This window comes from Malania oleifera, chromosome 3, assembly GCF_029873635.1.
Source record: "Malania oleifera isolate guangnan ecotype guangnan chromosome 3, ASM2987363v1, whole genome shotgun sequence".
NCBI lineage: Eukaryota > Viridiplantae > Streptophyta > Magnoliopsida > Santalales > Ximeniaceae > Malania > Malania oleifera.
The window spans coordinates 55270885-55415063 of NC_080419.1; the positions used below are offsets into that span (position 1 = coordinate 55270885).

Consider the following 144179-nt stretch of genomic DNA (forward strand, 5'->3'; position numbering starts at 1 on the left):
TAGCTTTCTCTAGTGTATATTAGCTTAGCTGGGCTTAATAGGCCGATTAATTGGCTTCCTCTCTGGCAGCCACTTACTTGAATTTAAAAATATTGAATTATATTTTATTTGTTTAATAATGTGTTTAATTATTAATTTTTTTTGAAAATTACAGCTAAAAAATATTTTGTAGTATTATTGTAGTAATCTGGCCCCAAAAAAATAATTAAATAAGTAAATAAATAAATAAATAATAATAATTATTATTATTAATTTAAGAATATAATATAATATAATATAATATAATAATATAATAATATAATAATATAATAATATAATATTATATATATATATATATATATATATATATTAAACTTCCTTTCTCTTCCTCAGGAACAACAGAGAGGCGTCCCTCTCTCTTTCTCTCCGCCATTTCTCTCTGTCTTTCTCTCTTCTCACTCTCACTTTCTCTCTCCTCAATTTCTTCCCCGATTCTCAGCCGATTGAAGAATGAAAAATACCCTTGGATTCCAAATTCGACCACCAACACATTAACTGGAGTAGATTTGTCGTAGGAGTGTTGTAGGCACTTCTCCTGAGATAAGGTAAGGGGATTAAATTATGTCAAAAAGTTTTTATAATTTAACCGATTAATTTGTAATATGAGATTATATGAATTATATACACGTTTTTTTGAATATTTTGGCATATAAAAATTGGATTTTGGATTATTATTATTATTATTATTATTATTATTATTATTATTATAAATTGATTAAATTAGTGTTTGTGAGCCTAGGGATTTTATAATAATAATTTTTTGCAAAGTTGAATCGATTGAATTAAAGTATTTGATTCTGAAAGATTATAACAGATTTTCTGAATAAATTAAACGAATGAAATTAATGGTCTTAGATTATTAAAGTATGATTTATTATTCACAGATAGTTTAGTAAAGTATGACTAAATATATAAATCGTGTGGCATGAGATTAATATTTTATTTTAATAAACTGGTTGTGATTGTTGTGGTGTGGGTACTTATATGTTTGTGAGATTTAATGTTCTTCATGTATATTGCAATATAACGTTGGCAGACAAACGAGGAGTTCGTTATATTGTCCTTGATATAAGTTGCGATATAACGTTGGCAGGACTATGATGAGGAGTTTTTTATATTGTTATTTATATAAATGAGATAAAAATGTTGGCAGGATGGATGAGGAGTTCGTTTTTATCGATGTGCTATGAATGGTGTTCTGTGTATTATATCTGTGAAAGTCTCTGCGTGGGCCACGTATTGAGATTTGCTCGGTACGCAGTGAGAACGATGAATACTGAAGTACTTGTGCATTATCCTTGGTGGGTGTGAGTATGTATTGGTGAATTGAATACATTATGATTTTGGATATGCTGTGTTATTATGAAAAGTACATGTATGTGGATTCTGTGGTATGATTAATGTTGAATGTGTGTGACTACATGTATGTGAATTATAATGCATAAACAAATTACGGCGAGGTAAAACTCTCCTCCCGAGGGCTTATTGAGTAAGGTGAGTGCCTTGATAAGTATTAGTTATAGCCTTACCCAACTAAAAGGATAAAGTTACAAACGGTATCAGAGCAAAGGGGCGTTACATGGATGGACGTGTAATCTCCTCTATCCTTGGAAACTCTCGCTTATAAATGTTTATGTGTGTGCGTGAGTACGTTCTTCATGTGTTTTCTCAGTTGATGTTGATTAACAAACAACTATATTTTGTATACACTAAAACTCATTTGCCACACACTGATATAATTTATTCCGTCCTTACTGAAAAGTGTTTCACCCCTAGCAAATTATTAACTTTTTCAGGTCCCTCAAGTGATTATGTTTAATTTCTGGTTATGTAATATGAGGTGAATGGATACACTTTTTGGATGTACAACATAAAACTCTGGTATTTTATTTGAGGTTATTTAATTATTTTCTGCTGCGTGTATGTTATGGTATTAGAGACAAATGAATGGTCACATAACACTCCGAGCCCCACTTGGTGGGTTCGAGGCATTACAATTATGATAACTAAGTAATTTTTTATGATTTATTAGTAATTTTATTATTTCATATATTTTTAAATATTTTTTTTGAAATAATAATAATTAATTTTATGCTGATGCCAATTGGTTGATCTGAAGTGATTGAATTGGATAAACCAATTAATTTGATAGTCAGTTAGTTCTTTGAATTACTCACTTAGTTTTCAAGACATTGCGTTAACCAATATTTTCAATTTAATTTTTTAAAAATAGATGTTATTTTCAAAAATTATTTTATTATGACTACAATTACATTTTTTTTTCACATATACATAATAGCTGACTAATGGTCAACTAATAGAGGGTTCATTTTATTAATAAAATTAAAATTCAAAAGATTCTTTGATAGTTAGTGAAAACACAGGGGATGGACTGTCAGTTTTTAGAAAAATCATGGGGTGTTGTTGGATTTTACCATTCCATTAACAAATACAAATTTTTAAAAAATGATTGGGTAAAATCCAATAACATCTCCTAAGTTTTTTGAAAACGACACTTTATCCCTGTATTTTTGAAAACCACCAAAGAACCCCCTAAGATTTAATTTATTGACAAAATGGATCTTCCATTAGTTAACTATTAGTCAATTATTAATTTTTTGTTAAAAAATAATAATTTTAACCATAGTAAAATGATATTTTAAAATGACACCTATTTAATTTATTAAATTAAAAAATTGACCAACATAATATTTTGAAAACTAATTAAGTGATTCAAAGATCTAATTGATTCTCAAATTAACTAAACTATCTAGTCCAATTGCTTTAGATCAACTAAATGATATTAACATAACAAAATAATTCTATTATTATTTCAAATTTTTTTAAAAATATATGACCAAATAAAAAATTTCTAATAAATCATCAAAATACCTAGTAATTATAATTGCATAAAATGTTTGTTATATGTAATTTTTATAAAAATAAATGGCTAAACATATCAGAAATAAATACAAATTTTAAAATTTATTTTTTATAATTAAAATTTTAAAATTGGATGCTAGTTTTTTTTATATGTAAAATAGAGTTAAATATTTTAAAGTTCAAGTAACTTATCACAGTGATAACAAATTAAAAACTATTTTTTATAATTAAAATTTTAAAATTGGATGCTAGTTTTTTTATATGTAAAATATGAATATTAATGGGATAAAGAAAGATATATATTTATATTAATTAGTTGACCATTGTTTGATAAATTTTGCCCATTTTTCCTTTTTTTTTTTTTGAAGTTACTTGTTATTAGATATGATATTCAACCAAACCTAGAAAGTAAGCCACAATTCGACCAATCATCCGATCCTAGACGACTTTCTAAACTATGTTATATTTGTTAATGTTATATTTAGTGATTTAATTTTTACTAAATATATATAATAAATATTTTGTAATAATATAATTGCTTAAATAATTTTTTTTAGAAAATTATTAGTATTATTTATTTATTTTTATATTTTAAATTTTTTTGAAAGTAATAATTTAGTTACTTTGTTAATCTTATGTCAACTGGCCGACCCTCGCCCTAGTCACTAGGTGATTCATTCATAAGTTTAATTTTCAGAACATATTATAATTAACTGGCCAACTTTTTAAACTTAATTTATTAAATTATTATCGTTTTATTAATTAATCATATCAAGATTGAGTAGATGGATAAAATTATCATTTTATTAAGAACAAAATTTGGTTTTTTCACTAAACTTAATAGTAGGCTAACGGTTAACCTACGAAAGGTTCATTTTGTTAATAAAATTGAACCTTAAGGGGTTTGTGATGGTTTTTAAATATTGAGGGACTCGAGTCATATTTTGAAAAGTGAGAGAGGGTGGAATATGATATTTTGAAAAGTGAGGGGATGGTCAAAAAAATTTGAGCAACAAACTCGTTGAACTCCCCCAAAAATTGCAAGATCACCCCATTCTAAGAGAGAGAGAGAGAGAGAGAGAGAGAGGTCAGGTATTCAAATCCTCCCGAACTCGTTTCTGCCCCTGAACTCTTGAATTTACTTTCCCTTTGGAGTTGTGGGGTCAACTTCAAGGGGCACAGGATTACTCACGTGGATCGCAAAACGAATGCGTGACTATCCGGTATGTAATCCAAAAAAAAAAGAAATTGAAAAAAGAGAGAGAGAGAGAGAGAGAGAGAGAGAGAGAGAGAGAGAGAGAGAGAGACAACCAACATACATACATACATCTCCTCAAATAAGTCAATAGATAATTGCACATGCGTGCGTGTGTGAATGTCAATGGCAAAAACATGACCAAAAATAAAAATTATTACTCAAATTAAATACAAGGTTCACTTCAATACCGATTCGATAAAGGAAAATTATAGAGGGACCTCCCCTTTATTAAACAAACAGACACAGAAATTAAAAAAAAATTGGTTGATGTATTACTATCAAAGCCAAAGCTGAATTCAAACAGAACAGAGCAACAATAAAGAATTACACTCCACCCATTCACAGCCACTAATATTACGAAAACCGCATTCAACATTTACTCCAAAGCTGGTACAAACTAGGACCAGTGTTCCCTTTCTAAAAGAACCTTGATCGCTTGCACTCCGCTGGAACACCCTGTGGGAAGCGTTTAAAATCAGTGCAGTAGTTGTAAATCATGAAGTTCTTCTGAACCCATCGGAGCCGCCGTCGGCTAAGGGCGTCGAGCTCATGGGTTTGCAACGCACTGCCGGAGATTGAGTTGGGAGATTCGGAGGAGCAAGCTGAAGAGCCAGAAGACGAAACACAGGCATTGGCCTTGAAGTTACGGTAGTATGCAGTGAAAGGAGCTTTGATCCAGTCCGTTTTCACGAGTCCACCTCTAGTCGCCCAGTCGTCGGCGTTCCAGAGGCTGGAGTAGATTCTCATGGGTTGGCTCTTGGGGAAGGGGACACCAATTGCTTCGGCATTCTTGAACACTCTTATGGGAGTGTTGTCCACCAAGAAACTGAGACAAGTATGTTATGTTAGACATCAAAGTTCTTATGTTATGGATAGGACAGAGACTTGTACGTGTGTGTCTATATATATATATATATATATATATATATATATATATATATATATATATATATATATATATATATTAAATTAGAAGTACTTAAGTACTTAGTTACCAAGTGTTTTTGGGATTTAATTTTTTTTTTCAATGTTGGTGCATGATATGGATTCAAATCTCATCCCATGATCTGCTTTTGGGTAAGAATTAAGTGCTCAAGTTCAGAATGAAGTAGCTGCGTGGTCAGTTTTGGACTGTGCCCGTGTCATTAAAATAGAGAAGCCGCTTCGAAATTAATGCTTTCTTTCCAAAATAAAGGAAATATGTAGTTGAGAAGTTCCTGTGCTCAGCACAAAAAATTATTAGATATACTGGCCCTATAAATGGGATGTAATATGATTTCACCTTGTATATGTATTTGAATTAAATAATATGTATATATATATATGATAAATTAGATAAAATATATATTGGTTACATAATATTTTCTGCTTCAGCACCTATCATTTTTGTGTTATTTGGTTTTGTTTGATTTCTATCATTATCTCTGTTGGGCAGTTACTTTCCCGTTTTCCAGCTTTTGTTTTTCCTTTTTCTGCAAATTTAGCTTATGGTTATAAGGAAAAAAATAAAAAATAAAAAAAGAGTTTAGTTTACTCACATGATCTGTTGGGGGTTCCAGATAATGGTATAGGTATGGAAATTCCTGGTTGGATCAAACCAGAGGTAGAATTGTTGCTCTCTGTTTCCTTTCCCTCCGGTGAACACGTTAGTGTGGAGGATATAAGGATCTCCGCTAAGGTTTCCCAAGAACTCAAAGTCGATCTCGTCATGAGTTAGCCCTTGGGACGACAACTGCAAAATATATAGACAATACCAATATGTTAATCTTAATTAACTTCAATTAAGGAAATGGGCTGGGCTGGCTAGCTGGCTGATTGTGCATGGTTAATGAAAGTGGATTCATAAATTGACATGACTAATTATAAAGTAGAAATTGAGTGAACGTAGGAAATTAATTGTGGGTAGGGAGGACATACGTAGTAGGCAGTGACGGTGCCGGCGGAGTTGCCGGCGACGAGTTTGAGCTGCATATCAATGCGTCCGAAGAGATACTCGTGCTTGGATTGGAAGCCAGAACCAGAGACTCTGTCCAAAGACAGGGACAGAAGGTCTCCGCCTTTGAATATCTTTGCACGATTTCCACCCCAAGTGACGTCGAAGTCCTGGTAGAAGTTACCAGCCCAGCCAGTACCCATTGTTTGAAACCCCACCACTATTACAACCATCACTGCCATAAGCTCCCAGTTTGACCCATTAGCTGAAGACAATAAGCCCATATTCGAGAGAGAGAGAGAGAGAGAGAGATGGAGAGAGAGAGGTGTCGCTATGTAATGTTTGTTTGCGGTGATTGGGGGTTCTATGGAGACTTATATATAGATAGATAGATAGATACAGATAGTCGATAATAATATCAGAGCCGGGAATTGATAACGCGTGAGGCGCAACTGGGGCAGAAGGTGAGGTTGAAGTGCAGAAGGAACTAGCTGTTGCCAGCTCTGCATAACCTAAGCTGGATCCTTTTATGGGTTTAAAAACAATCAAAGCTGGAGCCTTCTGTTTGGGCGCACTCGGCAGACTTTCAATTTCTGGTTTTTTAATTTCGAACGGGGTTGGGAGCTTTCACAATGATTGTGCCCTGGTTGATGGAGGTAGGCCCCGGCCCATCCCTTTGTCCTTTGATTCTTTGCATGGCATGATTAAATCAGCCTGTCTTGTGTGGTACATCCAACTACTAGCTTGCATTGAAGCTTTCCTAGAGCCCTACTGTGGGATAAGGGGAAGTGCGGGTTGGAGGATAGTTTGTTGTGATGGTCCCTACGGGGACTACGGATATGATGCATAGATTCCAAGGGAAAAAAAAGAAAACTATTAGCTTGCATTTAGTTTTGAGTGTGTATTCTTAGAAATAGAGTAGTTATAATAATTTAAAATATTTTGTGAATACAAAAAATATGGAATAGATAAACTACGATCATTTCTAAATTTTAATATGGAAATTTTGTTATAGAATCTACTATTTTTGTTGATTGTAATAATACAAACTTTTGTATAATGACTTCTTTATAATTGATGCATTTTTGTACCACCTTTATAAATATAAACTATTCCATGTTAGTTGCAAATAATGTCTTCTTTTGGTCATAAAATGATCCAAGAATTAATAATAAAATAAATAGAGATGAACAGAAAAATAAATGAAAATGAGACCGAATTTTACGTGGTTCATTTATGCCTACTCCATAAGCGGACTAGATCAAAACTTTACTATCACAAGAGGAATTGATATGGAACCCGTCTTGTACAAAATATCTCTATCTTCTCTTTATCCCTTCTTCACTTTATCTCTCTTTTTCTCTTATCCTCACTATATGTCTACTCATATGGAAGCATCAAATGTGTGTCCCAAATGAGAATGGGAGGGTGCCCTTTTATGGGGCAATATGGATAGCTAAGCATTTATTGGGGAAAAAATCTAAGGGGTGGAAGATAAGGTGACATACACTTTATTAGTACAAACATATGAGTCAGGTTCACATGAGACATGACTTAGTGCAAATATATGGGGCAGGTTCATAGTTGATATGGGGGACATCCACCTATATTTCATAACACTCCCCCTTGGATGTCACCCATATATTAACTCATTCTATTAAGATCTTTAAGATATCTCATTCCGATAAGATGAATCAATTTATTAAATGTTATAGTAGGTAAAGTTTTGGTGAACAAATCTGCTAGATTATCACTTGATCGGATCTGCTGAACATTTATACTTCCATTCTTCTGGAATTTATGTGTATGGAAGAATTTTGGATAGATATGCTTCCTTCTGTCACCCTTTATATATCCTCCTCTCAGTTGAATTATACATGTAACATTGTCTTCATATAAAACTGTTGGAATATCATTGATTGATTGAAGAACACAATTTACTTGGATATGAGAAATCATTGATTTGAGTCACACGCATTCTCTACTAGTTTCATAGATAGCTAGTATTTCAGAATAATTGGAGGATATTGCTGTAATCGTCTACTTTACTCTCAAATAGCATTGAATATGTTTAATTCCATTACAATGTCACCAAGTAGGAGCAGAGTTATATCTTACTATAGATGTACAGCAAATGCAATCTCGAGTCTTATACAATTTGTCAGATACATCAAAGAGTTGAAAATACTTATATATGGTACTTCAGGACCAAGTAATTCCTCCCTCTCATCATGAGGCTTAAATATGATACTTTAGGACCAAGTAATTTCCCCCCCTCATCATGAAGTCAAAATTGATCTTTCTTAACATAATCGCACTGTCATTGGAGATCCCAAAAGATGAATTTTATTCATATAAAATTGCCTTAAAACCTTTTCGGTATATTTAGAATTAATTATAAAATTCCCAAGACAATATTTTGTCTTTCCCAAATCTTTCATCTCAAATTATGCCATTAAATAATTAATAGCTTTAGTGATCTCTTCAGGAGTCTCAACTAAATTCAAATCATTAACATAAACAGAAATTATAGCGAATCTGGATTATGATTTTTTAATAAAAATGCATGGACAAATTGGATCATTTATGAAACCTTCTTTCACAAGGTACTCAATCAATTGTACTACATGCGTCCAGATTGCTTTAATCCATATAAGGATCGTTGGAGTTAAACTAAACATAAATTTATGGATTTTGCTTCAGGAAATTCAAATAGTTTAGAAATTTTTTATATAAATTTCACTATCCAATGATCCATATTGTTACTACGTCCATATGACACATGCTCAGTCGTTCAGTGACTGCTGGCCCAATTAGGAATCTAAAAGTGATTCCATTCATTACAGGATAATACGTCTCCTCATAATCATTTCCGGGTTTCTGCGAGAAACCTTGTGCCAGAAGTCTTGTTTTATATCGAGTAATTTTATTATTTTCATTTTACTTACATATAAATACCCATTTGCATCAAACGAGTTGGACATCTTCTGGTGTCTGAACTACAAGTCCAAAAACTTTTCTTTTTTAAAGAGTGTTTAATTCTGATGTGATAGCCTCTTTCCATTTTGGCCAATCACTTCTACATCAACATTCATTAACAAATTTAGGTTCAAGATCTCATTACTTCAAGTAAGTCATCATTACTTATGGTAAGGTTAGTAGCTACTACATATGTAAATGTGTTGTTGACAATAATTTTATTTCTATCCCACATTTCTATTGTGTAATGAATTGAGATCTCATTATTATTTTCAAGTACCTGTCCCTTTTCAAGGGATGTCTCTTCAGGAGATTCCTCTTTAGGAGATTCTATAATATGGATTTCATTTTTAAGAGAAACAAGTTTGTGAATGTCGAATGGATTATCCACCTCTGTAACCTCTTTTGAAGTGTTTACAGATTTCAATCTTCTCCTTTTGGGAGGTTTATCTTTTGCACCAACAGGCTTTCCACGCTTAACTTGTGGTTTAGGTTTATTAGCCAGTTGTTATCCTTCAGGGACATCAATACATGTTGGAATATTTGCAGCAGGTATATGAGATTTTAGTATGACATTGATATCTACAAAAGAATTTGGTAATTGATTTGCAATCCCTTACAAATGGATAATCTTCTAAAGTTCAAGTTCACTTTGATTTGTGCGAAAATCTAAATGAGATAAACTCATGACATTCCATGCGATTTCATGTTGTGTTTAGGTACTAATTTTTCTCCCCCTAATGTAGGGAATACTGTTTGATTAAAATGACAATTAATTTCCCTTGAGAACAAGCAGTACACATGAAATCAGTTGATAAAAGAATCTTCTAGTTCTTTAGTGGATGATCATGTAAATTTTCAATGATTTTTCACATCATCACTTGGATGTCCAAGATATTCAGACCAAAGTGTAAATAACTTTGGGTCATTGCACTTCTGATGCAAGATATTATATGATTTTACTACTACTTTTAATATTTGGATAATACAGTCTAAAAGATAAAGTTATCTATTTTTTTTAAAATCCGTTTCTTCCCATAAATAATAAAAGTAATATAAAGAAGTTCTTTACTACCTTCATTTATAGTTTCAATGTGATATCATTGATTTTCCCGCTTCTAGGGGGTCATCCCTTTTCTGGGGCTATTCTTCTTTTGGGGGATCATAACCTTACGTCTCAATGCCAGTGATTATTTCAATCACGGCCACAACTATGCCCACGACCATACCTTTGACCTCGTCATCGACTACAAAATGTTTTCATATTCACTTCAGAGAATAGGATCGAACCAGTTTGACGAGTTTGGTAATATTCTATCAAAAGATCTTTATTTTACTAAGTAACAAAAAGACATGATATGAATTTAGAAATTTTACTAAATTTCATATCTTTATATTGCTACTGAAGGAGCATATTAATTGGATAGAAAGTAGTAAAAGTCTTTTCAAGCATGTCCTCGTTAGTAATATTTTCACCACATAATTTTAACTTCGAACTAATTTTATGTAGAACTGAATTATAATAACTGATTATTTTACTACAGGTGCAACCATTCATATCGAGCTTTTGGTAAAATCTCATGGTCAAATATATCCTTTAAAAATTTTTCGTAGGATAAACGGGTCTTTGACAGTGAGGTATTTAGTCTTTAATTCTTCCTCTATAAATAAAATGGTAATAACAATGATAATAAAAATATATAAGTGAGAAAGCAATTAGAGAGAGATAATAATTATAAGAGAGAGAGAAATTATTAATTAGATGGGGAGCTGAATATAAATAAAAGAGACAAATACATTTGAGCTCATGCATGATTATATATATAATAATATATAATATTTTCTTAATAAGCCGCCCACTCCATACATCTTCCACGCATCATCATATATACATGCTTGAGGAAGATTATGACTTTTACAAAATCATGCAGAGTGCGGTATTTCCATCTAAAATAGTATTTCTCAATTTCATTGCATTTAGATGAATTTCAATATCAAGAATTCATGATAAATAATTATTGCCCTCGATGTCAAGGGAAACACATTTAATTTTTCTTATATTCGACATGAGAATAAATTAACAATAATAAGTTAATTTGTAAAAACAAAATATAAAAACTGAAATAATAATAAAATATTAATTCCACCCTTCCGGGGCACGTAAATATATTTCTTTAGGAACATTATTTTATTTTTCTCAATTTGTACTCTTCAGGAGTATGATCCTAATTTATAATATTAAATTAGGTAATAATTTAACATCTCTTTCGGAGGTTAAATATATTACCTCATATGGAGGATAAACGTTTCACCTCTTCGGGAGGTCGATTTTAACATCTTTTCGGGAGGTTAAAAATATAACATCTTCAGGAGATAACTATTTAATATTTATTCTAGACATTAAATATATAGGCAAGAAATTTAAATATATAACATCTCTTCTAGAGATTAGATATATAGCCTCTTTAGGAGGACTATCTCTTCGAAATATTAAAAATATATACGGGAAAATTATATACATAGGTGGTATAGAAATAAAATTGACCATTAAAGCGGATTTGATAAACAAAAATAAAACGGTCTATTAAGGCGGTATAAATATATAGAAATATGTTTGTTGGTTAAAGTTTCATGCTGATAACGTGTTATAAAATGATCCAAAAATTAATAATAAAATAAATAAAGATAAGCAAAAAAATAAATGAAAGCGAGGCCAACTTTTTACGTGGTTTGGCTATGCCTACTCCATGGGCGAATAGGATCAAAACTTCACTATCATGGGAGGAATTATAATATGATATGGAACCAGTCTTGTACAAGATATCTCTATCTTCTCTTTATCCCTTCTTCACTTTATCTCTCATTTGTTCCGAAATTGCTCCAAGTACTAAGAGTGTCCGACTCTATATCCGAGGGCGGGTGTTTTACCGCCTGCCATGTGGGCAAGAGTGTTCGGCTCTATGTTCGAGGGCGTGAACCTATTTCGGCAGATCAAGCCAAAGGGTTTGGATCCACCAGTTAGCGCTGGTACAATGCCATGGGAGTCGAGGACTAGCCATGTGCTGGTGGTGCCGTGTTCGCAGGTTGGCTACGGGCTAACGCCGTATGTCGCGGGCCAGCTTCGGGCCGAAGGGTGTGATGACACTAGGATTGCTGATCATGTGTGCGTGTATGCACTTTGAAAATTAATACTAGATTGCATTTAACTGCGTGTATGTTGCATCATGATAACACTCAAATGCCACACACCGATATAACTTGTGTTCTTCCTTACTGAGAGGTGTCTTACCCCTGCTGTACGTACATTTTTACAGGTCCTTTGAGTAACCGAAACTAGAGTCCTAGTGTAGGGAGCGCAGTAGCCGATATACTGCGTTTAGCGTTTGGGAAAGTGCTAGGACTGTATTCTTGGTGGGTTGCCATTTTGAGATGTATTTGGGCACCTAATTGTTCGTTTTTGATAGAGTTGTGTTCTACTCTTATATAGACTCTGGTATGGTATTATATATGTTTATATAGAATGACATTTTTCTACTACGTATATGATTGTATTTGAATGTGTTTAGGGTGCCTGGGAACCCCACGGGGTCGGACCCTCATCCATTGTACTGTATCTTTGGATGTTATTGGATACAGGGACAAGTTAGATTACATTTTCACCCTTGGGTCCCATTTCGGGATTTGGGGGGTGACAGTGATCATTTGTCACACCAATACCTTTTTTTCACTACATTATTACCCCCTAATGTGTGGTCCTATTGGTTGTGATCTTCTGTTACACCAACATTTTTTTTTCTTTTTTCAAATGATTACCGCCTTACCTTATGTGTGGTCCCATTGGTTGCGATCTTCTATCACACCAATACCTTTTTTCCTTTTTTCTTTTTTCTACACAATTACCACTTATGTGTGGTATCATTGGTTGTGATCTTCTATCATACCAACACTTTTCTTTTCTTTTTCTCATGATTACCACCTTATATGTCATCCTTGGTTGTGATCTTCTATTATACCAACACACTTTTCTTTTCTTCTTCTACGTGATTACCGCACTATGTGCGATCCCGTTGGTTATCCTTGGCCACACCAACACTTTTCCCTCTCTTGACATGATTACCACACTATGTGTGGTCCCATTTTTTTGTGATCATCAATCACACAAACACCTTTTCTTTTGGCATGATTACCACGTGTATATGGTCTCATTAGTTGTGATCATCTATCACACCAATACCTTTTTTTTTTACATGATTATCACACTCCGTGTGATCTCGTTGGTCATAATCATTCGTCACACCAACACTTATTTTATTTTTCACATGATTACCACATTATGTATGGTCTCGCTAGTTGTGATCAACACTCACAACAACACCTTTGTTCTTTAAACATGATTACCACACTATGTGAAGTCCTTGGGTTGTGATATTATGTCGCCCTAAAACCTTTTTTTCTTTTGTGTTAAGATAGCCATTGACATTTACCACTTCATACCACCTTTTTTTTCATGCACTAAGATGATAATTAGACATGTTTTCACAAATTCTTCTTTCTATTGTAATGTGTTTTTGGAATTTTTCATCCTTACACTTATTTAATTGTCCGGAATTAGACCTTAACAAAAATTGGCAAACACAACTGTTGGAATTGGTGTATTCCCAAGAGGGGAGTGAATTGGAATTTTAAAACTTTTGCCTAGGCTAAACCAGATATCAGTAATCCACAACCAAGGGTCTTTCTAAACATATACCAATTGCGCAGATAAAAGTAATATGCGGAAATTAAATCATGCGCAACATTCAAAATATATCGAATATGACATACATGTGCAGAAATATAAAGTGCTGAAAATTAGCAATAGACACACGATATGTTATTGAGGTTCGGCTAATACTACCTACATCCTCGCCTTAACTCGCAAGCAAGAGGATTCCACTAGTTGCTCACTTCACGGGTGGAGCGACACCGTTTACAACACCTTACAAGCCGATGCACCTAGTTCTCTTAACCGGGTCTGAACCAGTTCGGGACTATTCATAGGGTTAGTCTCCCTCTTCCGATCACACGTCAGGAATACAACACATATACAAATAATTTTTATATACAAAAAAATGCTTCTTACACTAAGCAGATATGTACCACTACGCACAATCATTTAATGCACTCACATATGATGAGAATATAAGCTCAGTGTGAGTATGGTATTTTTCTTAATATAATCTTTGAGTAAAAAAAATGTGTATGATGAGTGCTTAAAGATTTTATGCCCAAACAAGAAATTTCTCTAAAAATATTTTTCTCAGTAAGGTGCTGGAGAATCTAGGGTTTATGGTTCAAAAATATTTTCGCAAGCACAAGCAAATGATCATTTGAATCTTGCAATGGATGTGCAAGATTCACACCAAAATAATATTAACTCTCAAGAATATTTATCAAATGAAGTATGTGGGAGAAAACTATGGATTTACTCTCAAAAGATATGATTTGAAAAATAAATGCAAGATGAGAGTAAAACAATATGATCTATAAAAACAAATGCCCAAGATAAATATAATGCTCTCTTGAAAATAGATTTTCAAAGTAATAATAAAGAGAGGATAAAAAAATGAGTTTAAAAATTTAATAAAATTTTTCTTAATGATTTTTGCTAATCCTATACTAATTAAGACAAATGAAGGGGTATATATAGAGTTGGGTGAAAATATGACCATTGGGGACATCAAAGGTATTTTTAAATTTGTTTAATTGAGTTTAATGAAAATTAACCCTGATTTACTGCGGTAAAAATTTCACCAACTCGAGAGGTTCGGTCGACTATATTACTAAGTTCGGTCGACCTAACAATTTTGAACTGGAGATATGGTTGACTATCTCAAGGCGATTTCGAACCCTTCAAGGTTCAATCGACCAAGGCAGGTTTGGTTGACCATTTTCTAAGGTTCGATCGATCAAGTCAGTTTTGAACTAATGGTTTGGTCGACCCAGTTGTTGGGGGTCAGCCACGTGTCAGTACGGTCGACTGTGGAAGACAAGTTCATTTCAAAACGGTCGACCGAGCAAAGTCAACATATTGACTTCTGATTGGTTCAGTCGACCGAGGCATTACTACCAAGGGTTCGGTTAACCAAAGCTTTGATTTTGATAAACTTTCTTAGTTCGGTCAACCAAGGTCAAATGACCTTGTGATGGCTGGTTGACCGAAGCTTTTAATTAAGCCCAAAAATTTGGCGTCAGTGATCGAAGTTTTTGAAAACTTTGTTTTAGCCTTAATTTTAAACCCTAACCAATTAGTTATCTAAGAAATGAGTTTTTGTGTAAAGTGCTGGTCCCTAGGGTCAGTCTATGGTCATTTTGAGTTTACATTCACATTTTGCAATTATTACAGACCAAATTAAAACAAAATGCAATACAATTGAAAGTAGATGTCTTCTTCTTTTGTCTTACTCTTCAAGCCTTATGGAATACGTCAGGATGTATGATCTTGAGGTCCTTCTGGCTTCCATTTTCCTTTTACCTCATGAGCATGTTAAAATATAGACATGTTCACACACTAAATGTACACATGAGATACAGACGTTTTATCAACAGCAAAACAGGAGGGATCAGACTCAAAAAGTCAACAACAACTTTATTGCACTCTCATAGAGAGAAGAGATGAACAAAGGGGGCTACTACTATTACCTATTTTCATCCGAGCTTATTTCGGACCCCTAATTTTTGAATTTTAAAAGGTCGGTATATTTTTGTGAGGTCTTAGAATCCAAATGGGACTGATTTTGTGTATAATGTCTCCAATTTTTGTGTTCAAATTCATTTTAATTGCAATTCAAGGAAAGGAGGAGAAAAATCCTAGAGGATATACTTTAAATTTTGGGAAAACTGCATATTCAAGAAAGAGGAGGAGGCTACACACGTTAAAGATTGGAAGGAGGCACATGTACAAGGAGATTCAAGGAAAGAACATAATATTATTCATTGGCCTTCTCATCTTGCTGATTTATTTTCTTCTTGAAGGAGAACACAAAAATACAACATTTTTATTTTTTCTTTGATGTTTATCTATTTTAGCTTGTAAAGTGTGAAGGATTAATGTGAATTTTGAATACTAGATCATATTTTTGAATGTTTTTGCATGTTAATGTCAAGATTAACCTATAATTTCTTCATGGTATGATTGAAATTGTGTGTATGAATGAAGAAGAGATTATTTGCAGCTTGGTTGTACTTTCAAATTCTCTTTTGTGTTCTATTATATGTATTTCATCATTGTGTTGGTCTTAAATCAAAGAGAGAAAATAGCATTTTAGAGGAGAATAAGATCAACTCGATACTTTTTTTTTTTAAAAAAAAAAAAAATTCTTGTTTTCTTTATTTATTACTATATAAATATTTCTAAAATAAAAATTGGTAGAAATCCATAATTTAGCTAAAAAATTTATTTTTTGTTATCTATTATTGTTATAATTGTTTTTTGTGCCTTAATTTTTTATTTAAAATTTCTATCTTGATTTTTAAGTTCTAGAGTTTTCTTATTTGTTTTTACATATTAGGGTTTTCTATTTGACTAATAAAATAAATCAATTAATCAAAAAGAGAAAAAAAATTTAATACATAAAGTTGATGTTGCTCTATTTCTTCTCTCTTTCTTTCTTTCTTTAGTAAGATTAGAATCTTGTGATTTAAAAAACTTTTATTTTGACTTTATGTAGTAGTCTTTTTATATTATAGTAACTTGATATAAATCTTAATTTCCTTATTTTCATTATTTAGACTATGAATCATAAAAATTGATAAATAAAAATATATATAAAATTGCTTTTTTAGCTATATTAATATTTGGTAATTTTATTTTCCTTATGTCCAGTTACTGTACATTCCTTATTACTTATGCTAGCTTCGGATTTAGATGTTGCTAATCTTATTTTTATTGTTATATTTTCTTTTGATTAGTGTGGTTAATTTATTAATAAATGATTTTTTAAAAAAAATTGAAATAATCAGACAATGGAGCCCAAAAGTTACCTCTAATGTTCTTCCTAAGATTCTTGAGGTAAGAAAAACCTTGAGTCTAATGAACCTTGAGTCTAATGAGGTAAGAAAAACCTTGAGTCTAATTAGGTACGCGATTGTCATAAGGTGAAACAATATTTGAAGGAAATGTGATCTCAAATCTAAAGAAGAATCAAAACCCTTACTTGATTAATATGTGCACATGCGAAGTTATTATACTGTTCGAAAGGACGAGTGTATAACTGATGCTAGTGTGTTCGTCTTAGGCAACCGCACTTTCAAACCTAACTTTGGTATTACAAACCATAATTATCAGTTATTTGGAACTAAGCTAGTATAGAAACCAACCAATGAAATAGTAATTAAATGAACTTAACCACACCTAAACAAAACAAAACAAAAAACGAAAAAAAAAAAAAAGTGCTAATGACAACTGCATAGAACCTTTAACACAACTAAACCTCATACTTCAATCATTCTTGAAATTGCCTAAACGAGCTAGGCCCATGAAACCTTCTTAATCAATTCAATCTCACTTCATATCCATGCGTTCAAATGCTATTGAAGAAACATTATAGAAATACAAATGCAAATCAAACTAAGCGCTCCAACTGTTAGAAGATGTTCGTTTAATCTTTGTGTTATGTAATGTGTAGCCAAATAATTAGTTACATCTTCAAAAAAAAAAAAAACTGACCTCAAAAAGAAAGGTGAATAGAGTCAAATTGTAATGAATATCGAACGAGTCTATCATGATTTAAATCAAGTTGTTGTCAGTACAAGAAATAAAAAACCTACTTGCAATCCCAAATTTGACTTGGTCAAGCAAAGGGCATATTTATATTTACTTTGCTAACCTTGCCAAACGCTGCCATTCTCCTCATCCCTCTCCTATTTTATTTCTAGTAACTTCCTTATTTCTCCCCCTTATGATTTATAGGACTCTATATTCTATTTGGCCCTATCTTGTAAGTCACCACTTATTTCAGTATCCTACATTTTTAGGGGCCAATTTGCATTAAAAAAATTCATAATTCCCACTCTAAAAACTATTTATTGAAATTAATAAATTGGCAAGCCTAGCAAAACATATCATGCTGCCAATTAACAAAGGTACAGTACAAATTATCAATATAGACAATATCTTTGATGATAGCCAAACTCGCCAATACAAATTTGGTGGCTATTTTTGACAGTATATTGCTGGGGTAAAAAAATTATCATACAACCTCGGAAAAATAAATTTAAATATTTTTTCAAGGTAAAAAATGGAATTGTTGGCATGGTCAAAACAAAATCCATTGAGCAATCAAACTACTATAATAGCATGGTGACCGATTGATATATGTATTATTAATATTATTTTATATATTTTTTATTCATCCTAGACACAAGTATAATAAGATCCCAAAATCATCTATCCATGCAAATTGATACGGATTTGAATAAAATTTAATACAATTTTATATTACATCTTTTCTAAATCCATACAAATTCAAATCTAAGACCTCCCAAGTATGGAATTAATTTCTTTCAAATTCATATAAATCTAAGTTTTAAGACTCGAAATCCACATTCCCAAACACTTTCTTAAAAAACAAGGCTCAACAAAAGTCTAACGTTGCGTTTGGGAGCATGAATTTTACACCTTGAATTTGGATTTAAGTTGATTTAGACAAATTTCAATATAATTTTATATTACATCTTATCCAAATCCAATATAAATCCAAATATAAATCCAAATTCAATAGTATGGAACTACATTCTTCAGCATCAAAAGAGAATAAATTTCATTTCTGACTGGTCTAGGATTGTTGCAATTTGCTATATCAGTTACATGGCAAAATTTCCACAGCCCACTCAAAAGTATTCAATTATACTGTATAATATAATGCCACATCAGAAAAGGAAAAACAAAACACTGTAACATCAAAAATCACACCCTTGAATTAGTCAAAATGCTGTCAACAATCCTTCTAAAATTTTCTCATAGCTGCGAGGGATCAGTTGAAACATCAAAACCAGGAGGGACAAATACGACATCATCCCACTTCGAAGTAGAACTATCCTGCAATGTTTTTTTTTGCATTTGTTTCAGATTTAGATTCTATATTTATATTTTGCTCTAGTCAATCGGACAGAAGAAAAAATTAAATTAAATCAAGATCTCAGCAACTAATACCAAACAATTAAACAATTCAGATCCCACTATTCGCAGGACGGAAAAAAAATTAAAATAAAAACCTAGATGAAAACATAGCTCCTTACCTTCATCCCCTTTATTATTTCCTCCAGAACAGCAACCTGTAAGACACAGCAAGATGGCGTCAGCAAAGATCTGCTCTCCAAGCAAAGATGCAATGAAAAACCATACCAGAATATCTCCTTGTCTTAAAGCAGGATTTAATTGCCTCTGCTGTTGCGAAGCTCTTAGTAAAGACTTTTCCAGGTCTTCCTAGAACACAGAAAGAAAGAACTGAAATAGTACTGCCCAAATGAAACGAATTAGCATCTCTTAACAGATTCTTCCCTGACCTTCCTGAAAAAAAGGGGGCGATATCTCTTGTCTTGGCTCTTCAATATTAAGCTCCTTGACTGAAAAGTTTAAAATAGATCAAAACACCAACACAGTAATTAAAGAGAAATTGAAAAGATAGCATCAGATATGATCAAACGAGACCACAGGACAAAACTCAAATCACAAGGCAGAACAAGTTCATTACCCAGAAAGCACCAACACTTCTGGAAGCCTAAGTGTTAGTGTCCGACACGTCAGATATCAACACCTGTGAAACACTCACCAAAACGTATTCGACATGCATTGGAAATTAATTATTTTATTTTTATCTTTGGACATTGCTGAGACACTTCTCAATATGGCAAGGACACCTCTGGGATACTTCTTGCACTGAAACAGTGTGATATGTTGCCCCCTTTTAATTCTGTTGAAGAATATTTTTAGAGTTTGAGACTAAGAGTTAAAGGGTTCTTTGACATTGAAGTGGTTGGATTTTGGAGCCCTAGCACCACTGTGCCAGCCTTATAGAGCACCACCAGACCATCCAACCCACAGAATTCCCCTCTTTCTAAGGTAATCACTAGTTTGCCACTATCTATTAATCTTTTTATATTTTTAATTCCTTGATGAGCCATGCCCATTGCCACTATCAGCCATTCCCTCGAGTTCTTTTTTTCTGTCATTGGATCAATATTCCATAACATGAATGTAGTTGATGATTGTATAAGTATAGTTTGGCAGTTTGTAAAATGTGTAATTGATAATTTCGGATGAATGGTGCTTATATTTCATTTTAAACTAAAATTACTCAAGTATTTGTCATCTAAAATGAAAAACATGCCTAAATATATATTTTTAATATTAGTTAATGTATCCATACTGTGTCGTATCAGCATTTTTTTAAATTGCCATATCTCCGTGTAAGTATCATGTCGTATTCGTGTCTCGTGTTGGTATCTGTGCTTCCTAGTTCATTACGCAGCCATGACATAAGACAGCTTTCCACTAGACAACTAATATGAGCATTAAGTTTGAACCCAAAATCCCTGCCAAGTCAACTTGCAGGATGTAATCTCGCAGCCCAATATAGATTTGGTTTTGGATTATGGTAGTTAAACATCTTTTTACCATGGTCACTACATCAAACCTAATTACATATTTAATGACGCACATGCTACACACCCTAAATCATGATACTCGACATACGTTACAAGATAAAAGGTATTGAAAAAATTGAGATGGACCCTAGCTGAAGCAAAACCCTCGGGCTCAAGCATGGCACAATCAGGGATGATGTGGATTGGAACAAAATTCACTGGTGGATACTAAAATTCTTAGTGGAGAGATGCTTCAAAGAACATTATTTCACGCTGCTTTCGTTGAGGCTTTAACCGTGCTCACTATGGGCAAACTATTGGTGTGCACTGGTTCCAGCAAATATCCACCATCAATCTGCGCTTGCACTAACAAAGATAGAACCATTTAACACTTTTAGAGAATGCAAAATTGCTCTAACCAAATTACTTCTTTGGTAGCAATGAAATAGTATTCTGATATGATTTGTTGAAGGTGATGAGACCAGTAGTAGAGATCTAGAATATCTAAATTTTCTAGATTATCTAGATTGAAACCTGAAAGTCAAATCCATGTCCTGTTTATGGACCCATTGGTGTCCCTTTAAACAGAAACCACCCCCCCCCCCCCCCCCCCGCGGGGCGGCTAAATACGCTTTGGACACGCCCCTTGACCTTTGGACACACCTCTACTATTTCGAAACTTGTCCAGCAGGATGGAGAAAGTAGACTGCCCCAATACTTGAAGGACAGAGCAAAACTTGGAGCCACGCATTCAATGGCATGGAGTTTTTCTTGTTTTACTATATATAAACAAGTTTGATTAAATTTATTGAGGCTCTCCAGAGCCAAGCTTAAATTAAGCCCAAAACTTTAAAATAGATTCCTTAATAAAATTGCAAGCTGTGCAATGTTCAGTTATTCAAACTAAGAAGAGTGAGCTCATAATCCCAAAGCGGAAGGGTCATGAAATAAATAAAAAAATTCTGGCAACCATACTCCAAAGTTCTAGCAACAATACATGTCATATGACTAATACACATCATGCTCTAATAAAAAATAAAAATTTCAAAATGCATGTAAAGTAATTTCAGATTCCGTGCACATCTGATATTAGCAATAGCTACCAACAGACGAATGCAAGATACGCAGGACCAACTAGAAGTGGGACATGAAGTACACAAAATTTCAGGCACAAATATGCATGTGCGTGTGGAGGCAAACTACATTCAACATATATCCAGCATGCTCTTTCACAAGTTATGCATCCATTGTGCTCCCTCCCTCCATCCCTACCTACATTCAACATATACCCACTGTGCTTCTCCCCATATATTGGGGTTCTACCTCATGCAGAGAACTCTCTCACAAACCTGCTCTCTCACAAAAAGTCCTGAAATTGAATCCTTATGGCTGTGAGGATGGGGCTACATGACTGGGTGTTGCAGTGAATTGATGGTTATAGTGCTAGAACTAGGATGAGGAAAAGGGATAATGATGATCAGAGGGCTTGAAGCAGAGGAGTTTTGAGGATGAGAGATTTCCTGGTGGTTCGTGGTGCTTCTGCTACTTTGTCTTTCCTATTATAGAAACACGACCTTTTGTTCTTTTTTTCTTTTTCTTTTGAAGCTTGATCTTTGGATTAAGGGGATCTCAACTTGTAGAGACAACAATGGGAGGGGGGGGGGTGTTATTATAGTGGTAGCAAGTGAGGATTTGTAGCTGGAAGAATGTGCTCAATAACAATATGATCTAGCACAACAAAGGAGAAAGAGAAAATATCAAGAAATAGAATGATTAGTGAGAGAAAATAGAGAAAGAAGTAAGAATAAATAGAGAAGAGAAATAGAAAAAGAGAGCTGAGAAAATGAGGAGGAAGAGGCAGGTGAGGGGAGACAACATAGCTCAAGGCAAATTCAATTAATCTATTCAAATTAATTATCCAATATATCCACAAGCCTATAAAATGGCAACTAAGAAACTTTGAAGACCAAACAACAAAAAATTACAAATTAAACTAAAAGTAATTTGTAAATGCATGAAATTACAGCTCTGAACTAGATTGTAGAATTGACCTTCTTTGACCAATAATTGTCAGTTTTTCATTGATTGAGATGTCACACGGCATTCTCTTATTGGAGGATGACATCTCACACCTTTTTTGCCCGTCCCTCATAAATACCCACAATCATTCTTCAGTGGGGATCTTTTTGGGCATTTAAGCTCTCTCTCCTCATCTCTCTCTCTCCCCACCCCGCTCACTTTGGATTCCCACTAGTTCAACGTATCTCTTCATCCGTGAGAACACCGTCACTAGTCACCATCTATGAGCTAAATCTTCTTAGCAATTGCTTAATTCAACTCCACCATCCATCCCAGCAAGCTTGTCACCCTACAGCTTGCCTGTCTCTAGTATTTCTCACCCAAGTCCTTGGAATGGATTCAGCCGCCACTAATCGTACAATGGGTATACCTAATTTCTTTTTGGCTCTCCAATATTCTCAAATTCTACCTTATGTCATTGTTGCTAATGGGTCTACTATTGCCATTAAGGGAATAGGGATGCTCTTTCCTCCGTTTTGTATATTCGCAAGTTACTTTTTAATATTATGTCAGTTAGCAAGATTACCAAATCTATGAATTGTTCAATAACATTGTTTCCTAATTCTATAGTCATTCAAGATTTGAAGACGAGGAAAACGATTGGCAGAGGACATGACGTTGGTGGACTTTACCACCTTGAGTTGCTATATTTTGTTGCTGCTACACAACTCAAAATCCACTACAGTTTTTATTATCCTTTATTGGAAAATTCAAAGCACTCCTACTTTGAGTTGTGTTTGGTCTTGAGTGTGAGTCTTCTTAGTTGGGAAAGCATCATCGTATTCCATTTGCTTCCTGAGTCAATTTAACAAGCAACAAGCCTCTAGCGCTAGTCCATGTTGATGTCTGGGGTCCTAGTTGGGTTGTGTACAAGTTGGGTTACTGATACTTCGAAACTTTTGTTGATGATGATTCAAGGATGACTTGACACTATTTAATGAAAGATCATTATGAGTCATTTCCTATCTTTTGTGCCTTTTTCTATGAAATAAACTCAATTTGGTTTGCAAGTTCAAATACTTCACAGTGATAAAGCTAAAGAGTACTTCAGTACCCAATTCACTATTTATATGACTTAACCTTGCACTATTCATCAGCCATCCTGTTCCAGAAAAGGGGTTGTAGAAAGGGAAAATAGACATATCCTTGAAGCCACTCATATCTTACTTTATCATATCCATGTTCCTAAAGTGTTTTGGAGTGATATTGCGCTCACTACGTGCTATCTTATCAACAAAATGCCGCCCTCTATTCTTGGTGGAAAAATCCTTACTTTTTTCTCTCCCCAAATGCTCCTTTGTTCTTTTTACCTCCCTGTATATTCAAGTGTGTCCTTTGTTTATCAGCTCACCCAACAAGGTGGATGGATCCTTGTGCTATAAAATGGGTCTTTCTAGGCTACTCCTGCACTCAATAAGGATGCCGTTATAGTCCTACTCTATATTGTTTTTTATGTCACCTTCTTTAAGGCAACATCGTGCTATTCTATGTCCTTGAATGCTTCTAACCTTAATGAATCTCTTCCTTTGCCTAATCTTCCATATTCTATTTATTATATATGGCCAGTCATCCAAGCAAGCCTTCATGTAGTTCAAGTCATTCTCGTCGCCTCAATCATCCTAATTTGCAAGTGCATTCACAATGGCACCTCAAGGAAGGAGAGTCTCTTCAAGCTTGTACTGCTACACCTTTGGTTTCCTTGTTTGATGATCACAGTTCCCACAATGTTGATCCTATCATTGCTGCCTGAAAAGGTAAATGCACATGTACATAGCATCCCAATGTTAACTTTGTTTGCTATGACTTCTTGTCACCTTTATAATGTTGTTTTGTTAGTAGTCTATCTTCAATTGTTGTTCCTAAATTTGTTTCTAAAGCCTTAGCCTATTCTAGTTGGAGGACTACAATGGTTGAACAGATGCATGCATTACAAGAAAACAATACTTGGGAATTGGTATCTCTTCCCAATCTGTGGTTGGTATTTGTTGCATATATATGTGAAAATCAATCCTAATGGTTTTGTTCCTTGTTTGAAGGCCCATCTTGTTGCTAAGGTATATATTCAAGTGTACAATTTGGAATATTTAGACACATTATACTTGGCCGCCAAACTTGCCTTAGTATGTTGTTCATCTCTTTAGCCACCACTTGTCACTAGCCTCTACATTAGTTAGATGTGAAGAATGCCTTTCTCTATGGTGAGCTTCAAGAGAAAGTCTGTATGGCTCCACATGGTTTTGTTGCTCAAGAGGAGTCAAGCTTAGTGTGTCAACTCAAGAAGTCATTATATGGTTTAAAAGTCTCCCAAAGCATGTTATGGTTGATTTAATGTAGTACTTGAGTTTTGCCCCAAACGGTGTGCAATATATAACTCTATATTTTATCGTCATACTTCATATAGTAGGATTCAACTTATTGTGTATGTGAATAATATTATGGCTCATGGTGATGATGATCAACATATCCAAAGGCTAAAGCTAAAGCATTTTAGAGTAAGTTTCAGACCAAAGATTTGGGACCATTTAAGTACTTCTTGGATATAGAAATATCTAGATCTCATACAGGAATAGTTTGTCACAAAGGAAGTATGTTCTTGATCTTTCAGATGAGATTGGGCTATTAGGATCCACTTATTGCACGTACAAATCCTAACAGTAAGGTAGTGCCAAACATGGGTGACTTATTGCCAATCTAGGACAATACCGAAGACTTATTGGAAAGTTGAATTATCTAACAATCACTTCATCGGATATATCTTCTGCAACAAGTGTTGTAAGTCAATTTCTTGTTTCTCCAAGAACAAGTCACTAGGATAAAAATAATTTGCATCTTCAGATATCTCAAAGGCGCACTTAGGAGAGGTCTCTTATATTAGGAACGGTGTCACACTTATATTCAAGGATATACACATGTAGATTGGGTCAGGTAACCTTCCAACAAAAGATTCACAATCGGGTACTATATCTTTGTTGGTGGTAATTTGTTTTTTGGAAGAGTAAGAAACAGACTGTGGTGGCCTAGCCGAATCAAGTGTTGAATTAGAGAATAAGGCCATGGCTCACACTACATGTGAATTTGTTTGGTTGAAGAACATGTTGAAAGAACTGCGTTTTCCACAATCTTAGTACAAGGAGTTGATGTGTGATAATCAAGCTGCCATTCATATGCCTCCAACCCAGCATTAGCAGACAAAACATATTGAAGTTGATTGTTATTTTGTTTGAGAGAAACTTGTCCAGAAGGCCATTACAACAACTCATGTGAAGCTTGATTTGCAGCTTTCTCTAATTTATGCACTAAAGCCTTGTGGGTGCTCACGCTAAATTCATTTGTAACAAGCTAGGAGCCTATGGTATCTATGCTCAAGCTTGAGGGGAATGGTTATTTTGGTCATTTGGCATTATTAGTGTGCTATTGTTATATTAGTAAACATGAGTTGGTAAGGGTATTATGGTCATTGCCATATATTTGACATTGACATATACTATAAATAAAGGAGAGAACCATGGTGGTTATTTTGTCTTCCATTTTACTCAATACTACAAAATTATTAATTTGTGCAACAAGAATATTCCTCCCCTCTCAAGAATCCCCTCCACATAATTAGAAGAAAATAACTAAAACTCCTTCAACAAATAATAAATCGCTAATTTCCTGGAACGCCTCTTATAAAAATGCTTAAAAGGCAGCGCAAATGGTCCTCCATCAATATGCCTTTGCAAAAGAAGGAAGGTCTGCACCTCCTAAGAATCTAAGATTTAATTGGCTTAAACTCAAGCTTTAATCTAGAGAGAGGCTCTTTTTCTTTCTTTTTTTTTAATATGATAAAAGAGGCAATATTAGATAGGGAAAAGGAAGGTACAACGTGCAAGGATAAAGAGTCCACCAAAAAACAACAAAAAAAAAATAAAAAGGGGGAAAAATCAAAAGTTACAAAATAAAACTAGACAATATTAATATTAACCAAGGAAACTCCTTTTCAAACCCTTTCCATCATAATTTACCAACTCTTTGAATTCGCTAATTCCCTTTTACCCTCATCTTTCAATTGTTTCCACCATCCAAACGCACTTCATTTACTCCAATATCAGTCAACTTTAAATCCATTTTATCCAAAAGAGCTTGAGCTTCTAACTCCTCAAGAATCTCCCCCATGGAAGTAGGCAAAATTCCATCCCTATGCTATAAATTGATAACCAACCCGTCATTATCAAAGAAGACATTCCCTCCAAACCTTCCAGCAGGGGAGGATTAACATAAGATAAATCCCCTACTTCGTCGCAAGAATCAAAAACGTATCCATAGAATTTTCAAATCTCATCCAACAAGCCCCCACCATAGTCAAACTCACTAATATTATCACTTTCTGAATATGAAAAATCCCTCTATTTCTTTACCTCCTTTTCTTTTCTTGCCCCATTGCTACACTGAACCTCCTTTGCAAGAGATTCATCCACTATACTAAGTTCTCCTTTAGAATCTCTCCTTAAAATCTTTGCCAATGTGTCACCAGAATTTTCTCTCTTCAAACACCTTCCTCATCTCAGCACCCATACAAGCCGCCTTTCAATGAGCATACACTCTACTTCCCTCAAATATGTTAAAATTAGGACAAAAGAGGTCAGCAACACCCCCCCCCCCCCCCCCCCAACAAAAAAAAAAAAAAAAGCAAGTTCTAGATTTTTACTCCTTTCCACATTTTAAACCCTCTTCAACACCAAGTCGCATTTTTAACACAATGATCCAGTTTTGACTCTGAACTGCTAATATTCTAGATTTGATTCAAAGCTCGCTTAGCTCGATCTGTAACTTGGATTAGTCGAGAGTGGAACTGGATTCCATTATCGAAGGCAATAGAATCCTCCATCCCACTACTTATCTCCTAAATTCTAGGGACTAAAATCTGGGCCTTCCCATTATTGGGATCTGACAAGGAATTACCTTATCCTCACTTCCCCAACCAACAAGAAGACTACCACCATGATCCTTTAGTGTGGAGCCCAACGAATGAGATCCTCCCTTAAGACTCCTCATTAGAGTCAAACTCAAACTTACCTAAACCTTGGGCTTGCTCAAATAAATGGCCCAATTTAGATAGGAGAAGATGTACCTCCTTTTTCAAATTAATTGAGCTAGGTACAAAATGAGAAACATACCACCCGACCCTCTCCTCTTCACAATCTCCTCTTCCAACGCAACCTTAGTTGCCTCTAAGAGAAACGCAACCCCCTCCAAAACCCTAGCTTCCTTATCATTCGATTCCAATTGATTAGCGATGACATCCAACCTTTGAAAGCCCAAGTTCCTTCATCTAAAACACACCTCCACACCTACAACAACTCTCTTTTGTTCTAACCAACATACCTCAACTTCTAGACGGATCTTGACAACTACAACCCTAGCATTTGCCTTTATTGCCTTCCAACACCACCTCACTCCACGATTTGGTATGTGAAGGGCCATCTACAATCAAACCTCCAAAATCCTTCAAAAATTCCTTTGCTAACTTGCGAAAGTCACTCATGAAGCTTTGCCATCTATCTCCCTTTACATTGCTAGGAATGAACACTGAAAATCTCTTACCTTAACACTCAAACCCTAACCCCAAGATTTTTCCCACATTCATCCACCTGTTTGACAGCCAGTATATTGTGATATCCTTATGAATACTTCGAAAATCCTTTTCCATCCAATCAAAGACCAACAACCCATTAGCAAACCATGTTGCAGCCTTTTTTTATAAGCCAACCCACCTATTATAAACAACATTGTTCTCAACCTTGAGAAGAGAGGACATCCCCCCCGACCTTGTCCAAGTGCAGACCAAAGGACTTTCCTTCGATCTATATCGTTCGGTTCAACATAGCCCACAACAAGAGGCTCCATAGCACCATATGCATGAGGGGGAGAGATCCGGTTGAGCGGGAGAGAGTGAGAGAGAGACATCATTGCAACCACTCATTGTCTTGAGAGAGGCTTGATCACAATCATGTTTTCTCTCTTTTTGCATAACTATAACATCATAAGGTAACTCCATAATTGCATTACTCTTCAAATGCTTTTCAAAATAATACAAAGCACTGTGACATTTTTATCATATTGTTGTAATTGGAAATATTCAACTAACGCATCATACATGCAAGTCAAATCACAAGAATATTCCTCCTACTTATCATTTTGCTTTAGCGATGGATAAACTGACTAGGAGTATCAAAAATGAGGTTCCATGGTGTTTGTTGTTTGTAGATGATATTGTCTTAATTAATGAAATTAAGGGTGGAGTAGAATCTAAGTTAAATTATGCAGAGAAGATCTAGAATCTAGAGGCCTTAGAATAAGCAGAAGTAAGATAGAATATATGAAATGTAATTTTAGTCATAATAGGAAGAATATTGGAGACAAAGTTAAACTCGATGACTAAGAAATCAATGCACTAGTAGACTTCAATACCTTGGATTCATTATGCAAGCTGAAGGAGAAATTGAAGATGTAATGCATAGAGTTAAAGCAGGTTGAAGTGGAGAAGTGCTTCGAGTGTGCTTTGTGATCATGGAATACCCTTAAAATTAAAAAGGAAGTTTTATAGGAATACTCTCAATATGAATTAGAATGGTGGGCAACTAAGAAATAGCATATTCCAAAAGTAAAAGTTGTCGAGATGAGAATGCTAAGGTGGATGAGTGGTATAACATTAAAATATAAATTAAGAAATGAACATTTTTGCGGTAAGTTAGGCATAGCTCTTATAGAAGATAAGATAAGGGAGGGAAAACTCAAATGGTTTAAACACTTGCAACATAGGTCATATAGTGTGCTGATGAAGAAGAGTGAGTTAATTACCGTGAGGGGTAGTAAAAGGGGAAGGGGTAGACCTAAAATAACTTGGAATGAGATAGTAAGGATTTAATAGCCCTGAATTTGTCGAAAGAAATTGTCCATATGATCACATTACTTGACAGAAAAGGATTCATGTAGTTGACCCCACCTAGTGGGACTTAAGGCTTCATTTGTTGTTGTTGTTGCTATTGTTGTTGTTGTAGAATTTCAGAGCAAGCTAAGGACCTTAGCATCTTCTCATTGCTATTCAGCAATAATTTTAGCATCATCTTTACATGGGAAGGCAATTAAGTGACTTTGTTTATTTGGGTCGGACATATGTCTCTCATTTGTTCCTTCATTGTAATAATTTATATGGACAATCTGGGGAGAATTGAGTCCATCTAAAATCAGCAAAGGATCTATTGGCCATCTCTTTTTCAGGTTTGAGAGGAGTAGAGATTGGCTTGATTTTATTGTGTTATGTGGAACAATTTATTTGGACTGTTTGACAAGAATTGTGTGTCCTAAGTCATCCCAAGTCAGTGGAACATATATTAGCCATCTATTTTGAGTTTTGGGAGGAATAGACATGTTTAGCATTGTGGAGATGTTGGCTTTTTGTGGTGCTATGAAGGATTCTGTTGGAATGAAATGCACGCATATTCACGGGAAAGAAGATGTCTTCAACTATCCTTTGCAAAGGATTCATCAGTTGGCCTTGTCATGTGCCTTTGTAGCTGGTTGTTTCAAAGGATTGTCTTGTGCAGACTTACAGCAAGATTGGAGGGCAGGTGATGTTTTGATATTTCCTCTTGTTGTTCATCTACATTCTAAGGAGGATTTCTTATGCTCCCTTTTTTACTTTCTCTTCTCATTAATAAAACGACTTTTTTTAATCTAAAAAAATATTAAAAGCTGCCATTTAACTCATATGCTGCCTATTGGGGGGAGTATATTAGTAGCTGCTTTTTTGACATGGTCAAAAACAATGACCAAATGGTAAATAACAAGAAGAAGACAACACGCAGGCTAATACTTGCAATCACAATTATTACAGGGGACATTCCACAAACAGCTGTTAAACAACTCCAATTATGCCAACTTCAGAAGGATCAGCCAACAAAGCATCTTCAACCAGTCCAGAGGTTATGAAAGCAGTATGCAAAACACCAGAACAATAATTAAATCAATTCAGATATCAAACTGCTCTCCACACACAGCACAGCAGTGCACCTGTATTTTGGATAAGAGAAATTTATTAACAGAACAGAATGCAATTAAAAGGCATGGAGAATGAATGATCTCCAAAAAAAAAAAAAATTGCAAACAATACAAAGCAAGCTAGACTGGCCTCCAATCTCTTTGAAGGTCAGACAGAAACAGCCCCCAGAAACAACCAAAAGAGAAAGCCCAAACAGACGCCAAAAATATTGCTACATCTCATAATGAGGCCTAGATCTAGGATGACCCCATAAAGTTCTAGAATTCCTCTCAAACTAAAGAGTCCACAGGAAAAAACCGTATGGCATCATAACATCTTTCCATTCCTGCTCTTCCTAAAACCCCAAAATCCACAAGTAAATGATCCCCTACACTCCTGCACTCCACCCATGCTTCAAATAGTATACTGTCTGACAGTGGAGGAAAAGATGAATGATGATTTCATCAGATTCACGACACATACAACAGATATCAAGACTAAGAGACTAGTAGGATCTTCTTATTTGAAGCAAATCCTGTGTGTTAACCCTATCGAGCATTGAGAATCACAGTCCGGATGAAAGCCTGAATCTTAAAGAGAACCTTTGCCTTCCAAATAATTTGGCTTGGAGAAAGGTTGGGAGAAAGAATTTTCAAGAGGTGAAATAAAAAGGATTTGAAAGTGTAAAGACTTACGGAATCACCCTCCCAAAGCCTCTCATCCCACCATTAGATGTAGCAAACTGATCTTGAGCAGTAAGCAAGGTGGATAGCTCATTGACCATCATTGAGATTCCTAAAAGGATGAAAATCTCAAGAAAGAGACTCCCCCCTCAAAAGAAAATAAAGGGCTGATGGGTGCATTGTGAAGGGAATAAAGCTTAAACAAACGAGGCACCATCATCTCTAAAGAACTCTCACCTGCCCAAGCATCCTCCATAACTATACCCTGTTACCAATACCCACTCTAAAGCAGGGGAAAAGGAAAGAGAAGGCAAGCAACTTGGGAGGCAAATTTTCAAGAATTTTCCTGAGAAACAATCCCATTTCCTTTAGTAGCCCACCAATTCCCGATGAAGCCCACACTTCCGATCACCATGTGTCAAAGGGAGTTAACCTCAACGGGGAGCCTCCGCAACCATTTACGTATTTGGAAAGCACATTACCGAGCCCCAATCTCCCTTTGGGGTTAGGATGCCTAACTAACTCTCTGTAAGGTGATGCTCTCAATTGTTCTAGCCGCTATCAGACCAAAAAAATTCACTAAAACTCATAAGAATCTTGGCAACACTCATGGACACCCAAAAAAGGGACAAGAAATAAGCTGGGATCTAAGAAACATCTACATTTCAGGAAGCTTAATCAAAATCATGTCAGATAGCAACACCTACCGCTACCTGACACTCATGTCAAAAATTAATTGATTTACTTTTATTTTTAGACACAGCTGGAGTCTAAAGACACTTTCCAACACTTCTTGACATAGCAAGGACACCTTGAGACACTTCTTGCACTGAAACTTCGTGTTTTGTTGCCCCTTTTAATTCTATTAACAAAACCCAACTAAGAATTTGAGGAAAAGTCAAGAGACTAGGAGTCAAGAAATTCTGGCATTGAAGTGGTTGGACTTTGGAGCCCTAAAGCCACTACAACATCCTTGTAGAGCACCACAAACCTCCCAATCCCCTAGAATCACCCCCCCCCCCCCTAAAGCCATTGCCAATTTGCCACCCTACTAATCTTTTTTTTCTTTTTCAAAAATTTCTGTATGAACCCTACCCTACCCTTTTGTCCACATCAGCCATGCCCTTGAGTTGTTTTTTGTTTGTCTGACCATATGCTATAATATGAACGTAGTTGATGATCATGGAAGTGTAGATGGTAAAATTTGTAACTGATAATTTTGCATTAATGAGCTTATATTTCATTTCAAGTCAAAATTACCACAAAATTTTGTAAACTAAAAGGAAAAATATGCCTATACATAAATGCATACATACACACATACATACATATATATATACCTCCCTCACTACTGTGTTGGCCACAAGAGAAAATATGCATATATATATATATATATATATCCTCTCTCTCTCTCTCTCTCTCTCTCTCTATACATATATGTGTGTGCATGTGTGTATATATATACCCCAAGAGAAAAGATGCATATATATATATATATATATATATATATATATATATATATCCCCCACTCTCTCTATCTCTCTGGACACAGGCATTCTGTTTGGCCCTAGCATGGTGAATAATATAACATGGATGCTCTTTCTTCGTTCTTTAACCTAAATTACCCCATCAAACTTTTCTCTTTTGCTTCTCCTCCTCGCTCTCTTGTTATTCTCTGTTCAAACCATTTGTTTCTTCTTATTGAAACCCAAAGTTTTTTCTGTTTGTTTTTCCATCACCTCTTTGTTCATCCCACGATAAAGAGCCGTTTGTCTCTTTCTTTTGAATTCCAAAATTAGAGTAGTTCCGTTTCTTTCTCTTGTAAATCCAAATTTTTTCGATCATGGGAGAATCTTCTTTAGACATTGGCAGCAAGACCTTTGCTACTTTTGAGGATGTGAACTCTTTGAAGATTACTAAGATGTGCATCAGACAAATGTTCTGGCTTCTTCTATCGTTGGAGGAGAGAAATTGGATTGTCAAAGAACTGGAATCCTTTCTCTTCTCAAAGACTATTGATCCTTGGGTCAAGACCTTCAGAGCGGCCCATAATTCTCATGTTCAGATTAATGGCCAATATTTTTGTGAGGTTTTATCTCTGGAAAAAATTCCATACAGTGGCCTTATTCAAGCTATTTGCATTCCAGAAGGGAAGGAAGCAGAAAGTTGGCATAATTTCTTCAAAAAAATTGAGGATGCCTCATCAAGGGGGATTTTGAAACCACCTCAAGCAGTAGAAGCGAGGAATGGAGAGTTGTGTTACCAGTGTATGGATTGTGGCACCATGAATGTTAAGCAGTGCTTGAAAGCAGCCATGGAGTTGGGCAACGCTCAGGATTGCTGGAGAAGGGGAAGCTTGAACACATATGACCAGAGAAGGAAAAAATTTGAATTTGAAAGGAAAAAACTTCAATTTCAGAATTTTCAGGGAGGATATTAAGGTAAATCTCAGTAAAGAAGGAAAAAAATTAGAATATCAAAATTTTTAGGTAGGATATTCAGGGAATTATCAGCAGAGAAGGAAAGAGTTTGAATTACAGAATTTTCTGGGAGGTTCTGCAGAGAAGGAAAGATTCTGATTTTCAGAATTTTCGGTGAAAATATTCAGGGAATTCACAGCACGTTCATGGTGAGAGATTTGAAGGTGTAGTTATGGGAACTTTGGACAGTGGGGGAACAAGAAGTTGCAGGTGCCAAGGTTTAGACAAGAGGAGCTGCAAGGCAGAAATCAGAAGCCCATTCCAGTGAAGGCTACCTACAGCCATCAGCTCTTAAAAATGGGCCTAATAACACAGGCCCAAAGGAATCCCGAACAGAAAATAATATTTCAGCCCAGATAGAGAGTTACATGGGTTTCAGGCTTAGGGATTCTTAAATAACCAAGAGCCCTCTTCGTCAAGAACTGATTTTTCTAGGATCAAAGAAATACAGCCAAGAAGCCTACCAACGAGCAAATAGAGGAGATGGATGATGCTAACAGAGAAGAAGGAAAGTGGAAGACAATGCTTAAAGAAGCTTCAAGGGAAGTGAGTAAGGACCATGGCAAAGGAATTCCAGCACAAACTTTGAGAAAGTTAGGGTATGTCTATGACCGGGGGGCCAAGGAAGATGGAGGAAGAAGAACTGAATGCAAAGAGGAAAGGTAAGGAGATAATGCTTCTGGACAATCACATTGAGAGTCCGATGGTGTTTGAAGAAGAATCGTTTTCTTCATATGATTCCAAGGAGTAGAAGTTACCTATTGAGAATCTTAGAAGATTGGGTGAGGGAGAAAATAGCAAGTACGCAGAGGCCGGGAGGCATGAAGAAAGGAAGGGAACTGGGGTGATATTACAGGGCCTCCACAATCTGAAAATCTCAGACGGGTTCTGTTAGATGAGTTCAAAGCTCATATGAGGCTTCAATTCTAAAGAGTAACAGCTTATCCACAGCCAAAAAACATTTCTCCCAGCTCATATGAGTCTTGTTCTAGCCATTTAGCTTTGGCCAATAGCCTCAAAAGGGATCTTTCAAGAGCAATACAAGAATACAAGACAAACCTAAGGTAGATTTCCATTCTTGAGTCTATTCATAGTAGTTCTGAATTATCTTACATCATGAACCAGTAATTAGGGTGAAGCCTAATACCATAAGCCTTTTTGGGGATGACAAAGAAAACGAGAATGCCCAGGTTCTTCTAAATGATTTAGGTCTTAAACTGGTGTATCCAGGTGGGGAGGAGTTTAGTACTTCTTTGGAGAGGGCTGGGGAAAGAAGAAAAAACAAAATTTGGCTTAGGGAGTTGGGTCAGCGTCTTTAGTTAATTGTGATAAATGAGGAAAGGTCTCAGGGGTCTTACCTGTGCTAAATGAAGATCCTTTCTTGGAAAGTTAGGGGTTTAGGGGGGTTGGGTAGAAGAAGAGTTGTTAGAATTTGATTAACAGATTAGACCTTGATATTTATTTCTCTAGGAAACCAAATTGGAGGACATTAGCCCTCAACTTTTTATGAGTATTTGGGATTCAAGGTCTAGGGAGTGGGCGGTTTTTCCTTCTGGTGCCTCAGGGGATCAATTAGTGGCCTGGGTCACTAGAGTTTGTTTGTTAAAAGACTGTTTACAAGATTCTTTTTCCCTATCTGTCTTGTTAGATATTAAGGGAGTTAGGCAGTGGTGGTCTACTAACATATACGGCCCCTACTATTTCTTCTCAGCAGAAATTTTTTTTTTTTTTTTTTCTAAATGTTGGCTAGTTTGTTCAGTCATTGTAACCCACAGTGGGAGGTGGGAGGTTGTTTATAATATAAAGGGAGAGGTTGGGCGTCTGTACAGTGAATAGTGGGATGCGAAGATTCGATAATCTTATTCGTGATTGTGGCCTCAAAGATGTTCCCTTAACTAATGGCAGTTTTACTTGGGTGGACTCCGGGGATAGAGCTTGCTGTTGCATTGATAGATTTCTCTTTACAGATGTTTGGAAAGAATTGTTTCCAAACATTGTACAAGAGGTGCTGGTTAGAACTACCTCTGATCATAGCCCTATTTTCCTAGATTTTAATGCCATCCAATGGAGGCCCATTCCCTTTAGATTTGAGAATATGTGGTTGGTTCATTCGTATTTTTGTGAAAGAATTTGGGAATGGTGGAAGGAGTGCCAGGTTCAAGGGTAGGCTGGTTTTAGGGTGATGAAGAAGCTGAGTTTCATTAAAGATAGGCTTAAGGTGTTGAACAAAGAGGTGTCTAGGAATATTGGGAATTAGAAGGATAACGTTTTGAATAAAGTGTTTAGACAGATTAAAGGAGTATGGTTTTTAGAAGAAGAAAAGAGGGTAAGGAGTCAGAATTGCTTTTGTTCAGGGAAGAAAGAAGTTGGCGTCAGAAATTTCGGATTCCTTGGGCTAAAGATGGGGATTACATAATGAATCAGAATTGCTTTTGTTCAGGGAAGAAAGAAGTGGGCGTCAAAAATTTCGGATTTGTTGGGCTAACGATGGGGATTGCAGTGCTAGATTGTTCCATAGAGTTGCGAATGGGAGGAGAAGGAAGTGTTTGATTAAAGAATTGGAATTGGATTCAGGTATAATGGTGAGGGATCAGTCGCAGATCGAGGAAGGGATTACTAATTTTTTTAAAATCCCTTAATTATGAGGATTGTGGGAATAGGCTGATGATGGAGGGGCTTGATTGGGAACCCAATGGGGAAGAGTTTGCTAATTGGTTTGAACAAGATCTTAAATTTCAATTTCAACTCAAATTTCGAGGCTCCAAAAGTACGGAAATTTCGACAGAAATTTCGATTTGAATGTCAATTTTGAATTCGATTTGAAAAAATAACGGAAATTAGCAGTAAAGCATGGAATTCTTTGTGAAACTTTAGAGATGGTTAACAAACATAATAATATAAGTTTTAGGACTAACATATAACAAATTAAATACATCTATGTTTTGTATGAGGTATAAAAATTGTAAAATATTATGTGTATCAAACATATTTGTGAGATAATGTACATTAAACATATTCAGTTAATACAAATGAAATTCATAAATCATTTAAATATTATTTATTATACAAATAATGATAATTTAGACATGAATGGTTAAATAAAATGTTACTGTAAGTTTATTTTTTCATATAATTTCAAAAGCACTTGTAATAATCTTTTGTTTCGATAAAATAAATTAAAAGAGAAATTTCACTTCACTCCTTAATCTCTCATTTGAAATCCGACGAAATTTCATTATATAGTTAAAATTTCGACAAGTTTCGCTAAAATTTCAAGATTTCGATAAATTTTCAAACAATGTTTTAAAAAGCGTAGGCGTAAGGCGAGACGTTTTAACCTTCAAAAGGTGAGGCGTAAGCCTTAAGCATTGAGACATAAGCCTTTTTAGAATTTATTTTTTAAGATACAAATTTGTTAAATAAATTGTATTTATTTAAAATAAAGTAAAAATTAAGAAAATCACAAATATAATGTAAAAAAGAAAAATTAGATGTACTTCAAAATACTTGTTGGCCATTCAAAAATTGCTAACTTGAATGCATGACATAAATCATGACGAGGTAGCTATTCCATTACAAAGTTCAAACTATTTTCATGACTTAAGATACAAGTCCAGTTATTTTGGAAAGGTTGAGGTTCAAGAGTTTTAGAAATAAACTCATATTATGGCATTCCTTTTGTACAAACATGTAGCTAAAATTTTCTAACCAATTCTAACTTGAGAATCACACACCCAAAATGCGTAAGCCTCAACTAAAAAGGCACAAAAGGCATGTTTTTTGCAAAAATGCCTAGCCTCAGCATGTAATGCATTAGCCTTTTTGGGATTTGGTATTTTAGATTGAGTCTCAAGGCATTTTAAGCATGCCTTGCCTTGAGGCGAGCCTCAAGGCGACCCTTGATTGAGCCTTTTAAAACACTGATTTCGAATGATTCGTTGAGATTTCGACAAAAATTATGCAAGACGGAAATCAACTGCCACTTCGATTTTGAGGGATGAAAATTTCGACAATTTCGTGGAAATTTAAGACCATGGGTTTGAGAGACTGTTTGAAATGGAATAGATCAGAAAGGTAGCGATGGAGATGCATAGGGATAAAGCTCCAAGTCCAAAGGGTTTTACTTTGGCTTTTTTCCAAGATAGTTGAGATCTTTTGAAGGATAATGTAATGAGTTTTTTTTGGGAATTTCATAGAAATGGCGTAGTGTCTAAGAGCATTAATTCCTCTTTTATTGCACTCACCACAAAAAAGAGAAGTCGAGAGATTTTGAGAAAGCTTACAATAGTTAATTGGGCATTCCTAGATAAGGTGACGGCTAGGAAGGGCTTTGGATTCTTTTGGTGTAAATGGATCAAAGGTTGCCTTAGTTCTACCAACTTGTATATGATTATTAATGGTAGGACCAGGAAGTGGTTTGAGATGTCTAGGGGGTTAACACAAGGGGATATCTTGTAGGAAAACGTGTTTAATGACTTATATTCTATACATGTATAGTTAGCTATTTTAGGAAATTTTGTAACAGCCTGTATTCCTAGAATTAGGCTGATTTGGTTAGTTTCCTATTCTGTTAGAATATCCCACAAATCATGGGATCTGATATAACCTAGTTAATTTTTCCTTTTCTGCTGCTAGGGTTGATGTATATAGCTAACATTTTGTGTATTATTCGAAAGGCATGAAGAAAATTCTTCCACGAAGTGTTTCTCAGTTTGCGTCATGGTATCAGAGCCTAAAGCTCTATTCTGGGATTAAAAATCTCGTCGCACAGGCCTTCATTGCCGAGACCATACTGCTGCTTCTTGGTACCCTGTTTTTTAGTTCAAAAACAGAGTATTTTTGCACATTTTCTGTTCAGCCTTCATTGCTGAAATTTCCTAGAGCAGTTTCTACTCTTATTTCTACCTTTGCCAGCCTTCATTACTGGTGGTTTCTGTCTCGAGTGATCGGCCTTAATCGCCAAGAGATCATTGTTCGTGAATCGGAGGTTGCAGAGACAACCGCTACAACACAATCGAAGGAGATTGTTCTATCCCAACAACCCGGGGAAGGGAAAGATCAGCCATCTCATGGGTACAGGGCCGAAACCAAGAGATCCTCGTTTTGAAGCATGGGATGAAGAAGATTCCATGATTATGGCGTGGCTGTGGAATTCTATGATTCCTGAGATTAGTGACACATGTATGTTCTTGGCTACTGCCAAGGATATTTGGGATGCGATTCAACAAACATACTCAAAAGCTAGAGATGCGGCTCAAGTATATGAGGTGAAGGTGAAGACGATTGCAGCAAAACAAGGGAGTAAATTTGTTACTGAATAAGCCAACCAATTGAAATCTTTGTGGCAAGAACTTGATCATTATAGAGTGATAAAAACCAAGTGTCCTGAAGATGCTGCTGTTCTAAAGGATTTCATCGAGCAAGATAGAGTCCATGATTTTCATGTTGGACTTAATCCAGAATTTGATCAAGTGAGGATTCAAATTCTCGGCAAGCAAGAAGTTCTGTGTTTTAATGAGGTGGTGGCACTGATTCGAGGCGAAGAAAGCAGAAGAGGTTTGATGCTTGAACCACAAAACACGGACAGCTCGGCCATGGTGGCTAGTGGTGGCAATAATTCAGTCACAAATGTGGAACAGGCACTAGTTTTTGAAAATGGGAGACCTGGTCAGCCAAAGGCCCAAAACCGTGATTAGAAGGACAACTTGTGGTGCACTTATTGTAAGAAGGCACACCATACTCGTGAACAGTGTTGGAAACTTCATGGAAAACCTCTAAGCCGAGAGTGGGGACAGAAAGGAGAGCAACCAAGGAACAATGGTCAGGCTCATGTTGCTGCGGTACAGCAAAGTGAAGCAGCACCACAAGAGTTAGGCGGTCTCAACCAAGAAGAGGTCGAGAGGGTGAGATCTCTTATTGGCAATCTTGACAAACCTTCAGGTACTTGCTCATTCACATATTCACGTAAGTTTCCTACCTCTATTGGATTCAATGTCTCGGGTGAAACCTTTGCCAACTCCTAGGTCATGGACTCAGGTGCTACCAACCATATGACCCACTCACTAAATGGTCTTTTCACATATTTGCCATGCCCGAGCAGTAGGAAAATAGCCACAGTCGATGGTTTCTTGACCACAATAGCAAGTGTAGGAGATGTCAAAATAGACCCATCAATGATTTTAAAAAATTTTCCCCATGTTCCTACAGTATCCATAAACCTTCCCTCTATTCAAAAACTCACCCAAGATTTACGTTGCAATGTGGTTTTTCATCATAGTTATTGTGTATTTTAGGACGAGGATTCAGGGAGGATGATTGGACATGCTAGAGAACAGGATAACCTCTACTACCTCGAAGCATCGAGTCAATCAAGAATTACCAAGAGCAAATTATCTCCCACTCTTTTGTTTCTGAGCATTTTTCGTCCAATAAAGAGAGTTTGGCTTCACCATCGCCAACTAGGACATCTGTCATTTAGAGTCATTAAAATTTTGTTTCCTTCTTTATTTAAAATTTTAAATGTTAAGAATTTTCATTGTGGAGTGTGTGAACTTGCTAAACACAAACGTGTATCTTTTCTAGTCAGTAATAAAAGAAGTTCTATTCCTTTTTATCTGATTCATAGTGATATTTGGGGTCCTTCTAATATTCCTAATGTTTCTGGGGCACGATGGTTTGTGTCATTCGTTGATGATTGTACTCGAATTACTTGGCTTTTCTTCCTCAAATGTAAATTGGATGTCAGTACTAGTCTCCCAAATTTTTGTTCTATGGTTAAAAATCAATTTGGGGTCGATATCAAAAGGTTTAGATCGGATAATGCTAGGGATTATTTCAATTAAGTCCTAACTCCATACTTTCAGAAGGAAGGGATAGTACACAAGTCATCTTGTGTCAATACCCCATAGCAAAATGGCATAGTAGAAAGGGAAAATGGTCACCTCCTTGAGTCAACCCGAGCTTTCCTGTTCCAAAAAAGTGTGCCTAAATCCTTTTGGGGGGAAGCAGTTCTTATAGCTGCTCATCTTATAAATCGTTTGCCTTCCAAAGTCTTGGGATTCAAAAGTCCAATGGGAATGCTCTCAACATTCTATACACACTACAAATAATCCTGTCCCTAGGATATTCAGGTGCAAGTCATTTGTTCATATTCATAGTCAAAGTAGGGGAAAGCTAGATCCAAGGTCATTAAAATGTGTCTTGGTGGGTTATTCCTCAACTCAGAAGGGGTATAAATGTTATCATCCTCCATCTAAGAAGTTCTATGTCTCAGGGGATATTACTTTCAATGAACAAGAGTCCTATTTCACCACTCCTTATCTTCAGGGGGAGAGTTCAACAATGGAAGATAAGGGTAGGGAGGATAGGGATGCTTTACTTGATCTATTGTCACTTCCTGTATTTAAACTAGTTTCTTGTTCCCCTATGCCAAATCCCGTGTCTATGTCCATGTCTGAGCCTATGCTTAATCATATGTCCAAACCCATGCCGGAATTCCCCCAAAAAAAGAAAAAAAACTAATTCTGCTCTTGAGAATGTGAGATTTGGCAAAGTGTTTTCAAGGAGGAAGGTGGCTGTCCCTGAATTTGTGCAAGTCCGCGACTCCAACTCGGATCCTGAGAATGAGGTAACAATTTCTAACCCTTCATTGCAAGCTGAAACCGAACCTTAGGTTAATGACCAAGATCTTCCCATTGCTGTTAGAAAAGGAACTAAAGAGTGCACAAAACAACCTTTATATCCTCTCTCACATTTCTTGTCTTTCAAAAAATTTTCACCATCCCACAGATCCTTCCTTGTTAGCTTAAACACCATTGTCATCCCTACCACCTTATCCAAGGCTTTATCCAATGAGAAATGGAAACAAGCTATGAATGTGGAGATGGAGGCGTTGGAAAAAAAACAAAACCTGGGAGTTGGTGAAATTGCCGGCAGGAAAGAAACCCGTGGGGTGTAAATGGGTTTACACTGTGAAGTATGGAGCAGATGGATCAATAGAGGGATACAAGGCAAGGTTAGTGACCAAGGGTTATACTCAAACCTATGGAATTGACTACCTAGAGACTTTTGCTCCAGTTGCGAACATGAACACTGTCAGAATCTTGTTGTCTCTAGTAGCTAATTAGGGTTGGGACTTGCGGAAATTTGATGTCAAGAATGCATTTTTGCATGGAGAGCTAAAGGAAGAAATCTATATGGAAGTCCCGCCAGGTTATGGGAATAATTTGGCTGCTCATACTGTGTGCAAGTTGAAGAAAGCCTTGCATGGTCTTAAACAATCGCCATTCGCCATGGACATGGTTTGGAAGGTTTGCAAGAGTTATGATGGCCATGGGATATAGAAAGCGCCAAGGGGACCATACATTGTTCATTAAACACTCACCTTCAGGGGGAGTCACAGCCCTCTTGGTATATGTTGATGATATAATAGTGACAGGGCATGATTATAAGGAGCGACAGATTTTGGGTCAGTGTTTGCCTAAGCGGCTTGAGATCAAGGCGTTAGGGAGGCTGAAATATTTTCTTGGGATCGAGGTGGCTCACTCTAGACAGGGCATTTTTATACCTCAGCAAAAGTATGTTACGAATCTCCTCAAAGAAACCGGCAAGACAGCATGCAAACCAGCAAGTACTCCAATAGATCCTGACCTTAGACTTGGAAAGGCAGAGGAGGATGCTGCAGTGGGTCGAGAAAGGTACCAACGCCTGGTAGGAAGACTCATTCACACAACCGGATATAGCTTATGCAGTAAGTGTGATTAGTCAATTTATGCATAGCCTGAAGGAAGTCCATCTGCAGGCAGCTCACCAAGTGTTACAATACCTCAAAGGGACATCAGGAAAAGGTATTCTGTTTAAAAGGAATGGAAGCTTAGTTCTTGAGGCATACACGGATGCCGATTATGCTGGGTCAATTGTTGACAGGAGGTCCACCTCTCGATATTGCACCTTTCTCGGCGGAAATCTTGTGACATGGAGGAGTAAGAAACAAAGTGTGGTGGCTCGGTCTAGTGCGGAGGCAGAATTCCAAGCAAAGGCTCAGGGTGTATGTGAACTACTTTGGTTGAAGATTATCTTAGAAGACATGAAGATTAAGTGGGATGGTCCGATGAGACTATTGTGACAATAAGTCCGCAATCAGCATAGCTCATAATCCGGTACAGCATGATTGAACAAAGCACATTGAAATTGATAGACACTTCATCAAAGAAAAGTTGGAGAGCGGATTGATTTGTACACCTTATGTGTCTGCACATGGCCAACTTTCTGACGTACTTATCAAGGGGTTAAATAGTTCAATGTTTCAAAGTATTGTATCCAAGCTAGGAATGGAAAATACTTATTCGCCAGCTTGAGGGGGAGTGCGGGAAAACATGTTTAATGACTTGTATTCTATGCATGTATAGTTAGCTATTTTAGGAAATTTTGTAACAGCCTGTATTCCTAGAATTAGGCTGATTTGGTTAGTTTCCTATTCTGTTAGAATATCCCATAAATCATGGGATCTGATATAACCTAGTTAATTTTTCCTTTTCTGCTGCTAGGGTTGATGTATATAGCTAACGTTTTGTGTATTATTCGAAAGGCATGAAGAAAATTCTTCCACGAAGTGTTTCTCAGTTTGTGTCATCTGTTATCACCATTCTTGTTCAAGTTGGTTGCAGATGGTTTGAGCAGGGTGGCATCACATGCCCCGGATTATGGAGTGATTAAACAGTCTAGAGGTAGGAGGTAGGGATAAGGTGGAAGTGTCTCACTTACAATTTGCTGATGATACTTTTTTATTAGATAATGAAAAATTTCTCAAGGTAGTTAACTCTGTTAAAAATTTTAAAATATTTCAAGACAGAAAATTAATGTCTAAAAGTGGTTGGGCTGGTATTAATTTTAGTAGGATTTTAGATCACTTGCAGAGTGTGATTTGTTCTCTTGGCTCATTTCGTATCTTGGCCTTCCTCTTGAGGGAATCCTTTGTCCACCACCTTTTGGGATCCGGTGCTTGAGAGGGTAGAGAAGAGACTAGCAGGGTGGAAGAAGGTGTATATTTCCTTGAGTGGCAAGATTACTCTCATCAGTGCTTGTCTCTCTAGTAGTCCTATTTACTACCTCTCTTTTTTAAATTCCTATGGAAGTAACCAGGAGTTTAGAGAAGCTCACAAAAGATTTTTTACGGTCTGATATTGGGAAGGATAAGAGGGATCATCTTGTTTATTCTTTTTTTTTTTGTTCCTTTTTTTTTTTTAGATCATCTTGTTAGTCGGTGTTAGAATACCACTTTATCTAAAAGCTTAAGCTGTTTTTTTTTATCATTTTGTTAGTCGGTGTTAGAATACGACTTCACCTAAAAGTTTAAGCTGTTAGGTTGTGGGCCAACAATGTATACCAAGCTTTTAACACTCACCCGCAAGTGCAGCCCAACAGCATGTGGAGAGATAAACACACAATATAGGGAAGACAATAAATATTTTAAACACCATGCTATAAATGCAGGCAACAAGACTAGAACCCAAGGACCTCCAAGTAACTAGCTTTGATACTATGTTAGAATACCACTTTACCTAAAAGCTTAAGCTGTTAGGTTGTGGGCCAACAATGTATATCAAGCTTTAATAGTTGGGAGGTGGTCAGGAGATCAAAATATGAGGGAGGCCTGGGCATCAGTTGTTTGGTTTCTAAAAGCATTTCTTTAATAGGAAAATGGGTATGGATATTCCACTTAGAGTCTGGTTCCTTATGGCATAAAATAATAAATAGTATGGTATTCATAAGAAAGGGTGGGATACTAAGGGGAGAGGAATTGGTTCTCATGCATGTCCTTGGAAATTTATCTCTCAGGTTTCTGGTTTTTTTCTTTCCTCTCATTTGTTCTTCTGTTGGAGTTGGGGATAGGGATTGCTTTTGGGAAGATATTTGGGTGGGTGAGACTTCATTGGAATACCTTGCGCCTCAATTGTATAGATTTTCATCTGTGCATGATGCTGCTATTTCTGAATTCTGTTCTTCGAAGAGGGGACTTGTGTGTTGAGACTTCCATTTCTTTAGAAGTCTCAATGAGAGAGAGATAGAAGAGCTTACATGCATGTTGAGCATTCTGAATTCATTCGTTCCCAAAACTAGGGGGGATAGTAGGCTTTGGATTGGGGACTCTTCGGGTTCATTCTCTTCGAAGTCTTTTTTTGTTCATCTGACCAAACCTATTACTCCCAGATCTTTTCATCTCAATAAAATAGTGTGGAAGACTGCTGCTCCTTTTAAGGTTCGAGCTTTCATATGGACTTGGGCTCTCAACAGAGTTAATGCAAATGACTTGCTTCGGATTAGGATGCCCTATAAGGCTCTCACTCCTGATGTCAGTTTGACGTGTGACAAGGTGAGACTAACTATAATTTATTCCTACTTTATGAGTGGCAAGGGTACTGTGGAATAATCTATTTTCCTGAAGTGGTAAGGATTGTGTGGCTCCAAAAACTACTTATGATTCCATATAGGTACAGTTTTGGGGCTTCATATGGAAGAAAAAAGAAAAGGTTTTGTGTTGTTTTTGCGATGGCCTGAAAGGAACACTAGGATATTCAGAGATCAAAAGACCCCAACACATTTGTTTTGGGAGAAAGCTTGACTTTTTGGCTGCATTTTTGGCTTATTCTTTGGGGTTTTTTTAAGGGTATCTCACTGTCCGACATAAAAAGGAATTGGAAGGCAACATTGATGTAAATACTTTGTTTCTTTTTTCCTATTGATTTTGCTGTGAAGGAGAATGACTTGTCCTCTTTTCCCTGTACATTTTTTCCCTTTTCTTGCATTAATGAAGTTTTTGTTATCTAAAACACACACACACACACATATGCCCACAGGAAACATGAGGATGTGGGAATCTCTTTCCTTTTCCGGAAAAAGGTGCGCCTTAATTAAATTATGTTAATTGATTTGGGAATTTCATTCAAATTTATTAGTGGTAGGAGGAGCTTAGATGAAAGGAAATTAAGAAAACTCTTGTCAAAGCATAATAACATAGGAGTTCAAGAAGAAATAGAAAAGAAAAAGAAAAGAGGGCACAGAAAAACCAAGAGGGGACACCTGGTAAAAAGATGGCAGCACTGCAGGGCCCTTGTTGCCACCAGGTGCTGCTATCCTGCCATGTTTCCAGCCTAGATTAGGACACCTGGAAGGCAGCTGGCAGCAAGTAGCTCCTGTCTTGACCCATTTCCGGACATGTAGAGCAGCAACAACACAATATAACAAACTTTTGCTGTAGAGCCTAGTTCTAGAGATATAGAGAGAGAAATGAAGAGAGAAAACTCCACAGAAAATCAGGAAATTCAGGGAAAAACAGGAGGAAATACACAAAATTCAGAGGAGCCTTAAAATAAACTGGAGAAGCTGAAAGCCAAGGTAGGTGTTCTTAATTTTCATTTATTCATTTCAGAATTGTTTCGAGCAAATACACATTCCCCACTGTTTGGACAAAAACAAAATAGGTAAGCCCCTTTTTTTTTTCTTTTTTTTTTTTCTTTTTTTACCTTTTGAGATCTCCGGACTAGTAAAACTAATTTCTAGAAATTGGATGTGGAAAGACGCAAAATTCAAAATTTTGGATTACATGTAAGAGGAGAAAAGAAAGGGGAAAAAAAAAAAGAGGATGGCAAAAGAGAAGAGAAAGTACAGATAGAAATAGAAGAAGCCTGGGATACCATTCTATTTGCTCAAGTAATAGGGATTTCAGGTAAAAATGAAGTTTTCTAAATAAAAAGGGTAGAAACTTGCATGTAATTGGATCCTAACAATGAAAAATTTAAGCTTGTTATTCCTAATTACTAGATATGGCTGCACATACGTTATCCTGCTCATCCTAGTAACATTTTTTTTTTTAGTTGGGAAATTTTCATGTAGTAGATATTGATCTCATAAGGATGACAGCTTTATTTGCTAAGGAATAGCTTGTGTGTGCATATATTGAATTGCGATTATGTGGAATAGTTGGCTTTTTGGGTTGTTTGTGGCTGTGATATTGTGAAATTAGAGCAAGTAGGGATAGTATCTCCCTTGGGTGAAAGGCCCTAAACCTCTGGAAGATATTTCCGCATTAAGCAGTGGTTGGCCAAGCTAGAAATTGGCACTTGTTTGAGCTGAAAATTTTCATTTATTTGAGGCAACACAACCATGTTGAAATGATGTTGAAACAAGTACTATTTGAATGCCTTGTGTTGGAAATTCTAGAAGAGGAAATTGCTTAGAATAAGGAGTGTGTTCGCACACAATATGTTACATGTACATACAAGGAAACCACATTTTAAATAAGTGATATTCTTGTATGAATGAAGGGGACATAGGAATATATACTGAGCTCGTGGTTCCTCGCCCTACTTCTATAACAATTTCAGGTTTGTTTGGACCACAGGGAAACCCCACTTGCAGAGTTTTCCAAGGAGATTGCCACATTTTGACATGTCCTACAGGGTTGCACAATGATACTAGAGACACTATTAATGGTTATTTAGTCATTTAGCATTAATATTATGTGTTGATGTTAGTAAGTGTGAGTTAATAAAGATATTATGGTCATTGACATTGTACTAAAAATATATTACAAATACAGGGAGAGACCTATCATTGAAGTTAGGTCTTCCATTTTACCCAATTATTCAACATGGTATCAAAGCATGATTTTAAAACCTAAACCCTAATCGTTACAACCACCATCAAAATTGAAACCTAAAACCCTAAATCTGCTGCATGTCTACCATCATAGAAGAATTTCCAGCAACACTATAACCCTAGAAAACAGCCAGCAGCTGCCAGAAGTCAGACCAGTCACTGGAAATTCCTGGGTGACACTGCCAGTTCAGGAACACAAAATCTACAATACATTTTGCAAAAACACCACCATAGTCACCCACAGATACTGCCGATCAGACCCCCACTGAAATCCCATCTCCAGGCAGTGCCTCACGTGCCCTCGTGCGCCAGTCGAAGGCTGTCAGGGGCGACCCCATGTACCGGCATGTGAAGCTACTTTCAAGCATGTTTTTTTTACCAAAATTCATCTAGCAGTGCTTGAATCCCTTTATAAACATATTAATGGAGTATTCCGTGATTTGTTTTGTCCAAAGATCTCACCTTTTTTAATTGCTCATGTGCGGCACCCGAGGAATGGTTGTTTGATGCTTCATGAAGCTGTTTGTCAATGATTATTGAGTTTATTGGGTCTGAAACAATGAGATTTGCTGTGTATTTTTTTTTTTTTTTAATTCAATGTTCTAATTCCTTCCATAGACCAAAATATCAAGCTTCCGGGCATGTGTTTTGCTCAAAGATCCAATCTTTGTTTTGACCATGCACTCGTGATAATTCTCAGTGTTAGTTAAGGTCATTGGTGACTCTTGGAGCGGTCAGTGTTCATAAGCTGTTTTTGTGAGGCTGTGGCAGTGTCATATAAGTTTGTTGGTGATTTATCTGTGGTTGTTTCGATGATTCATCTCTCCAATTGTTCCAGTGCTGTGTGTTGGTTTCTTGGGGCTGCGTCTGAGTTTCTTGGTGCTGTGGCAGCCTTGTACTGATTTATTTGTGACTCGATCATGGTGGGTCACCTTTTCGTGGTTGCTCCGATTGTTCCAGCAATAAATCTTGTTATCATTGGTCTAAGTTTTTGAGTGCTAGGATGGATTTTGCAAATCCTAAAACTATGGATCCCTCGTTAGTCACTTGTTTGAGTGAATATCGTACTGTGACTATATCAGAGGAGGAGTATTCAAGGTTTCTACAGTATCAATCGTCTCAACAAACATCTTATCACATTGCATCTTTTGCTCAGAAAGGTAATCCTACAGTCTATATGTCATTTGGTATCTTCCTTGGGTTATCGATTTTGCTGCCACTGACAATATAACAAGTGTAACCAACTTCTTTTCTGCCCTCCAGAATCCTAAACCTTAACTTACCCCTACTGATGGGTCCACTATTGCTATTAAGGGGATAGGAGCAGTAAATCCTATACCTTCCATCTCCCTTTCTTTAGTTTTAGAAACTCCTAAATTCCTTTTCAATCTCATGTCACTTAGTAAGCTTACAAAGTCACTAAATCGTTATGTCACTTTCTTTCCTGATTTTGTGGTTATTTAAGATTTGAAGACAAAGAAGACAACTAGCACAAGATGTGAGGCTCATGCGTTTTACTACTCTGAGTCACTTTCTCCTCTCATTGCCTGCACATCCGCAGCTACACCACTCCAAATCCATCATCGCCTTTGTCATCCGTCCTTAGACATCTTGAAATGGCTAGTTCCTACATTGAGTTCTATGTTTGATCTTGAGTGCGAGTCTTGTCAATTGGGAAAACATCATCGTGTTCCCTTTGCTTTCCAGGTCGACAAACGGGTGGTAAGTCCTTTCATGCTAGTCGATTCAATATTTGGGATCCTTCTCGTGTCACGAGTTAGGGTTTTAGTACACTGTGGCATGTGTTGATAACTACTCCAAGATGACTTGATTATATTTAACGGAAGATCATTCCGAGTTGTTTAACATCTTTTGTGCCTTTTATTCTCAAATAAAGACTCAATTTGATATTCCAGTCAAGATACTTTGTAGTGATATTGCTAAGGAGTGCTTCAGTACCCAATTCATTGAAAATGTGACTACTTCTGGCATAGTAGTCAAATAGAGATTTGAATCATGAATCAAAATTCCAATTTTGGGAATCGTGAATCTAGAATCAAATTGAATCGTGAGATTCGGTACAAGTTTCCAAAATCAATTCTAAATGACATGCATATATTGATATATAAACAAGAAGCAAAATGGCACAACACATTTACATTTTGACAATCAAAAAATCACACTTCATGTGTATGATTTCCCTAAACAAATTAAAATTAAGGGAATGAGTCAAGATATATTAATTAAAAAATGAACATATGACTATTTAAGGGAAGGAATCAAGAAAAAATAATTAAAAAATGAACTTTTGGTGTTTATCAACAATTAAAAAAAAAACATTTCATGCATATTCCTTCTTGATTAAAAAGAAGAAAAAAATAATTACCTTTGAAAATGATAATAATTGAACGAACTATCAAAAGAAAAAGAAAAAAATTGACTTTTGAATCTTAACAACATAACAAATCGTGAGTAACACCTTAACAGATGTTTGTTCTGTCCCTTCTTCTCAATGGTAAAGCACTATACCCCAAGAGTGAAGAATGGTTTTGTGAAAGCAACATAAGGCCTGAAGTTCTATTTTCTCCTCTTTTTAGCACAAAAAACCGACATAGACGAGGAATGGAAGCTAATCATGTTTAAAAAAAAAAACAATTAAAAAATGGAGTTTTAAACTTGTCGGGCTTGTTAGGATACAATAGGTCTAAAAACGTGTGAATCGATAGATTTGGACTGGTTCACTAGATTCACAAGGTGAATTGATATTCAATAGCAATTCAGTTGATTTTAGATTCTCCAATAAGATTCGAATTGATTTGGTGTCGAATTGATACAAATTGTATGAATCAAATCGTGAACTGTGAGATTCTAACAACTATGACTTCTGGTATGTTCCATCAGTCCTTTTGCCTTTTGTGCCCATGCTCCACAACAAAAATAGAGTTGCAAAGTGGAAAAACAGAAATATTCTTAAAGTCACTCGTACACTATCTTATCAAATGAATGTCCCAAAAATTTTCTAGTGTGATGTTGTTCTCATAACTTGCTCCCTCATCAATAAAATGCCATCCTTTGCCCGTGGAGGTAAAATCCCATGTTCAATTATCTTCCCTAAGACTCCTTTCTTCTCCCTTCCTTCTCATATATTTGGTTGTGTGTCCTTTGTTCAACAGTTAACTCCAAGAAGGGATTAGTTGAACCCTCGTGCTATCAAATGCATTTTTTCTGGGCTATTCCTATTCTCAAAAGGCATATTGATGCTATAGCCCTACTTTACATTGATTCTTTGTTTCTGTTGATGTCATCTTTTTTGGGTCTACACCATACTACTCTAATTCCTTGAGTTCTGTCGACCTTGATAAGTCCCTTCCTCTGTCTTGCCTTCCAAATTTGAACCTATTATCTCAGCCCAATCCTCCTATATCTTCATCCAATTTGAGTCCTTCATGTCGCTTGGATCATCCCAATTTTTAGGTATAAACACGGTAACTCAAAGGAGAGCCTCCTCCAACTTCTATTATTGCGCCTCTAGTTCTCTTGTCAAATGATCTAATTTCCCATGATGTTAATCTTCCTATAGCTGTTCGGAAAGGTAAACGCACTTGTACCCAACATCCATCCAATCTCTAGTTTTGTTTGTTATCATTTCATGTCACCCTCGTATTACTATTTTGTTAGTACTTTGTCCTTTGTTGATCTTCTAAAATCCATTTCTAAAGCCCTATCCCATTCTAGGTGGAGGACTGCAATGGTTGAAGAGATGCATGTGCTACATGATAATGATTCTTGGGATTTCGTACCTCTTCCTCCAAATAAGTCAGTGGTTGGTTGTCATTGAGTGTATAATGCGAAAGTCAATCCTGATGGTTCTATGGCACATTTGAAGGTCCGCCTTGTTACTCAAGGATATACTCAGGTGTACGGTTTGGATTATTCAAACACATTCTCTCCGGTCACTAAATTTGCCTCAATACGTTTGTTCATCTCTTTACCCACTAGTTTTCATTGGCTTCTACATCAGTTATATGTGAAGAATATTTTCGTTCATGATCTTCATGAGGAGGTATATATGGACCAACCACCTGGGTTTGTTGCTTAAGGGGAGTCAAGCTCAGTGTGTCAACTTAAGAGATCATTATATGGATTAAAACAATCTCACAGAGCATGGTTCAGCCAATTTAGTGTTGTAGCACTTGAGTTTGGCGTCTGACAGTGTGTAGTAGATCACTCTTTATTTTATCGTCACGCTCCATCTGGTAGGATTTTTCTTATTGTGTATATGGATGATATTGTGATCATTGATGACGATGATCGAGGCATCCAAGACCTAAATCTTTTCCTACAAAGTAAGTTTCAAACCAAGGATTTGGAACCATTGAAGTACTTCTTGAGTATAGATGTATCAAGATCTCGTACAGGAACTGTCTTGTCACAAAGGAAGTATGTTCTTGATATTTTAGATATTTCATGTTCAATGTTTTTGAGAGGTGGGTATAAATTTTAAATTAGTTTTACTTATATTTTTCTTCCATGCCCTTTGTGTCCTAGTTTTATGTTCCTTTAGAAAGATCTTTTAGAAAATATGGGTAAAGTCGTTTCTATAATAGGGTAAAAATTCCCCATCAACCTAATAAAAGCAGGAATACTCACCCATTTTCTTGATATAGTAGCAACAGGTAAGAAGATTGGAGATTGAGTTGCCTGAAAGAATTTTTATCTTAACAAATAAAACTTTGAAATCCCACTTCATAAATGAGTATCAATTACAAGCATCGTTCATTCATTCCTTCATTGACTTTTCTCATTTATTTATACAATTTTTGTTTATACTGTTAAATCACATTTTCTATTAATAAAGATGTACAAAAGATAAAACTGATGCCACAAAATAATTATTGAAATTGCAGACACTAATATGGGAACCTGGAAAACTGGAACCCCAGGGAATCCTTCATCAGAAACACCAACCTTTTGCCACTCCTACAAAAATTAAACAAAATAATATTATTGTCCTTAGAAATATAGTTTCAATGTGTAAGGTTGAAAATATCATCCAAATTTTCCACAAAAATGGGAAAAATAACTAGTTTAGGCTAAAAATAAAATAAAACAAATAGTGGCACAAGACCAGAGAGGAATTCAAAAAAGCATAGTAATCAGTGCAAAATTGTTGTATCTCTATGGTGTTGATCCTCACCAATTATATTTATGCTAGAGAGATTAACTACAAAGACTATATATTTATTAAGAACGTCAATGAAAAATTTTAGGGAAAAGAAAAGATAGTTGCACATGGATTTTATTAACCTAAAGAAAGCCTAAGATAAGATGCTCAAGCAAAGGTCTATGGTGAGTTATAGAAAAGAATAAAGTGTGTAGTATGTACGCATATGTCATTAAGGATGTGTACAGTGGGGTAAGGAATAATGTAAGGAGTGTAATAGAGAATCTAAGGAAGTTTCAATCATAATGGGCATATATAAAGGATCTGCTTTAAGTCCTTGATATTTTTCTTTAATCATGGAATAACTTGCTAAATATTCGAAATGAGGTTCATGGTGTATATTGTTTTGCTAATTGTATAGACTTAATAGATGAACCTAGAGGTAGAATAAAATCTAAGTTGGAATTGGAGAGAAGCTTTAGAATTTAGAGATTTCAAGGAAAGTAAAAATAGACGAAATATATGAGATGCAATTTTAGTAGTTCTAAGAAAAATAACAGAGCAAATATTAAAGTCGATGATCAAGAAATTCCAAGTAATAGCAGAGTTCAATACCTTGGATCTACTACGTGAGCTAAAGGAGATACTAAAAAGCTGTCATGGATAGATTTAAGGCACGTTTGGACTGATGGAGAAGTGTTTTGGGTGTGTTGTGCGATTGTAGAATACCTCTAAAATTAAAAGGGTTTTTAGGGTGGTCATATTTTATTTGAAAGAAAATGTTAAGCAACTAAAAAAACAATATATCCTAAAATTAAAGGTCACGAAAATGAGAATGCTAAGATGGATAAGCAATATAACTCTTCATAATCCAAGGAAAGAACTCATTTTGTAATTTATGCATAGAGTAGCAACATAAACTAACTAAACAACACTTCAGCAAGAAAGTGATTCAGTTAAGGTTAGAAGTTGTAGCTTATAGAATGGGGAATAGATCTAGAATGACTTGAATTTAGATATTGTTTAAGGCTTGATTTACATTGTTGGGTCAAAACCTACTTAAGCTTTTAGGTGAAGTGGTAATCTAGCATGGTATCATAACTAGTTACCAGAGGTCCTAGGTTCTAGTATTGTTGCACATGATTATTGTTTGCTTAATTGCTTGTTAAGAATTATCTTATCCTTACAATGAATGTTGCTTATCGTGTGTTTATCTCTTCATGTGCAATCGGGCTCTGCATTTGCACGAGTGTTAAAGCTTGATGTTCATTGTTGGCTTAGAACCTAACCGCTTAAGCTTTTAGGTAAAGTGGTAAGCTAACAATAACAAATTAGGATTTGTTAACCCTTATAACATTTTAAGGATATTGCCTTAGATCGTGCATTACAAAAAAAAAAAATATCAGTATAGTCAATTGCACTGGTGGCTTTGTTATTGTAGTTGAGGATCATAAGAAATTCAAATCTTCTCGATATGCTCCCTTCGAGGTAGTTTGTCATCACCGTGTAAAAACTTTCTTTTCTATTGAAAAGGAAACAAGAAGGTTGTAAAGACATGACTATGTAACTTTCATTTTCTATTTTAAAAAATTAAAAAGAAAAGGATTTGACCATGTGACAATGTCATTTGGTGATGTAAAATAGAATGAACATCATTGTTGTTGAATATATTTTACAAAAAATTTACAAAATACAGATGGGTTAACTTAAATGCAAAGGACAAGGTGCCATCTAGGATGACTTACGTTGTTATATATACCAACTCCTACTCATAGGATCAAAATGCATTATGACAATATACATACATATATATATATATATATATGTGTGTGTGTGTGTGTGTGTGTGTGCATTATGATGAAAAGAGAGGCGGCGGAGACATTTTGATAAATTGTTTAATGAAAACCAAAATGAAAGATTGACCTTGGAAGTGACAGATGAGGAAAAGTCTAGAGATCGGAGATTTATTCACAAAATTAGAGTCCTTGAAGTTAGGATGGCTTTGAAAAAGATGAAAAGTGGGAAATCAATAGGACCAGATAATATACCAATTGAAAGTTGGAAATATTTAAGGGATAAAGGAAATATCTGGTTAACTTATCGACTCTCTATTCAACATTGTTCTAAGAACCAAGAAGATGTCGAAGGAATGGAAGAAAAGCACATTAATAGGTATACAAAAGCAAAGGAGATATTCAAAATTGTAATAATTATTGCGGAATTAAGATTTTGAGACATACAATGAAACTTTGGAAAAGCGTAATTGAACAAAGAATAAGACTAGAAACAAGGGTTTTAAAGAATCAATTTGGTTGTATGCTTGGGAGATCGACAATAAAAGCTATTTATCTTTTAAGAAGATTAATGGAAGAGTTTGGAGAAAAGAAAAGGGACTTGCATACGATTTTTATTGAGGATATGTATGATAGAGTAATTACTAATGTTAGGGCTGTAGGAGGGGAATCTAGAGAATTTCCAATCATAATAGGTGCACATCAAGGTTCTATTTTGAGTTCTTATCTTTTTTACTTTAGTGATTGATGAACTCACTAAGAATATCCGAAACAAGATCCTTTGGTGTATGTTGTTTGTAGATGATATTGTCTTGATTGATGAAAGTAGGAGTGGAGTGGAATCTAAGCTAGAACTTTGGAGAACCGCTTTAGAGTCAAAAGGTTTTAGGATAAGTAGGAATAAGACAGAATATATAAAATATAATTTCAGTAATGTAAGGAAGAGTAGTGGAGAGAAGATTAAACTTAATAATCAAGAAAATAATAACAATTATAGATTTCAATATCTTAGATCTATTATACAAGAAAACGGGGAAATTGAAGAGGATGTAATACATAGAATTAAAACAAGTTAGGTAAAATGGAAGAGTGCATCAGGCATGTTACATGATTATAGAATACCCTTAAAATTAAAGGAAAGTTCTATAAGATCAGCTATGCTTCATGGTTCAGAATGTTGGGCAACTAAGAAACAACATGTACAAAAGTAAAAGTTGTCAAAATGTGAATGTTAAGGTGGATGAGTGGTATAACATTAAAAGATAAAATTAAGGAACGTGCATTATGCCAACTAATCTAGGCATAGCACCTGTAAAAGATAAGATAAGAGAGGGACGTCTTAGATGGTTTGGGCATTTGAAATGCAGGCATAGGCGCACCTATAAGGAGGAGTGAGTTAGCTATTGTTTTTGACATGAAAAGTGATAGGGGTAGGTCTAACATAACTTGGAATGAGATAGTGAGGAAAGATTTAATAGTTCTTAATCTAGTAGAGGAAAATGCTCTCGATCATATGAATAGGCAGAAAAGGATTCATGTAGCCAACTCCGCCTAGAGGGACTTAAGGCTTGCTGTTGGTGTTGGATACACACACATATACATAAGTCTGTATAAGAAAAAAGTTTGCCCCTAAGACTTCTCCCTCTAAGAAGGCAATTCGTTTAACCTTGTTCTGATAAGAACCTCCCACTCCTAGGCAAGACCTGATATTCCTACATTCTTCAAGATCAATCTTAATCTGGATATAGTCGAAGACGAATGTGAGGATGCTTTGTCCCCTCCCCTGAAATATTGGCTCACATTGATCATCAAGTCAACTATCATGGGCACTTTGGGCTTGCCTCACACAAGTGCTTCATTATAAAATTTGAACACACCATATTTGGCCTCTAAGTCGAATAGAAACTTGGGCCCTTTATGAAGTGCGTTATGGGCTTTGTCTTGAATAGGCCCAAAAGGTATGCATCTCTTAGCTAAGTGCAGAGATGGCCCACCCAATTTTTTTCCTCTCTTGCTCCCATGAGCTTAAATCATATAACCTAAATGATGGCCCAGACCCTAAGTTTCTTGCCTCTTTCGGGGCTTCTTTTTTAGGGATTTTCCAAGGCATTTCACCGCCCAACATGCAAAGGGATTGGAATGCAGTTCCATTGTAATTGTTTATAACTTTTCTTTTGCATCCTTGGAGGACAAACTTGTTCTTCTCTCTTTGTCCTTTGTTCCTTGTTACTATATTTTCCCCATATCCAAAAAATAACAATAATAAGAATAAGAATCAATCACTAGGTCAATAATTTTAGACAAGTTACCAAAGACCTAAGTCCCCTCACTCTTGGACCTCCTAACAACCTCCCAACCCACAATATGGCCTTTCCTCCCACCCACTCATGACCAAAGAAAACCACTCATAATCCTCTCCAGTCTATCAACTTCCTTTGTTGTAATTTTAAGCAAAAAAAGAAATGAAGAGGAATTTCGAAAGACGAAAGACAAGACTAATCTAAAGCAATACAATCCCAAAGGCCCCAAAAGAATAAGCCCAAAATGCAGCAAAAAATGAAGCTTTCTCCCAAATCAAATGTATCCGAGTCTTCTGATCTCTGAGTATCCTAGCATTCCTTTCAAGCCAAATAGTCCACAATATAGCAAAAACAACGCAAAACCAGAACCTTTTCTTTTTTCTCTTCCTTCCGAAGCCCCAAAACTGTACCAATAAAATCATAAGTAGTCTTCCGAGCCATCCAATCCTCACCACTGCAGGAAAACAAATTATTCCACAGTGCCCTTGCCACCGCACAATGTAGAAATAAATGACAGTCTCACCTTCCTTGCCACACATCAAGCAGATCTCAGGGTTGAGAGTCATATAAAGCCTCCTAATCTGAAGCAAGTCATTTGTATTATAACCCTTTTGAGAGCCAAAGTCCATAAGAAAGCTCAAATCATAAAAAAACAGCAGCCTTCCATACGATACCATTGAGATGAAAAAGATAGGGAATAATAGGTTTGGTCAAATGAACAAAAAAAGACTTTGAAGAGAATGAACCTAAAGAGTCCCCAATCCAAAGCCTACTATGTCCCCTGGTTTAGGGAATGAATGAATTTAGAACGCTCAACAAGCAAGTAAACTCTTCTATCTCTCTCTCATTGAGAATACTAAAGAAATGGAAGTCCCAAGACACAAGACCCCTCTCATTACTCCCAGAAAATGATGGTTAATATGCAAAAAAATCCTTGCATGTTTATAGGAGCGAAAAGCTCAACAAAAGTAAAAACTAGGTGCTTTATTAATTTAAAAAAAAATTAATTTCAATCATACAGGTTCAACTAATCATAAATCAATTAATCTTTCTAATCAATTTGTAACCTAATACTTAATTACAACGCTTCTGCACTTTTAATGATACATTCCATCAAACGTCATTACTTACCTTTAGAGTGAAGTTATTCGGCTTAGTAAAACAATTACATTTTTCTGACATACCAAAAGACCAACAACAATGAACTTCTTGAATCCAAGCCACTAAGGTTCATGCATGCACTAAAGAATCACCTCAAGTCCATTCCCCAATTATGTAGAGGCAGCATCAAGGTTTTGCAGCCATGGAGAAATTTGAAGAGAGGAAGGAAGGGGAAAAGGGGAAGAAAGGAGATGCTAGGGGGAAAACTCACATTCAATTCAATTCAAATTCATCAACAACTGCCGACAACATGGCTTTCACACACTATTTATAAGAAAACCGCTTTACATGAAATTCTCTATAAACCCCTAAAACTACTTTACATTGCAAACATACCCCTAAAATACACAAATACTACAAACAAGCCCTCAAATTAACATGGTACACTACTAATTAAACTAAACACAAAATAAACTACTAACTTAACCCAATAATTCCTGACCAAAACTCTTCTTAATTATTCTCCAGTAAGGATCTTCCCAAGATCTTGCTTCTTGTCCTACATCAACTCGCCCCTAGTTAGAAAAAATTTGGCCTCAAATTTTGAAATGTTGGAGAATTAGACATAAGAAGCAAACTTGGACTCTTTGAAAGCTAGCACTTTAGTGATACAAGAAACCATGTTCCATTGGCAACATCATAGACTTGAATTGAGAGTTAGCATTAGTGAACATATCAAGAATGACAAACTCGACAATTGGTATGTTTGAAAGACTTTGGATGTCTTCAAACACATTCATTCCCTTCCTTGTAGTGTCTTCAAGTTGAGTAATTGTGATTGATTCCTTGTCTTGGTTGATTAGTAAAGCGGGTCTAAAAATGATCTTCTTACCATTATAGTGGACGACGTATGTGTTCTCATATCATTGAGTCACCCAAATCATCCAACCCAGGAGAATCAAGGAGTACATGAGCAATCTTCATAGGTATGATATCACACGAAATGTTATCAAAATAGTCACCCATTTGGATAGGAACCAAACATTTTTCACAAACATGCACAGTAGATTTATCAACCCAAGACATCTCATAAGGCTCTGGACGAGGTTCCATATGAAAGCTACATTCGAGTGACCCCATTTATGGAAACCACGTTCATTGGACATCTTCCATCAATGATAATTTTGCAAACCTTTTCTCCACATTTGAGAAAGGTGTTGAAAAGCTTGAAATTGTGCCCAAAGTTTGGAAAATGGCATTCCTTTTTCGTATAGTTTGTCACCATGTTGCAAAATTTATACATACATATACAGCAACTTTATATCGCCAACTGGCCTTTAACACAATTTTTCACAAGTCTTACTCCCAATTTCTCAAAAATTATCTCCAATTCACCTTTGATATTGATTGTCCTGCTGAAATGAAATAATTCACAAAGAAAACTCAGCAAAAAAAATATGATTTTTAATGTTGGATTGACAATTTCTAGGGTTTCGTATCAAATTATTGCACTTGCTTGCAATATATTTTGTCCACAATCAAAATATCTCCTAGCAATTCAAAATATCTTGGAGAAAGCCCAAAATCTCACAATTGAAGCAATTTCTCGCAAAACAGGAAACAGGAGAAAGACTCAAGGCGAGTCCCACTCATAGGTCGCCAGCACGCGTGCGCATTGCCAGTGGTAAGACTCCAGCAATGAAACTTCAGTCAAGTGTAGATCAAGTGATGGGGATTGCAGTTGTTGCAGTGTTTTGATGAAAAAAGCACAGGAGGTTGGGACTCTCGAAGGGCCGACGGCTAGAAGAAGAAGAAGAAGAAGGGGGGGAACTAGAAGAACAAGGCAGAAAAGAAAGGAGAAAGAGAATATGGGGGGTTGAAATGGAAGAACGGAGATCGAAGTTGGGCTCTAATACCAAATGATGCAGGGGCAGCATCAAGGTTCTGCAGCCATAAAGAAATTTGACGAGAGGAAGGAACGAGAAGGTATGAGAGAGGAAGCACCAGGGGAAAACGCACGTTCAATTCAATTCAAATTCATCAAATGTTGCCTACAACATGGCTTTCACACACTATTTATAAGAAAGCCTCTACATGAAATTACATATAAACCCCTAAAACTACTTTACATTACAAAAATACTCCTAGAATACAAAATACTACAAACAAGTCCCCAAATACACATAATACTCTACTAATTAAACTAAAAATATAACAAACTACTAACTTAACCCAACAATTCGTTGACCAAAACTCTTCTTAATTATTCTCCACTAAGGATTAACTCCCCAAAGTCAATTGCATGAATTCAAGGAAATAGTCGTTAATCTCCAAGGGGGGTGTTTGGGATGACTTATGAAAACAACTTAAGTGAGTTGTAACTCATAAAAGTTACTATAACCCAAGCTGCTGAGGTCTCATAAAAGTGACTTTAACCCAAGCTGCTGAGATTTACATTGCAATAAAAATCACCATCAAGACCATCCACAATCACCTAATTGAACTCTCATTGCAATTATTTTTACAAATGTTTTCACTCCAAGGCAATGTAAACTCCCCAAACACATTGCATGAATTCAAGGAAGTAGTTGTTAGTTTCCAAGGGGCTGTTTAGGATGGATCTATAAAAAATTGTGATTTGTGACTTATTAAAGTTACCTTTTTTTTTCATAAATGATGCTTTCTTTAACTACTGAAAATTACTTAACGACTTATCCAATTTGTGCGAGTCAAAATTAGAAAATAATTATTTTTAAAAAAGTGGAAAAAAAAAAAAAAAAACCACACACACACACACACACACAAACTTCTCAGCTTATGGTTCTAAATATATATGAATACTCCCTGTATCAAATGATGAAAACCAACTTTGGTTAGGACTTGCACTAGCCAATAGATCCTCTTAACGAGAAAATATATGCATGAATGCCAATACACATAGACCACAACCAATTTGCATGCCTGAAGTTCAGACAATCAAATTATCCCATTATTGTCTTTGTTTTTCGCAGTCCCTGGTTTGGTGGCTTCAAAAAGATAGAAACCCCCTGCTAGTCTAAGCCAGATTTTGCAGTATTTGGGTCAAAGACACAACATTTGGCACAAATTCTGAAGCTTTGGACCTTTAAGGTCTCGCAGTTTTCATTCAAAAGTTGATACACACTTCAAAATTCTCTTTCTCAAAATTTTGGAGGGTGAGGAGGCTTAGCTGTTGGGAATTTTAAAATATCCCGATTGATTCCATAGGCGCAAATTGAGAATTAATGCATATATTCCACAATGCTTCATGTAGCATCATGATTTTATTACAAGATCCAGTGTACCTATCCCCTTTATCAAAAAATAAGTTACATTGATATTCCACTGATTAAAGAACAACTTTATGTAGCATCATGTTTTTTTACAAGATCCAGTGTACCTATCCCCTTTATCAAAAAATAAGTTCCATTGATATTGGACTGATTAAAGCACAACCTAAATACCACCTTAACAGCATTCTTGATTTGGTAAACGCACACTTCCTGCACAAGCAAACATTACAATTATCTACTTTTCAGGATCACTCACCTTAACAGCATTCTTGATTTGGGAAGCCTCTGGTATCAACCTAAAGGCCACTCCATCGACCTGGAGCTGAAAAACCTGCAACACCAACCTTCATTAGATTCCACCAACCTTTATTCTACATTAGGCTATCAATCCAACGTGTTCGTCACAATTTTCAAGGCCCACCTTGTTCAGAGCAACCTCAACAACTTTGGATCCTTGCCGCATTGTGGGGTCCATAGATTTCATCTGTTCAAGAAGCGCCTCTGCATCCTCCTTTTTGAAACAAAACAGCCCAAGAGACTTTCCACTTCTGATGCCCGAAACTAACACGAACTCCTCCGAGGAATTGCTGAGTGCGTAGACAGGCACACCCGCCAACCGCTCTTCAATGGCCTTCGTCGACATAGCAGCGCCCGAACGGCGAAGCCACTTGAACTGGCTTTCATTCCTTTCAGCAATCCAAGCCCAGACTGGGGTTTTGGCAGTAAGAGAAGATCCAGAACCAGAACCGGACCCGAATCTCGAACATGCAGCGTCGGAGGCTCGAGTCGCTTGGTTTCCGAGGTTGGAGAGAGCAGATTCGATGTGGGTTTTGAGAGAATTAAAGCTGTGGCTGAAGAGATTCTGAGGGCGATGCTGGGGCAGAGAAGGGGAGAATTGGTGGAGGAAGCCAGAGCAGTGGCTTTGGAGGTTGGTGAAAGCATGGTGGAGGTTAAGTTGCGCCTGCGGTGGCTTTGGTGGGGAGGAGGAGGATGTTTCTGACTTCATAGTCGCTAGAGGAGTGGGAAATGATGCAACGACGGCTTGATGGAGGGAAAAAATTTAGATCCTCCTCCCACCGTGACCATGATCTCCCACGGTGCAATCTACCTATATTCATATTATTTAGAGTGATTTTATTGTAAGAGGATCTGTGGAAGGAGTATGCTATCCATCCCAAAGGCCTAATTTCTTATTGCAAAGGATGGAGAGAGCAAAGAGACAGACACGAGCCGTAAATTTCATCACTTTGTTTCTTCGGGAATTTGACAAGATTTCAAGTTTAGGAAAAAAAATAATAATAATGAACTCCCAAGGTTTTGCCAAAAAAATACTAATCTTCCTCTATAGTTTATAAAACATAAGAATTTTGAGGGATATAATAGTCTCAAAAAGCAAATGTGAGAGAAGATTTGTGAGATTTTTAAAACCCCGGGAGGTCAATATCTTTTTGAAACCTAAAGGAAGGTTACTGTCTTACTCCTTTTTTGTTATGGTCAATATATATATATATGAAAAATTTTTAAATTTTGTCAACTTGTTTGAGTGCATTATTATGTTTTGCTAGGAAAAAATAAAATAGGCCTCATTAAATTTGGACCAAGAAATAAGTTTTGAATTTAAATTTTTAAACAATTCATTTGTGTTTTTGTACTCTCACAAAAATTAAGGGGTGAATTGTTTGAAAATTTTAAAATTATTCAAAAGTTCATAAAAGTTGTAAAATTTTTTTTTTCTTTTCCCCTTTATGTAGAGAATGTGAAGCCAACTCATTTGGACAATTCAAGTGTGTCTTTGTACTCCGATGAACCTTCCAATCTTGATACCCTAAAAAGGATAGAAAAAAGAGTCGCTTGGAGGACCCGGGGTGTACTCTCTGATGCCTAAGTAAGGGATTGGTTTGAAAGGTTGTAAGCAACAATAAAAGTAGTTTAGGATCATATGCCCTTACCTCTTCATAGCACCCCCTTTTATATTGGCGAGATTTGACCCTTACGAGATTTGCCATTTATGAGCGTGTTTATGGCGTTTGGCGTGATTCCCTCCGGTTATTATAACGTTGGCGTAGATCGCTCTGGTCATCATGACGCTAGCATCAATTGCTCTGACTGAGCAATTGACTTGGGTGGTAACTGTCCTCATCAATGCAAGGCTCTAGTCTCTTTTTGACTTATGGTATATTGGCTTTCTTAGTGATATATTTGGGGTATATCAGTTCCCCCCCCCCCCCTAGTTTCGAATTTTTGGAGTTGGTTTCCAAAGTTCGAAAATTGTCATGCTCTCTTTATTTTATTTTATTTTTTTAACTTACTAGAGCTATCTTCCTATATACAGCTTTTTGAGTAAAAGGTTTTATGGCTTGCCAAGCCGACGTTAGTGAGTAGTTGTCTTATCCGAGGCAAATTCGCTGAGTTTTCGGCTTGTCTGGGCCAACTTTGATGCCTGTGTGGCTCTCCGAGCTGGTGTCGTTGTAATGTCAGCTCATCCAAGTCGATCACTTGATTGGTATGCAGCTTGCCGAGCCGGCTATTGATGCGTAAGTGGCTTGCCAAGCCAAGTCCATGCGGTATCAACTTAACCGAGTTGTTTGTTAACGAGTAAACGACCTATTGAGTCAAGCCTGCTGCTTTTTCGACTAAACCAAGCCGGTTGTTAACAAGTACAAGACTTTTGAGTCGAGGTCGTTGCAACTTTGGCTTTAACTGAGCCGAGATTGAAGCATTGTTGGCTTTCCCGAGCTTATTATTACTGAGTTTTTTGCGCATAACCCTTCTTTGAAGGGTGTTTCATGTTGAGCAGCTCTTGTGGGCATTTCATGCTGAGCATATTTTTGCGAGGTTTTTTGCACCGAGCAGCTCATGTGAGACTTTTTTGTACTGAGCAGCTCTTCGAGAGCGTTTTTTTTGTCGAGCAGCTCCTTAAGGGTCATTTCATGCCGAGCAACCTTTCGAGGGCATTATATATATATTTGTCGAGCAGCTCTTTGCAAGGCTTTTTGTGCCGAGCAGCCTTTCAAGGGCACTTTTGTGCCAAGCAGCTCTTCCGGGTTGTCTTCTGGCCTCATGAGCGTTGCTCATCAGTTGGGCTGGTTTTTCTTTGCTTAATGAGCTATACTCATCTTTCGGGCTTTCTTCTAGCCTAATGAGCTATGCTCATCTTTTGGGCCAATTTTACTTTGCCTAATGAGTTGTGCTCATCTTTTGAGTTGTCTTGTGGCCTAATTAGTTGTGCTCATCTTTCGAGCCGACTTTTCTTTGCCTAATGAACTGTGTTTATCTTTCGGTCTGTCTTTTGGCCTAACGAGTTGTGCTCATCTTTTGGGTCATCTTCTAGCCTAATGAGCTTTGCTCATCTTTTGGGTTGTCTTCTAGCCTAATGAGTTGTGCTTATCTTTTGGGTCGTCTTCTGGTCTAATGAGTTGTGCTCATCTTTTGGGTAGATTTTCATAATTTTTCCTTTTGTGACTTTCTTTTAAAGCATACAACCATATTGAAATTGCAATTCATGAATAATATTTCTTTAACATATCATAGTTCCACGTGTTTTTTATCTCCTTTCATTCCAAGTCTTTCAGTGTGTATGCTCCCGGTTCGATTTCCGATGCTTTTCGCTATGGTCCCTCCTAGTTAGGCTTTAGCTTGTTTGATCCAGGGTTTTTAGGGTTGTTTCGCGCTTTCCTTAGGACTAAATCTCTTAAGTTGAATGTCCGTGCCCTCAGCCGCCCGTTGTAATATCTTGCCACCTTCTGCTGGTACACCGTGATTCTTACCTGCGCTTGATCTTGTCTTTCCTCCAGAAGATCTAATTCTGCCCTTAATTCTTTGTTGTTGTTTTCTTCATTAAAATATTTCCATCACCATGAAGAGATTCCTATTTCTGTCGGGATGACCGCCTCTACTCCAAAGTCACATGAAGGGGGTTTTCCCAGTAGTTGTTCGTCGGGTCGTATGATAGGCCCAAATAATGGATGGGAGTTCTTCTATCCGTTTTCCATGTGACGACTCAAGTCGTGTTCTTAGACCGTGCAAGATCGTCCTATTCATATTCTTTACTTGTCTGTTACTTTGCGAGTGCGCAATAGACTTGAAGAGCAGTTTTATGCTTAGGTCTGTGCAAAATTTTTTGAAGCGATCATTGTCAAACTGTCTCCCATTATCTATCATTATAGCCTAGGGGATGTCGTACCTGCAGACCACCGAAGTCCATATGAACTTGGTGATGTTCTATTATGTGGGCCAGAGCTTCTACTTCTACCCACTTAGTGAAATGATGTATATTTCCTAATTCAATCAACTCAAACTTAGAATAATAACTATACTTACATTTTCCCCAGGCTCACATATCTCATTTTATCCATGAAATCCTAAACCATTAACTATTTATCAACTTTACCTGATTTCCTGAGGAAACACCCGCAGGGATCCTCAACCCATGCATGTAGTGTTTAGAACTCCAAACCCTGAAACCACATCAACCCCTGTTTAATCAACTCAAACTCTAGTATATTAACATCTAATACATTTCCTAGGCCCAGAAATCCTTAATAACCATGAAAACCTTAAAATAACTCACTTACCCTAATTTTGGGATGGTACCCAAGCACCCTAAATTAGCAATCTGCTCTTGCTAAGTTGTAGAGGATCTCCCTTGGGATCATCATGGTAACTTCCGATCGTCGAAACGGGCAAAAACAGAGTCGGATTTAAAGAGAGAAGGAAGGAGAGCTGAAGTAGAGAAAAAGGGTGAAGAAAGAAATGAAATCTTCGCTGAAAATATGATTCTTAACATATATATAGACTGCTGCCATGTGGCTTCGTCGACGAGACATGTATACTCGTCGATGAGTCAAAGAAGGGTGTTCGTCGACGAAGATGATGAGTTCATCAACAAACCCTTTAATGGCCTAAATTTCGTGCTCTCGGTATCTTCTCGTTGACGAGACACGTGTACTTTGTCAACGAGATCTAAAAGGATGTTCGTCGACGAGAACCCTTGGTTCGTCGACGAATTCTTACTGATGTTCTTTAATATAATTCTTTTTCCTTCTTTTATTTTCCCCATTTATTTTATTTTATTATTATTATATTTTCCAAGTCTTTACATACTTCACTTCCTTTTTCTCTTTCCTTATGAATGTCTTTTTTTTTTCAATGATTTGTTCAACTACTTTCAGTGCAGTATAATTAGATAGCTTTCCCAATTTCATAGCACTTTTGATTTTCACACCAATAGCCACTGCTATTGCAAAGTTGGATAAGTTTTGTGGGATTAGCTTATCATAGCACATTCCTTTTAATCTTCTAACAAAGATGTTTACCATTTGCGTGTCGGATAATAGTGGATTTACTTGTGTTGCAGCCTCTTTCCATCTTTGTGCATAATATTTAAAATTGTTATATCTTTTCTTCTCCATATTCTATAAACTCATATAGTCTTTTCCCATATATTGAATTGTCATTGTTTCAAAAATAAGTCAGCTAAGTCCCTCTATTTCTAAACTTTTTTTTTTATCTAACGATGCACACCACCTCAAGGCAGGTCTAGTCAAGCTTTCATGGAAGACGTGCATGAGTAAATTTTGGTTCTTCATATATGGTGCCATTTTTCTTGTATACATCTAAAGATGTATCTTGGGATAACCAGTACCATTATATATGTCAAAGTTTGGAACCTTGAACTTCTCTAGAAGTACTATATAAGTGAAAGACAAAGATCTTCAAAGTCACCTACTCTTTTGTCTTGTATTCCTTGGATTGATCTCAGTTGCTCTTCGATATGAGCCATATGGTCTTTGTTTCCTTCTCACTTGATTTCTTTTTCCTTAGTCTTAGCTGGCCTTGTTGGCTAACTTTGTTTTCCTTGTGCAGTTATGTTGATGAATATTGATTCTTGTGGAATTGATTAAGCAACTTAGGATTCATCAACAAAATGTGGATTTTCCTTCATGAGCTGAACTAGGTTTGTTATTTATTTTTCCAAAGCCTCAATTCTCTTCTCCATTAGAGACTCTTATAGTTGGTTAGATTATGGTATCTTCATGGTTTGTGACCAAGCTCTTCTAACGATTAGGTCACATGTTGCTTGATAATTTTTCTTCCTTCGTGGATTTTTAATTAACCGTACTGAATACATCATATGAACTAAGACATGCTCAAAAGGAAAGAAAATACAACATGAGAACTCAACACATAGGATTGAGTTGTATAATTTACAAAACATGTTAAGTGGATCCTTGTTTTGGTGAGAGACAAATGCCATTTTATTTCATAAGAAATTCAAAGTATAATCATTTATTTATTCAAGGGGAGAGATTTTGCCTTCTCTTCCTTATACATATCATTAGTCTTCTTTAAGTAGGCTGACACATGGGTCAATACATTATAAACATCTGAAGACCTAGTTGGGATCATTCTATTCATTACTCTCTTGACATAGGGTAGGGCTCTTGAGCTAACTTATCGGATTGCTGGAGGATGAGATCTAAGGTAAGGAGCCTCTCTTCGTAGTGTGATAAACTAGAATGATGACTTAGATCTTATCCCAAGACTCCTCCTTAAATGTCAAGAATTGTGATAGTTGTTTCTCCTTATATATGATGATCCACTCTAACTTTTGCATGTGTATGTGCTAAGCTACCATCTCCTCTTTTTGTCCATGAATGTTTGTCTTAGCTTCTCAAAGCTTGTTCCCTAAGTCTTGGTAAATTTGCCTTTCTAAGTCCTCCATCTTTGATGTTTTCTCTACTAATTCAAACTTTTGTACTCCCACTTAGTATTCTGTCTTTTTAGCTCTTGGTTTACCTCGATTAGTTCATTCACTTCGACTTGAAGCTTCCTCTTTGTTGTCTTGTACTTTATCTTCTTTACTATAGTTATCTCCTAATCCTTCTCTAAATCATTATCTAGCATGTCTAGCTCGAAGACTTGAGCTCAAAGAGATTCACCTTCTCCAATTTCCTTCCTTAGCATATAGGTCATCTTCCTATTTGATTCCTTCAACTGGTTCACCTTTTCCTTCCATTCTTGATGGTAGTGTTGCTGCCTAGCCTAGAATTCTTCATAATAGTCCTCCAACTCATTAGGGTGAGGTATTGATCTATCTGGTCCCTAAGGCATAGGTCTATCCGGTCCCTAAGCACATAAAAGCTTGTAGCCCTTGCCTTTACATATTTGATAGGTAGGATAACCCAATAAAGTGTGGATGTTAGTTCCTTTCTTCTCCAATGTCTTATGACTTAGCCTAGCCTTTTTAAAGTGCCCAAAAAAGTGGCTAGTTGTGCTCTCCCGGTATTAGTAATGGGATTGGTGAAGTCTCACAATCTAAGGTATGAATTGGAAATGCCCGAGTTAACATAGAGCTAAGGCGAGTGCATAACTAATGCATTCCATAGCTCCAAACAATGGGATCCAACGCATATCTTCACACTGCAAAAGCATGGACCGAATGGGTATCCATTTTTCTAGCCATTGAAATATTTTCCTTTCAAGCTCTCCAAAACATTTGACATATCTACTCTCTAGTGATAGGTTGAACAAACAAGTAATGGATTCCTTCCTCCTATGAAGGCACTTCAAAATAGGTAGGGAGCTATATGACCTAGAAACCATGTGTACAAAAGTTGTGTGCGGCAAAGTAGAGCTCCTTTGCCTTCTTTTGACAAAATTTGAGTGGTGATAGATTCTAGAAAATGATGGCAGGAACCAATGCTTGCCCCTTATGCTCCATCTCTACAAAGACCATAATAACTCCATGATCTATGATATGCATAGCTAAAGGTAGAAGGGCTAGGCCATAAACTTCCAAGGCTATTAACTGGTATAACGACCTGAAATTTCATACCATTTTTTTTATAATATAAACACATAAAAGAAAATTACCTTACTCTGATACCCCTGTAATGACTAGTGGAAAATACCTGTGTAGCGGAAAACACAAAAATGTAAAACCATATACACAATACTAGAATTCAGTAACTCCCCAAAATGTACATACACAAAAAAAAAAAAAAAAAAACATAACTCTCCAGTACCATCTATCAGAACTCCTGGGATCTACCCAAAAATACTTTTCTCCTGGAAACACGTACCCCACAAACAGGGCAGTGCAACCGACTTGTAGAGACCCGAACTTAAAAATAAGGAAATAAATAAGAAAAGGGTAAAAAGGTAATTTTAGCAGGCTTCGTCGACAAAGCCAAGGTTCTCGTCGATGAAGACCCTTCTGTGCTTCGTCACCAAAATTTAGAGCCTTGACAACGAAGAGATCCCTACTGACAGGGAAAAAATATCAGACTTGGGTTTGTCGACGAAGGAAGAGGTTCGTCGACGAAGAGCCTTCTGTGGCTCGTCAACAAAGGCACCATTCGTCGATGAGTTTGACCGGGTCAAGGGGTCTATAAATATCATTTTTAGTTTCTTAATGGTTAAGAAACCACAAAAGCTCTCTCTCTCTCTCTCTCTCTCTCTCTCTCTCTAGAGTCGACGAGCTCTCTCTCTCTCTCTCTTCGATCCTCCGCTGTTCGTCACCTGAATCCACGATCCGACGTTACTACGTGGATAAGGAGGAAAACCTTTATGACTATAGCGGATTGGATCTTCGTTTTGAGGATTTTCAGGTTTCATCCTAAAATTGAGATAAGGGTCTAAGTTCATTTTTGGTTCAGTAGATCTGTAGTAAATAAGATTATGTTGAGGTGTTGTTCTTTGGTTTTTAGGTTTTGAGAACTCAATTTGTTGTTTTGGGAGTCGTATAGTTTGTGTTTTGGAGTTCAGGGAAAGGTAAGGAGATTTGTTTACATCAATCCTTTTTAGAAAACTAAACTGCTAAAAAGTTAGCTTATGTTTTTATGCACGTATCAACTGCTTATTTGCAAAATTTCACTAGGCAAAAATGTCGATTTTACAATTTTATGGTTTTGGTAAAAATGAGGGTTTTAGCGTATGATCTCCAAACTTTTCAAAACTTCGATATTTGCATTAAACTTAACGTAGGAGATGCTTGAGCCCCTTGTTTCCCGTTTAAATGTTATCTTTTGGGTTATATACTATGTATAGCGGATTTTTGACCAAACGAGTATGACATATGATATGAAATGGAATATATTGAACTGTTATACGTGTATATGAACTATAGGAACTGAAGTTCCATTTTTCTATCGGAAAATGTGGAAAACAGGTGCCGATTATATATCGAGTTTTATATGTAAAAAGGGTGAAACCAAGAGGGTGTGTGCCTATTAATACCACAGTATGAATGAATGAGTTTGTGAAAATACTGGAACTGTACCGGTGATTTGTGAATTGGAAACAAGTTAATTTGTTTTATTGTAAATTGTATATGATATTGGGACCGCAGCTTGTTACTATAAGAGCCTTAAAAAGCTCAATGTTATATGAAGCCTTAAAAAGCTTAAAGCGTGGTTCTGTTGCCATACTCCGGATACAATGCAACCACACATCTGATTTTCAATGTGGGTATCGAGATAGTCAGCTGGGTAGGTGTGTGCCACTTGTGGATTAATGGACTAGGTGGATTCAATCGGACTATAGTAAATTGCACAACCCGTGCCACGGGGTGGTGATGGCATCAATTATGAAGTTTCTAAGCTGGTCAGTGTTCTAAATATGCATATACATGATTTAAAAACTAAAATAGGCAAAGTCACAGGTTTGAGTACCGGGCGGAGGGATTGTATTGTGTATGAGCCTGTACCCTACCCTAACCTCGGGAACTGTTGCTTGTTATGATGCTAAACCATTTATTGCAAGAATTATGTCTATATATCTCCTATATTACAGTATTGAGAATATGCTTTATATGTAACTGCTTTCAACTAAAATAAACACATGTGGTCTCAAACTGATGTAATATCTTCCACCTTACTAAGAAGTGTCTCACCGCAACTTACAACCTTCTTTTCAAGTCCTTTAGGAAATAGGTCCTAGGTTTTTAAAGGGACGTTGAAGCTTAATACTGCTTTTAGCTTACGTAAGTGTGTTTTTGTATGTGTAATAGACTTAATTCAACGTCTTTTTGGGGATTGTAAGAACAAGTTATGTTTTAAGTATGGACGTATGTATGTAAGAAGTCAGTTAGAAGCTCTAGTTTGTCTAATAGATTCCATATGAATGTTTATGTTTTCTGCTGTGCATTGAGATTACAGATCAATATGATACACTCATATGTCCTTATTCAGGGCGGGTTATATATGTATGTTTATTAGAGACAGGTGTATTATACAGGTATAGTAGCACTCTGGGACCGTATAAAGGGTCGGGGCGTTACACGACCTCCCTATCTCTGAGACGGATCTACTTATCTAGCTGGATCACCTGAAAAATATTAAATTACTAAGATAAGACAATGCTTAGTAAAACGAAATATGCTATTACCAGTATGTGGCAGTTGAGTTACATTAATAATTTACTAATAAATAACCGAACTGAGATATCATGTAAAATATAATATTGTGTAACTTACACCTATGTGGTTTAAAATACAACTGTATTATCTGAATTTTCTATTTATTCATATTGCTAATATTATAATATATCTGCTATTATTCCGTAAATATGTATATATATATGTGTGTGTGTGTGTGTGTGTGAAAATTACCCTAGAAATCTGTTTGTTATGATTTAACCCCTCATGATAGTGTTGTGTGCCCCGTAGGGGGGACTTAACTCAGTCCGACCTTACTGCAATCCCTCCAAAGGCTCGGTACTGGCCTCTCCTTCGTCAAACTGGCCACCTCTACCCAAAATAATGGGGAGCCTGCAATCCCTCTAAGGCACAGTTGACGGAAATCCACACACTATCTGAGATATGTGGTTGCACTCTGATCTAAAATAGCTACGGTATCGTGCTCTACTAACTGAAATAATTCATCAGGGTTTGATACCATATAATACTAATATATATTTATCTTACTACTTTATCATGATTCCAAAATAACCATAACACTGTAAATCTGATATGAAAATACTGTAATATCTGACTAAAATAACTGTAATATCTTATTTGTATTATCAGACTCAATAAACTATATTATCTGAGTGTTATGGATTTGAAATTCTGGAAATCATGAAATTCTGTAAATAATGTAAAATATCTATCTGTATGTAATATGTGAAATATTTGTCTAAATACACACACACACACACACACACACACACTGTAAATCATGTTATTCTAAATAAAATTGTATAAATTCTAAACTGTTCTGATATTAACTCATGCCACACAACTAAAATAATTAAATATCCCATATCCTGAAATCTATATTTTCTAATAATAAAGGTAATTTATGATCTGAATAATAACCTTGAAAATCGTATAATGTAATACCTGTAACCATATGAATTTCATATACTAGAATACATATACTTTACTGATAAAAATTCCTAATTTAACTGACATAGCATATTTCCCTTACCTGGCTAACTGTACTATCCTACTGATTCTAACTCACACCCACAATGTTCATAATTCCATAATCCTGAAATTACACATATATATTTCCCTGTCAATCAACTGAATTTCCTAGAATAGTTTCATACTCACATTTCCTGAATTATAAACTATTTATCATTTACTTGGGTCCCTGAGGAAAACACCCACTGAAAACCTAGCCTTCCTATCGTGTATACACCAACCCTGAATTATACAAAATCCCAATTTCTCAATTTAACCTCAGAAATACATTCACATCTAACTTATACCTTCAATAATCAAATAATCAACCCAAAACACTCAAATAACACCCTTACCTTAGTTTTGGGATGGTGTCCCAAAACCCCAAATTGAAATTTTACTCCGCTTATGTTGTAAAGAATCTTCCCAGGAACCCCGTGGTGGTTCCTGATCGTTGAAACGAGGCTTAACAAAGCAGAAATTGTAAAGAGAAGTGGAAGAGGTTTGTGGGTTTGAGAGAGGAAGGAGAGAGAGAGAGAGAGAGAGAGAGAAAGAGAGAGAGAGAGAGAGAGAATTTGATCTTGTTTTAAAAATGAAGCTCTCCATTCTTTATAAGTTTCAGCACTGGCTAGAAAATCGTCGTCGGTTTTCTATGCTTCTCAGAAAATCATTGTCGATTTTCTATTAATCGGCTTCAAAATTACCACTTTACCTTTACCCGGCCGTTGTTAAAAACCCAAAACCATCGTCGATTTTCTGGCTCCTTCAAAAAATCGTCATCGGTTTCCTCCCGTCTTAGCCAAAAATCCATTTTCTCATTTCCTTTTATTATTTTATTTTTCGGGTCACTACATTCTCCCCTCTTTATAAAATTTCGTTCTCGAAATTTATTATATGTGCTATACACCATCATCTAAGGAAAAATTGGCTACTTATTTTATTAATTGCCCTCATTTATGACGGAGGAATACCATGGTTACATATACGGTTCTGGGAGAATACAAATATATACATAAAGGAAATTCTCCCAAACTCAAAACACTACCTATCCTATAGCCTATTGTACAACTTGTACATACATCATTCTGCTCTACATAAAATAAAACCAAACTATATAAAATGAATTTACCTTACTTGAATTGCTGTTTTTCTTTCTATCTAATATTGATCCCCATTGAACAGATGTGGGTATCTCAATCGTATTTCTTTATCTAACTCCCACGAGGCCTCCTCCACCACATGGTTTCTCCACAGGACTTTTATAGTACGCCTGTTGCACCAATTTTGGTCCCAAAACTCGTTTTCACCAATTTTGTCCCAGTATTGTGACGCCCCGATTTTCATACATTTTTTTAAAATAATAAATAAATAATCACATCATAAATCCACAACATCCACAAATTGGCCACGTCAACAATCCTACTACCATTCATACAACCCGACCCGCATTGGGTACCGGGTAAAAAGTACTTTATTATATTCAACCTAACAGCGGAAGACAATATACACATATTAGTCAGAATACAATACCCAGAGTATCAACATATACAAATATTCACACTACCTTCCCATACTAAAAATTACTATGCAACTCTAGGGGAATTACATCTCCCCTAGTCCAAAAACTCACCATGTGTACCAGCGTCTTAGCTCCCTACTATCACGGAGCTCTATCACCTGGCCGGTCTCTGTTCCCTGAAAAATTTAGATAAATTGGGTAAGACACATCTCAGTAAGAAGGAATAGATTATTTACAGTGTGTGGCCAAATGAGTTCAATTATAATACATTTTATTTTTCAAATCACCATTTCATCTGAGAAAATACACTGATATTCACATACACATAATCATATACATATACCACACAAGCTTTTATAAGCTTAAAAATCATTTATCAAATTCAATGATTTCCAACACATATTTACCCGCAAAGTTCCTGAGAATAGGGAAGATTACTCGCCCATACAGGTAGCTTCCCTCTGCCCTAACACGTTATGCAGCCGGGTATGGCCACATCTGATACCCATCGGGGCACTCACCTTACTTAGTAAGCCCTCAGGCGGAGAGTTTTACTTTGCCTTAATTATTTATATTATTAACTCACACTGTTCCATTTCTCAATTTTATCATTCTTTATTTCTCAATTTCCATTCTTTCTTTTATTTCTCATTTCAACCAATTTTATCATTCTTTCACTTTTCATTTCTACTTTACTTTCCGGCTCATGAGTATCCTCGGTATCAAATACCAACATCGCGTTTGTAACTCATGGCCACCCTGAGGATCTTTCTATACACGCCATGCTTCCCCCCATGGTCAAGGTTGTGCGGCCCAAAGGTTAGATCTAATCGCGGTTGGCTGACCCGGTTAGATCAAATATCATATCACATATCGCGTTTGTAGTACGACTGGCCGGCCTAATACCCTGATCCGAACTCAGGGGGCCCAACAACCCTACACAATGACACAGTCGACTGTCACGCCACACGCTCCAAGAGTCCGTGTGGTTGCACTAACACCACTCGCAACGGTACCGTGCTGAATATCATAACCATCTAACAGGGTTTACCACCACATACCCGCAATCATTATGCGGTATTGGCATTTCATAGATTATATTCCAGTATATCATAATTCAGTTCAATATAAATATTCTTATCATTTTCTGTGCACATTTCATCATCTCGTAATATCATATATCATATTTCATGTATTTTCACATTTTCCCAAAATACTTATATCAACAATTTGTATAAACTCATTTCTCATGTAAATAATTTCCACTCACAAATAAATACCACTTTTCATTATTTTCCAATATCAGTATTTCACAAAATCTCATTTTCCAGGCAAAACATTTCTACTCATATAATAACACCATATTACATTATTTTTCACTAATCAGATCAGTAATTCTCATTTCAATATTTTCTCAGAAATTACACATTATTATATTTTACACTCCAAAATATCACAATTTACAATTACTCAAATGCCACACAATTTATCTGATATTTATATCATAATAATTTTTAGACAAAATATCATATGCTCAATTTCACATATTCATTCAAATAATAATTCTAAAAACACTGTTATAATTTATTCCCCTTACCTGGGTTACTGAGAGTCTCGCTAGAATCCAAAATTTCACGCCCTTGGCGCCCAAAATTTAACTCTTGCAATTTACATTTTCCCCAAATTAATTAATCTATTTCTTTAAAATAATACCCATCTAACCTTCCTTAGGCCCCATATATCTCAAATTAATATTTAAATTATTATTTAAAACACCCACTTAATTTTCTAAAATTTTCCTACGGGTCCCAAAATTACACCCGCGGTGCTAACTCGGGCCCTAAATTCCAGAAATCCTACTTCAACCCAAAATGCTTAATATTTTAGCATTTCTAAATTAATGCTAATTAATTAAAAATAAGCCCCTTAATAACCCCCACACCCCAAATTTGGGGTTTTGGCCCGACATCCCCACGAGAATTCCGTCCCACTAGACTTGTAGAGAATCATCCCTAGATTCTCGTGGCGGTGTCCGTTCGTCAATTGGGCTTATATTTTGCAAGAAATTAACGAAAAAAGGGAGAAATGACTTACCCCAGGGAATATGCTTACGCTGCTCCTACCACCGATCCGCTCCGGTAGAAATGACAGCAGCGGCAAATGGAGTCTAGTGGTATCTTCGGATTTTCGATCAGGCGAAAATCCGCCACGAAATTGAGGAGAGAGGGAGAGAGAACGTGAGGAGAGAGAGAGAGAGTTCAGAGAGTTGTAGAGAAGAAAAGAAAAGAAAAGAGAAGAAGAAGAAGAAGAATAATAATAATAATATATATATATATATATATATATATATATATATATATATATATATATATATAACTTGAATCTCCTGAAGCTTCAACAAGCTTCAGGAGGATAATAATAATAATAATAATAATAATAATAATAATAATAATATTTAATTAATATTAATAATAACATTTTTTTAACAAAATAAAAATTAATTTTAATTAATTAATTTTTTTTCTTTTTTTTAAATTCGTTTAATTAATTAATTATTTAATATATTTTTTTTAATTTTTTTAATTTTAATTTTAATTTATTTATTTATTTATTTATTTTTGGAATCATTCTATTAATCTTTTATATCTCTTTTTAGGGTTTTTACAAGTATAGTGGAGAATAACACCTCCTACCATATAACGCCTCATATGGTGCCATCCCGATGCTGGCTAAATAGCAGTTATTATATGCGAACTCAACCAGCAGTATATAATGGGTCCAACTACCCCCGAAATCCAACACACACGCTCGAAGCATATCATCAAGTACCCGGATCGTCCTCTCTATTTGCCTATTTGTAACGCCCCGAACCCTTAAACCAGGGTTCGGCACGTTATACCTGATAAAATTCCTGATAATTTATAATCCATGATATATGCATCGAAAAACTAAACATAATCTCCATATAATATAAAAACCATAATCAATAATACCAGAGTTTACTACCCCTATATAACATCCATACTATCCATCCAACACCTGCATTTCCATAATTACAAACATCTCAAACACATTTCAATATTTTCACAACCATTCCATTCTCTACTTAATAACCTTTAAACATAAAAACATAAACATATAATATTTACATCCCCAAAGTTTATCATAATATACCCTTTCTCTTTTACAATCCTAAAAAATGCTAAAACCCTTGAGCTCTCTAAGCCCGACCTCGAGGATGTCCTGAAAAAGAAACATTCATATTCGGGTTAGGCACGTCTTAGTAAGCGAAGAAAATATACATATTAAAACATCATGTCGTCAACTTTAGGTAAATAGATTTCATTTTAATTATATTTGCAAATCATCACATAACATTGAAATCGTTTTCTGAACCTTAACAATCACATGTAAATATTTAACCCACGAGATTACCCAAGGATAGGGTGATTACCCGCCCATACAAGTAGCACCCCTCTGCTCTGATATTTAGGCAACCCTGAGGTCACAACCAAAGCATACCATGACACTCACCTTATTCAGTAAGTCCTCAAGTGTTAACTTGATCTCGTACCCACGCATTCAACAATAGTTTACCGGCAAAGGCCCTAAGGATAGGGAAATCTACCCGCCTATACAAATAGGTTCCCTCTGCCCTAGTATGTTATGCAGTTACTGCCACATGTGAAACTACTAGTACACTCGCCTTTCTCAGCAAGCCCTCAAGCAAAGAGTTTGCCTCGCCCAGTCGTAACATGTTCTACATAGATAGATTCTTCTAATATCATAATACTTTATTCCTTTTTGTCATTATTCATTTATACACATCTGTTCATATTCATAGCTTTAAACATTGCATTTCATTTCACTTTAAATGACTCTTTCCCATTTACATCGTTCACATTTGTCATTTCATTTCATTGCCATTTCATTGTATAACATTTTCATTTCATTCATTCGTACTACAGCTGGTCTTTAGCTATCATTTGTTAGTCCACATAGAAATGCGCTAGAATCTGCTAACATAGTTGTCTTTCAACTGTCTTACATTTACATAGTTGCATTTAACATACACAGGCAACATTATCCATATCATATTTTATTCTCAATACTTTACTTACTTAGCCTACATCTTATACATTTAACATATATTTGCACAAAATCTCATGCCACACAATTTAACAGTAAAATTCATATACATTCCTTAAAAAATAAGCCAACCCACATTTAACATTTATATGCTAAAAATACATTTCATTTCTTACATAGTTCCTTAGAAAATTCCTTTTCACTTTCATTCGTTTACTTTCACATATACATAACTATATAAGCATTTTTAGGCTCAGAAAACATAAATTTCATAGCTGACATTTTAAACCCACATATAAACATATATACATAAATAACACATAATTCTTTTTAGTTCATGAAAAACCTGATTTAAAATATAAATTCCCCCTTTACCGGAACTACGCTGGCAGGATCCCCGAACTGATACCCGCAGTGTTCACTTGGACCCTGAATAAAAAATCTTATTTTAATTAAATAAATTCCAATTAACTCAATTCTTAAGAAAAATGCTTATTTACTACTTCCTAAGCTCCAAATAACAAGATTCCTTAAGAAAATCCCAAAATAACTTATTTACCCTGATTTTGGGATGTTTCCCAAACCCCTCGATCCAACGATCAGCTCCTACAGCCTTACAAAGAACGATCTTACGAACCTTGTGGTGGTTCCGGATCATCAAATTGGGTCAAAACCGGCCCGAAATCGAAGAGTGAATGTGGGAAAACCATTTCAGAAAGAGAGAGAGAGAAGAGGATTCGCAAGTTTTCGTTGGAAAATGAAGAGAAAGTCTATTTATAGGCACGACTTCGTTGACGAGACACGTGGATTCGTCGGCGAGGCACTATAGAGACTTCGTTGACGATAAGATACCTTCGTCGACGAAATTCAAAGTTCCAAAATATACTCCCTTGGGATTCCTTTGTCGACGAGAAACTGGAGTTCGTCGACGAGCTTTAGAAGGACACTCATCGATGAGGACAAGACATTCGTCGATGAGGCCTACTTTTCCTTCTTAAAATCCTTCCTTCTCCCTTATTACCCATTAATCCATTCCATTTATTTTATTTCTTAATTATTTAATTTTCCAGGTCATTACATTCTCCCCTCTTTAAGAAATTTCATCCTCGAAATTTTACTAAGTAATCATGCTTTCACATTACTTGAATTCATTTGCTAACTACCATTATAAGAACTCTACATGCATATCATCATATAAATCATTCCATCATTTCTCATTAAATAAAATTATCATACTTGCTTCTCTAATGGCATCCTCCTCAACTCGAAGTGTATACAGACGAGGCGAACCACCTCTTCCAAGTGGCATTTGTTGCTTTCCCCTTTCTTGATTTTGAGCAGCTACCATAGGCAAAGGTTCTCGGCAATCTTTCCTCTAGTGCCCTGGCTTACCGCACCTATAGCAATTTAGAGTGTCATACTAGCATTCGCCTCTATGTCTCTTATCAATCTTCGGGCATACAGAGCCCATTGCTTTTTTCCCTTTCTTCGCTGATCCCTGACTGGCCTCAGACTGATAACTAGATGGTGCAGGTCTCTTCTTCTGCTCTGAAGGCTCAGTGCTGCCCTGGATACTCTTTTCTAACGCTGAGGCCTTGTCGACTAATTCTAAAAAACTCTGAACCTGAAACCCGACCACCAGCTCAAAGATTCTGCATTTTAGGCATTTCTCAAATTTTCTGGCCTTCCTTACTTCATTTGGGATAAGAAAAGGAGCGAAACACGACAATTCCACAAATTTAGCCGCATACTTCGCAACCGTCATATCTCCTTGGGTCAGATTAGTAAACTCCTCAATCTTTTCCTCTTTGACAGATAAAGGAAAATACCTGTCAAAGAACAACTCTTTGAATCTCTCCCAGTTAAGAGCTATCTTTACCACCCTCTGATCCTCTAGCAGCTTTGCAGAAAGCCACCAGTGCTTCGCCTCTCCTGTCATCTTGAAAGTAGTATAACGAACCTTCTGTTCGTCTGTGCAGTCGAGTACAACCATAATCTCCTCTATTTCTTGTACCCAATTTTCTGCTGCCACCAGATCAGGTCCTCCTATAAAGGCTGTAGGGTTCATCCTCATAAATTCTTTAATACTGCAGCCCTGTCCTGTAGGTGGAAAGTTCTGTTCCTTTGGATCCTTCTCCATTTCTGCTTTAACTTGATGGACGATACTTCACAGTACCTTAGAGGTTTCTATTTCTTCCTCGCTAAAGGTCACTGAATCCTCCCTTCCTTTAGCCTCTACATTCTCATCTCCATAATCCATCTTGAAAATAGGACATAATAGAGATAAGATTTCCATATCATAACCCCAAATAACATAATCCTTAAATTAAATCCAATAAAATCCAAAATCTCCATATAAGGACCAGTCTCACAATTTAGAAACAAAAACATCTAAGGTTTACCGTGGCTTTTCTGAGGCTGTCGTCTGCTTCAAAAAAATCACAGGAAATCGTCGACGTAATTTTGCCTCTAAATCACAAAACAAAATCCTATACTTCCCTACACCAAACCTATTTCTCAGTATCTAACCTATTCATCTAGTATCCTTATCCTAAATACTTCATATACTCTCGTATAAATCATTTCCTAGATCCTTAAAATCCCCAAAATCATTGCTCTGATACCATAATGTAACACCCTGAACCCTTAAACCCGGATTCAGCGCATTATACCTGATAAAATCCCTGATAATTCATAATCCATGATATACGCAGCGGAAAACTTAAACATAATCTCCATATAATATAAAAACCATAATCAATAATACCAGAGTTTACTACCCCTATATAACATCCATACTATCCACCCAACACCTGCATTTCCATAATTACAAACATCTCAAACACATTTCAGTATTTTCACAACCATTCCATTCTCTACTCAATAACCTTTAACCATAAAAACATAAGCATATAATATTTACATCCCCAAAGTTTATCATAATATACCCTTTCTCTTTTACAATCATAAAAAATGCTAAAACCCTTGAGCTCTCTAAGCCCGACCTCGAGGATGTCTTGAAAAAGAAACATTCATATTCGGGTTAGACACGTCTTAGCAAGTGAAGAAAATATACATATTAAAACAGCGTATGGTCAACATGAGGTAAATAAATTTCATTTTAATTACATTTGCAAATCATCACATAACATTGAAATCATTTTTTGAACCTAAACAATCGCATGCAAATATTTAACCCACGAGATTACCTAAGGATACGGGTGATTACCCACCCATACAAGTAGCACCCCTCTGCTTTGATACTTAGGCAACCCTGAGGTCACAACTAAAGCATACCAGGGCACTCACCTTACTCTATAAGCCCTCAAGTGTTAACTTGATCTCATACTCACGCATTCAACAATAGTTTACCGGCAAAGGCCTTAAGGATAGGGAAATCTACCCACCTATACAAATAGGTTCCCTCTGCCTTAACACATTATGCAGCTACTGCCACATCTGAAGCTACTAGTACACTCGCCTTTCTCAGCAAGCCTCAGGCGAAGAGTTTGCCTCGCCCAGTCATAACATGTTCTATATACATAGATTCTTCTAATATCATAATACTTTATTCCTTTTTGTCATTATTCATTCATACACATCTGTGCATGTTCATAACTTTAAACATTGCATTTCATTTCACTTTAAGTGACTCTTTCCCATTTACATCATTCACATTTGTCATTTCATTTCATTGCCATTTTATTGCATAACATTTTCATTTCATTCCTTCATACTACAGCTGGTCTTTAGCCATCATTTGTTAGTCCACATAGAAATGCGGTAGAATCTGCTACAGCTAGTCCACAGAAAAATGCTCTAGAATCTACTAACATGGCTGTCTTTCAGCTGTCTTACATTTACATGGTTGCATTTAACATACACAGGCAACATTATCCATATCATATTTTATTCTCAATACTTTACTTACTTAGCCTACATCTCATACATTTAACATATATTTGCACAGAATCTCATGCCACACAATTTAACAGTAAAATTCATATACATTCCTTACAAAATAAGTCAACTCACATTTAACATTTATATGCTAAAAATACATTTCATTTCTTACATAGTTCCTTAGAAAATTCCTTTTCACTTTCATTCGTTTACTTTCACATATGCATAACTATATAAGGATTCCTAGGCTCAGAAAATATAAATTTCATGGCTGACATTTTAAACCACATATAAACATATATACATAAATAACACATTATTCGTTTTAGTTCATGAAAAACCTAATTTAATATATAAATTTCCCACTTACCTGAACTACACTAGCAGGATCCCCGAACTGATACCCGCAGCGTTCACTTGGACCCTGAATAAAAAATCCTATTTTAATTAAATAAATTCCAATTAACTTAGATCTTAAGAAAAAATTGCTTATTTACTACTTCCTAGGCTCCAAATAACAAGATTCCTTAAGAAAATCCCAAAATAACTTACTTACCTTGATTTTGGGATGTTTCCTAAACCCCTCAATCCAACGATCAGCTCCTACAGCCTTGCGGAGAACGATCCTACGAACCTCATGGTAGTTTTGGATTATAAAACTAGATCAAAACCGGCCCAAAATCGAAGAGAGAAGGTGGGAAAACCGTTTTAGAAAGAGAGAGAGAGAGAAGAGGATTCGCGAGTTTTCGTTGGAAAATGAAGAGAAAGTCTATTTATAGGCAGGGTTTCGTCGACGAGACACGTGGATTCTTCGACAAGGCACTATAGAGACTTCATCAACGAGAAGATACCTTTGTTGACGAAATTCAGAGTTCCAAAATATACTCTCTCGGGATTCCTTCGTCGACGAGAATATGGAGTTCGTCGACGAGCTTTAGAAGGACACTCGTTGACGAGGACAAGACATTCGTCGACGAGGCCTACTTTTCCTTCTTAAAATCCTTCCTTCTCCCTTATTACCCATTAATCCATTCCATTTATTGTATTTCCTAATTATTTAATTTTTTGGGTCATTACACCATCAGTCCAAGGATGAAAAGTTGTGATGAATGATAACTGAGACCCCAAAGCCTTCTGTAAGTTTCTCCAAAATCGTGATGTGAAACACGGTTCTCGATCTGAAACTATAGATACTGGCACTCCATGAGGTCGTACTATCTCCTAAATGTATATCTCTGCCAGTTTGTTCATAGGGTAGCTAACTTTAAAGGGTAGGAAGTGGGCAGTCTTCATCAGCCGGTCTACAATTACCCAAATGACATTATGGTCATGCAGCACTAGTGGCAAACCTGTGACAAAATCCATAGCTATATGGTCCCACTTCCACTTAGGGATGTGGAGTGGTTGCAACTATCCTACTGGCCTCTGGTGCTCGGCTTTTACCTACTGGCACGTCAAACACTGCTCCATAAATTTCACTATCTCTCTTTTCATGCCGCTCCACCAGAAAGATTCTCGAAGATCCCGATACATTTTAGTACTGCTAGGATGAACTGTGTATAAGAATCTGTGTGCCTCCTCTAAGATGGCTCTCATAATCCCAGCATCTGCAAGAATGCACAGTCTGGTACGAAATTGTAGGGCTCCATCATATGATATACTAAACTTCTCTCCATGACCGTCTTGCACTTTCTATATCAACTCTACCAACTCTATGTCATTTCTTTGAGTACCTTTTATTCTTTTTTGCAAGGTAGGCTATATCACTAGGTTGGCAATAAATGCCTGGTGACCACCCTCTACTAACTCTACACCGATCCTCTCTAAGTCCATCCAAATCGGATGCTGAATATTCACTACTGACAATGTTGTACTCACTGACTTTTAGCTCAGTGCATCAGCCACCACATTTGCTTTTCCTGGGTGGTAGCTAATGGTGCAATCATAATCCTTAATGAGCTCTAGCCATCTCCTTTGAATTATATTAAAATCTTTCTGGGTGAATAAATACTTCAAACTTTTATGGTTAGTGAAAATTTCGCATTTTCCACCATAAAGATAGTGCCTTTAGATTTTTAGAGCATACACCATCGCCGCTAATGCTAGATCATGCACATGGTAGTTCTTTTCATACTCCTTAAGCTATCGAGATGCATAGGCAATAACTCTTCCATATTGCATTAACACACATCCAAGTCCCTTAAAAGATGTATCACTATACATAACAAATTCATCCTCTCCTGATGGTATAGATAACATTGGTGCCATGATCAACCGCTGCTTTAACTCCTGAAAGCTCTGCTCACTATCATCGGTCCATTCAAACCTTACATTCTTCCTCGTGAGTCGTGTTAGTGGACCTGATAATCTAGAGAAGCCATCCAAAAAATGCCGGTAATACCTTGCTAGACCTATAAAGCTCCTGACCTCCTGAACATTCACCGGTCTCACCCAACTCACCACTACTTCTATTTTACTCGGATCAATTGATATACCATCCCCAGAGATCACATGCCTGAGGAAAGTGACCTGCCTCAACCAGAATTCATATTTCTTGAATTTGCATATAATTTCTTTTCCCTTAACACTTGTAAGACCAGTATCAGGTGACCTTCATGCTCCTCAAAACTCTTTGAGTAGACCAGTATATCATCAATAAATACCACAACAAACTAGTCTAAGTACTGATGAAACACCCGATTCATTAGGCCCATAAACAATGTCGGTGCATTAGTCAATCCAAGCAGCATTACTAAGAACTCGTAGTGCCCATACGTGGTTCGGAAAACTGTCTTCGAAATGTCCTCTGCTTTAACTTTCTCCTAGTGGAAACTCAACTGTAGGTCAATCTTAGAATATACTTGGGTCCCCTGGAGATGATCAAATAGATCGTCAATTCTGGGAAGAGGATATTTGTTCTTGACTGTCAGTTTGTTTATTTCTCTATAATCTATGCACATCCTCAGAGTCCCATTTTTATTTTTAACAAACAAAACTGGTGCTCCCCAAGGCGACATGCTAGGCCTGATAAATCCTTTGTCTATCAATTCCTGCAACTGGTCTTTTAATTCTTTCATCTTAGATGGAGCCATTCTGTATGTTGCTTTAGATACTGGTGCCAACCTTGGTAAAAGATCCACAATAAATTCAATATCCTAGTTTGGTGGTAAACTAGGAAATTCCTTTAGAAAGACATTTGGAAATTCTCTGACTACTAGAATATCAGACTATTTCATTTCTTCCTTTGGCAACTCCTTTATGTAAGCAATATACCCCTGGAAACCACTCTGAAGCAGTTTCCTCGCCTGAATAGCTAACACTAACTATGGTGAGGCGTGCACACGTGAATCCATAAATCTGAATTCTTGCTCACCCGGGGATCTGAAAATCACTTCTTTTCAATGAAAATCTATGCTGGCGTGATTAGCTGCCAACCAGTCCATACCTAATATCACATCAAACCCCTGCATGTCTAGTACCACAAGATCGACTGGTAGTACTTTATCCTAAATGCCCACTGGAAAATTTCCAAGTACTCTTCTACATCTTATGACTAACCTAGTCGACGTGGCTACTAACAATTCAACATCTAATAGTTGCGCCTCAATTCCAGATAACTTAGCATATTCTAGCGATACAAAAGAATGAGTGACACCTGTGTCAAACAAAACAACAATTTTATATGGTAAAGAAGTAACAATACCTGTCACGACGTCTCCAACAATCTTAGCATCTTCCGACGTCAATGCATAGACTCTCGCTGGTGTTGTGTTCCTCTACTTACCTCCACGGGGTGTTTGGTAACCACCTCGGAATGGTATGTGAACAGGTGCATGGACCGGTGGTCCCTGACATGACCAAACCCTATGACCAGGTCTCCCACACTGATAGCAAACGTTCTCCCCCTTCCTACATTCACCCAGATGCCTCCGACCACATCTAGGGCAGATGGGATAAGTCGGCTCACCCTGAAACTCTCGGTGTCCTATCATTTGCCTCTGGACTCCTCTATACCAATCTCCTCTCTATGGGCCTCGACTAGAACCTGCCTGAAAACCCGGGGGCATAGGCCTCTTCCTCTGGCTCGGTACTCTCACATATGGTTATTCGCTCTCCTCTACTGTGGCTCTGTTAACTAATTCAGTCAAGTCATGTATCTTTAAAACTGCCACCTGCTTATATATATCTCGCCTCAGACCTCTTTCAAACTTCTTGGCCTTTTTAGCATCTGGTACTATATATGGAGCAAATCGTGACAGCTCTATAAACTTGGCCGCATACTGTTGGACTATCAACGACCCCTAAGTCAAACCCAAAAATTCCTGCACTTTAGCCTCTCTGATAGTGGAGGGAAAATATCTGTCAAAGAATATCTCTCTAAACCCGCTCCAAGTCATGAGCACTGGAATAAATCTCTGCTCCTCCAGTAATCTAGTAGTCATCCACCATCTCTTAGCCTCTCCTATCAACTTATACGTGGCATAGAGGACCCTCAACTTATCGGTGCAGTGAAGCACCGTCAATACCTTCTCCATCTCCTACATCCAGTTCTCAGCAACTGCAGGATTAGCTGCTCCTCAAAACGCTGGAGGATTCATCTTCGTGAACTTTTTTATGGTACACCCTTAGGCTGCAGATAAGTCTCCCTGCTCCCTAGAGTTCCGTGCAATCTGAACCATGACCTGCTGAGCTACGCTGCGTAAAATAGCATCTGAGTCTTCGTTGCCCATATTAGAGGACTCTGCTCCATCATCGCCGCTAGCATGAGCACTACTACCTCCAGGGTCCATCCTGCAATAACACCAAATTATTCTGAGAATCCAAACCTTATAATACTATTATAACTAAAATATCCTCCATTCCTCCTATCTCTAATTTAAGGTCTAGTCCTACCATGTAGAAATAGAAATCGACAATAGTTTACTATGGTTTTCCTGAAATCGTCACCCCAGGAAAAACACAAAAACCACCCCGAAGTTCCTACTTCTAAACTGTAGAAAAAAACTCCAAATTCTCACCCTAGTTCCCCAACATTAACTCGCTGATATCCTGTTCTATTCTTCTCCAAAATTCCATTCCTATATTCTTGTATGGTTTTCCGTTATACTCTAGAGTCTACAGAACCTAGCAACCTAGACTCTAATACCAAAATGTAATGACCAGAAATTTCATACCATTTTTTTAATAATATAAATACATAAAATAAAATTACCTTACTTTAATACCCCTGTAATAACTACTGGAAAATACCTATGCAGCGGAAAACATAGAGCTGTACAACCATATACACAATACCAGAATTCAGTATCTCCCTAAAATATACATACACAAAAAAAAAAACATAACTCTCCAGTATCATCTATCAAAACTCCTAAGATCTATCCAAAAATACTTTTCTCTTGGAAACACTTACCCCACAAATAGGGCAGTGCAACCGATGTAACGCCCCAACCTAGGTTTGCCAAGGAGCACTACGTCTCTCCTCCTCCACCTGGACTAGACAATAGGGGGGCTGGCCTTATCGGACTAAAGACTGGCCCCACAAACCAACACGTGTCCTTTTCAGTGTGTTTTGTCCTCACTCACACACTTCCTGAGAAAACTTCCCAAATGGTCACCCATCCCAAGATTGCTCCAAGTCAAGCATGCTTAACTATGGAGTTCTTATGGGAAAGCTCCCGAAAAGAAAGGTGCACCTTGTTGATATGAGTAGTAACATCTAATCTTTTTAAGTCTTTCATCCATGGGGTATCACATTCGACCTCCTTATCTTCGAGCCTGATCTGCTTATCTAGTTGGATCACCTGAAAAATGTTAAATTACTGGGATGAGATAACCCTCAGTAAGACAAAATATGCTATTACTAGTGTGTGGTAGTTGAGTTACATTAATAATTTATTGATAAATAACTGAACTCAGATATCATTTAAAATATAATACTATGTAACTCACACCTATGTGGCTTAAACTGCAATTGTATTATCTGTGCTTTCTATTTATTCATATTGCTAATATTATAATATATCTGCTATTATTCCGTAAATATGTATATATATATATATATATATATATATATATATCTGTGAAAACTACCCTGAAAATTTGTATGTTATGATTTAACCCCTCATGATAGGGTTGTGCGGCCCGTAGGCGGGATTTAACTCTGGTTGGCTTACTAGGATAAGTCAACTGATACTCTATCAATCCTCAGTCCGGCCTTATTGCAATCCCTCCAAAGGCTCTGTACTGGTCTCTCCCTCATCAAACCGGCCACCTCTACCCAGAATACTAGGGAGTTTGCAATCCCTCCAAGGCACGGTTGACGGAAATCCACACACTATCTGAGATATGTGGTTGCATTTTGATCTGAAATAGTTACGGTACCCTGCTCTGCTGATTGAATCTGACTAAAATAATTATTCTGACTGAAATAATTCATCAGGGTTTGATACTATATAATACTAATATATATTTATCTTACTATTTTATCATGATTTCAAAATAATTGTAACATTGTAAATCTGATCTAAAAATACTATAATATCTAACTAAAATAACTGTAATATCTGATTTTTATTATCTGACTGAATAAACTGTATTATATGAGTGTTATGGATTTGAAATTCTGGAAATCATGGTATTCTGTAAATACTGTAAAATATCTATCTGTATGAAATCTGTGAAATATCTATCTGAATATATATATATATATATATATATATATATATATATATATATATACTGTAAATCATGTTATTCTAAATAAAATTGCATAAATTCTAAACTATTCTGATATTAACTCATGCCACACAACTAAAACAATTAAATATCCCATATCTTGAAATCTGTATTTTCTAATAATAAAGGTAATTTATGATCTGAATAATAACCTTGAAAATCATATAATGTAATACCTGTAACCATATGAATTTCATATACTAGAATACATATACTTTACTGATAAAAATTCCTAATTTAACTGGCATAGCATATTTCCCTTACCTAGCTAACTGAACTCGCTTACTGATTCTAACTCATGCCCACAACGTTCATAATTCCATAATCATGAAATTACACATATATATTTCCATGTCAATCAGCTGAATTTATTAGAATAGTTTCATACTCACATTTCCTAAATTATAAACTATTTATCATTTACTTGGGTCCCTAAGGAAAATACCCACTGAAAACCTAGCCTGCCTACTATGTATACACCAACCTTGAATTATATGAAATCTCAATTTCTCAATTTAACCTCAGAAATACATTCACATCTAAGCTTATACCTTCAATATTCAAATAATCAACCCAAAACACTCAAATAAAACCCTTACCTCAGTTTTGGGATGGTGCCCCAAAACCCCAAATTGAAATTTTCCTCCACCTACATTGTAGAGAATCTTCCCAAGAACCCCGTGGTGGTTTCTGATTGTTGAAACGAGGCTTAACGGAGCAGAAATTGTAACGAGAAGTGAGAGAGGTTCGTGGGTTTGAGAGAGGAGCGAGAGAGAATTTTATTTTGTTTTAAAAATGAAGCTCTCGGTTCTTTATAAGTTTCAACACTGACCAGAAAACCATAGCCGGTTTTCTATGCTTCTCAGAAAACCGTCGCCAATTTTCTACTAATCGGCTTCAAAATTACCGTTTTACCTTTACCGGGCCATGGGTAAAAACCCAAAACCGTCGCCGGTTTTCTGCCTCCTTCAGAAAACCGTCACTGGTTTCCTCCTGCCTTAGCCAAAAATCCATTTTCTCATTTCCTTTTATTATTTTATTTTTCGGGTCACTACAGCTGGAGTCTGAACTTTGAATTGGAATCACCTTATGTTCTTATTAAACAGCTTCTCTATGTTATTCCAATGTCAACCCTTGGTCATGCCCTTCTTTTGTGTCTTCCCATTTGACTCCTTGCTTTACCACACATGACTTGGATCAAAGTAGGGGCCAGATTAGTATTTGGATCAAACATGAAGATTGTCACAAGTGGTCTTGGGAATTTGTAGCAACACTTTATACTCTTCAATAAGGGGGACTATGTTGATTGGTCCAAACATGAAGCATTGGTAGATTGGATCCTAATGTTGAATCATGACGTCTAAGACCTTCCAATCCACATCCACTTTAAAAACATCTATGAAGCACCCATATGTCATGGTGAACTTCCTATGGTCATCCTCCGATAGGCAATTCCAAAACCCTAATGTCTCAACCACATCTTGCTTTTTCACCCATAAGTTCATCCTATCCAATAGTGTACTTTCAAAACAGAATGGAATGGCATCCCTTTCTATTGCTAGTTTTTTTTTTCCTCTGAAAGGTAAGCCACTTCTATTATATTGATTAATCTTACTAGCATGTTGTATATCTATGCAATTCAATTCTAGAGTGAGTAAGGCAACATGTAAATGACATGACCATGTTAGCACACCCTTAGGGATCGTGTCTATGGCTCTTGTGTCTTAGCATTCTTATTCATCACCGAGAAATAGGTAAAAGCTCTATTATATGGTATAAGAAAAAGTTTTTCTAGTGCATGGTCATGCTCTAATTATCACAACTCTAAAGGTTCCCAAATTGTCTTTAAAGAGAACAAACCGAGTGAAGGAATTTTCATAAGGTATGTGTGAGAGACAAAGCCTCATAAAGTTCCTTACTATTTCTTCCTTCTCCTATATCCTACATGGTAGGGAGTCTAGGTATAAGACTCATGTGATGTAGTGAAAGTGTGTGAATAGAGCACTTATGAAATGCAAATATGCATGAACATGGCAAAACATATTCATCATATCATGCTACTCCACAAACATACCATATACAACATGACATAGAAATAACAAGCATATGCAAGCACAAATAACATGAAAACCACACAAACAGACACACATAAGAGGCAGCTTCACACATAAGTCTCCTCAACAAAGTTGCCAAAGTAGTCGACATTGGATTTTAAAGATCCATGTTAGGTTGCTAACAATTGGTGACTAGTATGAAATTGAAGTAAGTAATAGAATTCTCCTTAGTTATCTTACTTACCTATTTTATTAAATATGGATTTGCCAGTTTATTTTATTTTGAGAAAGGTAAAATAAAGGAAAACCTTTTACTTCCAAAGTTCCAAGATAGAATTATTGTTGTGAATAGGGAACATAGGCTTTCTAATCTCTCCAACTTGAGATTTGGAAGTCCTAGAATACTAAAGCACCCATTCCAAGAATGGTTGCTGTAACGACCCGAATAATAATGGGATTTAAATAATAAAGAGGAAGGGAAATGGAGATAGTAACAGAAGGAGGAAGTCGACTTCGTCGATGACATTGCACTTTGGAAGGAATAACCGAGGGGAATCATCAAGGCTTCGTCGACGAAGGTTTAAGAGAATTTGTCAATGAATACAGGGGATTCGTCGACGAAGAAATACCGAGAGAGGTTTTGAGCAGGCTAAATTTTGTCGACGAGGACTGAATTTCGTCGATGAAATTATACAGGATTCGTCGACGAATGACGTGGCTTGTCGATGAATCTAGTTCTATAAATATAGAAAAATCTAGATTTTACTTCACAGTTAAGCTATTTTCATTCTCTCTCTCTCCCCTTCGGTTCTCTCTCTTTCTTTTGTCGATTTCAGGCTAGATTTACGCCGGATCGACAATCCGAAGCCACCACGACACTCCTGGGCTAGTTCTCTGCAAGTCTACCGGAGTGGATCGTCGATGGGGCTGAGTTGGAAACCATCCCAAATCTAGGATAAGGTTTTCTACTCAATATTTGGATTTTTGGCAGTTGTAGAAAGTGTTATATGCTTAGAAATATTGAACTTTAGTACTGGGAATTTTCATTTCCAGGGTGTTGAGTTGGGAACCCTGCGGGTGCGGGATAGATTTTCTTAGGGGCTTTTCAAGAATCAGGTAAGGGGATAAACTAAACTAGTACTTTTATGAAAAATATGTATATCGTTATAGCATTTGGTTTCAGGAAAATAAATATATTTATATATGATTTATATTTGGGAAAATACTGTGAAAATGATTGTATGTTGAATATGCGGAAAATTTGTTAGTGTGGCATGAGTATAAAATGTTATGAAATACTATTTTCTGGGAATGTGAATGATACAGATTTTTATAATGGAAAACCGGCGTACGGGCCGAGATTTTTATATGTTTTTCCGGCGTACGGGCTGTGCTATGTGTATGATTTGCCAGCGTACGGGCTGTGCTATGATATGATTTGCCAGTGCACGAGCCATGCTATGGAAGTGATTTGCCAGCGTACGGGTTGTGCTATGATATGATTTGTCAGCGTACGGGCCGAGCTATGATAAAATGTGAAATATCGGCGTACGGGCCGATGATTTTCATGATATACGTATATATGCAAAATGATATGATTGATAATTAATGATATGAGATATTCATGTATCACAATTTTAGTATATGTTATATGATATTAGAACCTAGTTGGCTTGGTCTAGGCTAGCACTTACACGGTACCGTTGCTATGTGTCCATGGTCTTCGTGATAGTGATATTTGTGTTAACGCTGCTGTACAGAGTGGTGTGAGATTGGATGGTCGATGTGGTTTTTAAGAAGTGTGTGATCGCCCCTGGTGTACGGACTAGGTCAGGCAGACCCATCGGACTTACAGACTATACTATTGACTTGGTAGTGGTCTGCCAACCATTGTCAGGTCTCGCCTTCGGGCCCCACAACCCAGTCATGTGGGGGTAATACATGACAACAGCCAGCTAACCTACTAGGAATGTTTTTGTATTATTATTATATGAGATGAAATATGTTTATGAAAATGCAGTATGTTCTGCCATGATTTGATGATATATATATATATATATATATGTTTTCTCATATACATAACAGTTACTGAATATGTTCTATATGGTATATGTATAACACGGAATACTTATGTTGCCACACACTGGTATTAGTTTATTTCCCTTACTGAGAGGTGTCTCACCCTAAAATTCTATAAATATTTCAGGAGCCCCAGATAGGAGAGCGGGAAAAGCCCCGCTAATCTAGAGCTGTTTGTCTACCCTTTTTGAAGGGTAAGTTTTAGTAGAGACAATTGGATTTTTGTGGGAAATGTCCCTAGATTTTGTTTTTGGGATGTATATACTGAAGTACAGTGGATATAGTGACTCTGGTATTTATAGTAATGTGATGGATGTTTTGTATTTATGATATTGTGATTATATGTTTCCTGCTGCTTAGGCTTCTGTATTGGGTTCTGATGGATCCCTAGTACCCACGGGTCCAGGTGGATTATGATCTGCTGAGCTGGAATATGAGATATTGATTTTATTATTATATTTTGAAAAAAAAATGTGGAAATTAAGCAGGTCGTCACAGTGTGGTATCAGAGCCTAGGTTGCTAGGTTCTATAGACTTTAGAATGCATCGAAAGCAATACTAGAGTTTTAGAAATGATTTAAGGTTGTTCTATAGTCTAGAAGCAGGACTTCCATGGTAGTTTCTATGTTTTTTCTGGGGTGACAATTTCAGGAAAACCATAGTAAGCTATTGTCGGGGTTGTGTTCCTAGAATGTAGGGCTGGGGATTAGAAATGTTGAGCTAAGTGGTGAGGATAGGTGAGTAAATTATGAGGATAGAATTTCTAAGTTGTGTTTGTTGTTTCTAGGATGGATCCAGGTGGAAGTAGTGCCCATGCGAGTGGCAGTGATGGGGCAGGACCATCAGGTGTAGTTGGGACCGACTCTGACGCAGTATTACATAGCATGACTCAGCAGGTTATGGCTGATATCGCTAGGAGCTCAAGGGAGCAGAGTGGCCCATTTGCAAGCCATGGGTGCACCATAGAGAAGTTTACGAAGATGAATCCTTCGGCATTCTCAGGTGGGGTTGATCCTGTAGCCGTTGAGAACTAGATGCAAAAGACTGAGAAAATCTTGCCTATATTGCAGGGTACTGAGGAACAGAGGGTCCTCTTTGCCACCTATAAACTGATAGGAGAGGCCGAGAGGTGGTGGACTGTGGCGAGACTGCTGGAGTAGCAGAGGGTGACTTCGATAGCAATGACATGGGACTGGTTTAAAGATTTTTTCTTTGATAGGTATTTTCCAGCTACGGTTAGGGAAGCTAAGGTAGAAGAGTTCCGAAGTCTGAAGTAGGGATAGCTATCCATCCAGCAGTATGCGGCGCGTTTTATCGAGCTCTCTAGTTTTGCCCTATATATTGGTCCTGATGAAATGAAGAAGGCGAGGTAGTTTGAGAGAGGCTTGAGATGGAGCATATTCAAGTAGGTGGTGGTGCTGCGGATCCAGGACTTTGCTGAGTTGGTTGATAAGGCAGCCTTGGCAGAGATTGGTGAGCATCTTAATGTAGAGGAGCAGGGGCAGAGGAAGAGATCTGCATCTACTAGCTACCAGCAGGGTCATAGACCGGGCCAGTGGAGGAGAGGAAATCATGGCAGAGGGCGGAGGCAGGAGACGGGAGGACGCGAGGTGCAGATAGGGTAGGGTCCTCCAATCTGTCAGACTTGTGGTAGGAGGCACTAGGGAGAGTGTCGAGCTAGTGGTGTGGTGTGTTATTGCAACGGTAGATTGGGGCACATGGTGCGAGATTGCCCTACCCCACGAGATGCAGTTCCAGCTCCTAGACCATACCAGGGAGGTTATCAGGCCCCACGTGGGGGTCAGTAGAGGAATGCGGCTCCAGCTAGGGTGTTTACTCTGACGTCGGGTGAGGCTGAGACCGTAGGTGATGTGGTGACAAGTATGGTTATTATGCTTTCTTTTAAAGTTATTGCATTGTTTGATTCCGGAGCTACACACTCGTTTGTGTCTTTGGGGTGTGTTAAATTGTGTGGGGCTGAAACACAATCATTAGATGTTGAATTTTTGGTATCTACGCCGACTAGGTTAGCAGTGAGGTGTCGTAGGGTGGTCCGAGATTGTTCAGTTGATATTCGAGGAAAGACTCTATCTGCTGATTTGATAGTGCTAGACATGCACAGGTTTGATGTTATTTTTGGCATGGATTGACTAGCAGCTAATTTTTCCAGTATAGATTGCCGAGCATGAGAAGATCAATTCAGATCCCTGGGGGAAGTAGAATTCATGTTCGTTGGGTCACGAATGCAATCCTTGCCTCAGCTAGTTTTAGCTATTCAGGCCAGACGACTACTACTGAGTGGTTGTTAGGGGTTTGTGGCTATTATGAAAGAGATGTCAGAGAATGAATTGAAACTTGATAGCATGCCTGTAGTAAAGGAGTTTACAGATGTTTTCCCAGACGAGTTACCAGGCTTGCCACCCGATCGTGAGGTGGATTTCCCTATCGATCTACCTTCCGGTACATCACTGATTTCTAAAGTACCCTATCGGAATGGCGCCAGCAGAGTTGGCAGAATTGAAGAATCTGTTACAAGATCTGCTCGATAAAGGCTTCATACGACCCAGTGTATCTGCGTGGGGAGCTCCAGTTTTATTTGTAAAGAAGAAGTACGGGACTATGAGGATGTGTATAGACTATACGGAGATTAATAAAGTGACAATCAAGAACAAGTATCCTCTACCCCGTATCGACGATTTGTTTGACCAGCTCCAGGGTACACGGGTGTATTCAAAGATTGACCTCAAATCCGACTATCATCAGGTAAAAGTGAAAGTAGAAAACGTCTCGAAGACGGCCTTCAGAACTAGGTACGGACATTACAAGTTTCTCGTTATGCCATTTGGATTGACGAATGCTCCTGCGGTATTTATGGACTTGATGAACAAAGTCTTCCACCAATACCTAGACCAATTTGTTGTTATTTTTATTGATGATGTACTATTCTATTCGAGGAGCTATGAGGAGCATGAGACGCACCTGAGGCAGGTTTTGCAGACACTTCGGGAAAAGAAGTTGTACGCCAAGTTCAGTAAATATGAATTTTGGCTTGAGAAGGTCGTATTATTGGGGCATGTTGTATCAGGAGATGGTATTTCTGTGGATCTTAGCAAGATTGAGGCGGTAGTGAATTGGGCTAGACTAAGGAATGTCCAGGAGATCAGGAGTTTCTTGGGGCTAGCTAGCTATTATCATCGTTTCGTTGAGGGATTCTCAGTTTTGTCAGTACTTTGACACGACTGACGAGGAAAAATGTCATATTTGAGTGGGATGACAACTGTAAGTAGAGTTTTCAAGAACTGAAGCAAAGATTAGTCACAACACTAGTATTGGTTATCCCGTCAGGGGGTGAGGGGTATATCATTTACAGTGATGCATTCTTGAAGGGACTTGGCTGTGTATTGATGCAGCATGGCAGGGTAGTGGCGTATGCATCCAGGCAGTTGAAAGAATATGAAAAGAACTATCCTACACATGATCTTGAATTGGCTGCAGTGGTATACGCATTGAAAATTTGGAGGCATTACCTGTACGGTGAGCAGTGTGAGATTTTCTCCGACCACAAGAGCTTAAAGTATTTCTTCATGTAGAAAGAATTGAATATGAGGTAGAGAAGGTGGTTGGAGCTGATTAAGGATTTTGACTGTAACATTAGTTATCACCCAAGGAAAGCAAACGTGGTAGCTAATGCATTGAGCAGGAAATCCAGGGAACTAGTGTTGACGGCTATGGAGATCCAGTATCTAATCATGATGGATCTGGAGAGACTTGGCATAGAGTTGGTAGAGAGTGATCCTCCAGTGTGTATTTTTAGCCTAGTAGTACAGCCTACTCTGCAAGAAAGAATTAAAGCCACTCAAAAGGAAGACCTAGAATTAGTAGAGGTGATAGACAGAGTACAGAATGGTCAGGGGGAGGAATTCAATATTGCAAATGACATAGCTTTGCTGTTCTGTTCTAGATTATGCGTTCCTGCCGATACAGAGATCAAAAAGACTATTTTAGAGGAGGCTCATAGATCTTTGTATACAGTTCATCCCGGTAGTACAAAAATGTACAGAGATCCGCGAGAGTCGTACTGGTGGAGCGGTATGAAGAGTGAGATCGCTGAGTATGTAGCCCAGTGTTTGACGTGCCAGCAGGTAAAGGTTGAGCACCAGAGGCCAGCAGGGCAATTGCAGCCGTTATTTATCCCAGAGTGGAAGTGGGATCATATATCGATGGACTTCGTGTCAGGACTACCGACGACATTACATGGCCAGAATGCCATCTAGGTGATTGTTGACCGTTTGACTAAGACCACCCACTTTATACCGATCAAGATCAGCTACTCCCTTAATCATTTAGTGGAGATTTACATCTAGGAGATAGTTCATTCTCATGGGGTGCCAGTATTGATTGTGTCAAATCGAGACCCGCGTTTTACATTATGTTTCTGGAGAAGCTTATAGGAAGCTTTAGGGTCTCAATTGTCATTTTGCATGACATTTCATCCTCAGTCAGATGGGCAGACTGAGAGGAAGATATAGACATTAGAGGATATGCTCCGTGCGTATGTATTAGACTTTGGGGGTAGTTGGACTCAGTTCATTCCACTTGTAGAGTTTGCGTATAATAATAGTTACCAGTCCAGCATTGGCATGACACCGTTTGAGGCTTTATATGGTAGGAGATGTCGTTCTCCTTTATTTTGGGATGAACTGGGTGAGCGGCAAGTATTGGGGCCAGAGCTTGTGTAGCAAGCGGGTGATAAGGTTCGACTTATCAAGGACAGGATCAGTCCAGCTCAGAGCCGACAGAAAAGTTACGCTGATAATCGCCACAGGAATCTGGAATTTGATGTGGGTAATCATGTATTTCTGAAGATAACTCCGATGAAAGGGGTTATGCGATTTGGGAAAAAAAGGTAAACTTAGTCCTAGATTTATTGGTCCATTTGAGATTCTAGATAAAGTGGGGCCAGTAGCCTACAGGCTAGCATTACCACCTGTATTGGCCAGGATCCACGAATCATGTATTTCTGAAGATAACTTCAATGAAAGGGGTTATGCGATTTGGGAAAAAAGGTAAACTTAGTCCTAGGTTTATTGGTCCATTTGAGATTCTAGATAAAGTGAGGCCGGTAGCCTACAGGCTAGCATTACCACCTGTATTGTCCAGGATCCACGACGTATTCCATATTGCTATGTTGAGGAAATATGTCCCAAATCCTTCTCATATCATCAGTTACGATGACTTAAAGCTAAATGATTCACAGGTGTATAAAGAGGTACTAGTATAGATTCTGGATAGAAAAGTACAGGAGCTACGTAACAAGAAGATTCCTTGGGTAAAAGTTTTGTGGAGGAATCATGTGGTAGAAGAGGCTTCTTGGGAGTCCGAGGAGCAGATGAAGCAGAAGTACCCATAACTATTTCAAGAAACTTAAGTAGTTAAGTAATATTTCTTTTGCAGGTACATGTAATGGTTTAATTAGTGTAATATTTTAGTTTTGAGAGAATTTTTTCTTATGTATATGTAATCTCCCAAGACTCGGAATATAACCACGGTATTCCTCCGCCATAAGTGAGGGTAAGTAATAAAATAAGTAGACCCTTTTCTTGTTATGGGATGACGAGTTACGTGAACAGTAAATTTCGAGGACGAAATTTTATAAGGAGGGGAGAATGTAACGACCTGAATAATAATGAGATTTAAATAATAAAGAGGAAGGGAAATGGAGACAGTAACAGAAGAAGGAAGTCGACTTCGTCGACGAAGGTTTAAGAGAATTCATCGATGAATACAGGGGATTCGTCGACGAAAAAATACCGAGAGAGGTTTTGAGCCGGTTGAATTTCGTTGACGAAATTATACAGGATTCATCGACGAATGATGTGGCTCGTCGACGAATCTAGTTCTACAAATATAGAAAAATCCGGATTTTACTTCACAGTTAAGTTATTTTCATTCTCTCTCTCTCCCCTTCGGTTCTCTCTCTCTCTTTTGTCGATTTCAGGCTAGATTTACGCCGGATCGACAATCCGAAGCCACCACGACACTCCTGGGCTAGTTCTCTGCAAGTCTACCGGAGTGGATCGTCGATGGGGCTGAGTTGGAAACCATCCCAAATCTAGGATAAGACTTTCTACTCAATATTTGGATTTTTGGCAGTTGTAGAAAGTGTTATACGCTTAGAAATATTGAACTTTAGTACTGGGAATTTTCATTTCCAGGGTGTTGATTTGGGAACCCTGCGGGTGCGGGATAGATTTTCTTAGGGGCTTTTCAAGAATCAGGTAAGGGGATAAACTAAACTAGTACTTTTATGAAAAATATGTATATCGTTATAGCATTTGGTTTCAGGAAAATAAATATATTTATATATGATTTATATTTGGGAAAATACTATGAAAATGATCGTATGTTGAATATGCGGAAAATTTGTTAGTGTGGCATGAGTATAAAATGTTATGAAATACTATTTTCTGGGAATGTGAATGATACAGATTTTTATAATGGAAAACCGGCGTACGGGTTGAGATTTTTATATGTTTTGCTGGCATACAGGCCGTGCTATGTGTATGATTTGCCAGCGTACGGGCTGTGCTATGATATGATTTTCCGGCGTACGAGCCGTGCTATGGATGTGATTTGCTAGTGTACAGGTTGTGCTATGAAATGATTTGTCGGCGTATGAGCCGAACTATGGATGTGATTTGCCAGCGTACGGGTTGTGCTATGATTTGCCGGCGTATAGGCCAAGTTATGATAAAATGTGAAATACCGGCGTATGGGTCGATGATTTTCATGATATACGTATATATGCAAAATGATATGATTGATTTGATATTTAATGATATGAGATATCCATGTATCACAATTTCAGTATATGTTATATGATATCAGAACTTGGTTGGCTTGGTCTAGGCTAGCACTTGCACGGTACCATTGCTATGTGTCTATGGTCTTCGTGATCATGATATCTGTGTTAACGCCGCTGTACAGAGTGGTGTGAGATTGGATGGTCGATGTGGTTTTTAAGAAGTGTGTGATCGCCCCTGGTGTACGGACTAGGTCAGGCAGACCCATCGGACTTACAGACTATACTATTGACTTGGTAGTGGTCGGCCAACCATTGTCAGGTCTCGCCTTCGGGCCCCACAACCCAGTCATGTGGGGGTAATACATGACAACAGCTAGCTAACCTACCAGGAATGTTTTTGTATTATTATTATATGAGATGAAATATGTTTATGAAAATGCAGTATGTTCTGCCATGATTTAATGATATATATATATATATATATATATATATGTTTTCCCAGATACATAACAGTTACTGAATATGTTCTGTATGGTATATGTATAACACGGAATACTCATGTTGCCACACACTGGTATTAGTTTATTTCCCTTACCGAGAGGTGTCTCACTCCAAAATTCTATAAATATTTCAGGAGCCCCAAATAGGAGAGCGGGAAAAGCCCCGCTGATCTATAGCTGTTTGTCTGCCCTTTTTGAAGGGTAAGTTTTAGTAGGGACAGTTGGATTTTTGTGGGAAATGTCCCTAGATTTTGTTTTTAGGATGTATACACTGAAATATAGTGGATACAGTGACTCTGATATTTATAATAATGTGATGGATGTTTTGTATTTATGATATTGTGATTATATGTTTCCTACTGCTTAGGCTTCCATATTGGATTCTGATGGATCCCTGGTACCCACGGGTCCAGGTGTATTATGATTTGCTGAGCTGGAATATAAGATATTGATTTTATTATTATATTTTGAAAAAAAAATGTAGAAATTAAGCAAGTCGTCACAGTTGCAGTGCTTATCCTATGTGTGATTGTGTGTGTATTCCCTTAAAAATGAATATTTTTGGAGAAAATAGGCAAAAAATAGCCCCAAATTAAACTTGCAACATCAAATGGTCAACCATTCGTAGAGATTAGTCAACTGACTTATACTAGTTTTGTTTTCTTCCATTTTTGCAAACTTAAAAACCTATCATCCCATCACCCCATTTGAAAAAGGTTTTCATGGAATTTATATAGGGACATAAGCCCTATAGGAATTTCACAACTTCTTGCCTTAACAAATCCTCAAGCAAGCATACATTAAACAAACAAAATAAAAAATAACACAAGTGAAGAAAACATACAGACTTTTTTATTGTGGTTCAATCTACCAAGGTGGATTGCTTACAAATCCTCCAATGGAGGAATTAAGTCACTTATAATTCTAAAAACAATTTCAAAAACAAGTTCAGAAAACAATAAACTTCTTGAATTCTTTGTCTTCATATTCACCACCGTTGTTTGATCTCAACTTCTTGATTTTTAAGTCTGTTTCATTTTCCACCATGGCCTTCCATTCCCTAAAAATACCATACACTTTAGTGAAATTAGGATAGCTTCTCAAGAGGGAGGTGAATTGGGAATTTGAAAACTTTTTTTTTTTAATTCCTTTTAAGAATACTTAACTTCTTTTATTATTTAACCAATTCTTTTACTTATTTGTTTAATTTGTCAAACACACAATAACTTGGTTTCTTTTATACAATCAACAACATAAGCACTTAAACAACTAAATCACCAAACAACCTTTCAATCAACCACACTATTCAAACTAATCAAACACAATTTGAAAGCAAACAACCAAACCAAAATTAAGATATACAGTAGTAAGAAATTAGGACGGTTGTTTGTTTATGTATGCCTTATAAATATGAATGAAGCCCTATAGTTGAATGATATGCTTGTTAAAATAAATTTGCTTCTTTTATATGATTTACAACCACACATCCACACTCTTCCCAAAATTCAAAATTCAAGTAAACTATTAGTTAATTTTCATTGGGTGTTTTAACCAAGTAACGTACTCTCGTATGGTTTCCGCAAAGTATGGTTTAACCAACGTACTCCCTTTCGGTTTCCGTAACCCAAATTAAAAATAAACTTTAAGTTTGTTTGATTTCCAAATATACGTAGTGTATATGATTTCAAATTTAAACCATCCATGCAATATAAATATGCTGAAAATAAAGAGTAAAGGAAAGAGAGAGTGAGACACAGAATTTTACGAGGTTTGGCTTCAACACAACCTACGTCCTCGCCTTTGGAAAAAACCACCAAAGGATTCACTAAACCTGTTCCTTTACTGGGCGGAACAATACCTTTACACACTCCTTCAGAAGGCTAGAGCAGCACCTCGCCTAGCCAACGATCCAAGAAACTTGGAATCGTCACAATCTACAAGAATATAATATAAATTATGCGTACAAAAAATACTCTCAAAATTCAGAGCAGGTTGTACAAATTGAGATATAAATTGTACTTCAAAAAAACCAAAGCAAATTAGAGTATATGAAGTTCTAAAGTTTTTAGAAGTCACCAATTGTTCGTTTAAAAGAGAAATGGAATTGTAACCCGGAACCGAGTTTTGATATTTTCAATTTACCAAAATTGTAGAATTCCTCTCAAGCAAAATATGTGAGCAAAGAAGAACTTCAGGAAAATTTCAGCACAAAATAAATTTCAAATTTTATTTGATTTCTCTCTTTTCTTGTGTTTTTTCGATCTTATTTTTTCATTACCCAAAGAGGTATTTATAGGTTTTTTCAAAGAATAATATCCTTATTAAATTAGGTAGCATTAAATTATTGAAATAATTTTGAAATTCAAAATTTTTCAAAAAAACAATTTTCTCATTTAATTAGGTAACAATAAATTATTGAATTAATTTTGAAATTTAAAATTTTCCAAAGAACAATTTCCTCATTTAATTAAATTATTGAATTAATTTTGAAATTCCAAATTTTTCCAAGGAACAATTTCCTCATTTAATTAGGTAGCATTAAATTATTGAATTAACTTTGAAATTTAAAATTTTTCCAAAGAACAATTTCCTCATTTAATTAAATTATTGAACTAATTTTGAAATTTAAAATTTTTCCAAAGAACAATTTCCTCATTTTATTAAATTGTTGAATTAAACTCTTCTTTGCTTAATTAATCTTGGAATATTAACTTGTTTAACCTTAAAAAATGTGTTTTAAGATTTAAACTAAAGTCTCTAAGTCTCTTTGCCTAATAAGCTTCAAAATGAAAAAAAAGAAAAAACATATTTTAACCTCTTTTAACAAGGTGTTTCTTATTTTCTTTTGACTTATGAGAGCTTCACATATCTAACTAGAATTTGACTTTGAAGTACTTACAACAGTTCTTCTAATTATGGTCTTCTTAAATTCTTCACCCTCCTTCAGCCTTTTGAGGTTCACTTTTGACTAGGTTTGCTTGCCCTTAAACTTCTTCATTTGTCATTCATTGCCTTTAACATTCTGAGAAGTTTTCATTAGATTAACATTGAGCTTCAACCTATCAACCTTGAGCGTTCTTTTACCTAAAACACATCACTTAATATCATATGTTAAAGCACCCTTCATTTTGTTATCATCAAAACAGGATTGAAAAGCCTAGTTAGGTCAACATTTAGATTTATGTCTTAAGAAATAAACCCACACCTTCCTGGAATGGTCATCAATAAAGGTGACGAAATAGGAATTCCCGTCAATGGATGAAACTAGGCTCAGTTCCCAAACGTTAGTGTGCACCAACTCCAATTTTTCTTTCTTTGAGGTTCTATCATTCGTTTGAAAGCTGTCTCTTTTCCTTTTGCCTGGGGTACAACTTTTGCATTAGTCAATATTAGCTGATTGGAAACGTGGTATCTTTCCCTTTGAGTTTATGAATTTTAAGCCTTTTTCATTCATGTGACCAAGTCTCTGGTGCCATAGGTTTGAATCTTCTTTTCTTGCAGCAAGTGAAATTGACATGCAAGCATCTGTGGTCATATAAATAGTACATGTTTTTTTACTGCACAAGTATGTCATTGCATCTTTGGAAAATTTCTAACTGTTGTCACAGAAGGTTGTTGTGTAACCTTCAATTGCAAGCGGTCTAATAGAGATTAAATTTTTCTTGAGATATGGGATATATTCGACATTAGTCAAACTCCAAGTGCTACTTGTCAAATTTATTTTTGCTTCTCCTTTTCTTGCAATTTCACAAGGTTTGTCATCACTAAGATAAACATTGGCAAGGTTATTGAGTATATACTTCTCAAGCATTTCTTTATTTCCTGTCGCGTGAAATGAGGCTCCATAGTCTAATACCTAAGAATCTCCCATCCTTTCCAAATTGCATAACAATACATCTCCTTCTCCTGAAGAAGAGGCATCATTTGCTTCAATCTTATTTTCTAGCTCCTTCTTCTGAGATCGGCATTGATTTTTGTAGTGTCCAGTCTTGCTACAATTCCAATACTCGATCGGATTTTTGCTTTGAGAGTTATTGGAATTTCCTGGAGCTCTTGATTTGGACCATTTGCTTCTCAATCTTCCACGGTTGTGGGGAAAATTTTTTATTTTGGTTTCTGCCCCTAGTTTGTTTCTCACCTTGTGTGACCAAGGGGCACCCTTGGGAGTTAACAATTGGCTTTCTCAGGGTGTCAAAATCCTGTAGTGAAGTCATCACTTCTTCTAATTTCAACGTTTCCTTCCCAACAAGCAACGTCGTGACAAGACTATCATAAAAAGGTAGTAGAGATGCTAGGAGAAGAAGCGCATTATCTTCTTCTTTAACCTTTACACCAAAACTCATTACCTGGGCCATAATCTTGTTGTAGTAATTTATGTGATAAAAAATACAGACCCCTTCCTCCATTCCTACCTGATAGAGTTTTTTCTTTAGAAATAGCTTGTTTTTCAGTGATTTTGACATGTACTCTATTATAGTTTCTTCCATAGCTCAAAAGGTGATGATTCATCTAATAGAGAATATTTAACTTCATTTGAAAAGCATAAATGAATGGTACTAACTATTTTCATTTCCATTTCTGTCCAAGCACCATCTTCGATATTAGCTAGCTTCTTTCCAATTAGCGACTTGATCAAGTCATGTTGAATCAAGATATCCTTGATTATGCTTTGCCATAAATTGAAATTATTTTGGCCATTCGATTTCTCCATGTCAAACTTGGATAAATTATTATCTATTATAAAATAGCAACTTGGAGATTGACTTTGGAAAAATCGATTGCACTAGTGCATCCGGAACAACCAAAATAGCTAGGAATAGGTCTGACCCGATCAAAATCTATTTTGGAACGAGTCAATTTAGTTACAGAGTACTCCTTCGGATCGGCAGCATTATAATGTCGTTAATGCTGATTGGGCAATGTTGATTTGGAAAATGTGGACCCCATTGATGATGTAGCATATGGGCCCCACTGATGCCGTGGAAAAATTAGATCTCTATATGTGTTAAGTGATGTGGCGCACCAGGCAGAGAGACATTTAATGCAATTATTGGTGCAGAAAAGACAAATTTAGGTATAATTTGAAAGGATCAAAGATGTGTCAAAAAACTCGTCTTTCTTCAACCTTTGGGTACATGAGAGCAAGATGGCAGGTGAGAAGAATTAATGAGGCGGTGCATGAAGACGGCGTTCAGCAACTACTGGGCGCTTGTAGACTTCTCCATATGAGTTTTGTGACGTGGTTTGCTATCCCAGCTTTGTCTCATCGTCTCCAACCTGATGGTAGACTCAAATTTGCAATTAGATCACTTTGAAAATTTGGACCTTCACTGGCAGTGTTTAGGTTTTGCACAAAAAAAATCACTCTGAACACTCCTTATCCTTTCCAAATGCTCTGATACCAATTGTGTGATACCCCATGGAAGAAAGGCTTAAAAATTTTAGATGTTATTACCTATATCAACAAGGTGCACCTTTCTTTTTGGGAGCCTTCTCATAAGAACTCCACGATTAAGCGTGTTTGGCTTGGAGTAATTTTGGGATGGGTGACATTCTGGGAAGTTTTCTCAAGAAGTGTGTGAATGAGGACAAAACACACTGAAGAGGACACGTGTTGGCTATAAACGCAACATGAGGGGTCAATTGATCATTAATTGCCATCTTGTCTATCATCATCAATTCACAGTTAGGCACCATTGCAAATGAGAACAAATTGGTTGATGGGTGTGGATGCCTATGAAGGTATGCCATGTGATGAAGAACAAGGAAATACACAATGTCAATGCTATATGGCAAAAGAAATGTAGGTATCAAGAGAGGAGAGGGAGGGTTGTGTTGTATTTATGTGGTGGGAAGTTGGTTATGATTGAAATAATGAAAACCAAAAGCAAATGTCAAGTTCATTCATAGGGAAGTTTATAACTTTGCCTTGGTTTTTGGCTTAGTTCATGTTGGAGAAAGAAAAGACAATTTCATTAGGAATAATAGTCTTGGAACATAATCAAATCAGGTGGCACGTGTATCCCCTACAATCTTGTTAAGTAAAGGAAATAATTAAACTAACAATCTCATCTCATAGAGTATTTAAGAGAGAATTAACATTGTATTTGATTTTCAAAATGAAATTAAAACAATAAAAATCATTGTGCATGAAAATGTTGGGGATAAACTAAAAAATAAAAAAAGAAAGAAAAAACACAAGTTGAAGATATTGAATGGTTAGTGACATATGACAATGTTGAACTATTTTGCGTAATCATTGTGCTTGCCAAAATTTTAAAATTGAACATTTACAACCATTAAAAAAACTTAATACTTCTCCCCTTCCTAAAAACGCACGCAAGATAAATTCACTACAAAACATAACCTTTAAATAAAAGTCCATATGATAACAAAAACAATGAAACACTGGTCAAAAAAAAAAAAAAAAAAAAAAAAAATATCTACCCTTGCACTAAAATGAGAAATTACTAATCTACAATCTACTAGAAAATTAAAAATTGTGTAACAATCAAACAAATGAAAACCATGTGAAGATATATGTGTTCGTGCATGCAAACATGTCCTCACCCCCACTCGTCCACGAAATTCCAAAAGATTTTTAGTAAGGAAGTTTTAATGCAACATCAAATAATCCAAGAATAATTAGGGGATGTTTAAACGTTGAGTAAAATATATGTAGAAGTTTTTTTCTTAGGTTTAAGTGAAAATTCTTGCTCATCATTCATTGAGAATGAAGGATGCACGAATTGCTTCATCACAAATTAATGATTTATTTCCCACTTTGCTTGTGAGCTCTTCTCTCTTCCCTCTAAAAGATTTCATCCACAAATAGTGTTGAAACTATATTCATGCTTGGAGGTTTTGAGTAAAAATATAATACATCATTGTAGTTTAGTAGAATTTGGAAAATTTTTTATAAATGGAGGCTCACAAACTTTGTGAAAGTCATAGTTTCCGACTTATAGAGTTTTTGCAACTAAGGGAAAAAAAATAAAAATTAGTAGCTAGTCCCCTAACCATCTTTAAATTCTTGAATGGCTCTTTAGCTTATGCTCTGTTACTTTACATTTTTATAATGTGCTTTCTTACCATTTAAAATCTTTTCTTATGTGCCAATCTAATTTTTTTTATAAAAAAAATATAAAACAATTGAAACAATAGTCACAAAAGTAAAATCTTAAAACACAAAGCACATCAAAAGGAAACCCTAAATTGATTAAAATCATTAAATTAATTATAAACTAGTGGCAATAAATTGTAAGCTTATTAATGCAACTATAACCTCAATTCCTTTATCAAAAGGCCAACTTAGGATGCATTTGGGGGGTATTTTGTGCAAAATATCTATTATAAAATTGAATCATACAATCACTCCTGCTCAAGCAAGTCACTTACTAATGCAATGGAAATTTAGGGATATTTGTTAGTTATTTAGTTGAATTAGATATTTGTTTGTTTGTTTGTTTTGTTTGCTGGACATCTAAAAAAAGAATACAAATGTCAGAGTAGAATTATGCTCTTTCTCGATTCTTATAAAGAATTATATTCTTTTAAAGAATTACATTCTTTCTATTCCACACATGCTTTGCCTATTAATCAAAGATGTACCCAATTTGGATAACTTAATGAAGGCCTTAGAAATAGTCATTGGGAAATTACTTTTCTTTAAAAGACTGTCCCATGAAAATAATTTTAAAGGAAAATGGTGTTTATGATTTAAGAAATTATATTTGAGGTAATCCCTTTAAGAAAAAGAGTAATTTCAGTCAAAAAAAAAAAAAGACAGCAAAAAAATGAACTCAATTGGCAACAAACTTGTGCACATAAATCAACCCCCCCCCCCCCCCCCCCAAAAAAAAAAAAGACTAAAAGTGGCACCAACATAATATCAAAATGATGGTTAATATTTATAAAATTAATATGAATTTAAGTATTAATTAAAAATGCTTATTTTGGCCTTCAAATCAAATAATATTATAAAAATATGATTAAAACAATAAAATTGCAAATAATACACGTTAAAAAGTACTATAATTAAAATAAATATTATTATAATTATGTTACTTAATTGTTATACTTTCAAAATTTACTTTACAATAAAAATTTTATTAGACATGACAATTGAAAAATAGTAAAAATATTTTTAATTGGCTTTACTATAATTTTTTGAAATTTGTGTATATTTTTATTTTAATTATATTTAAATTCATATGATCATTGTATTTTAATTTTAATTTAAAAGTGTATAAAATGAATTATTTAATTCAAAAAAATATTTTCCAGATACCAAAATTTCTAACAAGAAGTTGCAAAAATAACTGAAAAAACATAAAATCTGATTTCATTTTCTACATAAACAATTAACAGAAACAGTGACAAGATAAACAAATGCATTTTTATAATCTGTTTTTTTCACTATACAAAAAAAAAAAAAAAAAAAAAAAACAGCAAAAACAACAAACATATCCTTAATTTTAGCATAAAATAAGGATTTAAATACAAGGTCTATCATACTTCATGGATACTTGTTGATTTTGTTTAGATGCCCAAGCTCCGATTCCCCGGCTTACCAAAGTGCATATCTACAACTTTGCTTACCATTTTAAAAAAGTTTTAAAAATAAATCCAGTGAAGTCAGTTTGAAGGTAGATTTTCATAGAGAAACTGTGTTTTAGCGGTGCCTGCATCACCAGAAATACATTGCAGCTGGTGTTTCAATTCCCCCGACATTTTTTTCTTGACCCCCAAACATTGCAAGAGCTATTGCAGTTATATGTGTTCATGCTCGTAAATTGATAAGGCAATAGATTTTTGATTATCTGAAACTGGCCACTAAGTTTTTTTAATATAAGCAGGGTTCCTGATAATTTAAATGAGATAATTGACAAATGATTGTTCAAGTAACAATTAGATTCTCACATTCATTATTGTCGACAAGACTCTAATCCATGTCTCTCATAGTTGACCATCTAGCTCAATCGTCGTCTTGTATCTACATCAAGATCCCATATCAAAGTAAATCCAAGGGATGAGGTGGTTCAAGGCCTGCTTTGGTTCTTCCTTTGGTTTTTTTTTTCCCCTAAATTTCTTTCATATGACCTCGCAGCATGGAGGCTGCATGCTGTTTTGACTTTCCTTACACTATTATTTGGAAAGGCTCCTAATCCTTTTGGTGTTCAACAAGTATATTTGTCACGACATGTGACACTAACTTGGCAAAATCTCTGGGAGGTGATATCTAGATGGAGAAATTCAACTGGGACTTTTTGGCTCCAAGCACGAATGCCACCTTGACATCTTGATTGAGGACTGGAACCTTTGGAACTTTTATATTGAACCTTCAAGGTGTCATCGCCATCAGATTCACTATGATTGGCTTCTTAGCCAGATCACAAACAAAATTAACTTGAGAGCTTCCACAATTTTCCAACAATTGCTGGCAGTGGCCTTAGCAAACAGAAACACGTCACCAGATAAATGAAAGCTGGAAGGCCCATTTCCCTTTGACAAACACAAAAATATTGTCTATGAACCGTTGGAACAATGGACCACAAAAAGGAAAGCAATATTTTCTTTCTGAAAAAGGGAAAATTTTGAGGCTCATTGTACTCATTCATAAAGACATAACGTCAAAACAATATATATTTCCTAACCAAAAGTTCAACTGCTAAATATTCAGATCTCCAAAAAAAAAAAAAAAAAAAAAAAAGAGTTTAAGCACACTTTCTGAACGTGGCACCATGCAGGAACCAAGCACAAAACACCCCATAAAGCACATAGATACAGAAACTCTTTTAAGGATTGAAAAGGAAGAGCGGGCCATTAACACATGGCATAGAAGAGGGAGAGAAGTGTTCATTCTGCTTTCCAGGAAGACAGTGGTGGAGTCTCTGAGTCTTTCCAACTAACAACACCAGTTCCGTATCTATCTCCCTTCACTGCACCAGCAAGGGATTCAAGTTCAGCCAATTCTTCTGGTGTTAGTTTTATGGATAAAGCTCCAACATTCTGATTGAAGTTTTCAAATTTCGTTGTGCCTGGAATGGGACACACATCAACCCCTTGGTGATGGACCCAGGCCAGTGCTAGTTGCGATGGTGTGCATCCCTTCCTCTCTGCCAATTCATTTACACACTCGTAAATTTTTTTGTTATGCTCAAAATTCTCGGGTTGGAACCTGGGCAGAGTCTGCAAGAAAATATATATTTCAGCATTGAATTTACCTTCTACATAACCCAATGTACATCTTGCTGATAGGCAACAGAAAAAAAAAAGCATATATGGATCAAGAGACAGAAGATAAATATGATTAATAGGCATCTGTGTTTGAAACTTCAGCATAATCCTTACTTTAAAAGTTGGTTCCTATTGTCTTACAACACTGCAGAGTTTTATTAGGCAAGAATACAAATATCATTATGAATGTGATCGAGGTAGAGTATATGATATACTCATTTGCACAAATATGTGAATGATTGAGAAGTCATTGGAAAACCACTATGCAGAAACGTGGCCATTAGTATTGCCAGGTACCATGCCCAATATTATGGGCCAAGCAGTCTAGGAATAGTATTTGAATCATTTTCTTTCTTTCTTTATTTCTTTCTTTTCTCTTTTTTTGAAAAACAAAATTGAGCCCAAAAGAAAATTTAGAAAATCTGAGCAAATAAATTTTGTTCATTTCAATATGGCTAACAGTTCTATTAAAAAATATTTCATGGATCTTAATTCAGGAAAAATATTTAAAAATTGACAAGCCAATGCTCAAAACATCCATATTGCAGTCTCTCATTCAAATCCTTGTCGAGCATTCAATCATCTTATATATACAATAACAACAACAACAACAACAAAACCAAGCCTTAAATCCCTTGCTGTCTACATGAATCACTTTCTGTCAATTCACATGATTGAGGGCATTTTCTTTGAACAACTTAAGAGTTATTAAATCCTTACTATCTCATTTCATGTTATTTTAGGTCTACCTCTACCGATCTGCTACTAATAACAGTGACTAGATCACTCCTCCTCAATGGTGCACTGTTGGGCTTGCATTTCAGATGCCCAAACCTACTCTTTCATTTACAGAAAATTTTGTGGGAAAAGCAGTGAGGAACCAAAACAGTTTGAATTGTTCCAAACAATCGTGGAGTCTTCTATTAAAGCATTCTCTATGGGTGCCATTGTCTTCTACATTCCGTTTCACATGGCATAGGCAAGGGAAAAATGCACTAGGACAATTAGGACCTTAGCGGAATTGGAAGCCATTACAGGTAAAATCCGGGTGTTACCTGAAGAAAACTAAGATTGGTCCCTGCCATCTGCCATGATAAATTGTGATTACACTGATACTGTTCAATGAACCCATTCCATAAAATGAATTATGTGCCTTCAAAAACATAGACCTAATTTCCAGCAGTTAAATGTGCCAAAGTAGAAAAGCCAATAAAAGGGCTCTTTTTTCAAGAAAGATTGACTGTAAAATCTAAAACCCAAATCTGTTTGAGGAACTTACAAATTATTAGTCCACATAAATTTTCACTGGATGCACATTTAGGTATAAATAAGCCATATTGGAAGCAGGCATAAATTGAGTAACTACTCGGGCTGACTACAAAATTACTACAGCTAGAAATGTTTGTAGTTTACTGAAAATTTTTTAGTGAAATGTTGAATATCCACATAAGCTAATTAAAGGAGGAAAGCTTCATGTGTTTTATATTGTCAATAGCCTTGTAAAGTGAAGAGGGAATGGAGACAAAATTTGAGAAATTCGTACCAGTATAATTTTGAATCCATAACAGATGTTATGTCAAATACAATGTAGTGCAATTCGTCTCAAACAGATGAGATGTATGTAATGTGTACAAACCTTTCGGAAGTCACCAGCTGACAAATTCTCAACTACCTTTGGACCCAATGAAAAGAAACCCCGTCCTAAAGGACTAAATGGAACAATTCCAATGCCGAGTTCTCTGAGGGATAAAATGATTATTAGAACTTTTTGATTACTGATTAATTACAAATAGATAGCCAAAAGCATTAAGGACTCACCTGCAAGTAGGAATTATTTCTTCTTCTGCATCTCTTGTCCACAAAGACCATTCCAACTGCACAGCTGTTATTGGGTGAACTGCATGTGCTCTTCTGATTGTTGATGCACAGACCTCAGAAAGACCCACATATTTTATTTTACCCTCTTCAACCAGTTTCTTCAACTCTCCCATCTTGCACGAGACATGATAAAAAGACTTAGGGAATGCTCAACACGAAGCTTGTTCGAAAGAGGCAACAAGAACAAGGATAAATTATGACAACAACCAAAATTTCATCATGGCAGTACAGTAACATTTCATCAAGTGATCATCATCTAAAGCAATAACAACCGAACCCAAGTCCACTGGGTGGGGCAGCTATAGGAATCATTTTGTACCATTTTGCATTGTCTATAGCCATATCTATCCAAAGCTAAGAGTTCTATAAAATACTTTCTTACTACCTTGATCAAAATTATTAGAGGATAATCCCTCCCTCTCCTACAATCCAAAATGTAGACTAGTTCACTCTCTTTGCGACGCATTATTTGGTCTACAAACTTCCAACTTCTAATTTTACACCAAATACCATAGACAAAACAAAGAAATTTGATGGAGGCACCTATTATAAGGAAGTGTTTGGAATGACATGTAGAATCAATTTGTGTGCTTTTGGACAAATGATTCACATTTTTTTTTATTATTGTTAAACAAATTTCTTTGAGTTATAAGTTACATACAGGTGAGCTTGTCCACCATTTCCTAGCCCCCAATTCCCCATCGTTTGAGGCAAAAATTCTTTGAAAGTTTGGCGCAACACATGAAAACAAATTCATAAAAGAGTACCTCTTATCTTTTTGGGAGAGCTTCTAAAAATCACATATTTGAATGTTACAAAATTATGCATTATTTACATATCCTAAAATGACATCCGTTTTGGTGCCTGGGAACCAATGTTTTTTTTTTTTTCCTAACAAGCTTGATCAGCATTTTCTTTTCAAGAGCTAGTTTTTGGGCCAAATAATTTTACAGCGATTGGGATCACTTCTCAGCTCCTTTTTATCAACCCTAAACCTAAGCCATTTCCAAAAGCAGTCCCTATTGTGCATCTTCTCTCTCTCGGCAAGGGCTATAACACATAGAACAAGCCTAACGCAGAATCATCCTTTTCTATGTTTATTGGATGTTCGCAAACGTTCTAACCATGACAACCTACGAAGTAACTTTTAACCAATTAAATGGTGTGCTGTTTGACTCACAGAAAAATGAAACGTTTGGTTAACAGAATTAAATATGGCCAAAACAGAGTCTATGTACACGGATATTTTATTTGTCAGCTAAAATATATTTTTGCATGACAATTATATATATATAGGATCCAATCTAAGAAGAAAGTGAAGGTGGTAAAATGGGGGCATACCGTGACTTCAATGGGCACTTTGGAATCAATGCGATGCTGGTAATAGAGATCGATGCAATCCACACCAAGCCGCTTCAAACTCCCCTCACAGGCAGCCCTCACATACGCCGGATCACCACGGATCACCATCTTGCCGTCGACTACGTTGATCCCAAACTTGGTTGCCAATTGAACTCTTTCCCTCATCCCTCCCTTCAAGGCCTAAACTTGAATTCGATCAAAAACTATTATCCGATTCTTAACAAAACCCAGACGAATTACTAAAATTTAAGGAAGTCACAAACCTTTCCGAGGAGGATTTCGTTGGTGTGGGGGCCGTACACGTCGGAGGTGTCGAGGAAGGTAACGCCGCTGTTAATGGCGTGGTGGATGAGATCAATCATGTCGGCCTCGGCCTTTGGAGGGCCGTAGCTGAAGGACATGCCCATGCAACCCAGCCCCTGTGCCGAGACTTCAAGCCCTTGGGAACCCAGCTTCATGCTCCTCACCGCTGTAGCTGCAGCCATTTTTTCACTCTTTAATTTGATTATTTTCCCGTGTAATGAAAATGTTGTTCGAGCTCTATCGGCCATCATCTGTACGCAGACTTATAGGAGACTGATCGGCCGCCATGGCCGCACGGTAGATGTGGGAGTCCCAACTGGATGATGAAGTGAGCAAGAGCTAACCGCTGGCGGAAGCGCATACGCTGTCTGCCCTGCTTACTGACGTATGCGCTTGCGCTAAAAATTAGTAATTAGTAAGCGATTCGGTATATTACCTTTTTTTTTTATTATAAAAAAAAGTAATTGATTTTAAAATTATTAATATTAATATTAAACAACTTAAATTTAGATAAATCAAGCATTTTTACATCAATTACCGAAAATATTTTTAAATTTTTTGATTAAATATGCTCATTCCCAATTAAGATTTATATTTAACTGATATACCCCAAATATATCACTTACCATAAGTTTAGAGAAGACTAGAACCCAACATTGATAAGAACAGTTACCACCTAAGTCAACTGCTCAGTTAGAATAATTGATGTCAGTTTCATGATAACCAAAGCAATCTACGCCAATGCTATAACAATTGGAGTGATTCACGCTTGCGTAATAATTCGCCAATAAATAACATATCACCTTTGGGTCAAATTTCATCACTATAAATGGGGGCTCAGAGAAGAGGTTAAGATATCTGAGTTTTTTTTCGGATTATCTTTTTTTTTTTTTTTAAATATATTAAATAATGCCCCTTTCTGGGAAATATTTTCCAGAATGACTCTGACGTAATCTCGCTACTCAAAGTGGTGAGATTTACTTTTGACTGAAGGGCTTGTGTCGACGCGTGACAAATCTCGCTACTTGGAGTAGTGAGATTTGCTTCGGATACTTAATGCTCGGCTACCTGTCGTTTGATGTGTGGCAAATCTCGCTACTCCAAGTAGCGAGATTTGCTTCAGACTAATCTCAATCGTTCTTCCTCATTCCATGCGCGAACAAAGCAGTACCTTTGTAGAGGGGAGGAGCAGCGCTGCAGGTTACCGTTGAAGGACTCCGGAGCGCAGGTGACCATTGCCACAAGTGGGGTTCAAACCGTTGAGGGCTATATAAACTCGAGATGGGGTAAGACACATTTTCAATGTTTAGTTCATAAATTTTTAAATTAATTTTGTTTGATTGAAAGCCTTTGATAATCGGAGAGTCTTTGAGTTTAGAGTGTTGAAAGCTTTTTTTGGAAACACTTTTCTTTAAGGTTAGTATTTTTATTTTTGTATTTGAATTTGATTTTTTATGATATTGCCGAGAATATGTAATTTTTTTTGTTTAGAGTGTTGAAATTTTTTTTTTCTCCCTTTCCATCTCTTTATGTGATTTCATACAATATGAATAATAATAAATTCTAATTTATAAATTTATTGTGATTTGAGGGCATGATGTTATAGGTTTTAATGATGTTTGAACTATTCAATCTAGAAGATAAAGTTTTATATATAATGGGGGAGTTTCTTTTTTTCTTTCTAGTTTTGTAATGTATAATAGATCTAAAATAATATTACAATTTTGTTTTAATATGTAACGCTAGTGCTCTAGTTTACCATTTTGTTTTGGAACCGATCTATTGTTATTATTGGCATGAAATTCGAACTTCTAAAATTCCAAAAGTAAAAAGAGAAAAGAGATGGTGAATTTGTGTGTGGGGGGATGTATGTTAATCAAGTCCATTTTTAGAAATTTAATAATGCAAACCAAACAATAGTAAATTGGACTAATTAGTATGTATTTGTTAATTTTTTTTTGATATTGATTGAAACTTTTAGGATATAGATTTAATTTGATACATATTCTTAATTTCTTTTTATGTTAAAAATTTGATCACTTTTTATTTATATATTGTTCATAATAGATAGGTCAATTGTGCTTTTTTCAAATGTTTATTAGAGCTTTTCCTTGTTGGTGCAAAAAAATGTTATGGATATCTTATGTATTTGGGAATCTTATAATGCAAAACACATAACTTAGATTCAATTTGATAAATATTCATAGTTGAATTTCTTTTTTTTTTTGCTGAAAATTTTGATTATTCTTCATTTATTGTTCATAATAGATGGGTCAACTATGTAATTATTTAACATTAAAAATTTTGAACAAGAGGCAAAGAATCTAATTAGATTCTAGGCTTATAAGCGTAGGCCTAATTAATCTAGCCAAAAAATAAAATAGCAGCACATGTTATATAGCACCATATAGAACTTGTTTCATTTTCTACAACAACTAAATTAGAGTTAGTATAATAAATTTTCTTTGACAAGTTTTATTTGATTTGGCTTGCCATCTTAAAAGTTAGGCCCTAATAATGAACAATTAATTAAACCATATGATATATGTAGCACTACTAATGAAGCTCATGAAGTGTTAATCAACCTATCTAATTATATATATAATTAAAGGTTTACCAAGGTGCAATGAATCTATAAATTTTTTTTTTTAAAGATCAAACTTATAATAGAATATTGTATTGATGAGCACTGAATCTGGTATGAAGTAAATTTTTTTAACCTATTTTTAGTTTGTGTTTTAGAATTTAAATTAGAAAATTACTAAACAACAATTAATCTTTCTTTGGTAAAATTGCTTAAGAGCACCATTTCATAGTTCTTTGGATTCTAAGTTGAAGTACCATTTTGGAAAAATCCTAAGTATATGTCATATGGGGAAAATCAATAGACATTAATGTTTTAACAGTTTATTCATTAGACTTTTCAATTAATCTATTTGCTTTCTTGGTGGAAATTGAAGTTAGCTCCAAACTCTAGAGTTTGTTTATTCATAGACTTTTAATTCATCTATTTATTTTCTTGGTGGGAAAGTTAGGTCCAAACTCTAAGTTCATTGATTCACTAGACTTTGTATACATCTATTTGGTTTATAGGTGGGAAAGTTAGCTCCAAACTCTAGAGTTCATAAATTTTTTTAACTTATTTTCAGTTTGTGTTTTAGAATTTAAGTTAGAAAATTACTAAACAACAATTAATCTTTCTTTAGTAAAATTGCTTAGGAGCACCATTTCATAGTTCTTTGGATTCTAAGTTGAAGTACTATTTTAGAAAAATCCTAAGTATATGTCATATGGGAAAAATCAATAGACATTAATGTTTTAACAGTTTATTCATTAGACTTTTCATTTAATCTATTTGCTTTCTTGGTGGAAATTGAAGTTAGCTCCAAACTCTAGAGTTTGTTTATTCATAGACTTTTAATTCATCTATTTATTTTCTTGGTGGGAAAGTTAGGTCAAAACTCTAAGTTCATTGATTCATTAGACTTTGTATACATTTATTTGGTTTATAGGTGGGAAAGTTGGCTCCAAACTCTAGAGTTCATAAATTTTTTTAGCCTATTTTCAATTTGTGTTTTAGAATTTAAGTTAGAAAATTACTAAATAACAATTAATCTTTCTTTGGTAAAATTGCTTAAGAACACCATTTCATAGTTCTTTGGATTCTAAGTTGAAGTACCATTTTAGAAAAATCCTAAGTATATGTCATATGGGAAAAATCAATAGACATTAATGTTTTAATAATTTATTCATTAGACTTTTCAAATAATCTATTTGCTTTCTTGGTGGAAATTGAAGTTAGCTCCAAACTCTAGAGTTTGTTTATTCATAGACTTTTAATTCATCTATTTATTTTCTTGGTGGGAAAGTTAGGTCCAAACTCTAAGTTCATTGATTCATTAGACTTTGTATACATCTATTTGGTTTATAGTTATTTTGTAAAGCTATAAGTAACACATATCACTTATACATACAATTTTGTTTTGCGTAGGTTTTTTTTATTTCCCGATCGTCGATTTAAATGACAGGAAGCTCAAGCAGTGCTCCAGTGACGGTATTATTATATATAAGGGGGAACATCATAATCGGATTAGATGGTGTTAGGTATAGTAGTCCACCAGTTCGACCAATTCGAATTGGCCCTAGGTGTAAATTAAATAAATTATATACGAAGATATATAAATATTTTGCATATTGATCCAAATCAATATGCATTGCGGGTGACTGCAAGATACCCTTTGCAAGGGTTAAATAATACAGCCTTCTACGAGGCTGTTCCCATATCAGATAATTATGGGTTGCGCATTGTATTGGATGCACACTGCGTCGGTGAGACATATTTAATGGTGCAATTGTATGTCAAGACCATTCCTCAAATGGGTGTAATCGCAGTTAGGCAGCCAGACACGCCTGTAGAGCAATTAGATGAAGTCGGTGAAGGCACCGAATAAACACATCACCTCGATGTTGGTGCAGAGGTTCGTGCTATGTCTACGGTCGATTTTAACGAATATCCAGGATCGTCATTCGAGCCGTTGGCGTACGAAGCACCTGTTCCTGACACGTTTCCGCAGGGAGGTTGCGAAGACGTCCCGAGTGCGGGACTAGCAACGCATTGGACGAGGGCATGAACATTACGAACAATGTTCATCTTGAAGATGAAGACATGTACGAGCTAGGAAATGGGTGAAGGGTTAAATGATGTCCCCGATGATGTGAACTTACCCCACCGTGACATGGACGACGCAATGTTTGACACCCAATTCATGGGCGAGCTTCCGATGTACGGTCATATTGACCTAGATGCTATAGATTTAACTACGGTGGATGAGCTTCCTATACGCATGACTCGTTGTGAAGAATCCTCTAAGTTGAGTAAGGGGATGCTCTTCGGATCGAAGGATCAGCTGATTGCCGCAGTGCGAATATATCACGCTCGCACCCACCATGACTTCCACGTCGTGTGATCTACCCCTGATTTATGGGTTGCTAGGTGTAAGGACCATGATTGCGTGTGGAGATTACGTGCCATGTATCGGATGATACACCATTTATTCGAAATCACCCAATATGGTGGTCCGTACATGTGTCTGAATGAACTTCTGTCGTAGGACCATAACCAAATCACGTCATCCCTCATCGCTGGGGAGATAGTGAATATGATAAGGGGAGATACATCGACGTCGATCGCTACATTGAAGGAGTTCATAGATCGTCGATTCGGGTATTCAATCTCTTATAAGAAGGTTTGGTTGGGCAAACAGAAGGTAATAGCCCAAGTATTCGGTGATTTAGAGAAATCCTATGAAACGTTACAAAAGTGGATGGAAGCGATGCGTGCGTACAATCCCGGGACTATAGTCAGGTGGAGGTCGACTCCTGTTCCAAGTAGCGAGAATAGTGCAACCTTCGTATCTGTATTTTGGTCATTCGCAGCATCTATTCAGGGTTTTTGTCACTGCCCTCCCATTATATATGTGGACAGGACACACTTGTACGGTAAGTACAAGGGCAAACTCCTTATTGCGATGTGCCCGGATGCAAATAGGCAAATATTTCCCCTTGTATTCGCTATTGTGCAAGAGGAAAGCCTTGACACATAGAATTGGTTTCTGTGTTGTTTGCGTTCCATTACCGACAGGGATGACATTTGCCTCATATCAGATCGGCATCTAGGGATTATTGCTGCAGTGCAGCGCAATCCTGATTGGCAACCACCACGTGCGCACCACCAATTTTGTCTTCGACATGTGGTGAGCAACTTTAATACGAAAGTGCGGAGTGTCAATATGAAGCGAATGGCTAAGCGAACGGGAAGTGAGCATCAGGTGAGAAAATTTGACAAGTGGATGGAGAGGATATTCGATGAGGGTGGAGAGCTAGGCAAGTCGTTCTTTGATCAGATCCCTCCCCATATGTGGACTCAGTGCCATGACGGTGAAAAGAGGTATGGGAACATGACCACTAACCTAGTCGAATATTTCAACGCCGTCCTAAAAGGCGCTCGTAGCCTTCCTATAACGGCCCTTGTGCAACTAACATTTTATCGTGTTGCAAATTATTTTAATAGCCGACGAGAGGCTGTTCGTAACGCAATATCTGGAAGAAATACGTTGACTCCGCATATATTGTTAGCGATGGAAAGAAGGAAGCTGAAGGCGACCGGACATCGAGTCACGACGTTCAACTGGTCTAGGAGTACTTTTAGTATCACGACCACGCAGTTGGGACCCCATAAAGGAAACAATGTCCAAACCTTGAGCATCCAGAGGCGCAAATGCTCCTGCGGGAAGTGGCAATCTTTACACTATCCTTGCTCTCACCTTCTCGCAGCCTGTGCCGAGACACGGCTAAATGCAAGATAGTATATTGAGCCATATTGGAGCACTGCCGAGCACTATGCGACATATGCTGCGGATTTTCATCCGATTATGCATGAGGCATATTGGCCAGCTTCCTCGTTGCCGAATTTTCAGGCAAATCCTATATATGCTTGATATAAAGGTCGGCCTAGGAGCTCATGTATACACAACGAGATGGATGCCTAGGAAAGTAGGAAAAATATCACGTGTAGCATATGTCGTCAAGAAGGACATAACCGCATGAGATGTCCGAGAAGGACTCAACCTGGGGATACAGCTAGACCTTCGCACTGACCTATCACTTATAGGTTAAATAACATGTCCTACACATTTAATTGCCATAATAGGGGCGAAAGAATGATTATGGGTGCTGCCATACTACTTCTATCTCTTTGTTTCACACATGTTCCATATGCAATAGATGAAGAAATTTGCCTACTTATAGCCCCATAATTTCAACAAGTTTTTAGCTGCCATACTACTTCCTCCTTTTAAACAAGGCGATTACAAATAGGTCAGCCGCATCCATTTAGGCGAAGATTCATGATTTTGGGCGCGGGTAAGGCGAGCCTTATTTCTAGATTCCAAATCTAGGATCCCCTGGCCGCCTTCCTTTTTTGGTGAACACATCTCCTTCCATGCTATCGGTTGCCTTTGAGCAATTCATTCACTCTGTTCAGCAATGGGGAATAGTGCATCTTGAGAAAAAAAAAAGCTAGGTGCGATATTTTCAGTTGTACACATCTAGGATAAAACCTGAGATTTCCATTCAGTTTCATCGTACAAAGCATCTGTGACAGATACTCAATTTTGATGATTTTTATGTTGACGCTTTAACTATGTTGTTTTATTTGCAAGATCGATCTAGGGCCGTCCGATCCTAGTGTACTGACTATGGACGATCGTCACTGGTCTAGTTGGGCGTGGACCGATTCGCATGCTGACGTGTTATATTGCCGAGGGGGTAGTCAGAGTGTACACGAGAGGATAGGTGCAGACCCCCTCATTGTTGATTGGATATGGGATGCAGGCTTTTATGGGATATATCAGATTGGCCATATCTAGTTGGATTGGTATCTCGTGACCGTGTTGGTGGAGCGATGGAGGTTGGAGACACACGCATTCCACTTGCCGCACGGGGAGGCGACTATCACCCTACAAGATGTCGCGGTGTTGTTTGGGCTGCCGATTGATGGGTTGCCCGTCATTGGTTGTACTACTGGACTAGTACAGGAGGGAGGCGCCGGTCAGGGGGGAGCACTCTGCCTCATGTGTGAGAGATTGTTAGGAGTGGTGCCTCCAGATAGTGAGCTTGTTGGTGCCCGCATTCGCATGCGGTTTCTCGAGGGCGAGCTGTTTCGCCAGCTCCCGGCAGCTGCCGATGATCACACGGTAGCGTGCCATGCATGTGCCCACATGCTGCGATTGATATGTGGGACACTGTTCTGCGACCTCTCAGGGAGTTACGCACGCTTGATGTTCCTTCCACTCCTCGCGAAGCGAGCAGAGATACGCCAGTATAGTTGGGGTTCTGCGACGTTAGCGTTGCTGTACCGGGAGATGTGCCACGCTGCTGACGTTTCCCACTCACAGATCGGAGGAGCACTCCGCTTATTGCAGGTTTGGGTGTGGGAGAGATTCACGTCGTTAGCTCCTACGCGCCGCGGTCTCCGGCATCTTATTCAGAGGGACGAGGATGGACGCCCGATTAACCCAGCTCCACTCGCGTGGAGGTTAGTAACTCCGTGGAGGTTAGTAACTCCACTTACAATCCTTTCCTTGTATAAGTGTTACGAATATTGAGTCGTACTACGTACTAGTCATTGCACTTTTTTCACTTATGTTTTATTTTGTACAGGTGGAGGGATCAGTTGTTGGTGCCTAATGTTGCGCAACACACGCTGCCCTAGTACAGATTCGAGCTAGACATGCACCGAGAGCATGAAGTAGTCTCGGTCATGTGTATTGACAGTATTTTGCATTCTTTGCAGATATCCCTACCTACCTCTTACATTTACCATATGTTTACGCGCAAGTTTGTATGGGCGCTATACACGGATGACATTTTAGCAAACCTACCGACTGATTATGCAGTTGGGTCCGACCTCTGGGTTGCCCGAGTGCCACTCATATGTTTTCATATTATCGAGTGGCATCTCCTAGACTGAGTGATGCACCAGTTTAGCTTTCGACAAGGCATCCCAGACCGTTTCTCTACTTCGGGGGTGGATGTACGTGGGGACGACCTGCACGAGATTGATGGTTGCGGTCGGGGGAACACAAATTGGGCTGCCGAGCACACAATGTACGTGAGTATGTGGGGACATAGGCGGGACTACATCGTACAGGGAGTGGAGGCAGATGGCCCGATGGGTTCAGAGGATCTGTATTACACGTGGTACAGGTCGATCACACGTCGCTTCGTAGATAGGACCGCGACGTTCTACATGAGCCTAGTATGCATACTTAAACGCATACCTAATTTGTTACCGTTTACATTAACAGTTCAATGTCGTAACCATTATTTTTCGTATGCTGCAGGCTGACGTATTACACCAGGTCGACATACTATCATCATACCCCGCTGTGAGCGATTTAGCGAGAGATGGTTTGGACATTGTCTACGAGGACGGGCGACGGATCCCTACCCCACGCCGGCCCCCAACACCACGAGGTGGTCGAGCAGCTCCAGTACGAGGTGGTCGAGCAGTTACCTCCAGTTGTCCATCGAGTCCGGCCTTCTCACCGCCCATTGTACATGAGGAGTACATATTTGGGCCATCAGCACTGTATGCCCCATCGACAACTGCTGATATTGCGGTACCCTCCAGTAGACCTACTGATTATCGATCTGACTCTGCCGCGACCCCGTTAATGTCGTACCTACTAGACGACCCTCTCGATGCGGAGGAGGTGGACGCACCCTGGTTGCCACCTTGGACTCGTCCAGAGACTACATACGACATAGCTCCTCGTCCGCTTCACCTGGAGATAGATTATCCAGTACCTATGGGCGGAGACGACAGACATGCAGCACATCGACGTGACCGGATGCCAGACATGGATGAGCAGCTAGGTGAGAGCAGACACAGATGGTAGCCACCCTGACATCGGAGACGACCTCCCTGCGGCACCGAGTAGGCGATGATCGTCGTATTATTTCACTTCTACAACATGTATATGTTTATTCTTTCATTTGTACATCATGTATATGTTCATTTGTACATCATATATATGTTTACAACTTCATTTGTACATAATGTATTTGTTCATTACTTCATTTGTACATAATGTATTTATTCATTACTTCATTTGTATATAATGTATTTATTCATTACTTCATTTGTACATCATGTATTTGTTTAGAATATATCATTTGTACATAATGTATTTGTTCTTAATTCTGAATCTATAAAGGACCCCTATGTAAAGTGCCAAGCATGTATCAATTGTATTTGAAGAATGTTTTCTTTGCACATGTGCGTGGATGGATATGCTCAATTTGTAAATAGGACCATGCCAAAATTAGTATAGTATTTTGATAGGTTGAATGTATACGAATCTTGCGAATGTAACGTTGTGAACATACTGGTATCAATTGTATTTGAAGAATGTTTTCTTTGCACAGGTGCGTGGATGGATATGCTCAATTTGTAAACAGGACTTTGTCGAAATTAGTATACTATTTTGATAGGTTGAATGTATACGAATCTTGTGAATGTAACGAATCTTGTGAATGTAACATTGTGAACATACTGGTATCAATTGTATTTGAAGAATGTTTTCTTTGCATAGGTGCGTGGATGGATATGCTCAATTTGTAAACAGGACTCTGCTGAAATTAGTATAGTATTTTGATAGGTTGAATGTATACGAATCTTGTGAATGTGACGTTGTGAACATACTGGTATCAATTGTATTTGAAGAATGTTTTCTTTGCACAGGTGCGTGGATGGATATGCTCAATTTGTAAACAGGACTCTGCCGAAATTAGTATAGTATTTTGATGGGTTGAATGTATACGAATCTTGTGAATGTAACGTTGTGAACATACTGGTATCAATTGTATTTGAAGAATTTTTTCTTTGCACAGGTGCGTGGATGGATATGCTCAATTTGTAAATAGGACTCTGCTGAAATTAGTATAGTATTTTGATAGGTTGAATGTATACAAATCTTGTGAATGTAACGTTGTGAACATACTGGTATCAATTGTATTTGAAGAATGTTTTCTTTGCACAGGTGCGTGGATGGATATGCTCAATTTGTAAATAGGACTCTGCCGAAATTAGTATAGTATTTTGATGGGTTGAATGTATATGAATCTTGTGAATGTAACGTTGTGAACATACTGGTTCCATTAAATTTGAAGAATGTTTTCTTTGCACAGGTGCGTGGATGGATATGCTCAATTTGTAAACAGGACTCTACTGAAATTAGTATAGTATTTTGATAGGTTGAATGTATATGAATCTTGTGAATGTAACGTTGTGAACATACTGGTATCAATTGTATTTGAAGAATGTTTTCTTTACACAGGTGCGTGGATGGATATGCTCAATTTGTAAACAAGACTCTACTGAAATTAGTATAGTATTTTGATGGGTTGAATGTATACGAATCTTGTGAATGTAACGTTGTGAACATACTGGTTCCATTAAATTTGAAGAATGTTTTCTTGGCATAGGTGCGCAGATGGATATGCTCAATTTGTAAACAGGACTTTGCCGAAATTAGTATAGTGTTTTGATAGGTTGAATGTATAAGAAACTTGTGAATGTAACGTTGTGAACATACTGGTTCCATTAACTTTTACCACAGTTCCATTCCATGAGTCATAAACATAATTGCAGAGTAATTAGCACAATTATAAATATATTCTTTATTTTTGTTTATAGGTTTTAAAGTGTTTTCCTCTATTTGTTTGACATTTTCTTGATTTTTATAATTGTGTTAAGTAAATTAGTTAACATATAATTTCGTATCATCTAGGCGTTTCCAAATTTCGATGTCTTCATAATTAATAATCTTAGGTACCAAGTCCATTAGCTTCCGATGTCTTCATGATTCTAAGCCTCTTCACTGTGTTGAGAAACATCCTATACACAAATCAACAAATATATGTTTACCATCTAAACATCCAAAGACAATATTGTCTTTTCCAACGACGTAGGCCTTTGCCTGTCCAAAGTACCTAGGAACTTGAATGAAACAGGCCTTAAAAGCATGGTCCAAAATGTTTAATATTACGTTACTAGTAGTGGAGCTACTGCTCCTACACGTTAAAATGTTGCTTGAAATAGACCAACTACTCTTCCACAAGGCTAGTCTTGTCATTTGATGGGATGCCATTTAGGGCTTACTAGTGCATATATAGACATCAGTCATAAATATGTGCATATACACACACAAAGACTCATTCACAAAAACATATATACATAAGTATAAATATATTGCACTAGTATAATCATTTAAAATGAAATGAAAGGTGCATACTCCCAAGGAACATCTCGTATGAGCATCAAGTCCCCCTCCTTATCTTCATAAGTGAGCACAAATTTGGATGATCCATTTAAAAGCTTGGTGGCCTTTCTTGATTGCTCACTCTCTCCACTCGAACCTAGTTACACAATCATAATTACATTTTAAAACTAGAAAGGAATTATCTATACAACTCATTACTGTCCTAGTCCTACTAATTTGACCTTGATTATCAAAAGGTTTATGTCATCTTAAACCACTTGGTTCTAAAAGTTAGTCGTTAGATTGAGGTGCAACAATGATTTAACAATAGTTTCACATCAAAACATTTAAGATCGAATTTATAAAAAATAAGTAAATTATGCATTACTAATAAAAAAATATAAAAAAGAAAGATTACACTCACGAATGGAAATGATGCCTGTGGTTGGATTATCCAACATGTCCTCTCGTGCTTGGGCTAAAGTAGCATATATAGAAGAAGCATTTAGATCCACTTTCCTCCCTATTGACAATCCATGCATGTTAACCTTAAGAAACCCAAGATGTCCTTTTTTCATAGCAACAATATTGTTCTTATTGCTACCATTGTAAACTTTTTTCTTTGAAGTTTGCTTCAATTTATCATCCTCGCATGTCTCATCTTCTTTAGAGGTCAGAGTCTTTACCTGGTTAGCCAAGCTGTTCATCCTATAAGCCATATAGGCGGTTTCCTTACCAGGTTAGCCAAGCAAGTTGTTCATCCTATAAACCATATAGACGGTTATCCCATAACCTGACTGCTCCCAAGGAACAAAATTAATTATAGTAATGACTAATGAGTAATATATTAGTTGACACATGGAGAGACAAAATAATGGAGGCAGCCATGATCCCAATCCTTTAACAATCCAAAATAATGGAGGCATATCCCAATCTTTTAGTTATCCTCATGATCAACATTTTATTCTCTACTTTTCATCATTCCAATTTTAAAAAAAAAAAACGATTAACCCTTAACAGAAAAAATCAAAACACCCATACTAGCAAAATAAAAATGACGTTAGAATTTATAGGAAAAAAATGGTGGAACAGAAACAGAGAGAGAGAGAGGATAATAAAGGAACAAACACAAAATACAAAATGCCAGAAATGCGGAAATTAAAATCTTAACTCCATCAAAAGGAACAGTATAATAAATTGATGGATCATCGACTCTCTTTGTGCTAGAGATAGAGGCAACAAATGGAACATGTTAATATTTAAATATTTCCTACTCAATAAAATATATAAAGATTTCCCTATTTAATTAAATATAATTAGTGTATATTTATAGTGTATGACTGTTATATTAATTTTTTTTGATAAAAAAACATTTTTAACTAAATTACAAACTGTAAATTATAAGTGAAAATTTTAATTAATAATTGATTCTTCACTCAAATAATTCAGAAAACAATTTAATTAATAATGAAAACCTGGTGCACAGAAAATCTTGCTACTCCAAGTAGCGAGATTTAACTAAATTAAAATATAAGTGAAAATTTAAATTAATAATTAATTCTTCACTCAAATAATTCAGAAAACAATTTAATTAATAATGAAAACCTGGTGCACAGAAAATCTCGCTACTCCAAGTAGCGAGATTTAACTAAATTAAAATATAAGTGAAAATTTAAATTAATAATTAATTCTTCACTCAAATCATTCGGAAGACAATTTAACTAATAATGAAAACCTGGTGCATAGAAAATCTCGCTACTCCAAGTAGCGAGATTTAACTAAATTAAAATATAAGTGAAAATTTAAATTAATAATTAATTCTTCACTCAAATAATTCAGAAAACAAAATTAGGTGTACAACACAGAAAATCTTGCTACTTGGAGTAGCGAGATTTAAATGCCAGGCCCATTCTCCCAGAGACGCGTGGCAACCAAATCTCGCTACTCCATGTAGCGAGATTTGCTTAATGTCAACACGTGGCAAATCTCGCTACTTGGAGTAGCGAGATTACGTCATAGTCATTCTAGGAAATATTTCCTAAAAAGGGGTATTATTTAATATATTTTTTAAAAAAAGATAATTCGGGAAAAAACTCTAAGATATCTCATTCTAAACTATATTTTACTGTTACATAAAAAACCTCTCAAGTCAATCCCTCACTTAGGCATCGGAGAGATCTCTCGGAAAACATCTCGAGTCTTTCAAGCCTTGCTTATTTATCTCTTTTCAGGTGGTCGTAATCAGGATCGTGAAGGTCGTTCAATTTTTGCTTGCAACAGTTGGCGCCGTTTGTGGGAACTTCTTGAGAGGTTTTCTCTTTCAATCCTTGATCATGACTACATCAAATAATTGAAGGTAGATGCATTAGCTCAATTGATATCGTCCGAAATACCACCGTCCGACACCTAGACGTACTCGATGCCATCCGATCCATCGCCGATCAGGACCCTACCCAGCGCAAACTCTTCATTCGCGGCCTTGGATGGGACACTACCATCAAGAACCTCCGCAATCTCTTCTCCACCTACGGTGACCTCAAAGAAGCCGTCGTGATCTTTAGCAAGGTCACCGGGAAAAGTAAAAGATACGGGTTTATTACGTTTAAGCACATCAATGATGCTTTGCTCGTGTTGAAGAAGCCAAGTAAAAAAATTGACAGATGAATAACCGGGGACCTAACTTTTGATATTGGGAAATTACGGATCTAATGCAAATCCGACTACAATTGATGTTTCTATGCACAAGATTTATGTAGCCAACGTGTCTATTCTCAAGGTATGATTTTTTCTCCATCATACAATAATAGTTCAAAAAAAAAAAAAAAACAAATAGATGTCACAGTTTTAATGTTTGAAGAGCTCCGCTTTAATGGCTAACAATAATTAATAGGATGTTCAAGTTATTTAATTGATTGAACAATGACCTATGCACTGAATGTATAGTGGGGTCATGACAGCTACACTGTCAGTCAAATAAACAAAGTCAAGCTTTGAAATTCTAATGGGTTGGCTGAATGCACCATGGGGTCGGCAATAATGACTCTTACACTAACTCACTCGAAAAATGAGTAGCTCGGAAGCTATCCCAAGTATAGGAGTTACGTCGCATAATATTCAGCTCAAGGGCTAGATCGTCTCCTCAGGAAATGCGTTTTAATCTCAAGTTTTACGTTTTTCCAATCGAAATTAAAAAGTTATTGAACTCAATTTAGATTCGGGATTTTAAGATTGGTTGAGATTTATTTTGACAAATTAAATGAACACGCGCATTAAAATCCTAAACTTAGCATGCACTGAATTAAAGAGCAAGAATAGAAACCCTACGTCTAATCAGGAAAGCATCGAAACACGCGTTAATAAAAGACGGTAACTTTAAACACGTAACTAAAACACACAATAACGAAACTCATTTAAACACATATGCAGATGATAAAAACTGAACCTTTAACAAGAATCAAGAACTTGAACCAAAATCACAATTTAAACGCAGACACAAACAAAAATTTAACGCTTAAACGATAACGAAACACAATAAAAATACGAGCTTTTATCAAACTGACCCTAACTAAATCGAGCTTCAATAAAAAAAATTAAAATTTGAAAAGAACGACTATTCTAATTTCTTTAAAAACAAAACACTTCCTCTTTTTTTTTTCTTTTTTCTTTTTGCATTTTATTTCTTTTTTTTTTTTTTATTTCAGAACTAAACCAGACCTTACTAAAATAATTAAATAATAGAAATTAAATTCACCACTAAAATTACGGGAGAAAACAAATAACTAATTAATTTGCAATAATAATAAAACAATCTAAATAATATTCAAATTCAATTTTTTTCAACTAACTTCAATAAAAAAATAACAATGACCACTTAACAATAAAAGAAAGAAAAAAAACAAGAAAAGAAGAGAGAGAGAGAGAAAGAGAGAAATAGTCCCCAAGTCTCGGCTGCAGGAGCTGGTGTGGTCAGCTGTCTGGAGAAGAGGAAGCCTGAAGTTGTCTGGACTGGGCTGCTATTGTGCTTTGGTTGTAGAAGAGGGGAGCCTCGAGCTCTGGCTGCTGGTGCTTCGGTGATGGCTGGTTCAGGCTCGACTGTTGCTGTGATGGTTCTTGGCTGCTGGTGCTGTCGGATGCAGCTGGTGGGGTGTTCGTCTATGGTGGCCTTTGGTCTCGGCTGCTGCAGAGGGTCTTCGGGGCTCTCGGGTGGAGTTGTGGTGGCCGGATTGTAGCCAAGAGGGGATAACGAGAGAGAGGGCAGGGAAACAGGGGAGATTGAGGAAGAGCCAAAATAGAGAGGGAAGAAGGGAGAGAGCAGGGGAGCCGAGAGAAAATTGAGTGAGAGAGAGGGAGAGAATAAGGGAGACAGAGAGGAGAGACTCAAAAAACAGAGGGAGAGATTGAGGGAGAAAACTGAGGGAGAGAGTGAGGAAGGAGAAGAGAAGGGTAGAGAGGGAGAGAGGGTGCGCGGGGCACACACAGAACAAGGAAAAAAATACAATAAATAGAAGGGGAAAGGGGCTGCCCTATGACCCGGATACACGACCTGACCCAGCCTACATGGCTGGGTCACATCAAGTATGGTATATATATATTTTTCTTTTTTTTTTTTCTCTCATTTTTCTCTCCGTGAACACAGCCCGTTTTGACTCTCTTGGAGCCCGTTTCTCTCGAAAATGAAAACACAGAAGTTATAAATAATATTCTCATCTTTCTCCAAAAATTCGAATCGTATCGATTAAAGCTTGGACGGGAAAGTTATGCACGAATTACAAACTGATACCGGTTTTGGTTCTTGAGAATTTTCTTGCGATAAAAAAAAAAATGTCAAAAATTCATAAATTACTCAATAAAATTCAGAAATTATAAATAGCGTACTTTGTTAAAATATTAAGAGTAATTAGGCATTTAATTTAAAATATAAACCCTAATGCCCGGATTAAAATATCTAATTACGCAGTTTAAGCAGGTAATCACACCCCCCAACTAACGTTTTACTAGTCTCTAGTAAATAACGCAAATGAATTTCAGGGCCGTGCTTACAACTACGAACTCCAGTGACGTGAAATTAAAGCACATACGACACAACCATACCGTTTCACATACAAGAATATAACTGAATTTCACACAAGCTCGTTCATATTCAATGCACACAACTTCGAAGCATGTCACTCATGCAAGTTTCTTCGTTTATATATCATTTAAGAATAGTATACTCACATGAAGTTAACCAGCAATACAATTCAGAGTTAATGCGATCATATAAGTTCGAGTATACACAGGTAAAATCTCGAGGTGTGTGTGATGTGTGTGACTCAGTACACCTAGGATACTAGTGGACACCTATAGAACGGTCGTTTTGACTCGGCCTAACTGGTATACCCTCAAGAAAACTCAAAAGGAATGGGTTCACTCATCATATGTGAGGAGGAGTGTCGCGATCAAACATCCCACATATTGAAAGGAACAAACTCTAAGTATATGGAGTGGACTAGTCTGAGAAGGATCTAGCCTATCTATGAGGTGTCGGGTCCTTCACCCTAACATATTCTCACCTACTCACCATATCCAACCAAGACCACCCTAGATCAACTTATTCACAAACTTGTCGTGAATACATCTGAGGCATTAATCGGTTGAAGAATCTTCGTACATGGAGAACATGTGTCGTGTCCTTGACTTTTTGTGGTATTTTTGTGGAGCAGACATTAGCATTTCATTTCATGTGCATTTCAATTTCTTATTCTTTCTTCTGCTCATTCTTCATTTTCTATCTTTTCTTGATCAATTAGGAAAATCATTACACTTCTTTTGTTATTTTCATACCATCAATGGGAATTAAGCTCAAACAATGGTCCATAAACTAAGTCCATTTCTAGGGGTGGCTTAGCCTTCACATCTTGAGTAGGCTACAAGACCTAGGTTTCTATCTTCCCACTAGATGTCACCTCGAGGTTAGCAAATCAAAAACATAGACTAGTGTACAAAGAATCGTCCAAAAGAAAAGAGAACTGAGTTCCATGAACTCTGATTTGATTTTAACACTCAAAAGGATGATAAATAGCTCAAGGATATCTCACAAGGTGTCGTAGTTGCCACGAGTGTTCTCTCAATGCTCACAGGAAACCCTAAGAGCAATGAATCACGTGAATGTGCTTATTTAGCCTCGTGAGATCCCGTGTAAATACAATAAATTATATAGCCAGATTAACACGAGTATACTATCAATCAATTCTTCATGGAGTTACAATGTCATATAAAAAGAAACCGCGCATAAATAACTCAAATGTGTAATTCTTAAGTTATACACAAGTATGTGAAGGGTATAAGTTAGTATTAATCATGTCATAATTTAGTGTAATTCCTCAGTATTCTTCCTTTCTTTTTTTTTTTTTTAATTTTTTTTATAAATTAATATATAAAACCCATTAAGTATACGTGCACAGTGTCACATGCAAATGCTCACACCCCCAACTAAAGTGGAACATTGTTCTCAATGTGAAAGCATAGGGGAAATAGAAAAACTGTGCATGAGAAAAGTAGGACGTACCTGGGTAGAGAAGTAATGGAAAAGGAAAACTAAACTATGAGAAAATGTACCTAAAAACTAATTAAAAATAAAATAAGGTAAAATAAAGTGAAAAGAAGGAAAAGAGAACATCACGGTTATCTGACGGAGGCTTTGGAAAAATTTCGTCTGGTGGGTGTAGGTCTATATATTACACTAGCAGGTCTCCAAATTTGAGCCGCCATAATGAATCAGTATTTATGTCTGCACGAAAGTCAACCTCAAATGAATTAATACTCGTCAAAATACCAGATAATACGTGTGCAGATCAACTTTCTTGTTTTAACAAGAAAGGGTCTTTATTCAACATATTTTTCAGGAAATTTACTTCTTTACGAACTAGTGTTTGAGGGAAAGTTATTGGAACAATTAACTTTAGTTCTTCAGAAGCATGAGCATTAAACGTTTTACCTGGTTCCTTAAAAATTACACTCTCACCAGTCTGCTCACCCACTTTATCGGGTGTACCAATCATCTTACCACTGCAGGGATTTGTTTCAGCATTGGGCTCCTTGACATCTAATTTAGTTGGGAGTGACGGTTCCATGGTTTCCAAGCTCTGAGGGTGAGGTACCATAGGTTGGTACTCCTTATTACTATCAACCTCCTCATTAATTGACTGCTTCACTTCTAGGTTCGTTTCCTCTGGTTTTTCATTGACTTCTTCTGTTTCAGCCGTAACTTCTAGTGCTGGGACAATTGGTTGTTTGGTGATGAGCATCTCAGGTTGGGGAACTTCTTTCTCGTTTCTCGAACTATTGGCGGCCTCCGATGTCTTAAAAGAATCATTATGTATTTTTTGTTGCTGCTGTTGGTATTCTTGAGGACTAGGCTGAGGTTCCACGGGCAATTCCTCTTTCTCGAAGATTTCCAATTGCGTGCTCACCGCATTAATGGTGTCCCACAATTCATTTAAGTCCTGAGTATGCAGAGTATACTTATTTATCTGAATTTGCATGAACTGCTGGAGTATATTCTCTATTTGTGTCATGCTATCCTTAAGAAGTCCTGATGGCGCACAACTCTGAGGCATCTGTTGTGGCTGATATTGAGGTGGAAGATTGTCTGGGTAGTATGTTGACTCATATGTATCTCTACCACTAATAGGGTGTATTGTCATGGGTTCCTGATTGTATCGTGTATTACACTGTGGGACACTTTCAATTAGGTAAACAAATAATGATAGTACCTAATCTGGGTCCTCACTGAAGGATTTTCCATTGCACATGGTCTAGACAAAGTGCTTGCAATCAGGGGTAAGAGCAGTATAAAAACAATTAGTTAACCTCCATAAGTCAAACTCGTGATGTGGACAAGTACTTAGCAGATCCTTGAATTGCTCCCAGCAAGCTCGAAATGTCTCGTCACCCTGCTGCACAAACTGAATAATCTAATCCTGCAAAAATTAAGTTTTTTGTAAGGGACAAAACGTATGTAGAAATTCACACTCCATATCAGCCTAATTAGTGATAAAGTGAGGTCTCAAGGAATGAAACCACATCTGTGCCCCATCCTGCAAAGAAGTAAGGAATAGACGCAGTCTAGTAGATTCATCAGTCCTAACATGAGAGAAAAACATATTGCAGGTTAACTCGAACTCTGACAGGTGCTGATAAGGGCACTCAAATTCTGTCCCATAGAACTGGGGTAGCATTGACGTCCTCCCGCGTTGCATCATAAAATTAAGCTCTTCATTAGGCAAAACAGTGGAAGAGGATGCAATGGCGTATTCAAGCTGCAAAAAAGTCCATTATCGTGCGCAGTGCAGGTGCAGCCATATTTATGTGTTTATTTTTTTAAAACTCATTTTTTTTCTTTTTTTGTTTTCTTTTTTTTTTCTTTTTCTTTTTCATAAGACTAATTAAAATGATGGAAAAAATGCTAATTTGGGACTAAGACCGACATTGCCCGGCAACGGCGCCAAAAACTTGACTCACTCGAAAAATGAGCAGTTCGGAAGCTCTCCCAATTATAGGAGTTACATCGTGTAATATTCAACCCAAGGGCTAGATCTTCTCCTTAGGGAATGCGTTTTAATCTCAAGTTTTACTTTTTTCCAATCGAAATTAAAAAGTTATTGAACTCAGTTCAGATTTGGGATTTTTAAGATTGATTGAGATTTATTTTGACAAATTAAATGAATACGCGAATTAAAATCCTAAACCTAGCATGCACTGAATTAAATAGCAAGAACGGAAACCCTATGTCTAATCAGCAAGCATTGAAACACGCGTTAACTAAAGATGGTAACTTTAAACACGTAACTAAAACATGCAATAACAAAACTCATTCAAACACATACGCAGATGATAAAAACCGAACCTTTAACAAGAATCAAAAACTCAAACCAAAATCACAATTTAAACGCAGACACAAACAAAAATTTAACGCTTAAATGATAACGAAACATGATAAAAACATAAGCTTTAATCAAACTGACAGAGTTTCGATAAAAAAAATTAAATTTTGAAAATAATGACTATTCTAATTTCTTTAAAAACAAAACAGTTCCTTTTTTTGTTTTTTTGCATTCTATTTCTTTTTTTTATTTTATTTTAGAACTAAATCGGACCTTACTAAAATAATTAAATAATACGAATTAAATTCACCACTAAAATTACTGGAAAAAAAAATAACTAATTAATCTGCAATAATAATATAACAATCTAAATAATATTCAAATTAAAATTTTTTTCAACTTACTTCAATAAAAAAATAACAATGACCACTTAACAATAAAAGAAAGAAAAAAAACAAGCAAAGAAGAGAGAGAGAGAGAAATAGTCCCCGGGTCTCGGCTACAGGAGCTGGTGTGGTCGGCTGTCAGGAGAAGAGAAAGCCTGAAGTTGTCTGGACTGGGCTGCTGTTGTGCTTCGGTTGCAGCAGAGGGAAGCCTCGAGCTCTGGCTGCTAGTGCTTCGGGGATGGTTGGTTCAGGCTCGGCTGCTGCTGTGATGGTTTTTGGCTGCTGGTGCTGTCGGATGTAGTTGGTGGGGTGTTCGTCTGTGGTGGCCTCTGGTCTCGACTGCTGCAGAGGGTCTTTGGGGCTCTTGGGTGGAGCTGTGGTGGCCGGATTGTAGCCGAGAGGGGATAGCGAGAGAGAGGGCAGGGAAATAGGGGAGATTGAGGAAGAACCGAAATAGAGAGGGAAGGAGGGAGAGAGCAGGGGAGTCGAGAGAAAACTGAGGGAGAGAGAGGGAGAGAATAAGGGAGACAGAGAGGAGAGACTCAAAAAACAGAGGGAGAGATTGAGGGAGAAAACTGAGGGAGAGAGTGAGGAAGGAGAAGAGAAGGGTAGAGAGGGAGCGAGGGTGTGCGGGGCACACACAGAACAAGGAAAAAAAAATACAATAAATAGAAGGAAAGGGGCTGTCCTATGACCTGCATACACAACCCGGCCCGGCCTACATGGCTGGGTCACATCAAGTATGGTATATATATATATTTTCTTTTCTTTTTTTCTCATTTTTCTCTCCTTGAACACGGCCCGTTTTGACTCTTCTGGAGACCGTTTTTCTCAAAACTCAAAACACGAAAGTTGTAAATAATCTTCTCGTATTTCTTCAGAAATTTGACTCGTCTCGATCATATCTCGGATGGGAAAGTTGTGCACGAATTACAAATTGATGCCGGTTTTGACTCTTGAGAATTTTTTTGCGATAAAAAAATTCTAAAAATTCATAAATTATTCAATAAAACTCAAAAATTTTAATTAGGGCACTTTGTCAAAATATTGAGAGTAATTAAATAGTTAATTTAAAATATAAACCCTAATGTCCGGATTTAAATGTCTAATTATGCAGTTTAAGCGCATAATCATGCACATTCATATGCGCTGAACAGTGCTCTGAATAGTAAATTTGAAATTATAGTTGAAAATTTGAGTTGAAATTGTAACGCACATTGAAATTGCACAATTGTAGCAACTAGCAAAACCCCAAATAGCAAAATCGAGCTCCTTAGTGACATTCTATCGAGCACTTGGGGCCCAATTAGCCAAACAATCGACACCATAATTAAAACAAATAGTAATAAAATCACCGTCGTCAGTAGTAGACATCTTGCAGATCTCAATCTCAAACTTCAATCATCCACTGCACTCACAACCCCATGTCCAAAAAATCCAACATGGAACTCACGGATCAGCTATGATACAATCGAATATTATAAGTTTATAGACCCCATAGATGACACAGACGACACAAAAATAGTCTGCGAAATCTTTAACACTGCATGCTCACCTGCAGTTCCCTTTGCCGCAAATGATTGAACACTTGGTGCATACACGTCCAAACCCTTTAAAACAAATTCATCTTGAACCGATTTTGAATCCTAACTGATATTGAAAATACCAGAACTCACATCTTTAACCCCAATGAAATCAAAACTGCAAGAACCTGTCAAATTGAACAACCATTGCGGCATCATAAATTACCAAAATGTTATTGAAGATATAGCCTAAAAGATGAGTACAACTCATTAGGCAAGGAAGAATCGCCCTAACTGGCGAGCAATACTCATGAGGCTAGAAGACTGCCCAAAAAATGAGCACAACTCATTAAGTAAAGAAGAATTGGCCCAATTGATGAGCATCGCTCGCGAGGCCAGAAGATTGCCCAAAAAATGAGCACATCTCATTAGGCAAAGAAGAATTGGTCCAACTGATGGGTAACGCTTGTAAGGCTAAAAGACTGCCCAAAAAATGAGCACAACTCATTAGACAAAGAAGAATCAGCCTAACTAATGAGTAATGCTCGTGAGGCCAGAAGACTGCCCAAAAAATGAGCACAACTCATTAGGCAAAGAAGAATTAACCCAATTGAAGAGCAACGCTCGTGAGGCCAGAAGACTGCCTAAAAAATGAGTATAGCTCATTAGGCAAAAAAGAATCGACCCAACTGACGAGCAACGCTCGTGAGGCCCAAAATATAAGCACAACTCATTAAGCCAGAAATGACAAAAAAGAAGAGCACGACTCATTAAGCAACAAGCAGCCTAAAATGCCTCAAAAAAAGATACTCGACAAAAAAAAAAAAAAGGCAGCAACAACTTTTGAACTTTGGAAGCCAGCTTCAAAAATTCGAAACTGAAGGGGGGGGGGGGGAACTGATATACCCCAAATATATCGCTTACCATAAGTCTAGAGGAGACTAGAGCCCAACATTAATGATGACAGTTACCACCTAATTCAACTGCTCAGCCAGAGCAATTGATGCCAGCTCCATGATGACCAGAGCAACCTACGCCAATGCTATAACAACTGGAGTGATTCACGCTTGCGCCATAATTCACCAATAAATGGCACATCACCCTTGGGTCAAACACCATCACCATAAATGGGGATTCAGAGAAAAGGTTAAGATATATCTCATTCTAAACTCTACTTTACTGTTGCATAAAAAACCTTTCAAGTCAATCCCTAACTTAGGTATCAATCCCTAACTTAGGTATCAGAGAGATCCCCCGGAGTATACCTCGGGTCCTTCAAGTATTGCTTATTTATCTCTTTTCAGGTGGTTGTGATCAGGGATCGTGAATGTCTTTTAATTTTTGGTTGCAACATTAACCATTTTAAAATTTTAAAAATTATGAAAAGTTTGTATTTTATATCTATTCTTATGCATCCATTCTTCCATTTATTATAAATAAATTAATCAAATTCTAAATCATATTATTAATTATTTTAACAAAAGTCACTATGATAAAAGTCATGAAAGTCGCACCCATGATTAAGAGTTTCATAAGATATCTCTCCATCTCTGGATAGGGTCCAACTTTGCAAGTACACCTCGAAGCTCTGCCATTATTAATTTCTTTAAGCTCTTTATCATGTTCAACTTCATGAGAGCCTTCACCTTCATCTTTACCTCCATTTTGTGATTTCTTTCACACATAAAACTTTAAAAAGTAGAAATTAAAATTGAAGGTAATTGGATAAAAAAAGTAAAAGTTTTATAAAATCATTAATCAAGCAAGTCATGTAACAAAATTCTACAAAATCAAAGACCAAAGAGGTAAAAGAAATATAGAAGCATTTTCAGATTTCATGAAAATTCTTCATTAGGAATTTGCAATGTAAAGCAATCACCCAATGCCAAAAGGGTTACTTAGCCATTTTTCAAATTTCTGTCAAATTATAAACAAAGATAAGCACTTCGAAATTTCTGTAAAATAATAATAATAATTATTATTCCAACCACATATGCTAGAGATTGCAAGAAGAAGAAGAATAATAAGAAGAAAAAGAATGATCCTACCTCTAGGTCAAAGGTGCAAAGGACAATTAATGGAGTAGTGGTTGAACACAACTTTGTAGGTTAAAACAAAGAGCGGAGGGAAGGGAAAGATGGCATAGGAGAGAGAGAGAGAGAGAGAGAGAGAGAGAGAGAGAGAGAGAGAGAGGAGAAGAAGAAGAAAAGAAAAGAAGAAGAAGGGAGAGAAGAAAAGATAACTGATGGGAGGGAAGGGGACTAAATGCCTTTAGGATTGAGGGTCTCCAATTATTTTCCTCCGGATTGTGTTATTTTGACTTTTAAGGAAGTGGGACTTGATCCTTGTCACTTTTCATGCTACTTACACAATATGTTAAATGCAGTGGGTTAACATCTTACATACAATGTGTAATAACTAATAACAAATTTAAATTTAACTTTTTTTATTGATATTAAAGTTTTATGTTTGGTCATTATTTTTTTCCTAGTTGAAAAACACTTAATTGAGGACATAGAAGCTCCCTCATGTTTATATTATAGTACAAAATGATGGTGTATGGGGGCGACTCCAAAATCCTAATCCTAAATTTCAAAAAAAAAATGTTGAAAATTTAAATTTCTAAACTAGATATCATTGGCTATGATTTTATGTTCTTCAATTTTATTGTTAAAGTATAATTAAATTATATTTATAAAAAATTTAATAACATTTTGGGAATTTTATTTCTTTATTTCACCACTTCTCCCAAATTTCAATATATTTATGATCTTACACCTTTCAGGAACTATAGTTAATATTCTTCATTTTCACTTGTCAATTATAATTAAGTTATTTTTTTTAATTAGAAACTTTTACATATCTAAATTTTAGAGGCTATAAAATTTAAATCTTTCACACATATTTATTAAGAAGTAATTTAAAAATTAAGTATTTTATACATATATTTATTAGAAATAAATAAATCTAATTTATGGAAATCTTAGATTTTTTAATTTTAGAAAAAAAATTGATTAGTTGTAAACTTTTCAATATCTAAATCTTAAAGTTTTTTTTTTAAACATTTAGATTTTTAGGTATATATTTTAAAACTTTTAAATCTTTAAAATGTAAAAGTTTCAAAGTAATAAAAATTTACCCAAAACTGCTCTCCTTTCAATCTCCTCACATGGATCTCTTAGAAACATCTCTCTCTTTGCGTCTCTCTCCCCTTAAATCTCACCCAAAAATCCTACCAAATCATACCAAGCTTACCAAGAGGACCTTATAAAGTAAGGCTTATTGGTAGAAAGATTGGGTCATCTTGAAGTAGTTTGCATGGTATCTAGCCAAAATGACTAAAAAAGTGACGAGTTACATCCATTAGTCTTGTTGGGGATGGAACTCAATAAAGATAAAAATCAAAGGCTCAAAGGAGTAGGTCTGCTCTAGGTGGATCCTTCATAGGTAGGTCATATATAAGAGTTGGAAGAGTAGGTCTGCCTTGTGTAGCTCACCCAAGTGTAGGTCACCCAAGTGTAGGTCACCCAAGTGTAGGTCACATTGAAGACTTGTAAAAGCAAGTCGATTTTGCATAGCTCGCCAATGTGTAGGCATGTGGGAAGCCCTGCACATGGGGAGCAAGTCTACTCTACGCAGCATTGCAATGCTCTTCTTTACAATGGTCGATGCAACTTTGCTCTAAACTGTGCTTTATTCTACCTTATGCTACTCTTCTACAGTGCTCTGCTCTGTAGCTTTGCCACAATGTTTTGCAATTTTGTAGCTTTATAGCTCTGCATTGTATTGCACTTTTGTTGCTTTGCACTATGCTACTATAGGTAGCTTTGCTCAACATTGCAACCCTCAACCCAACTCTATACTAGTCTACAATGCACTTCTCCTCAGAGGTCACTAGAACCTCCCAAGAGCCTATGTTTGTATTGAAGATCTCAAAGGTGATGATGAGTCTTCATCAACCTTCCATTATATCAACCTCTAAAGTGATGATCCATTTTTTAGCATTAACAAAATTGGCTATTCCATCGAGGGGGGGGGGGGACTTAGTCATCCTTGCACCATCAATCATGTAAATGTATAAAATAAAGAGAATTGTCTTAGAAGGGGCCAAGCTATCATACTAGTCATATCACTTAGATTCGAGGGACATGAAGCCTCTTCTCTAACCTATCATTAGAACTGGCCATGTATGACCAGTTCACAACCTTTTTAATGAAGGATCGAAAGGATTCTTGAAGAAATCATACAAAACTAAAAAGCATAACAACTTGAACAATTAGCACCACATGTGTACGCATGCCAAAAAGGTAGGGTTGTTGGCCTACTGATTATGCCCACTAGTCGTAGCTGAACTAGAAGATCAATTGGATGAAACCAGCGCTACAGTAGGTCACTCTACCTATGTTAAAGAAAAACCAAAGGAGATGAATGAGCATTTCAAATAAATGGAAAAATAAATGAGAGAAAGGAAACAAAAGTTAGCATTATTAGGCACATAGGAGATAAACCCACCATTCAGCTTTGAAGTCATAGTATCCATTACCAACCAAGTACAAATGATGCAAGTTGAGCCCTATGATTAAAATAGAGGCCCTATTGATCACCTCAACACTTTTAGATCACTTATGCTCCTTTAGGGAGTCCCAAATCACATCATGTGTTGAGCTTCCATGACAAAACTAAAAGGGTCCACTTGTTCTTGTTACAAAGCCTTAAACCCCATATAATTAACAATTTTAGTGAATTTAGTCACAATTTTGCATCTTGTTTAGTATGAAACAAAAAGATGATGAAAATGGTTTGTAGTCTGATAAGTTTAACTTAAGGAGATGTTGCAATTTTGAAGGTAAGAAATCTAGATTTTGGGGTAGCTTTAGTAGTCCTTATCAACAACCTAAAATTAGGTCAATTTCTACAATCATTGAGAAACCAAGCACCAATAGATATAAGGGAACTTATGATGAAAGCACAAAATATAAATATGGAAGAAATGATGTTGTACAAAAGGAAAGAAGTGTAATAAAGAATTAATAAGTGTAGGCCTAGAATTGGAAGAATTCAAGGAACAAGATCAAATTTGAGTATCTACTTACAAGAAAATGTTGACTGAGTATTATAACTCTAGAGTTAAGGAAAAAGAAGTCAAGGTGGAAGATTTAATGTTGTGAAGGACTAATTTCACCATTGCTGAACCATGAAATAAAAAATGGAGGATGAAGTGGGATGGACAGTACAAGATGACCGACGTGGTAAGAGCCTAAAACCAACAAGTTGTTGAACAAAAAATGCTAAACACTTGGGAAGACTTGGAACTCCAACCTCCTTTAGAGATACTATCATTAAAATTTGTAAGAAACTATGTTTTTAAATATTCATGTACATAAATATATATGGTCGTAAGATGCTATGCTTAGTTTGTTGTTCATATTAAATTATCGTTGTACTAGTCCCTTTGGAGCTAAATAGTGGCCCTCAATGAAAATCAAGAACTTTCTAGGAAAAGAATTAATTGTGTTGATGAATTGATCAAGGAAATAGGCGAAGACCTCCCAATGGAGTCTAGGTCAGCCACGGGAACCTTTAAAGCCAACATGGCACTAATACCTTTCATGTAAATGTTAGGTTGACCAAGGCCACAAGTTATTCCAACAAGGCACAAAGACCTCGCAAGCAAAGGCTAGGTTAACCAAGGCACCTATTGAGCCAATAAGGCCTAAAGGCTTCCCAAGTGGAGGCTAGGTTGACTAAGGCCACTTACTAAGCAAACAAGGCACAAAAAACTCCTAAATGGAGGCTGAGTCGGTCAAGGTTATTTGCGAAGCCAATAAGGCAGAAAGACCTCCCATGTAGAGTCTAGGTTGAAAAAGGCCACTTGTTCAACCAAGAAGGTAAAAAGACCTCCTAAGTGGAGGCTAGGTTAGCTAAGGTCACTTGTTAAGCCAACAAGGCACAAAGACCTCCCAAGCGGAGGCCAATAAGGTTCAAAACCTCCTAAGTGGAGGCCAAGTCAACCAAGGCCACTTGCTGAGCCAATAAGGCATGAATACCTCCTATTTTTTTTTTTTTTGGGGGGGGGGGGTGCAGAGGGTGGGGTGATCAAGGTCACCTTACAAAGCCAATAAGGCACAAAAACCACCTAATCAGAGGTTAGGTCATCTAAGATCACCTACCAAGACAATAATGTATAAAGACCTCCTTGGAAAGGACGTGATGAACAAAGTAAAGTAAAACCATCAATGAAATGACAAAGTTTAAAATTTTACTAGAAATTTCAGACAGTGGTAGCCAAAACAAGGTATAAATTATAAATCACATGTCATACTTATACAAAAGTCACAAGAAAAAGTGAAGGTAGTAACCTCTTCCATTGATTTAGTTGAAAATTAAAAAAATGGTCTAAAAGAAAAATTTTTAAAAGTTTACTCATAAAAGAATAAAAAAAAAATAATTTTTGCTCCACCTTTCTATTCTCTCCATTTCCATCTCCATCACCTTCCTTTTTGCTTCCACCATATCCAGTAAAGCTCAGCACCCTCCAAGTTAAAAGGAGAAAACTCTAGTGAAAACTCTCACAAGAAGGAAATAAGAGAACATCTAGGAGCAAGGTGAGAAATGATGAATGAAGAAGCAATATATAGACATCCTCAAGAGCCTTGGTGTGAGGAAATGTTGCCAAAAACCTCTAGGTAGTGGAGGACACAAGTTGGCCAAAGATGGAGCCTAATAGAATTGCCTTAGAAACCCAAGAAATGTTTCATCAATGCCCCATTTTGAGGAAAATAAAACTCCCATAGGTAAACCAAATACATAGAAATTGGGAGATCTGAAACCACCTCAGAAAACCTTATTGGTCCTCCCCTAACCAAGTTTGCATCCCTAGGTGTAGGAAAGGGGCATCTGTTGAGGATGAAACTCAGTAAAGATAAAAAAAATAAAAAAATAAATAGAGGCTTAAAGGAGCAAGTCTGCTCTAGGTGGTTTGTTCTTGGGTAGGTTTTCAACACCGAGTTCGGATGACCAATTTTGGTTGCCAATATTTTTTGTGACTATTGACAAACCAAACAAGAATAGACAACCAAATCATTAGTTCTCTAACTTGTCTATTTATTTTATAAAATGGAGTAACCAAAAATAAAGGAAAACTTTTTTCAAAAGAGACTAAGTTCAAGAGTACTTTTGTGAATAGGGAAGTTAGTTTCTTAAATTCCTTTTTAATTGGAATTTAAAGAACTACCACCCTACTATACCCTTTCTATGAATGATTACCTTATAAATCTTGTGCGTGTGTGTATATCTTTCCTTTTTGAAAACAATTTTCTAAAAGAAATTATTAGGATATGAAAACATTTGAGAAAAAAAATTCAAGTTTTAGGGTCAAATGGGTGACTGCTTAGAGAG

At 36.6% G+C, this 144179-nt stretch overlaps 4 protein-coding genes across 4 annotated transcripts; all 4 read right to left on the reverse strand.

Moving 5' to 3' along the window:
• Positions 1-4315: 4315 nt before the first annotated feature.
• LOC131150254 (xyloglucan endotransglucosylase/hydrolase 2) lies at positions 4316-6613 on the reverse strand. Its single transcript, XM_058100861.1, has 3 exons — positions 6098-6613; positions 5719-5912; positions 4316-5006 (listed from the first exon to the last, which is right to left on the reverse strand). The coding sequence occupies exons 1-3, from the start codon at positions 6395-6397 to the stop codon at positions 4598-4600; spliced, it is 903 nt and encodes a 300-aa protein (XP_057956844.1). The 5' UTR covers positions 6398-6613; the 3' UTR covers positions 4316-4597.
• A 12255-nt stretch (positions 6614-18868) lies between these two features.
• LOC131150255 (protein TIC 22-like, chloroplastic) lies at positions 18869-62832 on the reverse strand. The gene is made up of 7 exons (XM_058100862.1): positions 61726-62832; positions 61561-61635; positions 52559-52615; positions 19638-19697; positions 19477-19557; positions 19371-19406; positions 18869-19170 (listed from the first exon to the last, which is right to left on the reverse strand). The coding sequence occupies exons 1-7, from the start codon at positions 62308-62310 to the stop codon at positions 19090-19092; spliced, it is 975 nt and encodes a 324-aa protein (XP_057956845.1). The 5' UTR covers positions 62311-62832; the 3' UTR covers positions 18869-19089.
• Positions 62833-79742: 16910 nt separating this feature from the next.
• On the reverse strand, positions 79743-80462 carry LOC131151320 (uncharacterized). The gene is made up of 2 exons (XM_058102570.1): positions 80202-80462; positions 79743-80120 (listed from the first exon to the last, which is right to left on the reverse strand). Exons 1-2 carry the CDS (start codon positions 80460-80462, stop codon positions 79743-79745), a joined length of 639 nt encoding a protein of 212 aa, XP_057958553.1.
• Positions 80463-109972: 29510 nt separating this feature from the next.
• Positions 109973-114574, reverse strand: LOC131150256 (probable aldo-keto reductase 2). The gene is made up of 5 exons (XM_058100863.1): positions 114144-114574; positions 113860-114060; positions 112459-112631; positions 112277-112379; positions 109973-110592 (listed from the first exon to the last, which is right to left on the reverse strand). The coding sequence occupies exons 1-5, from the start codon at positions 114432-114434 to the stop codon at positions 110260-110262; spliced, it is 1101 nt and encodes a 366-aa protein (XP_057956846.1). The 5' UTR covers positions 114435-114574; the 3' UTR covers positions 109973-110259.
• Between the last annotated feature and the right edge of the window lie 29605 nt (positions 114575-144179).

Coding starts and splice junctions, on each gene's coding strand:
- LOC131150256 (XM_058100863.1), bottom strand. CDS start 114,434: ATGATGGCCGATAGAGCTCGAACAACATTTTCATTACACGGGAAAATA. Junction 114,061..114,143: donor ACGAAATCCTCCTCGGAAAG/GTTTGTGACTTC, acceptor ATTCAAGTTTAG/GCCTTGAAGGGAGGGATGAG. Junction 112,380..112,458: donor GAAATAATTCCTACTTGCAG/GTGAGTCCTTAA, acceptor TTTATCCCTCAG/AGAACTCGGCATTGGAATTG.
- LOC131151320 (XM_058102570.1), bottom strand. CDS start 80,462: ATGGAGAAGGATCCAAAGGAACAGAACTTTCCACCTACAGGACAGGGC. Junction 80,121..80,201: donor TGCTAGAGGATCAGAGGGTG/GTAAAGATAGCT, acceptor AAAGAGGAAAAG/ATTGAGGAGTTTACTAATCT.
- LOC131150255 (XM_058100862.1), bottom strand. CDS start 62,310: ATGAAGTCAGAAACATCCTCCTCCTCCCCACCAAAGCCACCGCAGGCG. Junction 19,698..52,558: donor CTGGGGTTCCAGTTTTCCAG/GTTCCCATATTA, acceptor TAAACTTTTCAG/TCAAGGAGCTTAATATTGAA. Junction 19,407..19,476: donor TAAGACAAGGAGATATTCTG/GTATGGTTTTTC, acceptor TGTGTCTTACAG/GTTGCTGTTCTGGAGGAAAT.
- LOC131150254 (XM_058100861.1), bottom strand. CDS start 6,397: ATGGGCTTATTGTCTTCAGCTAATGGGTCAAACTGGGAGCTTATGGCA. Junction 5,913..6,097: donor GCACCGTCACTGCCTACTAC/GTATGTCCTCCC, acceptor TATATTTTGCAG/TTGTCGTCCCAAGGGCTAAC. Junction 5,007..5,718: donor TGGAACCCCCAACAGATCAT/GTGAGTAAACTA, acceptor TACTTGTCTCAG/TTTCTTGGTGGACAACACTC.